Genomic DNA, 143,379 nt, shown 5'->3' with positions numbered 1-143,379 from the left:
TGACCGTGGCAGTTCCCAAAAGGGGTGACCAGGGCCTGGACCACGTTGTGGGAACAGAATGTCATGCAATGCGTGGTCACATCAGAGACTACTGCAATAGTCCAAGTGGGGAGAATGGAAACAGGGCGAGAGGCCTCCTGAGGGGCTTTGGGGAGGCCTGCTGCAAGGGAGAAGAGAGAATCTTGACTAAGAGGATTAGGAACTGGGTGTTGGGACCTAAGGCACCACGCACAAACAAACAGCTAGGGGAGTGGAGGGGCAAAGAGGGTGGGTTTCATCCCATTCTGTTTGCGTTGACACCCATAGAAACTGCTACCAAGCAGCTGGCCACAGACAAAAGAAACTCAGAAGGGAAACTGGTATGGGCTACAGCATGGGGACCCCTACCTACCAGTGATCATGGCAGCTCTGGCTTAGAGGCATGCAGACTGAGCCTCGGATTAATCGGGAAGAACCCTGGTTCAGGCCTGCTGGCTGCCGCACTGTTACGCTAACTATAAAGTACCTTTACCTAATCACTGAAGGGGCCTCTCTGGACATTACAGCCGTGTTTCAGAATACATACCCTGCCCCTCTGGGCATAACTGCTTAGCATATACCCTCCCAGATTTCTCTGTGAATGTTATACACATTCTTTCCTTTTTCTTTTCAACAAAGTTGAGATCCAGCTCTATTGTATCTTGTTCTTTTGACTTAATGAATAATAAGCACCTCCCCTTAGTAATAGACACATACGTTGCTTTAACACTATTTCAAAGGGCTGAGTAGGTGCACCACATTTTATATAATACATATCTACTGTCAGGAAATCGAGTTGTTTCCAATTTTTCAGTATTACAAACAGTTCAGCCATGACCAATCTTGTGGCTAAATCTTTGAACACATCCTTCTTCCCTAAAGATAAATTCCCAGGAATGGAACTCCAGGGTGCAAGGCTTTTTGAAAGGAATGGCCACACAGCCTTCGAGAAAGCTTATTTGTCCCTTCAGTAGGGCATAAGAGGTTCTTTTTTCTCTCAATCTTGCTAACACCGTTTCAAAGGCAAACACATGGTATTTTATTGTTGTTTTAATATATATTTCTTAATTAGTGAAATTACACATTTTTTCATATCGACCATTATTTATTTTTTCTTCTATGAGATGCCTTCACCTATTTTCAGCACTAGTGGAGTTTCTGTCTTTTTTTTCCTTTTAATTTGGAAGTGCTTTCGCTATGTTAAAATACAGCATTCACACTCTCATATTTTGCCTTATTTGCTGTTCAATCGGGATTCGCATTGCTGATGGGGTTTGCTGTGCCGAAGTCTGTCACTGTTGCTTTAACCAAGTCAATCTATGCTGTCTTTTCGCTTCATAGTTTCTGCCTTTGACCACAAAGTCTTCAGGGCACTGTAATGAGCACTCACCACTATGGTTACCATGATGCAGATGTTTTTCATATCCTTCCAGAAAACCATCTGAGGAGTGACTTTCGCAAAATGTACAAGTCTCCCAAAGAATGCAGTCAGACAGAGTACTTCTGCTATCGAGGTAGCCTGCACGCAGAAAACAAAGACTAAACACAGCCCCCTGGCCATTTGGAGACTCAGCTTTAGCCCTCTTGTAACCGCCGCACCCCCCAAGCTCCCTTGATGCCACCCTCTGAGAATTAGTGATGTCCCTTCATTTCACTGCCGGTTGCAGCCAAATTCTTTGCTGGTGGGGATGGTTTCTTCCTCTTAAAAGGAAACCTGTCCTTGAGCCATGAATCCCGTGACCTAACAGGCAGGGCTTCCTGGGACGGGCTGAATCAGCAGGCAGGGGACCCAGAAGCATTTCCCCAGAAAAGGGGAGGGCAAGGATGATAGACATAGGCATCTTCTGTGCTCTCCAATTCTCACGTTCATATTTAAAATAGGCATCTAGACGTTCAGTTTCCCTGATAGTAGGGTAACTCCCCAGAGATCTGTTTTGAATGCAGGTCATTCCTTAGCCATCCCTGCCACTCCAGCCCTCTGCCTATTGTGGCTGGTCAGAGGAAAGAATGGAGGCCACTGAGCCCCAGTGCCACGTCCTGACCGTGTCCTCCATAGGTGACAGGACCCAGTTCCGAACTCCCTCCAGGCAGCTAGCTCAGCAGCCTGTGACGTAGCCCAAGCTTTCCTGTGACTGCCCTGAGGCAGTAAGTCCTCCCTAACAAGGGCACCTATCTCCATCATGGGGAGAGGAGGATGGCAGAGCAGGAAGAGTTGGGGACAGGGCAACCTGGTGTAGGCTAGGAAGACAGAAAGGTCTGGGGTGAGGGCTGGAGGAATGGATTCCCTAAAGGATGGGAAGGCAGGGGCTGGCTCTGGGCCCTGAAAGCAGCAGGTGATACAGTCTTCCTTCCCCCACCCCAGCCTTCATGGGTCCTGGGCACGGACACGGGCTGCAGCCCCTTGCAAACCTTCTAGCCCTCAGCCTGTTCACCCTTGAAGGGTTCTAGAGACTCACTTTCAAGACCAGGCATACCAAATGGCCTGGGGCGATTCCAGGACACCCCTGTTCAAAGTAAGATGTGCTCGGTAATGCTGCCTCTGGGCCAAAGCCCCAGCATGACACGCTGGATTCTAGAGACTGGAGGTACACATGCTGGCTGAAGGAGCACTCTGACCCCAGGCAGCCAACCCGAAGCTGTACGTGACCACTAACACCCGGAAGGGGGAGGACTCGGGAAGAGAGGCAAGGGGTTGAGGAGACAACCCCAGGGAAGGCTCATGGCGTCCAGAGCGGGCCTTGCTAGGGAGGGACTGACTGTCTGGGTCTGTGAATGCACAGCTCTGCTTCGTCCAACTTTGTGTTTGTTTTGATAGTCCCTGGGCTACAAGTTTTCTATCCAGAGACTCCATTAATTGTGGCATCTCCATCATATGAAAGTGTGTTATACCATCACTTTGATGGCCCCCGATGAACCATGATTCCAGTTTTTAGCCCTTGTGCGGTGTCCTCCCCTGTTGACTCAGGGCTCCAGTACCTGATGGGCTTTGGCCAACAGGACATCAGCAAGTGTCATCAAGCGGAAGCTTGATGGTGCCCGTACACGAGGATGCTCCTTCCTGGATCTCCCCCTCCCCCACTGGGAGGAGCCTAAACCCCATGCAGCAGCCGTGTAAAAGAGAAGGGCCCTCTGGTCCACAGCTCCAGCCAGGCAAGCTCCCAGCTGATGGCCAGCAGCACCTGCCAGCCTCCAGAGATCGACAGAGCTTCCAGATATCTACTACCACAGCTCATGACACAGGAACAGAAAATCTGCCCAGCTGGGCCCCATTACCCACAGAATCATGGGAGGTAATAAAAGCCTGTTCTTTAAAGCTAGGGGTCAACGAACTTTTATCTGTTAAAGGGCCAGACAGTAAATACTCTGGGCCTTGCAAGTCATCCAGTCTCTGTTATACCTACTCTCAGAGGAGTACTCCTACTCTCTGCAGGAGCAGCATCAAGTTGGGAATTAACATGAATAGATCATCAATTTATTACTTAGACTGATCTGGAATAGCTGGTTAATTTGATGTATTACTCAAAATCAAATGTGATCAGCTACTAAGCACCAATAAATACTCTAGTGACTTAGGAAAGAAAAAAGCTGGAAAAGTGGCAAGTAAAAGTTGCATATTCCACCATATTATGACATTGTCTACTTGCCATTTTATAGATATGCTTTGAAAATATCATTTGTCTATCCAGTTTATCCCTGTGTACACAGAAGACAATAAACCTTCTACTCCACTGAAAATGCCTGAGTGAAGCTTCAGCTCAGGGAATAGGCAGAATTCTTCCAGTCCCCAGCAATAAAAATAAAACCATGTTCATATTTATTGAAATTGGGGGGGGAAGGAAGAGGAATGGGGCCCAACTCATCAATGACAAAGTCTAGGTAGCCATTTTCTTTTTAATCCTTACCAAGAAAGGCAGTGGAAACAGCGCAGGTTCTTCAAACAGGGCGAGGGAAAGGTCAACACAAATAAAGAAGTAGATGGCTACTTGCATTGTCCAGTGGTTATAAAAATAGTAAAGTCTGAAGACGAAAAGAATAAAGGTGTTTATAAACAAGGAGCAGGAGTTAAACAGCACTCGAACTTCCCACTAGAAGACATGGTAGATAAAATACAAAGTATGGCTCTGGCCACATTTCCTTTCAATTCTAGGGAGCAAGGGACAGTACTGAATTGAGCATGCATTACAAAACACTAACAGAAAAAAATCAACATATTATCATATCTCAAAGCACAGTCTCTTAACAGTTTCCGGCTATGACTATACCTTCCTCCTGGTGATTGTGACAATAATAAGAGAATACTTTTAGAGGACTTTAAACAGTGACCAGTACAGAGTAAACCCTCAGTTAAAGTGACCTATTATTATGTGGCAGGGCAGCCTAAACAATTTAAAATGTGCATCGTCCCATGTCGACATGATAGACTCAGAGAGATCTTGCAGTCCCACAGTGCTCTTCCTATGGGTGGGGGACAGTCCCCCCAACCTGCTTGAAGCTTCCAGGAATGAGGCATTCATTGCTTTTGGAGGCACTAGCACTGAGCCCTGATGATAAGAAATGTTTTTCCCTTATTTTGGGCCAAATTCTTGGTCTTAGTTCAACGTTTACGGGGTGAGAGAGAAAAGGCAGGATTCTTACAAAAAGAACAAATGTATGGACTACATCACAAGGCAACAGAAAGAAAAAGAACAAGGCTTTTCATTTAGACTCTAAGAAGACAAATCATGTCTAAGAGGAAAAGATGATATATATTTTACTTTGGATGCCCTGTCTCCTGTTCTGGGTGTTCTCATTTACTCATTTACCCGTCCTTAATGTATTTATTGAATGCTTTCCTATGTGTGAGGCACCAGGCTCTTATAACTTAAAAAAAAAAAAAAAAAAGCATTGGATTTTAGGATTTACTCCAAATCTATGTGTATACCCTAGAGACTTCACAAAAATGTTTGTGGAGATAATGTCTTCGGTTTGGGTTTAACTTCAAGCCTATTAAGTACTAGAGGACAGTTTGCTCTATGTGACAGTTTAACACTTTCATTACCTGATGGCCCGAGGAGATGTTTCAAAGGGAACATTTCTGTTGTACTGGGCATCAGAAACATAGGCAGCTGCCAGGAGGAGGTCCTGGTCCTCCTTGGGAGAAAGTAAGGAGAGAACATCATTCAGAAGAGGAAAGGACATTTCTCTTTTTCATATGTAAGTACAAAAAGAAACCCACCTCCATCCCACTCTTGCCAGAGGTAATTAACATTATAGTACTGTATGTACATGTCCAGATCAATAGCTGGGCACCGGGAATCCTGCAGTGGGGCTGAGACACAGGCATGCTTCACTTCCTTGAATTCAAATATAGGCTCTCAGAGGAGGAAATGAAAACAAGAAAGCACTGAATAGTATATATACATGTCCTTAAATGGCATATTTATACTAACATATATAGGCTATATACACACAAATATATAAACACAAAATTATAATTAGGGTACTTGATGGGTGGTCAGAGTGTTTTTCAAGGGTAATTTTGACACATAAATTACTGCCTTTCTGGATGACTTTTGAAGCTAACTCCTTTTTAAGGTATGACCCCACTCTATACATACACAGAATTTTAAAATAATAAAATTGTTTTCATATGATACAAAGTTACTTTTCTCACTCAATATATTCTGGACATTTTTTTCATGACAATATATATACACCTACCCCATTCTTTTTAATAAATGCCTGTTCCTTTAGGTAGTGTCTCCCTTTTTTTTTTCTATTTTGAACACAATTAAATTGAGTTTTTAAAAATATATATTACACACAGACACACATGCATAGCTTTGTGCCATATGAATGTTTTTGTAGGATAGAGTTGAACTTGTGAATGAAAGGTATTTGTGTTTTTTATTTTGATAGATACTACCAAATTGTTTCCCCCAAAGTTACGCCTTTGATATGCCTCTAAATAGTACATGAGCATCATGTTTTCCTGCTTCTCACCAACATTCATATAACTTAAAATGATTAATAATATCCAATCAGCCAAAGGGGCATCTTGAGATTTGACTTTACATCTCCTCATGACCAGTACAGCTGAGCCCCATTCATGACGACTCACACTTCTGATTCTGTATAAATGAGATAAGCACACATACAGACTAGCTATTTAGACCTTCCTATGTACTTGAGGAGGAAAACAACATGATTATCCATTCAATTACCAGAGTTACCTCCTCAAAACATAGGACATCTTCATGTTGGAATTGGGTTGGAAACTTATCATTGGTCAAGCAAGTCAATTTCGCAAACGCATCTAGTATTCAGAGAGGTCAAAAGATTCCAAACTTTATACAAATATACAAAAGTATGTATCTGGAGACACAGCAGAACTGTGTTTCCTCAATTTATTTCATTTTGCAACACTTTAAAAAAGTAAGTTATATTCCATTAAAAAACACAAACATTAGTTACTAAGATAAGTCTTTTAATAGACATTTCACTAAAGAAGATATACGTATGCATGGCAAATAAGCACATAAGAAGATGCTCAACATCATTAGTCATTAGGGAAATACATATTTAAACCAGAGTGAGATACCACTTCATATCGACTATAATGGCTAAAACTAAAGACTGACCACACCAAGTGTTGGCAAGGATGTAAAGCAATTGGAACTCTCACACATTGTTGGTAGGAATGGAAAAAGGTGCGTTTACTTCAGAAAACAGTTTGGTAGTTTCTTGGCAATTCTGTTCCTAAGTATTTACCAAAGAGAAAGAAAACATATGTCTACACAAAGACTTTACATCCAACCCAAGAACGCGGCTTACATTAGAACACCATTCCAAAGTTGTACTTGTATATAAATATTCATAGCAGCTCAATAGTTGAAAACCAGAAACAACCAAAATGTCCACAAATAGGTGAACGGATAAACAAAAGGTGATATATCTATACCATGAAAGACTACCCCGCAATAAAAAGGAATGAATTACTGATAAACACAACAAAATGGATGAATCTCAAAGTAATTTTGCTGAGTGAAAGAAGCTAACTCCTATCTGCCCAAAAGAGTACCTACTACACGAGTATATAGAATATGCAAGCTAATCTATAGCGGCACAAATGAGATCAGTTGCCTGGGCACGGGGAGGAGGGGATGGAGAGAGGGGTGGACGGCAAGCAGGCATGAGGAAACTTGTAGGGGTGACAGATATGTTCATTACCTTGACTGTGGTATTAATATCACAAGTGTATTCATGTACCAAGACTCATCAAACTGCACACTTTAAATAAGTATGGTTTAGTTTATATCAATTATAGTTCAATAAAGCTGTTAAAAATTGCCCAGAAAGAAAGATAAATGTTTTGATTAAAAATAGATATGGAACAACAATCTCAAAGATGAATGAACTGCTCTAAGAACCCGTCCCCTCTTGAGTCATGTGCCTTCTCCGGGCTGTACAGCAATTCTTAAAGGCAGGTTATTAAAAACTAAGAAGCACCAGGAGCGCCTGGGTGGCTCAGTCAGTTCAGCATCCGACTCTTGATTTCGGCTCAGGTCATGATCTCAGGGTCATGGGGTGGAGCCCCGCGTTGGGCTCCGCGCTCAGCGCACAGTCTGCCTAAGGTTCTCTCTCTCTCCCTCTGCGCCTCCCCCTGCTCATGCTCTAAATAATAAATAAATAAATAAGTAAAATCTTTTAAAAACTGGGCGCCTGGGTGGCTCAGTCGTTAAGCGTCTGCCTTCGGCTCAGGTCATGATCCCAGGGTCCTGGGATCGAGCCCCACATCGGGCTCCTTGCTCCGCGGGAAGCCTGCTTCTCCCTCTCCCACTCCCCCTGCTTGTGTTCCCTCTCTGGTTGTGTCTCTCTCTGTCAAATAAATAAATAAAATCTTTTTTAAAAAAATCTTTTAAAAACTAAGCAGCACCATATAAATGTGTTAAACACTTACCATACACTTTTCTTTGACATATTTAAAAAATATTTTAGTAGGCAATCTATTAATACCAATGATTTTTCCATTGAACATCTCCAACACTGAGGAACACTAGAGTTCCCCAGGATATGCTTAGAAATCTGTTTTAGGTAGAAAATGGCTAGCATCAACAGGAGGTGTTTTTTTTTTTTAAGTGAATGCACACTAATCTTAAGAAAGTTCCATTAAGCCCCAAAAAGATTATACTGGAACAGTAACGAATTATCATATGAAGGCCTTTAAAAAATATATTTAAGGCAAAATCTCTTAAAGCCACTAGCATTCCCAATTTAAAGAGATGATGCTACTAACATCCTTCCAGTCCCAGTGAAATGGTTTGTCCACAAACGAGCAGTTTGACACCCACACGCCCTCCAGGTAGAGAAGAGGAAAAGAATGCTCAGCAGCAATTCCTCAGCCAGCCAGGCCCTGGGGGGTTACCTCCATCGGACATTACGCAGGCTCCCCACACTGAATGATATAAGCACCAGGGCACCTCTTCCAATCCCCCCGGCCTTGCCATCTGAATTCATCTGTTAGGTTTAAATACGCTGACACTTTCACAACAGCAAATTTACCTTTATGTTGTTTCCAAGCTTTCCCATTCTTACCTAGTCCATTTCGGACATCTGCCTCTTTTTAAAATCTCACCCACTCCGTCTTCTGCTCCTACTTGTCTTCCTTCTCTCCATCCTGTTTGTGAGCAACTTCTAAGGCTCCTGTCCATCTTTGCTCGGGAAGAAGTACTCTCCCCAGGCAAACTTAGTGCAATGACCATTCTCACTAGTACTAAGGCCATCTGGATCTTTCCATAAAACAAATCATTTTCATCCAACCCAAGAATGTGGCTTGTGTTAGACATGCTGTTTCAAAACTGCATACTTTCAAGTTTACATTCGATCCACTGCCCATATCTACCATGAAAACAAGCGAAGACCAAATAGCAATGTTCCCCCCAGACGCAGCTTATAGATGGCTTTGCACCTCCCAACAGCAGACCCGGCCTCGGGGAGGCGCCAGAGCCTGCCAGGACAGCAGTTCTGAACTACCACAGCACCTACCACCACCTTCCGAGCTTTGCTCGTAAAGATCCCGTTGCCCAGACCAAGAGCATCAGAGTCTCAAGGAGGTGAGACCCAGGACGAATTTGTAAAGTTCCCAGGGGATTCCAACATGCAGGCAAGATGGAAAATCACTGGTCTAAATATGGCCATTTTACTACTGCTTCTTTGTATGCTTTGTATTCTCATGGCACTAGGACAATAACTGACTTCTCTGGATTTTCTTTTTGTCCTTTTCTTCTAGCTATGACATTTTCTCCCTCTCCGCAAGATTTGAAAATGTATTTAAGATTTTTGTGTTTTCTCCTCCAGCCCTCTCAACACTGTAAGCCTTCATTCTGAGGAAAGGTGGATAACTTAGAATCCCTTAGGGAGAGAGGGCAGAGAAAGCGCAGGGGGGTAGGGAATGATCATTTCCAGAAGCTCTCACGAGAAAGCAAGGAAGTTCTTTCCCTATGTCCCCGGTGTAGGAATAAACAACTGGAAGCTCCAGATACCTTTAAGTCAGACAAGAACCTTGACGAAGTTGTTGATAGAAGTGCTTTAAAAAAAGCTGGTAAGTCTCGTTTAGATATATAAGAAAATTAACCTAACTAACCACAACCTAAGGTAAAAAGAAGTTACTATAAATCTTAAGGAAAATTTTCTCCCATCTGTTTTTCCCTCTATCATTACAAGCACTATACTTCCTGTCTCTCTCTGCCTCCCTTCCTTGCCCCCATCGGTTATTGGCACACTGACACCCAGAATAGAGGTGATCACTGCTTTCCCCATGCAACCCCTATGCAAAAGCTTCTAGTGACTTCTCTTTGCCTAGAGTGCCCGCAGAATCAAATGTAAAACTTGGCATTTAGGGGCTCCACAATCTCCCCTCTCTCCAACTCCGTCTCCCTCATTTCCCTACAGTAGCCCTCTTCTCTGGCTGAAACTAGTGGGTGCATTGTCCACTGTCCCATCACCAGCCCCACTTCCACACCTAAAAACCAGGAGTACCCTTTCTAGAACTTTCCTTCATGGGGGGCCCATCTCAAATCTCACTTCCTCCATGAAGACTGGCAATACCAGCAGCTTCCATTTCCAAATGGAAAGACTGCCAAGAGAAGCTGGGGTTATAAAGTATAATGTGGGCATTTCACATAAAGAAACAGCTAGCTGCTAAGGGTAAGCCAGGGCATGGCAGCCATGGCGAGACCGTGAGAGAAGGGGTAGCAGTTAGCTATTAGTCCCTCTGTGCAGAAAGACCAACAACCTGCAGGCCAAGGGCAGCCTAAAGATGTGTTTTGTTTGGCCCAGAGAGTGCTTCATGGATGCTGGTTACTAATTCAAATTTTTTAAAAAACTGGAGCTTACACAAAAATTTGAACTTCTGGTTTCTCTTTGAAAGGTCATAACATCTGGCAACTCTGGGCTCTATTTCAATATGCTTTTGCTACCCACCCTGATACTTAGGTCACCTGAATAAACACTCATTATTTTTTCAAATTCTGTGGGTCGGCCAGGCAAGTCCTTCTGGTCTAGGCCAATTTAGGGGATCTGTATGGTCATCTGGAGGAGATGGCCCGGGACAGCCGCACTCACATGTCTTGGACATGTGCATCATGCAGCAGGCTAGCCAGGGCTCTTCCACACGCCAGTGGTCAAAGGGTTCCCAGGAGCATCAGGAGAGCAAGCACCAATGCTCGAGTATTTTTCATTTCTCTGGTTGTGTCGCATCTGCTGCTCTCCCATTGGCTAAAGCAAGTCTCAGGGTCAATGGTCTCAAGGGCTGGAGAAATTGACTCCATCTCCTGATGTAAGGAGTTGCAGAGCCTCATTGCAAATGGGGTTGTATCCATGGGAAGAGTCTGTGGCCATTTTTGCAATCTATGATAGCCCCTGGAGCCTCAACCAACTGGAAGTGGATAACCATGATCTTCTTCGGGCAAAAGACATACCCTCCATGTCACCACCAGCCCCACTCTCCAGCTGAGTCATTCCCACCTAGGCCACTGGCTTTATGTTCTTCCCTGGCCCCTGTGGGCATTTCAGCTTGTGACCACCTGATGTAACTCATCCTCTCCCAGGCCTTTCTGGTTCCTCCCATTTTCCTCCTGCAAAAAACTTCTCTGCAGATCACTATAAGGGAACACCAGGAGACCCCAAGAGCCTGAAGCCAGGGTAATCTAAGACTTGAATGAAAAGTTTTAAGAATAAGAACATTCAAAGAGAAGCACATAAAATATCAAGAGGTGATCACACAGATCACAAAGTAACAGCGTACAGGACATGGGCTCTCAGCCTTGGCTGTGCTTTCAATACTTGGTAGCTTTAAAGTGACTGTTTACCCAGGCCACACTCAGACCAATTAAATCAGAATCTCTGCGGTAGGGCTTGAACCCAGATACGTTTCTAAAAAACTCCCCAGGTAATTCTAACCAACCATAAGGCTGAGAATCACTAGCATTGGATTATTTCAATTTCAAAGCTGAAAGTGTTGGTAAGAGTACCAAAGGAGTGGATTGCCACCTCAGCATCTGCCAAAAGAAACACCCGGCAGAAAAAGGATCTAAAAAACGACTTGAAAGGAGAGGGCAGAAATGCATTTCCGATGACTAGGCTGTTTTTTATTAAGTGACCCCAAAACTAACCACATCATCATAGCCACCAAGCATCTTAGGTCAGAGCCTTGCTTGGCTTAATGACTCAATCATCGCTGTTATCTCAGAAAATGAGGGGTTCTGCTGGAATTACCAGTTGGTACCAGGCTCCCCACCTTTTATGCCTGCTCCCCTGGGAGAGGTCTTTGAAAGCTACTGAGACATAAGTATGTGATTCCTGCAGGTGTGCATTAAGCCAAAAGCCTCACCCGGGACTCAACCAGGACTCTGGGCTGTTTTCAGCCCTCCCTGCATTTCTTGAGGTCTCAAATGATTAGTTTTTTTTACATTCTTCTCTTATTTAGACAAAGAAATATTAAGCACACAGAGGGAGGACATGGACAATCTCAATCTGAAAAGATGCTCTTGCCATAGAAAACTCTGGTGATCACAGGTCCATCATTGTGCAGAATGAGGGGAGCACGACCTGGGTTGGGTCAGAGCTAGGGACCAAGAGTCCTTCCCCTCCTCTTTCTCCTTGACCTGCTTTCCTCTACCTTAGGGAGACATGGTAGAATTCACCTGTTGGAAGTGGCCAGGCCTCTTTGAGGGACCAGCAGGCCAAAGAAGGAGGCCAATGCACCAGGCAGGGATTTTAAACCCTACACAAAAGAGCCTGCCTGGTGGACTCCCTTAAGCAGGCTACAGGAGCCCACCGAGAAGGGACAGGGGCAATGGCAGAACAGTGCAGAGCAGAAGAGGCCAGCTCAACGAGGAGAGGAAGAGGGGACTGAAAGACCCTTCACCTCCCACACACTTGCCCGACCCCATGAACGTTCCCAGAGACGCCTGAAGCCTGGCTGTCATTACCGCGTGCCAGGCACTGTGCCCTGGGCCTGACTCACAAGGTCTTCAGCCTCTCTGAGGTGGGCGTGACTTTTCATCCCCACCTTACAGAGGGGGAAACCGGAGGCTCCACCAGGTAATGGGCCCCCCTCATCTTGTAATTCACAGTCAGGATTTTCTGAGTCAGAGCAGGGGCTCCAACGCCTGGAGTTCTGCTTCCCTCCGCACTCTGAGTTCTTATCCAGAGACAGGAAACAGTCCAGGAATGAATGCTTGGAAGCTCCCCGTCTTCCAAAGAAGTGCAGAGCTGAGCCCATCTGCTTCGTCCCGCGGGGATGAGAAGAGCCCGGGCTGCATCAGCACTCCCAGACCCACATCCTGCAGCCTTCTTCCCGGGCGTTTCCCTGCAGTGGGACCCTCGCATATTTTCCTGCCGCCATGGAGCACAGTGCGGCGAGCACGGGCCACCCCAGACCCCGGGACGCGCAGGGGCGCGCTAAATTGGCACCGGACCCCCAACACGGAGCCCGGGCGCGGCTTCCAGCGCGGCCCCCGCCCGGGGGAGGCGGGTGGGCTCAGGCAGCGCGGGCGCGGACTTGACAGCCCCCCTACCGACTCCAGCGTGCAGGGCTGCGGCCCGGGGCGCGGATCGCGGGAGCTCCAGCCGCCTGTGCGCTTCCCCGCGGAGCAGCCCCGGCGCCAGGGCTCCCGCGGCCCAGAGGACGGAGTCAGCCCCGGGGCGGGAGGGGGGCTCCTCGCCCGCGTCCCTACACGGGGCCCTTATTCCCAGCAGCAGGCGCTGGCTTTGCGCGGGGTCGGAGCTCCGGGGGTGGCCGCGCCGGGAGGGAAACCTCGGGGCCGGAGACTCTGCCGTCGACGCGCGCCGCCAGCCCTCGGGGCGTCCTTACCTCCTGCGCGGGCGGCTCCTCGGAGGGCTGCGGGCGGAGGCGGCGCACGCCCGCGGCTCGGCCGGCCCCGGGCATCTCGGCGGCGGCTCAGCGGGCCGGGATGCGGGAGCGTCGGGGCCGCCGCGGCGGACTCTGTCCTCGGGCCCCGGGAGGCCCGGGCTGGGCGCGCTCCGCTCGGCCCTTCACGTGACCTCGGCGGGACGGCCCGCAGCGGCCCCGAGGGCGGAGGACCGGCGGCGGCGGGCGCGGCGGGCTTCCAGGCTCTGGCCCCTTCCCCCGGCCGCGCTCTGGAGCCAGGGGCGGGGACGCGGAGCCGGCGGGGGCGGAGGCGGGCCGCCGAGGGGCCGCGGGGGACGAGCTCCGGCTGGTGGCGGCGTGGGTTAGAGGCCACCCTGGCATAAGGCCCGCACCGTGTGCCGTGGAAGCACCAGTAAAATAGTTGTTTTGAGAATTAAATGAGTTAATACATATTCAGTGGCTGCCACTGGCGAGGGCCCAGTAAATGTTGATTCTCTCCTCGTCCTAGCGGAGACCCTGGGGGAAGACTGGGTATGGACTCAGTGGGGCCTCCTAGGGCAGATACTTTTGGGGAGGGGGCGCAGACCCTCCTCCCTTCCCCCAGGGTGCCCCCAGTTCCAGCTCGGCCAGGAACTCAGCATTGCCAGAACTGATGAATTTTCCAGAGAAAGCAAAAATGCAGATTTTCATGAGACTGTTCCTGATTTTTAAAAATGTTGGTCATGAATTTATTATAACAGTACATATAAAATACTTGAGGCCAATTCTTAGATGAGCCTTGGCCAGCAGGGCAGGTGGCCCTGGGTCCAGTACCAACCAACTTCACTGACCCTTCCCAGAGAAGGAGGAGGCCTGGCAGGGCTGGGACTGGCCCTGGTCACCCAGCAGGAAGCACGATATCCTCTTAGGTGGTTCATCAGGACCCTGTATTAGGTATTGATGGCTACCAAGGTCCAACTCAGAAACTGTAGCAAGCAGAATCCGGCCCCACTCCTACTCACCCCCCCAACACCCCACCCCACCAAAAGATTGCAGGTCCTACTCCCTGGGAGTATAGTATAATCTGTTACTTTACTCATTCAAAAGAGATTTTGAACATGTAATTCAGGTCACTCATCAGTTGATCTTAAAATACAGAGATTACCCTGGATTATCTAGGTTGGTCCAGTGGAATCACATGAGCCCTTAAAAGCATTGGAGAAAAGCAGAAGGGGAGGTGAGAGATTGGAAGCCCAGGAAGGGCTCCATGTGCCTGGCCAGAATGCTGCTGCCTTGAAGACAGAGGGGAACTGCAAGGAACTGAATTCGGCCAACAATCTGAATGAACCTAGAAGCAAATTCTGCCCCCCCCCCCCCCCCCCCCCAGCCTCCAGAAAGGAACACAGCCCTGCCCACACCTTTACTTCAGCCACGTGAGACTCAGGGCATAGAGTCCAGCCATGCCTTGCTGGACTTCAGCCTATAGACTAAGAGATAATAAAAGGATGTTGCTTTAAACTCCTAAATTTGTGGCAATTTGTTACACAGCAATAGAAAATGAATACAGGACACCAGCCTGCCTTTCAATGCCAGAGTTGAGTTCTAGCCAGGAGGCTGGCCTGCTGTGAGAGCACCACGTGGCCCCAGTCCCTTCATGGGCAAGCCAGGCACCGCGTTTGCCACTGCCCACCTCCTCTGATTATTCCCACACAATTCTAATATCACATCCCCTGCAAGCTTTTCCTCCACTTCTCCCGGCCAATGGATCACTTCCTCTCTGTGGTCCCATATTCTTCATGAAAACAACCACATAGTGCCTCAGTTCTTCTATTTGTACATGCTGTCCCACCCCATGAGGACAAGCACCTGGCAGAGGAGAGGGCAGGAAACTTTCCTCTTTGAATACCCACTTCCTGAACAGGCAGGCATATGGGAAGCAGGTGAAATGGCAGAGCAGAATTCATATCAGCTTGTACCCAATGACCCATGTCTACAGGATGTCTGAAATAATTCTCATAATGTTTATTGTGATGGACGCCTGGGTGGTTCAGTTGGTGAAGCATCTGCCTTTGGCTCAGGTCGTGATCCCAGGGTCCTGGGATGGAGACCCGTGTCAGGCTCCCTGCTCAGCAAGAGCCTGCTTCTCCCTCTGCCTGCCGCTCCCCCTGCTTGTGCTCTCTCTCTCACACAAATAAATAAAAATCTTTAAAAAAAAAAATGTTTATTGTGAGGATCGCCATAAAACTCTGCACGCCCTTGAAAAAAGACAATTATTCTATTTCTATCCCAAGTGGTGACTTATGGAATGGTTGTTTAATGGCAGGTCTTTTAAAATGGCTTTTTTTTTTTTTTTTTTGTAAAATGTAACTGTAGTCATTGTAAAGAGTTGAAACAACTAATCAAAGATAACCACTATTAGCTAGTTTGGGTGAACATCCTTCTCTACATCTTTCTTTACTTGCACACACGTGAACATGCTTGAATGCAGTTCTTTGCAAATGAGATCACTCCTACCCTGCAGACACTGCTGACCCCCAACCTACTATCCATGCCGGCCCACCCAGGAACCCAGACTCGGTCAGGCCTCCATCCCAACTCCCACTAGAGGATGATTTTGCTTGGCTTAGTCCAATCTATACAGGGTGTTTTCCTGGCAACAGTTACCAGTCTCAGTAGGAGCTCAGCCTGCCTAAAAGAAGCTATGGCCCACAAGGAGAGGCTTCTTTCTCTCTCTCCCCTCCCCTTGTCCTATGAATGTAAATATAAAAAACATGTATTTCCAAAAGCCACTGGCAAGCATCTTGCAGCCGGCCTCGGGTGGAGATGACGCTGCAGATGGCCCAGCAGAGAGGTGCAAGCAGCCAGGTCTCTGATGGCCTCACGGAAAGACTACTTTCTGGAACCTTCCTCCCCAGAACCATCTGACCTTTGAAATTAGAATTATGTGAGCTATATTATATAGCCCAGGAGACAGAATGAAGTTGATCTGTATGGCTGATAGGAAAAAATCTGTAAGATATTAAACGGGGGAGGATGGTAGTACCCTCCATAGAGTTTGGTATCTTTTGTAGAAATTTTTTAAAGGATGCATTTACCTATACTTTCTGATAAATGAATAAAATATGTTCCTGGAAGGATACATAAGTGAACTGTCATCAGCCCTGACCTTTGAGCACACAGCAGGGAGTAGAAGCTTGAAGGGAGAGAGAGTTTTTCCTCGTATACTTTCCTACAAGGTTTCATTTTTAACTATATTTCTATTTTACTTTCATGTGTTTGCATATGGTAAAATCAACAGGGATATAGAGATGGAGTTTAAATAGCAACTTTGCCTATTTAATGAAAAAAAATATTTTCTGTAATGGAAAAAAATTAAAACTCTAGTAATTGTTCCTGAGAATGTCTATTCCTGGCAGAATCGCTGCTGGTGGGGAGAATGCACCTCTGCAGGGAAAGAATGAAACAGACTTAGAAAGCACAGCCTTTAGACTCTGGTTACCAAAAAGTGCACCCTATAACAGTACCTCTGGAGTACTGTATAAGTTTGCTGGGGCTGCCATACCAAAATACCACAGACTGGAGGGCTTAAACAATAGAAATTTGCTTTCTCACAGTTCTGGAGCTAGAAGTCCAAGATCAAGGTGTTGGAGGGTTGGTTTCATCTGAGGTCTCTCTCCTTGGTTTGCAGCCAGCCAACTTCTCCCTGTGTCCCCGCATGGTCTTTCCTCTGTGCATGTCTGCATCCCAATTTCTACTTCATGTCAAGACAGCAGTCTTATTGGATTAGGGCCTACACTCATGACCTCACCTTAACGTCATTATCTTTGTAAAGACCCTAACTCCAAATAGGGTCACATTCTGAGGTACTGGGGGCTAGGACTTCAACAAAAGAATTTGGTTGGGGGGCCCAATTAAGCCCATGACAGGTACTAATTACCCCACTTTGGGACCAAGGAAACAGGCTCAGAAAGGAGAATCAACCTGCCCCAGGTCACACAGCTTGGAAGTAGTGGTACTAGGATCACAAACCCAGACCTACTGGAACAAAGGCTGGGAATTATCACTCTGCTCTGCTCTGTATAGAAGTAGCTGTTAGGTAGCTTCAGTTGAGAAAAAGTCAGTCCGTATTTAACCCAAAGATTCTCCCTAATTCTATTTGCCAATTATCTCCTAGAATCCCACGAGACTTGGTGCAGTGTTTTACACCCTGCAATGCAGGAATCAGGCTATGTGGCTAAAGACAACATCGTTGACAGTAGAGAGCAAATCTTCTCAACTCATCTACGAGACAGTGCACGCGCAAAGCCTGCTCAGTCTTTGACCCCATCTCCTTCTCCTTCCTCTTATTCACTCTGCTCCAGCCTCACTGGCCTCCTTTCTGATTCTCAAACATTCCGCAGGACCTTAGCTCCAACCATTCCCTCAGCCTGGGTTACTCATTCCCCGGCACCCACCTGCTCAACTCCCCATCCCTTCTAGGGTTTGTTGCGATCCCACTTTCTCAGGGAGACAGGCCCTGACTGTCTTACGTAACTCTTCAATCCATCCCTGCCCTCCTGCTGCCCTCCTTTCCTGATCTTTTACTTTCCTGCATTGCCCTTATCACCCCTACCGTACCATATAATTTTTAATCTCTTAAGTTTATTGTTTAGTGTTTGTTTATGCCTGACAGAATTTAATGTCCATCAGGGTGGAAATCTTTATTTTGTCCACAAATATTCCCAAACATCTACACCAGTGCCTGAAAAATAGGTTTTCAACAAGTATTTGTTGAGTGAGAATTTTTAGAAGTGGTATGAAATGGTTTCAATCAATACCTTGCAATTAACCACAGAAAAGAGGATGTGGAAGGCTGTTCCCAAAGGACACTATTTTCTCAAGGCTCCCTCCTCCCCTCCCTTAGGGGCACAGAGCCCCATTTTGCATCTTGCCTGTGCCCTGATGGGGAGATGGTCACTTGTTTACTCTCCCTCAAGCAGAAGGGCTGTTGCCAGAGCTCCAGTTTGACCTAGCTGTGTATCCTTTGAAACATGAGAGAGTCCAGAAATAAAGTCTGCTGTCTAAAACACTGGTATGTTAAAAATCGAGAATTTTATAAACAAAATTGAGGCCCAGTACGAGAAAAGACAAAACTATAGGGACAGAAATCCAATTGGTATTTTCCAGGAGCTGGGATTGGGAGGAAGGGATTTGGCTGTAAATGGGGTCATAAACTTTTTGGGGTGTTTGAAATATTCCACATCTTGGTTATGCTGGCCTACGTGACTGAATACATTGGTCATATCTCATCGAATTATAAAAAGGGTACATTTTACTGCATGTCAAGTACACTTCACTAAACTTGTCTTATAAAAATAAGATGGAGGTAGAGAAATGTGTAAGAATAAGATGTAATAAGATTGGCTGTGAGTTGTGGGGGATGAGTGATGAGTACACCGGTTTTTGTATATATTTGAAATTTTCCATATTAAAATTTTTAAAATAAAATACATCTAACAAATATATGTAAGACCCCTTCACAGAAAGCAATAAAACTTTATTGAAAAAAAATTAAGGAAGACTGATTTTTGATAAAGGTATCAAGATCATTAAGTGGGGGAAAGACCATTCACTTTAACAAATGATGCTGGGACACCTGAATATCTATATGTAAAAGAATGAAAGTGGACACTTAACTCACTCCATATACAAACATTAATCAAAATGAATAGAAGACTTATATTTCAAAGCTAAAACTATAAAACTCTTAGAAGAAAAACATAGGGCCAAATCTTTATGACCTTGGATTTGGCAATGGCTCCTCCAATATGACACCAGAAGCACAAACAACCAAAGAAAAAATAGATGAATAAAAAAATAGAGGGGAGGGGGTTGGGAGGATGGGTTAGCCTGGTGATGGGTATTGAGGAGGGCACGTTCTGCATGGAGCACTGGGTGTTATGCACAAACAATGAATCATGGAACACTACATCAAAAACTAATGATGTAATGTATGGGGATTAACGTAACATAATAAAAAAAAATAGATAAATTAGACTTCATCAAAATTAAAAACTTCTGTGCATGAAAGAACATTATTCGGTGAGTGAAATGGCAGCCCACAGAATGGAGGAAAATACCATATTTGAAATCATATATACATGGTATCCTCCGTTTTTTGAAAGTTCTCATCAGGCCACTTAGCTTTTTTGAAAGACCTACATTAGTTTTGAAAGACCTACATTAGTACCTGTTTTCACTAACTGCAAGAAATCTGAAGAGGATTTTCATTTTTATGAAAAAGATGAAAAGCAAAAATAGCATTCAGCATTGGTTTTGCCCTGAGCTGTTGTACAGGCAGCGTGTACCCTGAGCAGCGAGAGTGGCGCCGCCAAGCGCCTTCCTCAGGAACTACACTCAGCATCTCAGCATCCAGCCGCCGCACTTAGGAACTATGTCTTTGAGCACATGTGCTTTATCTCAACTTATTTTGTGCATCCATTAGCAAAATGTGTCCTAAGGCATCCAAAAAGCCTAAGAGGTTATTTTTGGGGTCTAGGAACACTCAAAAATGTTTCCATATAGGTTGACCCTTGAAGAACGTGGGTTTGAACCGCGTGGGACCAACTTATATGCAGATTTTTAAAAAAGATTTTATTAATTTATTTGTCAGAGAGAGAGAGCACAAGCAGGGGGAGTGGCAGGCAGAGGGAGAAGCAGGCTCCCCGCTGAGCAACGAGCCAGTTGCGGGACTCGATCCCAGGACCCCGGGATCACGACCTGAGCCAAAGGCAGACGCTTAACCGACTGAGCCATCCAGGGATCCCTATATGCAGATTTTTTTGAGACAAATACAGTATAGTACTGGAAATGTATTTTCTCTTATGATCTTCTTAATATTTTCTTCTTTCTAGCTCACTTTATTGTTAAGAATACAGTACATAATACATACAACATACAAAATATGTGTTAACTGTTTATGTTATTGGTAAGGCTTCCGGTTAACAGCAGTCTATTAGTACTTATCTCTTTAGGAGTCAAAAGTTATACATGGATTTTTGACTGCATGGGGGGTTGGCACCCCTCACCCCCATGTTGCTCAAGGGTCAACTGTAAACTAAGAGTAACTGCTTCTTCACTTCACACCATTTCAGATTCCATAGGAACATTCTGCTTTTGGATAGTGGGAAAAACCTGTATCTGATAAGGCTCTAGTATTCAAAATATAGACAGAACTCTTGCAACTCATCAACAACAACAAAAAAACCAGGAACCCAAGTTTTTAAAGTGGGGAAAGGACTTTTCTCCAAAGAAGATAAAGAAACGGCTACTAAGCATATGAAAATATTCAACATCATTCATCAATAGGAAAATACAAATCAAAATCACAATGATATACCACTTCACATTCAGGAGGATATCCAAACAAAATAAAAAATAGAACAAAGCTGGAGGAGTCACATTTCCTGATTTTTTTTTTAAGTAGGCTCCACACCCAGCATGGTCACATTTCCTCATTTTGAAACTTACAACAAACCTACAGTAATCAAACAGTGTAGTACTAGGGACGCCTGGGTGGCTCAGTCGTTAAGCGTCTGCCTTCAGCTCAGGTCATGATCCCGGGGTCCTGGGATCAAGCCCCACATCGGGCTCCCTGCTCCGCAGGAAGCCTGTTTCTCCCTCTCCCACTCCCCCTGCTTGTGTTCCCTCTCTCGCTGTGTCTCTGTCAAATAAATAAATAAAATCTTTAAAAAAAAAAACAAAGAAACAAAAAAAACAAAACAACAACAACAACAACAACAAAACAGTGTAGTACTAGCCTAAGGACAGACAGATAGATCAAAGGAATAGAATACAAAGTCTACAAATAGACTCTCACATATATAATCAATTGATTTTCAGCAAGAACCAAGACCATTCAATGAGAGAGGACAGTTGTTTCAACAAATGATGCTGGGATAACAAGATATCCATATGCAAAAGAATGAAGTTGGACCCTTACCTCATACCATACATAAAAATTAACTCAAAATGGATCAAAAACATAGGGGAACATCTCTATGACATTGGACTTCCAATGATTTTTTGAATATGACACTAAAAGCACAGGCAACAACAAAATTAGGTAAATTGGACTTGATCAAAATGTAAAACTTTTGTTCATCAAAGGATACTATTAGGATGGCAAAAAGACAACCCACAGAATGGGAGAAGACATTTGCAAAGTGTATATCTGATAAGGGATCAATAGCCAAAATATACAAAGAGCTACTAAATTCAACAACAAAAAAATGCAAACAATGCCATACAAAAATGGGCAAAAAACTTGAATAGACTTTTCTCCAAAGAAGACATACAAATGGCCAATAAGCACATGAAAATATGTTCAACATCATTAATCAGGGAAATGCAAATTAAAACCACAATGAGATACCACCTCACACCCATTAGGATGGCTATTACAAAAAAAAAAAAAAGAAAGGAAAATAACAAGTGTTGACAAGGATGGAGAAATTGGAAACTTGGCGCATTGTTAGTGGGAATGTAAAATGGGGCAACCTCTGTGGAAAACACAGTGGGGTTTCCTCAAAAAGCTAAACATAGAATTACCATATGATCCAGCAATTCCACTTGTAGGTATATGCCCAAAATATCTGAGAGCAGGACTCAGACATATACTTGGATATCAATGTTCACAACAGTCGTATTCATAATAGCCAAAAGGTAGAAACAACCCAACCCATCTGTGGGTAAATGAACAAAGGAAATGTGGTATTTACACAAACTGTAGAATATTACTTAGTTGTGAAAAGGAATTAAATTCTGACTCATGCTACAATATGGAAAACCTTAAAAACATATAAATGAAATAAGCCAGACACAAAAGGACAGATACTGTATGATTCCACTTATATGAGGTACCTAGAATAGGTAAATTCATAGAGATAAAAACTATAATAGAGTCTACTAGGAGCTGGAAAAAAGGGAGAAGTGAGAGTTATTTAATGGGGACAGAGTTTCTGTTTGGGATGATGAAAAAGATCTGGAAATGGATATTGGAATGGAGTTAGAATGGCTACATAACATTGTGAATGTAATCATTGCCACTTAAAAATGGTAAAAATGGGGGTGCCTGGGTGGCTCAGTTGGTTAAGCAACCGACTCTTGGTTTCGGCTCGGGTCATGATCTTGGGTCCTGGGATCAAGTCCCACATCAGCCTCCCTGCTCAGCATGCAATCTACTTGTCTCCCTCGCCCTCTCCCTCTGCCCCTACCCCCACTGGTGTTCCCTCTCTCTTTCTCCCTCCCTCCCCCTCCCTCCCTCTCTCCCTCAAATAAATAAATCAATCTTTAAAAAATGGTAAAGGGCGCCTGGGTGGCTCAGATGGTTAAGTGTCTGCCTTCGGCTCAGGTCATGATCCCAGGGTCCTGGGATCGAGTCCCGCATCAGGCTCCCTGCTAGGCGGGGAGCCTGCTTCTCCCTCTGCCTCTGCCTCTCTTTCTCTCTCTCTCTCTCTGACTCTCATGAATAAATAAATAAAACATTTTTTTAAAAAATGGTAAAAATGGGGCGCCTGGGTGGCTCAGTCATGGCTCAGTCAGTTAATCGTCTGCCTTCGGCTCAGGTCATGACCCCAGGGTCCTGGGATCCAGCCCCGCGTCGGACTCCCTGCTCAGCGGGGAGCCTGCTTCTCCCTCTCCCTGCCACTCCCCCTGCTTGTACACACTCTCTCTCAAATAAATAAATAAAATCTTTAAAAAAAATAAAAGGTAAAAATGACAAATTAAATGTTACATACATTTTACCACAATTAAAAATTTCAAAAATATTGCATACATTATAATTCAGTCTTTGTGCTGTAAAATTCTATGGGGGTTGACAAATGCATAATGTCACATATCCACCATTACCTTATCATACGTAATATTTTATCACCCTAAAAAATCCACTATGCTTTACCAGCTCGAGCTTTCTCCCTCCCCTCAAACCCATGGTAACCACTGATCTCTTACCGTCTCTTTAGTTTTGCCTTTCCCAGAAGCTATGTAACTGGAATCATGCAGTATGCAGCCTTTCAGTGCAGCGTCTTGCACTTAGCAATATGCATTTAAGGTTAATCCATGTCTTCCCATGGCCTGATAGCTCATTTCTCTTTATTGCTAAATAATATTCCATTGTATGGAAGGAGCGGAGCTTGCTTATCCTTTCACTCATTAAAGGACATCTTGGTTGCTTTCAAGTTTTGGCAGTAATGAATAAAGCTGCTATAAACATTCGTGTGCAGGTGTCATGTGGACATGGTTTCAAATTAGTGCGTTTGTCTTTTATTTTTTATTTTTAAGTTAACATATAAAATTAACTTTAAAAAGTTGGTAATTTTTTAAGTTTTAACACACATATAGATTTGAGTACCCAACACCACAGCTGGAATACAGAAAGTTCCATGACCCTAAAAAATTCCTTTGTGCTCCCCCTTGTGGTCAAGTCCTTCTCCTTCCAGAACCCTCAGCAACCACTGATCTGTTCTCCAATCTATTTTACCTTTTCCAGAGTGTCATATACATAGAATCATATAGCTTTGAGTCTGGTTTCTTTCACATAGCAAAATGCTTTAGAGACTCATCCCTGTTGCTGTGTGCCTCGAGAGTAATTCCTTTTCACTGCTGGGTGTTGTTGCATCGTATGGACGTTTCTTCATCCATTCATCTATGACAGTACATGCGGGTCTTTCCAATTTTTAGCTACTACAAATAAAGGTGCTAAAAACATTAATGTACAGATTTGGGGTAAATATAAGTTTTCATTTCTCTAGGGCAAATTCCTAAGAATGGAATTACTGGTCAACAAGTCAGTGCATGTTTAACGTACAAAAGACTGATAAACTATTCTCGGGAGTCACTATACCATCTTGCATTCCCACTGGCAATGTATAAGAGTTTCAGTTTCTCAGAACCCCTGCCAACATGCTTGGTATTTTCATCTGAAAAATGTTTCAGCTATTCTAATAGGTGTGTAGTGTTATGTCATCATGGTTTTAATTTGCATGTCCCTAATGACTAATGACATTGCACATTATTTCATGTGCCTATCTTCTATCTTCTCTAGCAAAATGTCTGTTGAAAGCTTTACCAATTTTATATGGCTGTTTGTTTTTTAGTATTGAGTTTTGAGAGTTCTTTACTTATTCTGCATATAGTTTTTGTTGGATATGTGATTTTTAAGTATTTTCCCCAGTCTTTGGTTTGTTCCCCTGATGTGGATGATTCTAAGACTCCCTGTAAGTATCTCCTCACTGACCTGGCCAAGACATGTCAGCTGAAGGAAAGACAGTATCTAAGGAGAGATTACAAATTAATCAAAATTACCCAAAACCAACCACTAGAAGACAGTAAGAAGTACTTCTGAGATCAACTGGGTATTTTGCACAATGGGTACCAAACTTTTCTGAAATAGCAAAAACTTGATACCATTTGACTAAGTCACACTTTTTAGAACCTCCTTCCTGGAATGGAAAAAGCAGCAATGGAAAAGGCTTTCTATGGTCTCACAACATCCGTCTACAATCACCTAAACAGCATCTCCCAGATTATCATAAAACTTCCTTTTTGTATGTACACAAAAGGAAAGGTTAGGTCACGATCTAAAGCTATTAGCGCACAGCACATATCAAAGATCCATGGCCTATGAATAACCTGTCTTTTGATCCAGTATTTAAGGCATATCCTATTTGTCTTAGAGCAAACGAAGCCTTAGCTAAATTAGTAGACACATCTTCAGATCTTATGCTGGAACTCTTAAATCTGATGGTACCACACGCAGAACAGTTTTTACTTCTGAGATCATCTAGCATTCTTCTGCTACTTAACTAATTATGAAATACTGTTACTTTTGCCTTCTCATATATTATTCTTTGTTGTAACACTCTGAAAGTAGCAATTTATTATTTTTTCTGGAGATATAAGTAATAATTTGTAAATAGCCTCCTGAGGATTATGATCCTGCCTATAAAATTTGCCCAACTTGAGGTGATCATCAACAACTGGAACTTCACTTTGACTGACATAATAAATGAGTCCAGCCCTTAGAGCTCAACAGTAGTTAGTTAAGGAAAGTAGCATAACCTTGGAGTTTGCACTATTGCTCATACTCCATATTTACCTACATTTTGTTCCACAGGTGAGATGGAATGATCCATAACCAAACTTAAGGGAAAAGGGAAAACTTAAGGGAAAAACTTGGCTACTCAAGGTAGACTCAGGAAGTTGGTGGGATTTGTCTTCAAGCCTAGGAAATACTGGGTCATGATTTCTATGTGCCTTCTAGTCCCATCTTATAATATTCTTAATTATTCCTGTTTGTCTTACAGTTGTTTAACATCTGTTGCCCAGAGTCACAAATGCACATCAATCAAAGACAAAACAAGATGAAAACATGTTGATTGATACTCAGTTGATAACCAGACTTCTGGAAATGAAACCTCATCTTCAAGAAGGATCAATAACAGTGGTAGAACTCTGCCTAATTCCTAGAGTATTTCCTGCAATTCTAATGGATGGAAGATTAAAAAGATGGACTGAGGAAATAAATTTTCTATCCCCCTACAAAAAATTATTATATGACCAAAACAATGAATAACTACTATAACCAGTTTTAAATGCATCCTGATCAATCCATAACAACATCATATCAGTAATTACACTTCTGAAAAGCAACCAATTAGCAAGAGACTCTTTTCAATGGGCAAACTTCTGCAAGTTAGCCAGTCATCAATGAATCACTTGCTTTCACATTTAAGAGTTTTCTAAAAAAAGATTCTTAAATATTATCATTTTTGAAAATCCACCAATCCCTGAACTGTGTGTCCCAAGACCCTGTATAAGGCCAACACTGCACTGCTGATAGAGACTGTACTTTACAAGTATAGTTCTGACTTGCTTACAAAGCAACACATCCAAAATATCTTTGTTTTAGATAGTAATGAGTGCCCTCTTTCTTAATTATAATTGTAACATTTCATTATTTGCCTGGATTTTGTGTTGTTGATGCTATTTGTCAATTTTTTAAAGTTATGACCTGCAATTTTTAATTACAAATAAATGTTTTTTATCTAAAAATAATTATTTCATTCAACAAGTATTGACTGAGCACACATTATGATGAAACAATGATAAACAGAAACAAAAATGGTCTCCACCAACAGTCCACTGCGGAAAGCCAGACGTTAACCAAATAAACATACCAAAATACACGAAACATATAACTGTGTCCACTCCACCCATGAAAGATTAACAGCTATAGGAACTGCCCTCCCCTTGTAAACAATTATTAAAAAGTGGATAAAAGACATCAGTCAATTTCAGATGTGGCACAACAGAGAGAACAGGACTGAGACTCCTGAAAGAAAGGAAATACATGAGATCAGCCCTATTCTTGCCCTATTACCACCTGGAGAGAATTTTGAGGGTTTCTAAGGGCAAGGTACAAGCAGGGCAAAACCAAACAGAGCTTGGCACAGAGTCTTGCTGAGTTGAGGCGCTGGAGACTGGAGTTCTGGAAAGAAGAGGTGGCTGGAATTTGAAGGGCAAAGTGCAAGAAATGAGGTTGCTGCACAAGGAGGGAAAAACACCTCCAGGACCTATGAAATAATATCAAACAGTCATATACATGTAACTGGACTCCCAGAAAAAAAAAAAAAAGGAAGCATAAAAAGATTTGAAGGAAAAAATGGTCAAAAGTCTTCTAAATTTGGTGAAAACTATTAAGCCCACAGATTCAAGAAACTCAACACATTCCAAAGAGAATGAACTTGGAAAAACTATGTAAAACATATCATAACCAAATTATTAAAACCTTCTGATAAAGTCTTAAAAGCAGCCAGAGGAAGAAAAGATTCATTACAACAGATAAAGACTTCTTTTCTAAAATTAAGCAAGTGAAATCAGAGAGGGAGACAAACCATCAGAGACTCTTAATCATAGGAAACAAACTGAGGGTTGTTGGAGGGGAGCGGGGTGGGGGATGGGGTAACTGGGTGATGGACATTAAGGAGGGCTCATGATGTAATACGCACTGGGTGTTATATAAGACTGATGAATCACTGACCTCTACTGTGAAACTAATAATACATTATATGCAAATTAATTGAATTTAAATAAAAAAATTTAAAAATTAAAAAAAATAAAATTAAGCGAGCCAGAAGACAACTTTTTTTTTTATTGACGTTGACACACAATGATACATTAGTTTCAGGTGTACAACATAGTGATTCCACTAGTGTATCTGTTATGCTGTGCTCCCCACAATCATGGCCACCAGTGGTCCCCATTCAATGCTATGTGGTACCGATAATGGAACATCTTTATACTGCTGCAAGAAAAAACGGTCAACCTCAAACCTGCCAAACATCCACTATCATAGACTATATACCGCCACGGTCTCTTGTCTGAACTAGTGGAATGGAGTAGTTTCCTAACCAGTTTTCCTACTTACATCCACGGTACCTTCCTATCCATTCTCCAACAGAACTCAGATTAATTTTATTAATATGTAAAGAGAACCATGCAACAAATGACTGGCCTACTTCACTCTAAATAAAATCCAAAGCCCCTGACATGGCCTGCAAGGCCTATCTACTTTTCCTGCCTCTCTTCCACGCCTGCCACTCGGGTTCTCACTGAGTCAGCTTCTTGCAGCCTCACAACAATCACAAATGCATCCCCTCGGCCAAGAGAAGGCCTTTCCCTTCCTTTCGTGCTTCTGTGTCTCAGGTCAGGTCCTAACAGCAAAGTCCATCGGAGGCCTTTCTTGACAACTCCCATCCTCCCAACCACAGTGAGGCTCTGCTGTGTTCCCTCAAGCATGGTACACAGTACTTTTTCATCTAAGCACTCACCCGTGTTTGTAATGCTGTATTTAATTGTGCAAGGATTTGATTGTTGTCATTCTCTCTTCTTGATAGGAGATCCTTGAGATTGGCTCCGCATGGAATATGTAGCACTAAATATCCGGCACATGGTACGCACTCAGGAAGTACATATTGGAATAATGAGTGAACTATAGATGACCACTTAGAATTATGAGGAGACAGGCTGGTCTTATTCGGAAGGATTTTTCTGTTCTTTCTGAAAGGATTATGGGAGGCCATTCTACTGTGCATGTCTCCAGAATTATAGACTAGGGAGGCTGACTTGCAGAAGTGCATTACAGCTCCTGCCAAAGAGAAGGATCAAGGCTCACCTTTCCCCACGGTATGGCTTTCATTCTTGCCTATGGACCAGGGAAGAAATGATTCTCACTTGGAAATCACACAACCAGGCACATTTACTCTGCTTGCCCACCTCGCCTAAGTCCCAGCCTCTTAGAGTGTATACTGGTGAAGGCAGGTGAGTGAGTTCAGCACAACACCCAACCACACAAGAATTTTTCTTCCCACTTCCAAAAACTCAGGAGAAGAGAATGGGAAACAAAGGGTCTGACAGTTAAAACTCTGGAGACAACAGGGCTGTGTGCTTGTGGCTTAGGGAAACAGACCCAGCCAGAGTTCTGCCGGATCCAGAGCTCAAGGACCTAAGGGGATGAATGTTCCATGTTAACCATGGCAAAGCTTCACCCCTTCTGGAGGCTTTAGGGTATAAAATGACTGCTTTGTTGCTTAGGGTCCTGGAGTTGCAGAGGAAATCAATTCCATTTATACACTTTAAATGATAATACTGTAAATGACAAAACCTTTTCCCTGGGCAAGTACTTCAAACAGCAAACTGAACAATAGCAGTTAATGTATCATTCAGAGGACACTCATGTAATCAATTAACTCATTACACTTAACTATTCAGCCTCTTAATCCAAATTTAATCATCACCTCAAAGCTAGTTGACCATTATCAAGTCTACTAAAATGTCCCATTGAAATAATGAACCCTGGGGAAAAATACAGTCACAAGGCAGGGACACATTGACTCTAAAAAGGATTTAAAATCTTATATCCCTGCCTCCTTCCCAGCGCTCTATTCTCCCCTCTGGCCAGAGTTTGCTCCTGCTAAAAAAAAAAGGGCATCTCTGGGACACCTGGGTGGCTCGTTGGTTAAGCATCTGCCTTTGGCTCAGGTCATGATCCCAGGGTCCTGGGATCGGGTCCATCAGGCTCCTTGCTCAGCAAGGAGTCTGCTTCTCCCTCTGCCTCTGCTGCTCCCCCTGCTTGTGCTCTCTTTCTCTCTCTCTCTCTCTCTGACAAATAAATATAAAATCTTTAAAAACAAACAAAAGGGCATTTCTATGGTCTCTGCCAGCTCTAATCACCTATGGTTTTCCCATATTCAAGGCCTGATGTGCCTTGATGAGGGTAGCTTGGTGTTGGGTTTATTTTTAGCCCAAAGGCCACTTAGGGATGAGGTAAGAATTCCAAGTGAGATTCAAATTTGCAATAATACCAGTGGCTTGAGCACACAACTTCAGGCTGCCAAAACTGGATTTAAAAATGTCTTGGGGGGGCGCCTGGGTGGCTCAGTTGGTTAAGCGACTGCCTTCGGCTCAGGTCATGATCCTGGAGTCCCTGGATCGAGTCCCGCATCGGGCTCCCTGCTCGGCAGGGAGCCTGCTTCTCCCTCTGACCCTCCCCCCTCTCATGTGCTCTCTCTCTCTCTCATTCTCTCTCTCAAATAAATAAATAAAATCTTTAAAAAAAATAAAAATAAAATAAAAATAAAAATGTCTTGGGGGGGGCGCCTGGGTGGCTCAGTCATTAAGCGTCTGCCTTCGGCTCAGGTCATGATCCCAGAGTCCTGGAATCGAGCCCCGCATCGGGCTCCCTGTTCGGCGGGAAGCCTGCTTCTCCCTCTCCCACTCCCCCTGCTTGTGTTCCCTCTCTCGCTGTGTCTCTCTCTGTCAAATAAATAAATAAAAACTTAAAAAAAAAAAAACACAGTATAGACAGCCCTTGTTTTCACAAGATGTTGTACTGGAAAATGTAGCTATAATTGGGGGTTACATTCCTGTCCAAGGCTCCAGAATCATATGAACTATAGCTACAGATTTACAAAACCACAGAATTTTAGAAATAAAAGGGACTTTAGAAGTCATTTAACTCAGCCCCACTATTTAGCAAATGAGAAAAAGGAAACACCCATGATCCTATAGCTAACTAGCAATGCTATGAATACTGAACCTGGGCCTCCTGGTGTATGGGCCATAGCTCTTTCCACTAAACCCTTGACTGTCAAATCTGGAGTCTGAGGAGTGTCCTAGTAGCCCCATGAGCATAAGGAAAATGACCACAAACTGTATCTAATCACATAGTGGGCTTCCATAGAACACTTGGCTTGAAGTATGCTGCCACACTTTAATAAACACTGGCATGTAATAAATGCAAATGCAGCACTATAAATCTCTATAATCTGAAAAGGTAAAATCATTTTCATTCAAAATTATAAAGGAAAATTTATAAAATTATAAATTTACTAAAAGTCCGACATATAGCTAAAATGCTAGAGATAATATTAAAATGAAAATATTTAATCAGGGGTGCCTGGGTGGCTCAGTCGTTAAGCATCTGCCTTCAGCTCAGATCATGATCCCAGGGTCCCAGGATCGAGCCGCGCATCGGGCTCCCTGCTCTGGGGGAAGCCTGCTTCTCCCTCTCCCACTCCCCCTGCTTGTGTTCCCTCTCTCACTGTGTCTCTGTCAAATAAATAAATAAATAAAATCTTTAAAAAAAAAAATGTCTTAGGGGCACCTAGGTGGCTCAGTCAGTTAGGTATCCAACTCCTGATCTCAGTTCAGGTCTTGATCTCAAGGTCATGAATTTGAGCCCCACATTGGGCTCTGTGCTTGGCATGGAGCCTACTTAAAAAATATAAATAAAATAAATATGTCTTAGAGCTACTGAATCATACCCAGCTCTTCACTTTACAAATGAAAAAACTGAGATCCAGGGAAATTTCATTTCTTCTGATGATCCTACTTACCTTTCAAGATTCAGTTCAGACACACACATGTAAGACTTCCCTGACCACTCCTTGCTGTCATCAACCCCAAATATTTACTGACTGTGTGTTAGGTACCAGCCCCTACTGCAGGCACTTGGGATCCACCAGTATACAATTGAGACAAAAATCCCTGCCCTTGAGTAGCTTACATTGTGGCAGGGGACAGGCAATAAACAATAAGCGTAATAAATACAAATAAATACTGTAAATCCTAAAGTAGGTGGAAGGCTATAAATACTATGGAGGAGGAGAATAGAGCAGGGAAAAGGAGATCAGGAATGCCAGAGAGTGGGGGTTGGTTCATTTGTGATTTTTAAATAGTCTTGTAGGTCTTGTTGAGAAGGTGGCAGGTGACAAGAACCTAAAAGGGGTGAGGAAGTTAGTTATAGAGGCACCTGGGAAAAGAGTGTGCCAGTCAGGGGTACGGCACACACAAAGGCTCTCTTTTATTTTTAAGATATTTATTTATTTGAGAGAGGGAGACAGAGTGTGTGTGTGTATAATTGGGGGGAGGGGCAGAGGGGGAGAGACAGAGAATCCTCAAGCAGACTCTGCGCTGAGCGGGGAGCCCAACACAGGGCTCAATCCCAGGACCCTGAGATCATGACCTGAGATGAAATCAAGAGCCAGACGCCCAACCTACTGAGCCATCCAGGCGCCCCAGCACATGTAAATGTTCTTAGGTAGCAGCAGGCCTGGTGAGCACAAGAAACAATGAGTGCATTGGTGAGAGAAGTAAGGATTGGAGAGAAACTGATCATGCAGAGCTCTGTGGACCACTGCTGGGGCCTTGGTTTGAACAGAAGAGTGAGATGATCCAACGCCTGACCTCAAAGATTCACTCTGGCTGCTGCATTGAGAACAGAATGTGGTGGACAGATACAGAAGCACAGAAACCTGAAGGCGGCTATTGCAGGGACTTAGGTAGGACATGAGGGTAGCTTGGAACCAGTGGTAGCAGCAAGTGAGAAGTGCTTTAATTCTGGCCATATTTTGAAAATACAACCAACAGATTTGGTTGATAGATTAGATGGATTATAAGACAGAGTGTTTCTGAGGGTTTCATTCTTTTCTTAAGTCTAAGCTACATACTTAACTAAATTCCAATTCATCAGAATGTGTCGTAATTGTTTTTCCATCTTTGACTCTGCACCAATCTCTCTGAGGGCAGATGTGCTGTATTCACTTCTACATTCCCAATGCCTCCTGCAGCTTTCAATAAATATTTGCCAAATAAATGATCATGAAGCATGGTAGATGTGAATTCATACTGGACCCAATACTGTTTATCATCTCTCTGCCAAGATGTGTTCTACCTCAAGTATGAAAATCCATTTCCTAATATGAGGTCAGTTAGGCCCCAATCTAAGAGTTCAGGCTCCACATGCTGGTCTCTCTTTCCTGACTGTATTAGTTTTAAAACAACGCACATTTAGAATATCAGCTTTCCGTGGGTTAGGAGTCCAGGCACACGGTCTTGTTAGGTTCTCACAAGGCTACAATCAAGGCATTAGCCAGGCCGTGTGTGTTCTTACTTGGAGGGTGAACTGGGGGAGATTCTGTTTCCAAGCTTATTCAGGTTGTCGGCAGTTAATTTCCTTGGACCATAGAACTGAAGGCTCCAGTTTTTTGCTGTTGGCTGGAGGCATCTTGCTGTTTCTAGAGGCCACCTGCAGTCCTTTGCTACATGACCTTCTTCAATATGTTCACTCACTTCATCAAGCCCACAAGGAGAGTCATCAGCCTGTTGAAAAGAAATGTTATATAGCATAAAGGAATCCCAGGAGTGACATCCCAGCACCTTTGCTTTATTCTATTAGTTCGAAGCAAGTCACAGATCAAGCCCACATTCAAGGAGAAGAAATTACACAAAGGCGTGAACACTGGAAAGTGGAAATCATCGGGGGCCACCTTAGGGTCTGTCCACCAGAATGACTTTTATCAGTAGAATTTTTTTACCATCCCAACAATTCTGACCCAGTGTTCATTCTGGCATAGCATGGCCCTCTAGACTTCACTGTCCAATATTGTAGACACTAGCCCCATATGTGACTGGTGTGATGGAAGAAGTGAACTCTGAACTTCTTTTAAAATTTTAATGAATTTAAATTAAATTTAAAAACTGATATTCAATTCAGTTATTGGAGAAATTTTTATGTGTCTTTGGAACAACCTGGCTATATGAATCTAATTTTTCAACGAACTTTTATGAAATCTAGATACTGATCAAGTATTTCCACTGAAAATTTAGTGTTCACATTGAGATATGCTGTTAATTATAAAATCACCAGATTTCAAACTTAGTATAAAAAAGAAATATCTCAATAATCATTTTATATTGATTACGTGTTGAAATGATAACATCCTGTATATATTGGGACAAAATATATTATTAAAATAATTTTCATCTGTTTTGTTTTTTTTTTAATGGGTTACCAGTAAATTGAGTTACATATGCGGCTCGCTGAGAGAAAATACAAAGAGGTGTTGAGCTTACAACGAGGTTGGAAAGGCACACCATCAAAGTTTGCTAATAAGGCAAGACAATAGCTAACGCCAAACAATAATCACTGTGGCGGCTCAGAGGAGAGAAAGCCGGGGCCACCCACAGACTGGCCCGACTTCAGCAGAAGACGAGCCAGGCGCCCCTGAGCGTTTAGAGCGGCCGCGCCGCAGGACGCGCTGCGCACGCACCGCCGCGCGCTCCGCCCGGGAACGCGGGGCGCCATTTGACCCCGCCGCCGCGCCGTAGGTCGGGCTGCACGCCACCGGCTGCCATGGCGGACGTGTCCGAGCGGACGCTGCAGCTGTCTGTGCTGGTGGCCTTCGCGTCCGGAGTGCTGGTGGGCTGGCAGGCGAACCGGCTGCGGAGGCGCTACCTGGACTGGAGGAAGCGGAGGCTGCAGGACAAGCTGGCGATGACTCAGAAGAAGCTGGACCTGGCTTGAGACCCCGCGCTGTCGGCCCCCGCCGACCCCCGCGGACCCCGCGCGCCCACCTCGCCTCGCCCACGCGGGGGCCCCGGCCCGGCCCCGGCGTGAGCCGCGCTAGCCTCATCCGCCTGCCGCGCCTTGCTCTTTTTGGAGTCGGTGAGCAGTACTTACGGGGCGGAGAGTAAGGGGAGACGTTGGGGGCGGGCGAATATTTTGGGGCAGGAGCGCCTGTGGATGTTTCATAGGAGGTGACTTTCTCCCAAAGACACCAGGATTCTGAGGAGGTTTTGTTTTCTCCAGTAACTTGCAGTAGGTGTCCTCGTTCAGTTCACTGCGTGCCTTTAGTGGGAATGTCTTACCACGTGCAACATTGTTGCACCGTGACATTAAACTTCAAAAAGGAAAATACTGGAAAGAAGGAAAGGAAGAAAGCAAACGGACCGTGGAGATATTCTTGCCACCTCCTACCCCCTTATTCTTTTCGATAATATCCCTGGTAGACCATAGTACATCTTTGCGTGCATGGTTTGTAATCTCCAATCTGAATTCTTTGGTTGTTGGCAGCCTGGTAAAGTGGAAAGAGCAGTGGCCTGGAAGTTAGGAGCCTTACATCTAGTGGTAGCTTTATCATCAGAGCTGTGCAAATTGAATTATCTGTAACATCAAATCTAGTTCATAGTTTAACTCCACAATAGAATAATTTGGAAGTTAACGATTATATTATTTCTGATTGTTTTTCTCTTTTCTGTTTCCAACAGTTTGTCGAAGATGGATATAGAGCACTGGACAGATCTAATTTCTCCTTGCACTTTATGAGTCAATTTTATTTTTAAAATAAAAAAAATTTTAAATATCTTTGAATCTTCTATCAAAAGGAAAGGAGTATCTTGCCTGCCAAGCAGTTTACTTCATCAAAAGATCTGGATTCTCAAAACTGATCTATTAGTGTTTTTGAGCAGTTACCTTCCTTCTTAAGGAATCTATGCCAGTTCCTTGGTACAACTGCGAAGCAGAGTTGGCCTCCTGACCATATGAATCCTTTTGGCCAACTGTTACTGGATCTGTTAGGAAAGCAAGGGGCTGTGTAAAAATAACTGAGTTAAGGGTGATGTATATGCCCCAAGTATAGAGTGATAACATACTCCAATTATTACTGGCAAAAATTTCACTTATATGTCATTATAGAATATATATTAAAGGAAAACCCTAACCCTCTTGACTAAAGCTTAGTGATAAATTCCAACTATTATCTAAAAATCAAGAGTAAGTGACTAAGTCCTTGGTTATTTTTTATTTGCAAGAGGTGTTTTCTATAACACTGTCCTTGCTCATAAAGATTAATTTTGTGTCTCAGCGCATTTAACAGCAGCTCCATATTAACATAAAAGTTAGAATAGTTGGGGTGCCTGGGTGGCTCAGTCGGTTAAGTGTCTGCCTTGGCTTGGGTTGTGGTCTGGGGTCCTGGGATTGAGCCCCGCATCGGGCTCCGCAGGGAGCCTGCTTCTCCCTCTCCCTGCCCCTCCCCCTGCTTGTGCGTGTGTGCGCATGCTCTCTCTCTGTCAAATAAATAGATAAATCTTTAAAGAGAAAAGTTAGAAAAGTTGTTTCCACACAAAGCCTTTTTTTCCCATTTTACTGGGAATGGGAGTCGCAACTCCTCATGATCCCAGTGCAGCTCTTTCTGCCCACAGGTCCTGTCCCTGTGCTTTAATAAAACCACCTTTTTGCACCGAAGACGTCTCAAGAATTCTTTATTATGCTTTATTACTTCCAATACTTGTTTTCATTCTGTGAATGCAAGGACTAAAATGTTGGTTCTTAGAGCTCATCCCATCTGGGCTGCAGTGTGCTTCTCAACCATATGAGAAGATAAAAGCCATTAAGTGGGAATTCCCTCATTATTCTTCCTCTCAGTAGCTCTATTGAGGGCAGAGGTTTTCAACAAGGCTGCACAATGTAATCATCTAGAGAGCTTTAAAAATACTGATCCCTGCGTGCTACTCCCCACAGATTTGGATTTATGTAGTTTGGGGTGTGCTTGGGCATTAGGATTTTTAAAGTTCTGCTGGTGATTGTGATGCTCAGCAGAGGTTGAAAACCACTGGTTTTGAGGCTTTATCTCATTAGCTTTTCTTTCTCAGAAGAGAATTCTGCATCCCACCTCCCCTCCCCATGCCAAGGACCTTCCTTGTTCTCTACTACACCATTTTTGTCTAGCATCTGCAGTTTCTCCCTGCTTTCCCTCTATTAACAAACATGCACGGGTTTTGACTTCAAAAAAAATTTTTAGGGCGCCTGGGTGGCTCAGTCGTTAAGCATCTGCCTTCGGCTCAGGTCATGATCCCAGGGTCCTGGGATCGAGTCCCACATCGGGCTCCCTCCTCGGCGGGAAGCCTGCTCTCCCTCTCCCACTCCCGCTGCTTGTGTTCCTGCTCTCGCTATCTGTCTCTGTCAGAAAAAAAAAAAAAATCTTTAGTTGACCCCATCATTTGCTAATTAGAAAAAGTCCACTATCACTTTCTTCCTAAATATTTTGCCCATTAACCTGTTGCACTCTGCCCTCTGCAACCCCCCCAGAGCCTTTGTCATCTAATGGCCATTTCTGAATCCTTAGTTTTCACCTCCAGAGTATTTGATAATGCCAGTATCTCCCTTGAAATTCTTCCCACACTTCCCTAATAATTTAAAACTTTCCCACATTTCCAAACTTTCACTACTGCTCCCTTTTCTAAGTTCTTTCAACTTCAATCCTTGGTCCTCTGCTCTGTCCTTTCCTTTGGATTACCCAACCAGTCCCCAGGCTTAACTATCATATCCAAGCAGAACCCCTCTAAGATATTTCTACTTCACCTGATCCTTTTATTTCCAGCTTCACACTTAAACTGCCTGGTGTTTTCATTGGATAATCTTACTCAAGAACTCAAATGCAATGTGTACTTGGCAGGAAATTCTGCAGGTGACACTTCTATGAAAATCTTTGGTAGGTGGTACAGCTTCATGATTCTAGTCCATCACCCTAGCTCATAAGCTCTTTGAGCCCAGTGCCTTAAACATCTTGTACCACAGGTCCAACCACTGCTTTCCACCAAGGTGCTCATAAATATTTGACACTTTTGAGGTGAATTGTTTTAAGATCCTGAAATAGCCAACTTTCTCTGTTTTCTTTGTGTAATTTCTTGTTAGTAGGTTCCTAACTACTTGGTTCCACCAGTTCTACATAATGAGTCTCTCAAAAACCATTAAATTCTCTTTCAGTGTCTCCTGTAAGGTAGCAATACAAAGTTGATAATTCATTTTAACACACTGATGGAATAAAATCATAATGAGTTTTACTCAGTTTCAGCTACCTCACTGCAAAACTTTGTTTTAGGTTACTTTTGATGTAGGAAAGATGTTAGGGTTCAGAGCTGATGGCCAAGAAAGAATTCTTGAGACATTTTCGGTGCAAAAAGGTGGTTTTATTAAAGCACGGGGACAGGACCTGTGGGCAGAAAGAGCTGCACTGGGGTCATGAGGAGTTGCGATTATGTACTTTCAAGCTGGGAAGGTGTTAGGGAGAGCATAAGTCTCTAGGAATTTTGGAAACGGTTTCCAGGACCTTGAGGCAGCTAGCTATTGTTAGGAAAAGGTCATTTATTACTGTTTAGTAAAAACTCAGTTATAAGACCCTTCAGATGTATATCAGTGGGTCATATGCTTAGGGGATGATTGCCAACATGTATCTTGCAGGGTAGAGATAAAGGAAGTTTCCAAAGGATTTTTTATATGTTAAAGTAGACTTACAGGATCCTGGGGGTTGGGCTATGATTGTCTTTTGCCTTTAACAAAGTATTAACATTGAGGCAGCTGAATTCCTAGGTCACTTTGCCTGTTTCAAGGACTTGTCAGTGAGCTGTAAGTAGTAAGGAAATTTAATTTTTCTTTTGCCTTTGCTTCCCACATCACTTTGATTTTCATAATGGCATCAAGGGATAACAAGAAAGAAGCAATGACTACTGTTAAGGTGACTGCTGAGCATTACAAATCAAAAGAAATATAAATTAATGAAAAAGGCTGTTAGCGGAGTAATCTCATCCCTTATAGCACACTGAATACTTAAATAGTATGTCTCAGCCTTAAATATGCACATGAAACACTGGGGTATTATTAAAATATAGATTCTGATGCTGTAGGTCTGTGGTAGGGCCTGAGAATATGCATTTCTAACAAGCTCCTCAACGGAATAAATGGTTATAACCCTGAATATGGTACAAAATGTATAAAATTAAAGTCATCTTTCCACTTGAGGTGAACAAGAGTAGGAAGCTTTTTGCATCCTTCCCCATTGCTCATACACACATGTAGGGGTTTTATTTATTTTTACCAACACAGAATTATACTATATTCATGACCCTGTACCTTTTTCATTTAAAATACGGAAGTCCTTATAAATCAGATACAGAATATTTTTTCCAATTTACTTACAGATATATATGTAAAATAAATATAAATGATGGATTTTGCTTACTTCTTACAATATCACTTAGAAGTACTGATTTATTAATCCATTTAAAAATATCTTATAGCAATCCTTTTTCATTTGTTGTTACAAACTTTTTTTTTTAAATATAGAATGCTTCACGAATTGCATGTCACCCTTGCACAGGGGCCATGCTAATCTTCTCTGTATCGGTCCAATTTTAGTATATGTGCTGCCCAAGTGAGCCCTGTTACAAACCCCTTTTTAAAAATTGTATTTATTGGGGCACCTGGGTGGCTCAGTCGTTAAGCATCTACCTTCGGCTCAGGTCATGATCCCAGGGTCCTGGGATCGAGCCCCGCATTGGGCTCCCTGCTCAGCGGGAAGCCTGCTTCTCCCTCTCCCACTCTCCTTGCTGTGTTCCCTCTCTGGCTGTGTCTCTCTCTGTCAAATAAATAAAAAAAAATTCTCTAAAAAAAAATAAAAAATAAAAATTGTATTTATCTATTAGAGAGAGTGAGTGTACGAGCAGGGGGAGAGGCGAAGGGAGAGGGAGAAGACGACTCCCTGCTAAGCGTGGAGCCCAACTGTGGGGCATATCCCAGGACCGAGATCATGACCTGAGACAACTGAGCCACCCAGGTGTCCCTGTTACAAACCTTTTTAATGAAAACACTATGTCTGGGGGCGCCTGGGTGGCTCAGTCGGTTAAGCGGCTGCCTTTGGCTCAGGTCATGATCCTGGGGTGCTGGAATCGAGCCCCATGTCCAGCTCCCTGCTCAGTGGAGAGCCTGCTTCTCCCTCTCCCTCTGCCTGCCACTCTGCCTACTTGTGCTCTCTCTCTATCTCTCTGTCAAATAAATAAATAAAATCTTTAAAAAAAGAAAAGAAAAAAAAAAATACTATGTCTGGCTATTTGAGTCAATTTTTTAAAAAGATTTTATTGAGGGGCACCTGGGTGGCTCAGTCATTGGGCGTCTGCCTTCGGCTCAGGTCACGATCCCAGGGTCCTGGAATCAAGCCCCCCCCCCCTTCATTGGGCTCCCTGCTCAGCGGGGAGCCTGCTTTTCCCTCTCCCTCTCCCTCTGCTTGTTCCCTCTCTCGTTGTCTCTCTCTCTGTCAAATAAATAAAATCTTTTAAAAAAATAAAGATTTTATTTATTTATTTGAGAGAGAGCACGAGTGGGGTGAGGGGCAGAGGGAGAAGCAGACTGCCCACTGAGCAGGGAGTCCAATGATGCAGGGCTCGAATAAGTATATTAAGAGGGTATCACACAACGAAATACCAGAGAGCAATGAGAACTGAACAAATTACAACTACATACCATGATACAGATGCATCTCACAAACACGTTGACTGAAAAAAGCCCAACAAGATGCCGGGACACACTGCATGATTCTGTTGTACAGTTTTAAGAGGCAAATCAAGTTTTTGTTGTTAGAAGTTGGACAGTGTTTACTTTTGGCATAGGAGGGTGGGTAGGGATTAGGAGAGGAAGACCACTTAGGGTGCTGGTAATGTTCTGTATCCCAATTTGGGTGATGTGACATGAGGGTGTATTCAGTGTGAAAATTCAATGAGGTGGACACCTGTTTGTCGTTCTTCTCTATGTATATTTGAAGAAAAAAGTACACAAATAAGTAACATAGTAGTTGGGCCTGTGGAATCAACCTGTTTGTTGTACTGAAGCGCATTCATTTATATTATGTAGTTCATCATTTGAAAAGTGAGCTCGTACCATCATCATTCCTATTGGGTGTAGTGCAGTTTGGGAATTGGACTTAGAGGATTCCGTACCACCTGGGAAAATGTTACTACAATTTCCCTGAGAAAAGATACAAAATGGAGATCGTAATTATTTGCTCAGACACTTGTTGAGCAGACAAAATCACCGTCCTCACAGAACTCAGGATGGACAACGTGACAACATGCAAAACTAAAATGAAATGGAACCAGCAAAACCCCAAATGGCAAAGAATTAAAAACTGTCCTTTGATGTGAGAATATGCGACAAAATCATGTATCCCATGAAGGCCACATAGGAAAGCTATCCTTGCAGTTAATTTAAGAGTTTAAGATGCTTAAACTGTACCTTACGATTACTTTAGCAAAACTGGCATCAGAAAACAAACGCCGTTAACACCGAGAACCCCGACAGTAATGGCGTGGTAATACTGAGGTACCGTGGGACATGTAGTTTCCAACGCCGCTGGGCATTCTCTCCCACCTCCACCCCAACCCTGGCCAATAAAACAGGACTACCTGGGCAGCGGGCCTAATCTGAAAGGCCAAAACCTGCGGGGTGGCGCGGTGGCTACCACTACAGACGACGACCTCCACGTTTTTCTTCCATTCGCCTGCGAGGCGGACGCGCAGTGATTACGTCACCTTCCCACGCCGCCGCCGTGGTTTCCCTGGCGACCGGTGGGCGCTCAGCGCGGAGGCGAGGGAGATGCTGGCTAGGCGGCAGCGAAATCCTCTGCAGGCCCTGCAGCGCCGCAATCAGGAATTGAAGCTACAGGTATCGTCTGGCTGTCCAGCCGGGGGCCTGGGCACCACGAGGTGGCTTGGGCTGTGGCGGCGGGCGAGATCTGGGGTGCACCCTAATCCTGGCAGCCTACCCCGACCCACTTCCTTCCCGAGTTATAGCGCTCCCTCCCCCACCCCAGCATCCCGGCACTAACCCCGATTCTAACCCCTCCTGCTCCCAAACGCAACCCCCGGGAAGCTGAGCCTCCCGAAAATCGTGACCCATCGACCCGACCTCCCCCTCCTCTTAACATCTCAGTCTCCAACCTGACAACACCCATGACCCACCTCACCTCCAAATTTAATCTTAACAATGACCTTTTCCAACCATCTCCGCGCCCATCGCTGTCCTCCACTCTCCATTGCCCCCTTACCTTTGAGCCATCTTTCAGTGAAGGCTGTTTTTGCTTCACATGAACTCAAACCAAATATGTGTCAAAGAATAGTCCTAATAGGTAAGAAAAATATTAGGATACGACAGATTAGCAAAGGACATGAACTAAAGAAGTGCAAGGAACTCATAAACATGAGAAAAGTCAACTTAAAAAATAATCAAGTAACTGCAAAGGAAATAAAATATCACAAACATTTAAAAAATCTCAATGGTCAGTACTGGGGAGGGTGTGATGAAACATGAACTTATATACGCTGCTCCAGAGTATAACGTACAGCATTTCTGGAAAGCAGTTTGACAAGATGTAGTAAATATTTACGCTCCTAGGCTGGGTAATTACATTTCCAAGGATTTGCCATACATAATAATAAAAAATTTATTGGGACAGAGATTAATGTAAAAGTGTTCATCGCAGTATTACTTATAATAGAAAAGACTGGATATCACTTAAATGATCAATAATAGGGGAATGGATAAATAACTTAGGATGGGATATAATAGTATGATTAAAATTTGTTAAAATATTTTAGTGTGTTAGGGAAAATATTTGTGATAAAATATCAAGTTAGAAAAAATAAGATATAAAATTGAACATACAGTATTTCAATAAAATTATTTTATATCTAATATACATAGAAAAAAGATTGAAGGAAACATCCCAGGATAGTAACTGTGTGTGCTAGAATGCTGATGTTTATTATGTTTCTCTTCATACTTTTTGGTATTTTCATAATTTTGAACACCAAATATATATGACTTTGAAAAATACGAAGAAAAAATAAGTAGTAATTAATGGTTTGTTAATTTTTTTTCCAAAATTCTTATTTCGCTTTGCTAATTTTACTTTTTTTATTTGATCTATTACTAAATAAAATTATTGTCTAATCTTTGATAGACAAGAGATTTACTGAGTGCTCATATTTGGTCCTGTTTTGGACTCTCATTTAAAAAGTACAAAGATTTGGGGCTCCTGAATGGCTCAGTGGTCCTGGGATCGAGCCCCGCATCCTGCTCCCTGCACAGCGGGGAGCCTGCTTCTCCTTCTCCCTCTCCCTCTGTCTCCCGGCTTGTGCTCTCACTATCTCAAATAAATAAATAAAATCTTTAAAAAAGGGCGCCTGGGTGGCTCAGATGGTTAAGCGTCTGCCTTCGGCTCAGGTCATGATCTCAGGGTCCTGGGATCGAGTCCCGCATCGGGTTCCCTGCTCAGTGCAGAGTCTGCTTCTCCCTCTCCCTCTGCCACTCCCTCTGTTTGTGCTCTTCTATCTCTCTGTCAAATAAATAAATAAAATCTTTAAAAAAAAAAAAAGAAAAAAGAAATCTTTAAAAAAAATAAAAAATTTAAAAAATAAAAAGTACAAAGATTTGATAGATAAATATTTCTTAAGTGACTTTTAGATTTTACAGTGGTGCAATAAAAACAAAATACTCTTCTGGTAGAAATAAAACTTGATGAGGCTTTGACTTAAGTGAGCTTCAGCTAGATGCTTAATATGGTTCTGTATCTGATTTTAAATTTAGTGGGACAGTGGGAGAACCGGGAAAGTTTCAGAAGTAAACTACAAAGAAAATTATTACTAAGACAAAGATGAAACAGAGCAATTACGAAGATTAGTCAACCTGCAGAAGACTTGTCCCAGGAGTCTTCTGATAGCCTGAGTGTCTGGGAAGGGCTCCTTCATAGTGGGAGCTAGGTTTTCCCTGTCTCCACAACGGACACCTGAAGCAAAAACCAAACAGATTTCCAACTTGGTGTCCGTGGACAAGTAATCAAGAGCCCATTTGGGTCATGCCTATTATGACTGACTCTGTCACCAGCTGTGAATTTGTAACTAACACTCAGATGCAAAATAGCAAGAGTAGAGAAGAAACTAGTGAATTTCAATTTCTCTTCTTTCCTCTTCTTTCATCCACTTTATCTTCTCCACATCATCTTTAGAAAAGAACCCAAAAGAAATATGTACCCACGTGGGTACATATTTCTTTTGGGGGGACATTGGGAAGGTTACATGTAGTGTTTAGAAAATGCTAAGTCAAGGTGTAAGATAGAAGAATGAGAATAAACAAACTTGTGATGTATTCATACAATACTACCGAGCAGTATAAAGGAATAAACTAATGATTCTATATGGCAGTGTCTCAAAAACATGCTGTGTGAAAGGATGACACAAAAGAGTACATCCTTTCTGGGAACTTTCTGGGGTAATGGTAATTTTCTATATGTTGATAGGAGTTAGAGTTACATGGGTGTATGCATTTGCCAAAACTCAGCAAATATATATTTAAGATATGTGCATTTCATTGTATGTAAATTTTTTACTGAACATTGAACTCTCATTAGCGATACTCGTGGTACATCATTTATGAGGATTGCAGTTTATTTTGAAATACATAAAAAATAAGATGGATTGATGAATAGATAGATCAAAAAGGTATAGTAAAATGTTAATGGTAGAATCTAGGTAGTGGGTATATGGGGGTTCACTGTGAAATTCTTTAAACTTCATTGTATGTTTAGAAGTGTTCATTGTGAAATGTTGGGAAAAGAGAATTAAAATTTTATTTCCTAAGGTTATATGGTATTTAACAATATATTCTAACAGTCTCTATTTATTGTAGGTTGATAGCTTGCTTTCTGAGAGTCGATTGAAAGGAGCTCTAGACGCCAGTAAAAGGAGAGATATTTACCAAAGGTAAAACCTACTGAATTATATAAACTTTCCAGAAACCATACTTATATTTCAATGGGCAGTATTTATAGCATAGAAATTGTTTGAGGTGTTATTTCTTTCCTTTTTTTATGGTACAATTTCTAAAAAGACAAAATAATAATGGGAAATAATATTGAGGTAACAGTGAATGAAATTTTCCAAAATGTATTTAAAAATACTTCTTGCGGGTGCCTGGGTGGCTCAGATGGTTAAGCGTCTGCCTTCGGCTCAGGTCATGATCCCAGGGTCCTGGGATCGAGTCCCGCATCGGGCTCCCTGCTCAGCGGGGAGCCTGCCTCTCTCTCTCTCTCTCTCTCTCTCTGTCTCTTATGAATAAATAAATAAAAATCTTTAAAAAAAAAAAAACAACTTCTTGGCAATTATCTTTATCTCCCAGGTCTAAATAGTGATGGAATGGTAAGATTAAGTAGAGAATGACAAATGTTATAAAGCAGCAACTTACATTTATTCTCTACTCTGTACATTTATTCTGTACTCTATTATGTCCCAAGCAGTGTGGTCCACACTCTAAAACCTCTTGATTAATTTTCACAATAACACCATGAATTACTTATTAATATCCTTGAGAAAAATGTTCCCACAGTGGTTTGTAATATGTCTACCATGACTTTGCTATAAGACATTACAGTGGGCAGGCAATAAAAATGTTTGAAGACTGCTGAGAAATGCAGAATTCAGTCAAGCAAAAGAGAAAATTTCACTGCAGTCTCATTGGAGTTGGAGGCTTTGGTCCATTTGAATCAAATGGAAGGATTACCTCATGGTATAACTAAGGATCTAGGAAAAACTAAGCTAAACCTGAAGATTACGGACTTGTTGTGACAGCAACTATAAAAACTGCTCAGTGTCAGCATAGTGGCTGAGGCAGAGTTATGGTAGATCCTTGGCCTACTGTAGCCTCAGATCCTGGGACCTGGTCAGAAGACTCTCAGCCCCTACGTTTGAATCATAATTGGCCGATTATACAGTAAAAATAATTTCTACTTAAACCTTTGAAGATATTGTCAGGTTTCTTTGCATTCAGTGATGATCATTCTTTTGTAATTGACTTGTTCGGGGCTTTTCTCTTCAGTCTTGGTGTTTTGAAATTTCATCACGATGTATTAAGGTGTCATTTTTATCCTGCTAAACACTCAGTTGGTCTTTTCAACTTGAAAACTCTTGTCTCTCATAAGCTCTGGAAGATTTTCTTTTCCTAGAAGATCTTTTTTTTTTTTACTTCTGTTTGTCCCTTTCTTCCTGAAACACCTTGGAGTCAGGTATTGAACCTCCTGGACTATTCTTGGTCTTTTGTCTCCCCATTAAAAGTTTTTGTTTCTTTGTCTTTTTATTTACACTTGGGAAAGAGAATTCTTTCTTTGGTTCCTCTGGACTTCGATTATTTATTTATTTAATTTTGGTTAATCGTAAATTTTATCTTCCATGTTGCTGGTTTTTTAAATTATATCTGGTGGTCCTTGGGTTATCCATTTTTATTTAAGAATGAGGGACTAGGGGCGCCTGGGTGGCTCAGTCATTAGGCATCTGCCTTCGGCTCAGGTCATGATCCCAGGGTCCTGGGATCAAGCCCCACATTGGGCTCCCTGCTCGGCAGGAAGCCTGCTTCTCCCTCTCCCACTTCCCCTGCTTGTGTTCCCTCTCTCGCTGTGTCTCTCTCTGTCCTATAAATAAATAAATAAAATCTTTAAAAAAAAAAAAAAAAGAATGAGGAACTAGTTTGATTATTCCAGATAGCAGTCCAGGATTCTTCTACTGTTGTATATATAGGTCTCTTTCCTACAGTATTATCCCCTGAATGAGAGTGAAGTTCTTTGTAGGTGGGCAGGGATTTTCAAGGGGCAGGGAACTAGCTGTTAGGCTAAGGAATGCCCAATGCCAGAATAGGATGGGCTTTAACCCTGGTGTATAGAAAACTTATTTGGCAACTGTAATTCTCCCCAGGTCATTCATTAACTTTATTTTTTAGAGACGAATCCTCTGGTAAGGAGGGAGAGCAGAGGGGGGTGAGATAAGAGAAAGGGGAAGCTAGCTGGCTCAGATTTTCTGTGAACAGACTTTTTAAAAAGCCAGACTTCTTATCAAAGGGCCTTAAATAAATCTGAATTTAATCAGTATCTTTACTCTCTTCCTAAATAATATAAAGCCCATAGATTGCCTTAAGATTGATTGCCTTTATAGTTTAGATGTTATGGATATCATTTAATTAATTTAATATAATATAACATAACATAAATAATATAATATAATATAATATAATATAACATAATATATAAAGCAAATCCCAGCCATTGTGGTTGTCTTCATCTGTAGAACTTCATAATATATTCCCTTAGACACACATTAATTACCCCTCCCTCCCCAGTCCTTCCTGCCTGCTGACCCAAATCGTGGTGTTCTCTGCCTGGCAGATCTTGTTCCTCTTAGGGACTTCTTCCTCTCTTTATAGAAGAACATGCTTCCATCTTTTTTCCATGCAGCAGAAATTTGTTGAAATATCTTTTTTTTTTTTAAAGATTTTTTATTTATTTATTTGACAGAGAGAGACAAAGTGAAAGAGGGAACACAAGCAGAGGGAGTGGGAGAGGGAGAAGCAGGCTTCCCGCCGAGCAGGGAGCCCGATGCGGGGCTCGATCCCAGGACCCTGAGATCATGACCTGAGCCGAAGGCAGATGCTTAATGACTGAGCCACTCAGGCGCCCCAGAAATTTGTTGAAATATCTTGTTGACAGGTGGTCTCTCTTTCATTGTCCTACATTCAGGGTTTAATACCTTTTAAAATGTTTTAATCATTTTTTGTGGGGTTTCAGGAGGTGGTGAAGATGAACGTGTGCTTGCGTTTTTATCCTGATGCAGAAATCTTAAAATATCTGAAAATATGAGGAGTTTAATAATTTTATAGATATGAAGGGGATCATTATAATAAATAATTTGTTTTATAGTTTTCTACTCTGGCTCTTAAGTGAAATTTTTGAGTCTAGTTTCAGTTAGGATTCTTCAGGGCACCTGTTAAAGCTAGTGTCTCTACAGTCAGTCTCATTCCACAAAAGGTCTGGAAGTAGGTTCTCCCAGGGTGGATAAGTGGCTCGTGATGTCCTCAAGACCAGCCCTTGCTGTCACTGTGCTCTGTCATCCTCATCTAGCTGGGATGGCTCCTCTCACCTTTACAGAGTCCTCAGGTGTCCGTATCTAAAAGCAGAAAGGGTGAAGGATTCTTTACATGCTGCACCAGGTAGGATAAAATGGGAGGCAGTACCCAACATATTTCTTTCATGTTTTGTCGGCCAGCACTGGGCCACACACCGACCCCACCCACAGTGGATTCTGAGCCCTGTCAGTGTCGGTGTCAATGGGGGGCTGACCCTGTCAGCATAGACGCAGGTGGTGGAAGGGCTTTTGGATAAGTAACTAGCAGGGTCAGCCACAGTTTGCTATTTTCCCTTCTTTTCTGCCTCTTTCACAAAAGATTTTTGTCCCCCTTTTTGCTACTTCATTTCATTAGTTTCTGTAAGAAAAAAAATTACTCAAACAGCATAAAAAATATTGACTCTTGCAGGTCAATATTACAGTATTACAATAAAAAAATTACACCAACAGCATAAAAATATTGACTCTCACAGGTTCTTTTTTTTTAGAGAGCATTTGAATTTTGATAACTGTCATTATTAGATGTAGCCCATTTTCAGTCATTTTTATACTTCTTACTGGGGTCTAAGACTTAAGCTACATTATATGAACTGTTGTTGGAATAATTAAAACACTGTATCCATCTAGATAGGCCAAGCTCAAAAGGGGAATGTGCTGCGGTGGGAAGAGGCCAGCTGTAGAACCCTAAACTCTGTCTTCACGTGTTTCTCCACCACTGACCAACTGTGACCCCTTCTTAGAACCTCACCTTCCTTCTGCCGGAGTGAGAGTTGGTGTGAGGCTCAAATGAGGTGGCACTTGCAAAGTGCCTAGCATTATGCGTGATGCATGGTACACTTTGTCATTATCATCCTTAAGGGTGTCTTCTGGGCTAGGTCCTGGGTTTCTGGAATTTTAGAGCTGAAGAAGCATTTTGAAGTCCAGTGCTTTCCCTATTTTAGAGATAGGAAACTGAAACTCAGAGTCACTTAAGCTTTCTGAAGGTTGGCTGTCATACCTGTGTACCTTAGAGCATGTGAGGATCACCCAAGCTGGTGGGTGGAAAAGCAGTTACAGGTGAACTTTTTAACATCATTCATGCAATAGCTAATTGCCTTGCCAGCTTAAAGACTTATGTATGATTTTTTAAAACAACTTTCTAGCCTGACAACAGAAAAATTAATATTTTTTTCTTTCTTTTGAAAATTTAGATGTATCCAATTAAAACAGGCAATAGATGAAAATAAAAATGCTCTTCAAAAATTAAACAAAGTAAGTATTATGGTTAATGATATTACAGAAAACCTGTTTTTACACAGATGTTTTCATTAAGTAGGAATTCATTAGAGTGGGTGAGTTCCTGGGTTTGCTTAGTGGTGGTGAAGTCTAACTGTGATCAGTGCCGACTTGCCCGACTGGCTTACTGAGTGTGTGCTTTGGAGCAGAAAAGCCAGGCCTCTAAATGCTGAGAAAAGTTCAGCTTTGGTGAACTTACCCAGCATTGAGGACCCAGAAAGTCCAGGAAGTTATTTTTAATTTTACATTGTGTAAGTTTTCTGTTTTACAGTTTAGAGTTGTTTTGATTTTCATTACACTGTGGGGAGAGGACATAATCGGGCCCTGAGTAAGTGGTGAAGAAGCTTCTTGTATCACATGGCAGCTCTAATGTCAGTGACTCTGCAGAAATAGGAGGAACTAGAATTTACTCTTGGAAGTTCCTTCAGGATTTTCCCTGTTAGCATGAGCCTGAGCTTCAGCTAAGTGTCCAGGGCCAGAGATTGACAGAGCATTTAAAGTGGAAGGCATCTAAAAGTCATCTCCCTACCCACATTCTGAGCATCTCTTCCCAATTTCAGTGACACAAAACTCTTGAATTTAGGAGGCAGGCTGACCCTAAATTTGAAATCTAATTATCCTGTTTCACAGGTGAGGAAGCTGAGTCTCCCAAAGGTGAAGCAGCTTTCTTAATGTCCCACTCCCAAAAAGTGGCAGAACTTGGGATTGGCACCTGTCTTTTTGACTCCAAAACCTATCTTCTGTCTGGAACCTATCTCTTACAGACTATAGAGGGTCTGGAATAGCTAACAAGAAAACAAACAAAAAACCAAGTAGTATAATTTTATTTATTTCTTCATTTGGGTTACATTTCAATATAATAATCTACATTTCTTTTAATCTTATTTCTCTAAGGTAGCCTAGTCTCATGTTGACATTTACTTTATCTTCTAGAACTTACTGGAGTATTTTTTTCCTTCTAAAATAAATATAATAAGAAACTGAAATAAATTTTTCAGTGAAATATACTTATATTCTCTCATAGGCTGATGAACCTGCTCCTGTCGGGAACTATAATCAGAAAAAAGAGGAGGAGCACAGTCTTTTGGATAAGCTTACCCACCAACTGCAGGAACTTGCCGTGTCCATAAGTAGAGAAAATATAACTGAGTATGCTTCTTTCCTTACTTTCTTTCTCTCAGATACAATGTCACCAACAATTTTAATGTTTGACTCAGAATAAAGACATATTAAGAGTATAGATATAAACAAATGGTGATAACAAGTATAATCAGTTGACATTTATTTATTGTGTATAGTAGAAAGTCTTAGATCCTATAAAAGATGTGAAGAAGTGAAAATCATAATCTCTGCCCTTAGGTAATTTAAAATCTAGTTGGGGAAACAAAAAAACGATCTGAATAGCTAAATAAACAAGTGTTAGAAAATAAGGATGATGCTTCTAATGTCAGTGTTGTTACATAAAAAGAAATTATTTGGATTGTCTATTTGCTTCCTTCTTCCATAAATATTCTTTAAAAATTAGAGGCAGAAGTATGCATTGTCTGCTGTAGTGGATGTTAATAACAGCCTTTGCAAAGTGGAAAGAAAACTTGATGGTATAAACAAACCCAATTTGTGGAAAGCAAAAAGGAAAAAAATGAACTATTTAGACTCTTCAAGTGCTGTTCACATACTTTTACACTATCGTGGGAAAAATGCTAAAGGATGTAGATGCAAGGATTCTAGAATTTCCACTGATTTCCACTACTGAGAATGACAATGTAGCTGGTTTGGGACTTAACCTTCCTACCATAAACAGCTATAAAATCTGGACAAAATATACAAAACAGCTGGTTGAAGTCACTGAGCATCAGCCAAGCAGGGCTGATGGCCTTAATACAGGATAACAAAGGAACTTGAGTTCTACATTCACCCAGATCCTCTCCCTGGGGAAAATTTATGGGCTGTGGTACAGGAAGGTGGATCCTAAACAGGGAGCAGCAGTATCACTGAGCTCAGGAGGCAGAGGTCAAATTTTGGAGTTCCCAAAGCGATTGGGACTTCTGGGAGAGAGAAAGGAGTTGCAAGAGACAACTACAGAAATCTGAATAGACTCCTGGGCTACACAGCATGATTCCAGAAGCACTGGCAGAAAGTACCTTCTAGGAGACTGAGAGCTTAAAAGATTCTGGAAGTCATACAATCCTGGAGAAATACTGGCGTTTGTACCCAGTTAGAATAAAGAGACTTTGGTGAATGCTTCAGGCATTTAGTGGAGATCACAGAAGGCCTTAGTCATGCTGTCATTGTCATTGCTGTTATTAGGAGTAATGAAAATATCCTAATACTAAGAACTGTGATCTTGAAATAAAGACAAGACTAAAGTAGATCTTGTCCGAGCCTAAAACCAGAGCTTAACAGGAACATGATAATTTAACTGTATAACAGAGTAAAATTCAATACTATAAAGGAAGATGACACAATCCAAAGTCTCTAAATGTCTCATCCATAATATCAAGTAATAAGAGAATTACTGGAAGTACAAAAGAGCAGGGGTAAGTAAATAATCAGCAACTAAATAATAAGATAGTCAATAAAAGCAGACTTAGATCTGAACTAGATAATACAATTAGCTGACAAGGACTTCTAAATAATGATTAATATATTAAAAGAAGAAAAGATGGATGAAATGGAAAAAAGTGGAGTATTTTAAGAACATTCAAATGTAGAAAATGAACATTCTCCAGCTGTAAAATATCTGATGAAACAATGACTGAGAAGTTTCTCAGTTTGATTCAATATATAGATTCAAAGAGGTGGAAAATGTCATATAATAAAGAGAAAAAATAACCAGTAGGAGCTCAGATGATCCAAATGTGAAAATTAGCAAACAAGAACTATAAAACAGCTGTTTTCAACTTGTTAAAGAATTTGTTGGAAAAGATGTATAGCTTGGATGGATAAGGAGGAATCAAGCAGAGAAATGGCAGCTAACAAAATTTATAGCTTTAAGTGTATACCTTAGAAAAGAAGAAAAGTTGAGTATCAGTTATTGAAGTTTCCAACTTAAGAAAACAAAAAGAACAAGAGATTAAATCCAAGGCAAGTAGATAGGAGGAAATAATAGAAACAAGAGCAGAAAACAATAAATAATAAAAAGACATAGTAGATAATATCAATAAAGCCAAAAGTTGGTTCTTTGGAAGAATTAATTAAATGGATAAATTCCTAGCAAGACTGATCAAGAAAAGAGAAAGAGAAAGGAAAACAACAACAAGAAAACAGGGATGAAAACTAATCACTACAGATCCTATAGAAATTAAAAGGATGCTGTGAAGATATTATGAACAACTTTATGCCAAGACATTTGAAAATCTAGATAAAATAATTTCCTTGAAGTGAAGAGAAGAGAACATCTTAATAGTCCTGCTAAAATATCTACTAAAGAAGTTGAATGTGTGATTAAAAACCTTCCCACAGAATAAACTCTCAGGTGGCTTCACTGATGAATTGCTGCAAACATTTAAAAAAGAAATAATACCAGTATTACAAAATCTTTATAGAGAATAGAAGAACATATCCCAAATCATTTTATGAGCTTTAGATATCAAAACCTGACAAGAATATTATAAGAAAAATAGCAAGGCCCTCATGAACACATGAACAAACCCAATATAAAATATTAGCAAACAGAATCCAATATCATTTCAAAATGACAATACAGCATGACTAAGTGGAATTTATTCCAGGACACAAGGTTAGTTTAACATCCAAAAATCAATAATTAAAATTCACTCTCTTAACACAGGGAAGAAGAACCATGAATAATCATGTCAAATTCCCATTATCCTTGGCAACATTTTAGAATAATTGACTCATAAAATATGTGCAAAAGATCTCCTAAAAAAGGAAAGGGGCACTTGGAAAATCAATATGACATATTCTATGGGTTTTTATTTTTATGGTGTAAAAATTTTGTTAAGTTACTGTTTATGTTTAGGTCACCGTGGTATGAGGGTATCCTACAAATATTTTAAACCAAGTGAACCCAGTACTCTTTATTCTGGAGAATATCTCATAATTGGCTGGTTTTATATTTAGCAATGTTCATTTGCATCAGTCTAAATATATTGTTATCCCCATTTTTAAGATAAGCTTCTCTAATGTAAGCTTTAGGAGAGCAAAGATCTCTGTTTTGTTCATTCGTATCCCAAGCACATACTGTCTGTCACACAGTAGGTGCCCAGGAAACGTTTGATGACTTTGCCGAATGTTGAATGACAAATAAAGCTCAGAGAGATTTAGTGACTCATCCAAACTAGTATTATTTTAATTCTTCTCTCTTCCCTCACCTCCCATTGTACCTCCTTAATACCTTTACAAACGTCTTTCTCTTCATCCTAATGCTAGTTTTTTTATTATTATTTAGTTCATACTCTTGTCTTGTTTCACTTTAACAGCCTCTAGCCCTTTTTCCAATCTGTTCCCCACATTGTAGCCCAGTCATCTTTTCAAAGTACAGATGAGATCATGACCTTCTCTTACTTCATTCTTAGAGACTGTGTTAGAAAGCAAGCTCACATGGGTTGCATTCTGCTCACCTCTTTTCAGCCTCATCTCTTTCTTACTCATTTCTTCAAGCCTTGTCCTACCATTCGTGAGCTACTTGAGGTTCCCTCAACTTGAGCCTCCTTTCTCCACTCCCTCTGCCTCCTTTCTATTTCCTTTTTAACTCATTAATTCCAAGTCATCCCTCCAGACCTAATTCTAAGCCTTTTCTGACCCCCACCCATACAGTGTAGGTTAAGTGTCCTTCTGTGTGTTTCCTTAGTATCCTGTGTATACGTCTAATGTACCTATCGAACTATATTGTAATTACCCATTTTCTAGATTGTCTCACTGTAAGCTCCTTGAGGACAGGGAATTGTTTACCTGATTTACCAGGTTTTATATCCACTGTGTTTGACATGGATCTGACATACATCATTATCATCATCATAGCTGACTTCTATTAAAAACCTTTGGCGGGCAGGCACTGTTCTAAACCCTCTGCAGATTTGTAACTCATGTAATCTTCATGACAGTCCTGTGAGGCAGGTTCTATTATTACCTTCACTTTACCAATGAGAAATGGAAAGCTTAAAAGAAACCTATGCAAGGTCACTCAGCAAAGAGAGGACAGAGGCAGAATGTAAACTCAGAGCCCGTGCTCTAACCACTGTATTACAGTGCTCAAGCAGCATTTGCTGAATGGATGGATGAATCCAAGACTTGAATACATGTCCCATGGCCTCAAGTCCCGTGCGTGCTCTGCCGTGTCCCATACATGACTCAGATGTATTAACTCCTTCACCACTCAGTCCCTCAAGTCACATATTGTTCCCTAGATGGTAGAAACCATGAGTTGTGCTTTCTCCTTATTTCCTTTATTTGCCCAGTTCCAAATATGGGTAGGATCTTCTGTATGTAGAAGCTGTCCTCATTACTTGATCTGTTCTTACACGTTATTTCAAGTGATCCTTATAGAACTATTTTTCACAGAATCGGGGCACCTACTGAAAGAGAAGAAGATGATGATTCTGCTGGTGAAGATGAAGAAGATGATGATGATGATGATGATGAAGAAGAGAGTGAAGAAAGTGGTGGGGAGGAAGAAGAAACAGAAGAGGAAGAGGAAGAGGAAGAGAAACAGGAAAATGAATCCCACCACCAGGCAACAAGTAAAGAATACATTGCCATTGGAGATTTTACTGCTCAGCAAGCTGGGGATCTTACATTTAAGGTAGAAACAAGACTAGAACTTAACCTAAGGATAAGTTTGCACACCTGACAGAATAAGAAAACTCTAGCTATATGCCTATATTACATGTTCCTGGTATTGTTTTTAAAGACTCAATCTCTTTTAATAAAATAAGTAAAAATTATGATTTATAGACAGTAATCGTGTGAAATTATGTTATCAAAGTTATCTGGTAGGAGAATGGTGAAATTAAATGCTATTTTATTTTTGAAAATAGTTTCAGTGTTGATAATTTCTAATTTAGGGGTCAACTTTAATTTAAAATGTTTTACTTTGTTTTGATTTAAGCAAGGGGAAATTCTCCTTATAATAGAAAAAAAACCTGATGGCTGGTGGATAGCTAAGAATGCCAAAGGAAACAAAGGTCTCATTCCCAGAACCTACGTGGAGGTTAGTCTTTATTGTTTATTCTTTCCCTTTTTCTCCTTTGAAGACTTTTTCCATTAAAAAAATTTTTTTTTCAAAACTTGTCTTCATTTTTAATAAAACAAGCTGTATTCTTTGATCAGTTGACTAGTGAATGACTTGAGATATAGAATTTACTTTAATTTTAGAGGGACAGGGCATGGGGAAAGTCTTGTGTGTTAACCGTCCTGGGGATCTGTGAAGTGCTGTTATTCAGGTGAGGCTTATAATGTTACGACACAAAGTGCTCTGTGGATTAATGCTGATCATAAAAATTAATAGTTTATTGTTGGTTGTCAAACGAAACCACAGTTAACTTCCACTAATACATGATCCCTTACTAGGATGTACACGTACTATACATGCGTGTTTGCAGCCCTTTTTTTTTATATTTCATTATATAGCATGGTCTTTTTCTTTGCCAATATATATGGCTATCTGTCTAGATCAGCACTGTCCAATAGAAAAATAATGCAAACTGTAAATGCATTTTTAAATTATCTCATAACCACACTGAGATGTCTTTTTTTCTGACACCACTTCTAACACTTAATTGTGTGATTTTTTTCTAACACCAGATACATGTTGTTTTCCACACCAGTTTTCTGAAAGCAATCAGGTGTCCAACAATTCAATTCAATTCTGACACTAACTCCTGGAGTTAGCGCAGACCTGTCAAGTTAAGGGCTTACCCCAGGAGCCGCCCTAATTCAGATGCCAGTCCCAAGTTCCATGGACCACCTGTACTTCTGAGTGACCAGCTATAAATTCAGTTCCCACATGCCTCCTCAGGTTTGATCATTTGATCGAGGGACTCCCAGAACTCAGGTGACCTTACCTGTGTTTACCAGTTTATTATAAAGGCTACAGCTCAGGAACAGCCAAATGGAAGGCATGGATAGGGCAAGGTATTGGGAAATGGAAAGAGTGGGACCTGGATCTTCCATGCCCTCTCTGGGGCCACCCTCCCACCCAGCACAGCATTCTATGTGGTTACCAACCTACAAGGCTCCCAAAACCCTGTCTTTTAGAGGTTTGTATGGATGTATTGTTACATAGGCATGATTGAATAAGTGATTGGCCATTGGTGACTGAATTCAGTTTCCTGCTCCTTTATCCTCGCTGAAGGTGAGGAGGGTGGTAGTGGTAGTGCCCTGAAAGTTCTAACCCTCTAATCACATGGCTGGTTCCTCTGGCAGCCTGCACCCCACCCCCACCCTATCACCTCATTAGCATAAACTCAAGTCTGGTTGAAAGGGGCTTGTTATGAATAACGTAAGACACTCCTATCACTCAGGAAGTTCCAAGAGTTTTAGGAACTCTTGCCAAGAACTGGGAATAAAGACTAAATATATATATATTTTTTATTATACAACATGCATTTGAAAAAAGGAAAAAAAAACAGGTGACATTTTTAATAATATATATTATCTAATATATCAAAATATTATCATTTCAGCCTATAATCAATATTAAAAACAAATTTTCTTTTTTTTCATACCAAGTCTTCAAATTCCAGTGTATATTTACACCAAAATAGCACATCTCGGTTTGAAGTAGTCTCACTTCAAGTGTCCGTAGCCACACGTGGCGAGTGGCTGCTATATTGCACAGTGCAGGTTTGAATCATCCTTTTCATTGGTAGCACAGTATTCCAATTTCACGTAGATGGACATGTTGTTTCCGACCTATAAGAACTACAGATTATGTTGCACGGAGCTACAGTTAGCTTCCACTGTGAGATACAAAAGATCCCCCCAAATAGTGGCTTAAATAAGGTAGAAGCATATTTGTCTCGTGCATGGAAGAAGTGTGGAGGTAGGCAATGAAAGGAATGTGAAGGCCCCATCTAATATTTTACTCTGTACTTAAGTGAGAGGCAAGTCTTCCAAGGGTTATCTAAGAGATAGGTAAATTGGCTGCTAGATATTTTAATGATTCCAAGAAGCAAAAGAAGAAAGGGGAATAAGAAGCCAAAAGGCATGACCTGCTATCTTTTTAAGATGGTTTCCTGGAATTTACAAAAAACCTTCCAATGATTATCTCCTTGATCAGAATTGAGTCTGTTGTTAACACCTAGCTGCAAAGAGGATTTGGAAAATGTAGACTTTTAGCTGGCTCATTGCTAAAATCAGGGATTCTGTTAGAAAAGAAGAGGTGGAGGGGCGCCTGGGTGGCTCAGTTGTTAAGTGTCTGCCTTCGGCTCAGGTCATGATCCCAGGGTCCTGGGATCGAGTCCCGCATCAGGCTCCCTGCTCAGTGGGAAGCCTGATTCTCCCTCCCCCACTCCCCCTGCTTGTGTTCCCTCTCTTGCTGTGTCTCTCTCTGTCAAATAAATAAATAAAATTCAAAAAAAAAAGAAGAGGTGGAGTTTAGGTGGTAGACAACCAACAACATGTGTTGTAATCAGTCTGCACAGACATCTTTGTAGATTTGTCTGATTTATTCCCCTCAGATAAATTCCTAGGTGTTCATTGCTGGTTCAAAAGGTTTACGCCTTTATATTTTGATTTAGTTTGCCATTTTGCCTTTCAGAAAAGTCATGCTTATTTGTTCCCTCATCCCCAGCATCTGAGAGTACTTTTTCCCCATACATGTGCCACAGATGGCTGCCATCCATCCTTTTGCCAGTGTGGTAGGCAAAAAGAGGCCCATTATTGTTTTTATTTGCCTTCATTGTACGGCTAAAAAGGTTGAGCATCATTTCATATACTTTATAATCATTTCTATGTCTTCTTTGTAAATTGCCTTTTCAGTTCTTTTGACTATTTTTCTAAGAGACTTTTTTTTTAATTGTATTGATTTATAAGAGTATTGTAATATTTTCAGGATAAGGGTATTAACCCTTGGAAATCTGTGACAGGTATTTTCTTTTTTGACTTTGAACCGTGTTTATTTTTTATGTTGCTAAGTCTGTCAATGTTTCCATGATTTTTGGTTTTGGTATTAAAATTGGAAAGGACTTCCCCATCTCAACATTATTTTCTTCTAACACTTTTCTTCTAACACTTTTCTAAACACTTTAACACTTCTAACTTCTTTTATTTCTACTTTCTTTTTTTATTTATTGAAATAAATTCTGCTTGGAATTTATCTTGATTAAACTTGCTCTCTACCTCTATCCTTGTAAATTTCTCAAATAGTGAAGTTATCGACAATATGTTGAAATCTTTTTCCCACTGATTTCTGATATACCCATCGTGTACATTCCCACCTATAGTTGAGCCTTTCTGAAAGTATTTTTATTGGTTGATTTTTGCATTAGGTAAAAAGCACTTCATATTTCAATAATTTTTCAGCCCTATGATAAAGAAGGCCAAGACTCAAGTGAAGGCAGCGAAGAAGATGTGGAGGTGGGGGACCAAACAGCAGAAGGGGAAGAAGTTAAACAAAGGTAAAAGGTGTGAGAGGATATCAGAGTGAGTTTAAGAAACTTTTTGTTTATTTTTACTGTTGTAAATAATTCAAGAATTTTGAAATGGAAACAACTTGCAGTTTGAGTTACTATTTGCTTAAAGATCAGTACTACTTTAATTTCGTGATTATTTTTAGTACATGATACTATCCTTTCTTGCTTTCATTTAGAGACTTTTAAGTTTTTAGAACTTATTGACAATTAAATACTTTGTTCTTTGATTGATGACGCTCCCTAATTGAGTCAATAAGCATGAGCTGTCTGAACTGTCTGTGCACTCACCTTGCTATTTTGTGCCCCCCAGAACTGATTCTCACTGGAGTGCTGTCCGAAAAGCTATCTCAGAGGTTGGTATCACCTGTTCTGTTAATGATGTCATGTTTTGTTACCTAACAGTTCTGATAGAGTGCAGATTCAAAACAGGATGGAGACTTCGGAAGATAGCATCGGATCTTAAATAGGGTACAGGGCATGGAATGTACAGAGTATAAAACATACGGTTCTGGCTTAATAAGCCTATGCTCCAAGTAATATTTCTCCTTAGGCCTTTTCTGTAAGAAGAGTAGATTTGAGGACTTGCAACTATCTCTTACTGATTCTGCCTGAATTTTCTACCATTTGGGTAAAGGCTGATGTTAAATTCAGTTAATATGAAAAATTCCAAAAAGCTCAAAAAAGTAAGAAATTATCCATATTCCTATCATTTAAAAGAGTTACATAACAAAATGAAAATCCACTCCTTCCCTCCCATAACTAATCACCATTAATAGTTTAGTCAATACCCTTTCTGACGTCTTACCCTACTTATCGCTTACATGGATGTGCTCATATGTATGTATGTGTGTGTATGTACACATATACAAAAAAGCCATGAATTCTTCAGTGCATATCAGGTTCTGATGTTAACTCATCTGTTACGTGGCAGTACATCGTAGAGTGGGACCGGGGTCGGGACGTTTTGATGAAAGATGTGCAGGAAGCACCTGGTCTGGAGCACAGAGCTCTGCTCACCGGGCATTGCATGGGGCTTAGGTTCTTGGGAGATAACGAGGATTCAGTGATGGATGGCATCCTCTGGAATTTGAGGTTAAACTGCTGTATTTGTCCACTAAAGTCTGTGTTTGTGATTTCCTTTTCTGGGTTGTAGTTGCTATAGTGATAAGAGAAAGTATCATGGAGGTGAGGAAACATGAATGAAAACAAGCAACTCAGTTTTGTCTTTACTGTCTTCAGCAGATAAACACTGTTGATGTGTTGACCACAATGGGAGCTATTCCTGCAGGGTTTCGGCCTTCCACACTCTTCCAGCTTCTGGAGGAAGGTAACAGGTGTCTTTGAGCCACCACAAGCTTAGAGTTAAGCAATCAGGCTTTATGTCTAATGTTATTGTTTTAGCCAAAATAAGATGTTTAAAAAGATGTTGAATATCACATCTTTTTGGTACTCCTCATTTCCTTCATTTTTCCTATGACAGTGGAGGAAGGATCCCTGATCCTGTTAGATTCCGGTCTGTTTACCTGTGCTCTGGCTTCTAGCCCCTTTGCTTTATTTCAAAAAATATGACTCTTCTAATTATGAGCCCTTTTGTGTATCTTCAGCCTACCCCCCCCCCCTTCCCTGCACTGGCTCCTGCCCTCATCAGTCTACCAGCATGCCTGATACCTTTAAGACCTAGCTCCTCTCACCCTATCCCACGTTAGCCAAAGCCTCCCTTTCTCTCCCTTTCTTCACAGAAAGATTTTTCTGAAGAATTATTATCCATTTGCATTTCCGTTTTCTTATTTGTTCTTGGATTTCTCTGTACTTAACAACATTTGTCCATAAGCTCATTAAAGAGAAATAATGTTGGGGGAGGATCTCCTATATACCCTGAGTTGTTGAGTTATCTGTGGAAGGGCTGCTTTGAGGTTCCTCGGCCAGGAAGGCTCTTCTCAGCCCTCCCTGAATGTCCATCTCCTTCTCATCCTTTGCATCCCAGGGGAATTCCATCTTCCCAGAGATGTCCTCTTTGAAAAACACCCTTCCACTTGAGCACCCTTTATGGATCTAAGTTAGTTTATAATTATTTTATTCTCTCGTCTACTTATTTTTTTAAAATTATTTCCCCCACTTAACTGTAAACTAATAAGGGCAGGGGCTGTATTTCTCTGATTCACATATGTATTTGCAGGTCCTAACAGAGTGCCTGGCACACAGTGGGAACTCAAATGATTTCTCAAATGAATAAATGATTTTGTAATCAGTATTCTTCATAATAAAGTATGGGAAAACAGTATAATAATGGTTTTGTTTTAAGAAATAAAATTAATAATTATATATTTTTCTAAAGAGTATTTACACATTTTCTGCATTTTACAAAAATATTTGAATGGATCATCTTCATCACAGGGCACGTTATTGGCCTAAAAGTTTTTAAGATCTTTCTTAAAGCTGCTTTAAGATCAGCTCTTATGTGCTTCTGTTTTTACTTTTTCTACTGTTATTCTTACAGGTAAACAAATCTCTATTGGCATATATGTTTTAGAAAGCAAGTTCCTAGTAAGCAGCTTGACATTTTGGATGTCTGTTCCCTAAATTTGTCACATAACATCATACATTTTTGGCTTTGGATTTCATTCCTTTCTTTGTAAGAAGATAAAGGAAAAATTGTTTTTTCAGGGAATCAGTTTCGAGCAAGTTACTTCTTACAGCCAGAGCTCACTCCTTCACAACTGGCCTTCAGAGATCTAATGTGGGATGCTAAAACAGGCACTGTGAGTATGGTTGCTATCAGCAGAATTATACCTTTCCATATTTGGTTATGGTTGCAAGTATACAAATAGCATGTAAATTGATTAATGCATTCTAGAAAATTAAAACATTGTTGCTGTATTTTAATTTTTAAACACTCAGTGATCATTTCATTGCTAAGACAATGAAACTGTCGCTCTCTTCTTCCATTGTTACAAAGGAAGTAATACTAGTTATCTCTCTTACTCATTCTTTGCCTCGGTGAAAAAGGGAATGATAATAATACTTCTAACATAGGGTTATTATGAGAATTACATTGTATGTGTGGAGGGCTTAGAACAGTGTCTGGCACGTGATAACTCAGTAAATATTAGCCAATATCAGTAGTAGTAGTAGTAACATTTTTTTTCATTAAGTGGGAATGAGGAAGTTGAAAGTCCTTTATGATTATACTTTTTTGGGGAGAGCTTAGAGTAAAAGATTCCTGGTATCCCGAGTACTTGAAGTAGGAAATACTCTTGATATTTAATTCTACTCTCTTCCTTTTTAGCAGATATGAACCACATTAGAGCACATCACTCCCCTTCCTGTTTACCTTCTGCCTTTTCTCCCTTCCTCTCTCAGAGCCTCAAGGGAAAAATAAGAGGACCCAGTGTGGTCAGGTTTTGTGGGGAGAGGTGGTGTAGAATTTTCCCCTCTCAATCCGAGCATTGCCTGGGACCCTTCTTAGTGTGAAATATCTTTTATTGCAAGTCAGCAAAGATGTTGTATTTTGTCTGTTTAGTGTACTAGTACTTGAGTAAATGGCATTCAGTTTTATGAACTTGTACCCAGAGAGCTAAATATTCATCTCTCATTTCTTAAATTGAAAATGTTGACAAGCTGTTAGATATTGTCTCATTTTTTCAATGATATAAGGTCTTTAAATGAAAAGGCCGATGACCATAAAGCAGAATGTTGAGTTGAAGATGTTTTTAAATAAGAAACCAGAGTGCCAATTTATTTATAGACTTTCTGAACTATGCTTGTGAAGTAAAACTGAATAATGCTATCCAGTGGTCAGTGCATTCTCGCCATCAAAACATCTGTGTAAGAAGCCAAGGAGCAATGTAGGTAAATGCTTGGAATTAAAACAAGGAGGAGCCAGATGGATAATATTAATGCCGGCTGTCATTGGTTATTATGCTATGGTGACCTACACTTACCCACATTATATATGAACTGTAAGAATGAACCCAGAATGCCATGATTCCATATTAATGCCAGATGTCATTGGTTATTATGCTATGGTGACCTTCTACACTTACCCACATTATATAAGAATGAACTGGAATGCAGTGATTCCATAATCAGGTCATTCATTTTACCTGATTGTACTGACTGTTTTTTCATTATGATTTTTATGTATTTATCCCCAAAATGCAAATATTTCAAATACAAAGATTTATGGAAAATTTACCTAAGTTTTTTATTTTAATTTGAGCAGACTACTGAAACTTTTTTTGTGTATATTTATGTGTAAATTTTTTTCATCCTTTTTTATTCTATATACGTTTTAAGTATTTATAAAAGATGCTTTGAAAATGAATTTGTTTATGAGCCATAAAATAAACCTATTTTATAACTAATTTTTCTCTCAGATTAGGTCAAGACCAAGTCGTGTTTCATTCATTCTGACCCTCTGGAGCTGTAAAATGATTCCTCTTCCAGGAATGAGCATCCAGGTTCTCAGTAGACATGTACGCCTCTGTCTATTTGATGGTAATAAGGTGAGCTTACTGAGGAGTAAATCAGTTCACATCAGTCTGGAAAAATATTTTGTTAAGGCCACATATTAAACATGTACTGCCTGGGGTATGTCTATGTCTTTGTCTCTCTCTCTCTCTGTATGTGTGTGTATACGTATAAAATAATATGTGATAGAATGCAAACCATAAGGGTTCTGATGACATAGGCTTAATTCCTGGCTCTTTCAGTTGCTAAGTGCATGATGTTCGTATATATATCACAGTTAACTCCTCTTAAGCCTTAGATTTCTCACTTACAAAAAGGTACTGATGCCTATCTTCTAGTATTGTATATAGTTCACGTCTTGAGTGTACAGAATGTAAAGAATCTAAATGAAAGAATCTAAATGACTCTTAAAGAATTGATTTGTTTGTGAGATACAGCTTAAATACAGTGCTTAGCTGGAAATTTGTAGCTTTAACTGAAGAGCCAAAAAGAAAGATTTAAAATCAGTGATCTAAGCTACCAACTCAAGAGGCTAGAAAAGGAAGAGTGAGTTAAACCAGAAGAAAGTAAGATGGAGGAACTATTAGAGATAAGAGTGGAATTTAATGAAAAAAAAAAACCATTAAACTTAAATAAAACAAACCTAAATTTAAAATGCCAAAAAGGAGTAGAACTTAATGAAATAGAAAACAGATGAACAAAAGAGAAAATCAAAAAAAGTAAAAGTTTATCCTTTGAAAAGTTTACTAAATTGAAAAATGCCTAGTAACACTGATAAAAGAGAAAAAGAGAAAAAGAAAACAAATGATCAGTATCTGACATGAAAATGGAGATCTCACCACAAATCCACAGACATTAAAAGGATGATAAAGGGATATCATAAACATCCTTATGCCAATAAATTTGACAATGTAGATAAATAGATAAATGCCTTGAAAATCATAATTTATCAAAACTGACATAAGAAGAAATAGGAAAGTTGTAAACTCTGTTTAAAAAAAATTGAAAATGTAATTAAAAATCTTCCAACAAAGAAAACTCTAGGCCCATATGGCTTCACTGGTGAATTTCTCTAAACATTTAAGCAAGAAATAATAGCAATAGTACATAAACTCTTCCAAAGAACAGATAAAGAGGAAATGCTTCCCAACTCATTTTATAAGGCCAGGAAAAACATGATACCAAAACATGACCAGACATTACAAAAAAGAGAAATTACAAGACCAGTATCCATCATGAATAGTGACACTAAAATCCTAAACAAAGTATTAACAAATTGAATCTAGCAATATATAAAAAGGATAATATATCATGACTAATTGGAGTTTATTTTAGGAATTCAGTTGTACACACCTGTGTAACCAACATTTAACACTTGAAAATAGATCATTGTAATTTGCCATATTAACAGAACTAAAGTAGAAAAGTCATGTGATCATCTCAAAAGATATAGAAAAAGCATTTGACAAATTTTAACACCCATTCATGATCTTTAAAAAATTCTCAGCAGAGGGGCGCCTGGGTGGCTCAGTCGTTAAGCGTCTGCCTTCAGCTCAGGTCATGGTCCCGGGCTCCTGGGATTGAGCCCCACATCGGGCTCCCTGCTCGGCGGGAAGCCTGCTTCTCCCTCTCCCACTCCCCCTGCTTATGTTCCCTCTCTCGCTGTGTCTCTCTCTGTCAAATAAATAAATAAAATCTTTTTTAAAAAAAAAAAAGAAATTTACAGCACTAGATACATTAGAAAAGAACTCTCAAATTGATAGTTGAAGCTCCCTCCTGAGAAGGTGATGCTTGGGTGGAGATCTAGGGATGAATAGACCTTAAGAGGGTAAAGGGAAAATGGAAGTGTGAACCTGGCCAAAGGAGCAGCACAGGCAAAGGCCTTAGTGGGAAAGGACTTGGGGAAGGCCAGTGTGGCCAAGTGGATTGACCAAGAGGAAATGTTGGATGGAATGAAATGGGAGATGTTAGGAAGGAACACAGTGTAAGACACTGTAAGCCTTGATGTAAGGGAGTTTTGTCTTTATCCTAAAAACAGGGAAAGTCATTGGAGGAAGTGATATAGTTTAGATTTATGCTTTAGGAATATCTCTGGCTCTTCTTTGGAGATGAATAAGAGGGGGGCCAGGAGAGACATGAGTAGACCATTTAGAGGCTATGGCCCAGTGTGGTGGTCAAAGGGTAGCAACGTCATCTCCAAAAAAACAAAATCTGGAGCCATTTGCCCCAGATTAACCCTGGCTCCACCAGCTTGATATAAGACACTGACCAAATTACTTGGCCTTGCTCTCTCCCCTTTGTCATCTGGCACACATCGCTTAGGGTCCATGTGAGGATGAAATGAGTTAATATAACCAGTAAAGCACTTAGAACATACATAGAACATGTTAAGTGTGGCTAGATGAGATATAAGGCTAACAACATAGACTAAGGAAGTAGAGATGGAGATGAGAACTATGGCCAGAAGGATATTTAGACCATAAAAACCACAATTTGGTAATGGCTTGGAAATGGTGGGTGAGGAAGAGTGGGGTGTCAAACATGACCCGAATCTGGGTGGATGGCGGTGACATTCACTGAGACAGGGAGCATCGAGAGCCGATCGGGTTTGGAGGACTTTGTGGGTTTAGCTTTGCTCATGCTGAGTATACTTCCGGCTCCCAGTGCCTTTCTTTCTTTCTGTACTTGTGCCATTATAGTGATCCTCCCTCATTTCTACACACCCTGTACAGAGCCACTGCCACTAAGAAGCCAGTAGATGTCATCAGTGACCAAGAAAAGATGCATTGCCTTCTTTGCTCAGATCTGGTTTGATACTTCACTTTACCTCTTCCTATTCTCATATATGAGAACCTAAAGATTGAAATTTTATTTAAATGACATATCAGAATAATAGAAGTGATTCATTTAAAAATAATAGAAGTGAATTTATGTAACTAATTTATGTCAGATTCCAACTGACAAGTTTTAGAAGATATGTAATAGTTACACAAATATTCATTGCTATTTACTTAAGAGTGCTGCCCTAGTTCCAAATAAAAAGCATTATTATTAAAACTCTACATACACTGAGAACCACATCACACAGTATTATATTTACTTCAACAATCAAGCATAATTTAGAAAACTCAAGAGAAAATCTGTTGTATTTACTCTCACTTTTACTCTTCTCATTGTTCTTCCTTCCTTCCTGATGTTCAAAGATCATATCCTTTCTGTTTAGAGAATTCCCTTTAACCATTCTTTCTGTTGGCTACAGATTCTCTTCATTTTTCTTTATCCAAGAATGTCTGTTTCCCCTTCATTCCTGAAGAATATTTTCACTAGATAGGGAATTCTGTTTTTTTTTTTTTTAGCACTTGAGAAATCTTGTTCGACTTTTCTGTGGTTTCTGATGGGAAATCCACTGTCACTAGAATTGGTGTTCCCCTATTGGTAAATCTAGGTGTTACTTCTCACTGCTTTCAAGATATATGTGTTTAGTTTTTGTACTTGTCCTTGGGCATGGGTTTCTTGGATTTATCCTGTTTAAGGTTTGCTCAGCTTCTTGAACTGTAGGTTTGTGTCCTTTGCCAAATTAGGGGATATTTTAGCCATTATTTTCTTGAATACTTTTCTAGCTCCAGACTCTTTTCTGGCACTCTGATGACATGAATGTGAGATCTTTTGTTATAATCCCACTGGTTCCTGAGGCTCTGTTTATTTTTTTCCATCGATTTTATCTTAGTTGTTCAGAGTGCTGATAGGAAAAGATATTTTCCTATCTTCAAGTTCACTGTTTCTTTTCTCTCTTTTTTATTCAGCATTTGAGTCCCCATTGAGCTGTGTGTGTTTGTGTACATGTGTGTTTTTTACTGTGGTTATTATATTTTTCAGTTCTAGAATTTCCACTAGGTTCTTCATTTTATCTTCTATTTTTTTGTTGAGATTTCCTTTTTTCTTTCTTGACACTTTGTATTTCTGTATTTTAAATTTGTTTCAGACACGTCTGTAGTTGCTTACTGAAGTATTTTTTGGTGTCTACTTTAAAATGCTTGTCAGTTAATTCCAGCATTTGTATCATCTCAGTGTTGGTGTCTGTTGATTGTCTTTTCTCATTCAAGTTGAGATTTTCCTGATTCATGGTATGATTAATCATGGTATGATTTTTTATTCTATCTTGGACATTTTGGGTGTTAGGAGTTTCTGGATCTTATTTTAACTTCCGCTGTAGCAGGCCTCTGACACCATGCTGTCAAGGGAAGGTGGTGCCACCTCACTACTCCAGGTGAGAATGGAAGTCCAGGTTCCCCACTTGGCTTCTGTTCACACCCCTGGGTGTGATTAAGTTGCAGGAAGAATATAACTTATGCGGCTGGAGATCTTGAAGAAAACTGAGGCTGTATATCTGGGCTGTTATCAGCACTGTCTGTCCTTAGTGGCAGGGTGATGGGCTACCATAAAATGCTCTTAGGGGTCACATTTCTTAAAAGGTCATTCGTATCTGAAATTTCACTTCCTTTTCTGATAAACCTGTTCCATATAGTAAGTATTTCACTTACTGTAATTTTTTTACTAGTGCAAAGATCTGAGTCTGAATTTATTTCATCAGTTCTTTCGTTGTTTTATAAATTAGTACCATAACAGTTTTTTGTTACTCGTTTTTAAAGTTCTATATGTACCTGATATAAAAAGAAAACAAATTACAGAGTTGCACAAACTAAAGAGTGAAAGAACCCCCTTGAGGCCCTCTGTTCCACGCAGTATAGCCTGTTCGCTGCTGTTGGGGATGTAGAAGGGGTGACCTGTTAGTTTTTTTTCTTTTTAAATTTTTTTAAATTTTATTTATTTTAGAGAAGGGGGAGGGGCAGAGGGAGACCACGAAAAATCCTCAAGCAGACCACCCCCACCCAAGCATGGAGCCTAGGGCTCGATTCCAGGAGCCTGAGATCATGACCGGAGCCCAGATCAAAAGTAGGGTGCTCAACCTACTGAGCCAGCCAGGCACCCCTAGAAGTGGGGATGTTTTAGAGAGCTCTCTACAGCATGATCTCAAATAAGAAAATCTCATTTCAGGTTCTGAGCAACATTCATACAGTCAGAGCCACATGGCAACCTAAAAAGCCCAAAACATGGACCTTTTCTCCCCAGGTAAGGAATCTGCTAAGGGAATGGAATGAAACGTGAACCTCTTTTACCTGTTAAGTGATAGGCAATTGATTTCTGAAGCAAAGCTGTCCGTGTGTATCTCTGAAATAACGTATTTAGGGTAAGCACAGAATATATGGGGCCAGATTTGAATCTTTAGATTAATGTTCTTTGAAGACTTTGATAAAAATTACTTTTGTTTCTGACTCATCAGAGTTATAATTCCTATGAATCATCTCATTCAGTGGATTTCGAGGTTCAATTCTAGGAAATGCCCCCTGATGAAAATGAAAACAAAAAGATAAATTTAGGAAGTGTTTTTCACAAATGAAATCAACCATGCTAATGAGAGCTGTGCTTTCTTCAGATAAAATCAAGGGTGGCGCCCGGGGCTGGTACATTATACCCAGGCACCGGCAAGCCTGGAACAAAAAAAAGACTGGAATGAGGTTAGGTGGCTTCAAACCACGGAGTCCCTATGACAGAGATGTGAGTGAACATGGAGATTTGATATCTTGATGTTCTTATTATAATATTGTCTGTAGTTTATTTTACTTTACCTTTTTTCTGCCTCTAAAGTTTCATTACTTTAATGTTTACTTCCCATAACTAATTCCCTTGGGGCACTGCACCCTAAAAGTCCTCCATTAACCTTTCTCTTACTGCATCCGAAGATCTTCAAGCAGTAGGGGTTCAAGGAGAGGGCCCAGGGCGTGAGGAGGCTTGCGTGCTGCATGTGCCCCCGCTTGCTTTTCGCGCATCTCCTAGAAGTCCAGTTTGATCTAAGCGCCCTACTGCTTGTATTTCGGCACAACCCTTCACAGTTCTGATGTTGCATCTCTGTGTATATGAAGCATTTAGGGTCGAATTTTCTGATTTTTTCCGAATATAAAGACGAACTGTTTGGAAGAAGAAATAATAAGAAATTGTTCCTTTGTCGAGGGAAATTAAGCATCTGTTAGGTGTGAGACATTCTTCCTAGCCACTGTGGGAACTTACATGTTGGTAGAGAAGAAACATATACAGGTATAATAACAATAGCCTGTGTTTATGGAGCTCTGTCCATGTGCCAGGCACAGTGGTAGGTCCTCCTGGGCATGTTCTATGATCTCATTTAATCCTTGGAGTAGCCCTGTGGGGGCGGGGTCTGTTGATAACCACCACAAGGACAGAATGTCACGGTTGCCGGACTCTAAGTGCTGTGGAAGCACAGAAGAGGGTGACATTAATTCCAGCCCTCAGGCTCAGGGAAGCTTTTGTAGAAGAGAAACTAAACTTTGAGGGTTGGGGAAGATTTTATAGGCAAGACAGGAGGGTGTGGTTGTCCAGAGAGAGGAAAAGGAATGAGCAAAAGAGAAAGGAAAGGAAAATTTGCAAGGCACACCTCGGGAAAGTTGAGCAAATGTGTGTATAAAGTCTTCAATTTTAGTTCTGTTTACAAAAAACAATGGTTAATTTAAATATCTTATTATATATGCAAACTATTTTTATAACACCTCTGAGGACTTAGGTACAGTACTTGTTTCACATTAGCCTCTACTCTCACCAAAGAGTGAGTGAAAGTAAAGGTATTTCCCTCAACACAAAAAATTTTTTAACTTGAAATTACTGGTGTAGATGGGTCCAATCCACCTGCTTTCTGTTTCCTTTGAAAGACTGTTATTACAGTGCAAAGGTATAAACTACACACAGACAAGTAGAGCTGAAACCTCCCTCCCATTTTAAATTTTTATTAGTAACTTAGTTTTCTTTCTTGTTTCAGGTTACTGGCATCTTGCCCTGCTTGCTTGATGGTGATTGTTTTATCAGATCCAATTCTTCATCTCCAGATCTTGGAATATTATTTGAACTTGGAATTTCTTATATTCGCAATGTATGTCAGTTGAAAGATAAAGCTTTGTAATGTATCAATTAAAGGGAAGTTTAAAAAAAAAAGTCTATTTACAAGTAAAATAATTGAGGTTTTTCTATGTAATAAAATTTTAATCTCTCGAGGAATGGGAATGGTGGTTCTAATTTATATATAGCGCTGCTTTTTCAGTAGCATTTACAATAAAAGTATATTTGTTTATAGCTTGAATGAACTCCAGTGCTTTTAAAGAATGAAGATTTGAAAAGGATGAGACTTTGTGAAAGTGAGAAAAGATATTCAGTGGCATTCCAGGGCTGTTTGACCTCTGTCCTAGAGGGTCAAGTTATACTTAACCTTGTGGCTGATGCTTCTAATTAAGGGACCTGACAGAGTGGTAATTTTTATAAAGGCACCAGAAACTTGGATTAACTCATGTCATGTAAACAGTTGAACCAGTAGGTATGGGTCTGTGATAGTTACTTATTTATTTTTATTTTATTGAGTCTTTTATTTTAATTACAGTATATTAACATACAGTGTTATGTTAGTTTCAAGTGTACAATATAGTGATTCAGCAGTTGTGTACATTGTTCAGTGCTCATCATGATAAGTGTGTTCTTAATCATCCTCACCTACTTGACATGATAGTAATTTAAATGTCTCCACATTCTAATAATACCTTGGTAGGTGTAGTATATATACTTGGCCTCAAGGTGACCCAGAGAACCAACTGCTATTATATTAATAGTATTACACCATCCTTTCATTTCTTTAAGGCAGATGCATCCAAATGTGTTATGGGTGGGTAGGACAGGAGAGGGAAGCAGGGCCCCAAGCAAGTCCCTAGTGGCCTTCAGCAGTTGACGGTGGAGGTAAAGTTCTGACGGATGATTAAAAAAAATGATTTAATTTGTGCATTCCATCTCTCATTGGGACAAAGCTGCATAATCCCATGTAGTACTGATGTGGTTTAGATCATTCCACAAATATATCATTCAAGAAACAATAGCAACAGTTGCCACATCATCAGGTTTAAGGAATTTTCAAAAGTAATTTGACAAGATAGGATTTTCACTTTTCATACTGCCTTTGCCATCTGGCCTGCAGGGAAAATGGGACCCACTGTATTTCACTTTATTTTCTTGTACAGAATTTTTTAGTCCTAAAAGTGAATGCTAATTTTGTTCCCTTTAAAGGACTTGGTATGTGCTTTTAAATTTGGTTCAGATAATTAAATTTTGTATGCCTGTTTATTTCATAGTCAACCGGTGAAAGAGGAGAACTAAGTTGTGGCTGGGTGTTTCTTAAACTTTTTGATGCCAGTGGAATTCCTATTCCAGCAAAGTAAGTTGCCTATATATTCCTTCCAAATGAATAATTTTGTAGAAATTCATTATTTAGAATCTGGATATCTCAGGTTTGCAGAGTGTATATTCTGTTAGCATTTCAAAAACTTGTGGGGAGAGGGCTTTTAATGTTGATCTTTTAATGTTCTTTGAGGTGGTATATGAAAACAGCATGCACAGGGTCATCTTAGAGAGGAAGAAATGCCACTTATAGAATAGGTATTTTAAAAGATGTTTACTCAGGGGTGCCTGGCTGGCTCAGTCGGTTGAGCATCCAACTCGGTTTTGGCTCAGGTTATGAACTCAGGGTGGTGAGATTGAGCCCTGCATTGGGCTTTGCGCTGAGCATGGAGCCTGCTTGGGATTCTCTCTCTCCCTCTCCCTCTGCTCTTCTCCCACCCCTGCTCGCTCACTCACTCACTCCTTCTCTCTCTCAAAAAATAAATAAATAAATAATAAAAGATGTTTACTCTCTGCTGAGAATATTTTTCAGTAAATTTCTGTGGGATTAGCACATTTCACAGTGCTGAAACAGAACCTGATTCTCTCCAGAGTGGAAAAGCTAAGTCCAGGGTCCCCAGGTCCTCTGTGACTCTACCTTTCTCCTATAGGTGATACACTGAAATTGTAATGGCAGGCACTGTAAACGAATTTAAAACTTAAAACCAAAAGGCAGACTGGTACCAAATATCTGCATTATATACAGAATGGTCAGATTATTATCCCTAATATAAAATGGGTTCTCAAAAATGAATAAGAAAAAGACAATCCAAGTTTTTAAATGGGCATACACAAAAAAATCTAAGTCTAGGATATAAACAAGAAATTCACAGAAGAGAGACACATGGGCAGTCATCAGGATGGTAATTAAGATCCAGGGTTTGGAATTATAACATTCAGGGCTCTCGGCCTGGCTCTGTCTGTGTAACTATAAGCCAAGTTCCAGGTTCCTTGCCTGCAAGCCCCAATTTCCTCTCTTTAAAATGGGAGATTGTAATAGTTCCTACCCCAAAGGGTTATTATGAGGAATGATTCAGATAATGCTCCCTGCCTTCTGTGACTTCTCCTTACACCCCAGGGGCGGGCATGGCCTCTTTACCACAGGGCAGAGGTAAAAGTCCGGGCTCCACTTGTCCTTCTCTGACATCATCCCGGTGATAGGGAGAAGGGCACGGCCTCCCAGAACGTAAAAGTCCAGGCTGCTTGTGATTTAAATTTGTTTTGTTTTGTTTTTAAGAATGTCTAGGGTTTTTAGCTGTACCTAGTGGGAGGGAAAAGGGTGTTTACTCCATCTTTCCAAAAGGGAAGTCACAGCTATTTTTCTAAATGAGGTAGAAGCCCATGTATTGACACTGAAATATTTCCAATGTATATTATGATATGGAAAAAGCAAGTTGCAGAATAGTATGTGTACTATGGCTCCATTTTTTTTCATGAAAAACTGTATTTGTGTGTATATGTGGGCGGGCCTATGTAAAGTGTTCCCAGAGGTTGCCTCTGAGGCACAGAACTAGGGAGGTGATGCAGTGGGATTAAAGAGGACTTTTATCTTCTACTTTCTATACTTAGGTAATATGCAACTTTGAAAGAAAATGTGTCAGTTTTGAGATTTACTGTGTATATATATATATTTGTTTGCATTTGCATAGAAAAAGGTAGGGCAAGGGCCTTACCAGACTAGAGGGGATGGGATGGGGAGGGATGTTTTGGGGTTTTTTTGGTTTTGGCTTTTTTTTTTAAGATTTTATTTATTTGAGAAAGAGAGAGCAAGAGCAGAGGGAGTGGCAGAGGGAAAGGGAAAAGCAGACTCCACTAGGCGGATCCCAGGACCCTGAGATCATGACCTGAGCCAAAGGAAGACACTTAACTGACTGACCCACCCAGGCGCCCCTGTTTTGTTTTTTACTTATCATTTCCATGCCATTTAAGCATTTGAAAAATACATTTAAAATACATCATTAATACATTCATTAATGTAAGTCATTAAAGTCAAAACACTTTAATGGCATCAATTAATTTTTCTCATTTTAATGGGGAAAAATGTATTTTCTATAGTTCAAAGTTAAGAAAGAAACTTTATTTACTGAGGTAATACCTCACAGAGGAATCAACAACTTTCATTCTCATTTAGCAATGAAACAAATAAAATGTCTGGGAATGTTATCTGTGCTAAAAAATATTTCACTACTGATTTCAGTGTTTCAAAATAGAAACACGTGGTTTTTTGCTATTCTTTTGTAGAACGTATGAACTCTTCTTGAATGGTGGCACCCCTTATGAAAAAGGTGTTGAAGTAGACCCTTCAATATCCAGAAGAGGTACAGCTCTTAGGCATTGCTTTCTCTCCTTCTCTGAGAAAGTACACAGAATATGCATCAGCAAAGAGAGCTATATTCTAATAAGCATAACATTCTTCACTTGAATTCACATTTTTAAAAATGAGTCATTTGATAGTAAAATCCTAGTCACTTTTATCTAAGTGCTTCTTTTCTTGGTAGCACATATAAGACTCTAACGTAGGCAATCAGAAAGCATGAGGACCGTTCATTAATGCCTTCTCCTTGAACACTGGGCTGATAAACTTGTGACCGCCACAGAGTTAATGACATAGACTAACTCCCAGGCTGCCTGTTGCTGGGCTAAAGGACGTAGACATTTCAAATTGTGGTACACATGCCGAGTTGCCTTCCACAAATATTGAGCATCTTTTAATATATTCATTGACCAGGCACTGTGCTAAATAATGGGAAAATGGAGAGTAAGACAGATCTTCCACAAATATTGAGCATCTTTTAATATATTCATTGACCAGGCACTGTGCTAAATAATGGGAAAATGGAGAGTAAGACAGATCTGATCCTTGCCTTGCAGAGCTCAGCTCCTGAGAGATTTGGAACTCTCCTTGTTTCATAACTTAGAACACATAGCATTGCTGCTGCCCTGGTGATGCCCGTCCCAGCTTCTTGGAACAGGGAAGGGCTTAGGACCTGGGAAGCAGTTGGATCTGCCTGGAGTCAGGCATGCTTTTTTAAACTCCCTTTATCCCTTTATAATATCTGGCAGCGATGCTGTCGAAGCTTCTGGTGTAGTGGCAGCTCCAGGGGTACTTAGGGAGGCCGGGAGGCTTTACCGCCATGCTTTATCTCTTTATCAGCTCATTTAGGGTATGTGAGGGACTCCTGCTTTTCATAGAATTACTATTTTTACCCCAAATCTTTGTTTTATTGTAAAAAGTACTTTGTTTTATTATACTCACTGTCTCAAGCACTTCAAGTTTTGACATTTATTTATTTATTTATTTTAAAGCACATGGGAGTGTTTTCCATCAGATGATGACAATGAGAAGGCAGCCTCAACTCCTAGTAAAACTGAGATCTTTGAACAGAAGATCAAGAGACTTGCTGAGGTTGGTACCCACTTACCTGGCCAGTGAACTTGAGGCCCTTCGGCATCTAGAGACCATCTCTGCTTTTGGCTTCTCCTCCTGCTTGATCATCTTTTGTCGGTTAGTTTGTTCCTCATTAATTCATCTGCTGAGGATCAGCAGGGAAATGGAGTGGTAGGAAAATTCAAATCAGCTTACGCTTTTGTTTACTAGTTAGTTCAAGTGATACATTTGGTCAGAAATAGTAGAGAAACTTGGCTAAATCGGGCTTGCCATCCACAATCCTGTCGTCAGGGAACCTTTTTTAAATATCGGGTTAGTTAAGGTATAATTTCCATGCAATAAAACTTACCTTTTTTGGTTTACAGTTCTCTGAGTCTTGACCAGTGTATACAGTCGTGTAACTACCACCACAACCAAGATGGAGAACATTCCCATCACTCTAAACAGCTGTCTGCTTTGTGGTCAGCTCCCCAGCCTCAGCCTCAGGCAGCCACTCATCTGTCTTCTTTTCCAGCAGTTTGTTTTTTGTTTTTCAGTTTTCATTTTTTAGTTTCAGAGGTAGAGTTTAGCGATTCATCAGTTGCATATAATACCCAGGGCTCATTACATCAAATGCCCTCCTTAATGCCCGTCACCCAGTTACCCCATCCCCTCACCCACCTCCCTTCCAGCACCCCTCAGTTTGTTTCCTATAGTTAAGAGCCTCTCATGGTTTGTCTCCCTCTCTGATTTTGTCTTATTTTATTTTTCCCTCCCTTCTCCTATGATCCTCTCTTTTGTTTCCTAAATTCCACATATGAGTGAAATCATATGATAATTGCCTTTCTCTGATTGACTTATTTTGCTTAGCATACTACCCTCTAGTTCCATTCACGTTGTTGCAAATGGTAAGATTTCATTTTTTGATGGCTGAGTAAATTCCATTGTATATATACACCACATCTTCTTTATCAATTCATCAGTCGATGAACATCTTTCCATAGCTTGGCTATTGTGGACATCGGGTGCAGGTGCCCCTTCGAATCATCATTTTTTTATCCTTTGGATAAATACCCAGTAGTTCTATTTTTAACTTTTGAGGAACTTCCATACTGTTTTCCAGAGTGGCTGCACAGTTTTCATTCCCACCAACTATGCAAAAGGGTTCCCCTTTCTCCACATCCTCGCTAACATTTGTTGTTTCCTGAGTTGTTAACGTTAGCCATGCTGACTGGTGTGAAGTGGTGTCTCATTGTGGTTTTGATTTGTATTTCCCTGATGCCGAGTGATGTTGAACATTTTTTCATGTGTCTGTTGGCCATTTGTATTCCCAGCAGTTTTGTCATTTCCAGAATGTCATACATATGGAGTCATTCAGTATGTAGCCTACTGGGTCTGGTTTCTTTCACCCAGCATACTGCTGCATTTGAGAGTCATCCATGCCATTGCATGTAGTAGAAGTTGTTCTTTTTTGTTCTAAATATTATTTCATTTGATGGATATACCATAATGCATTTATCCATTCACTAACTGATAGACATCTGGGTTGTTTCTAAGTTTGGGCAATTATGAATAAAGCCACTCTAAATATTTGCATACAGGTTTTTTGTGTGTGGCCATATGACTTTATTTTTCAGAGGTATAAATACCTAGGAGCGGGATTGCTGCGTCACCTGGTGTCCTTCTAATTTTATAAGAAACTGCCAAATTGTTTTCCAAAATAGCTATAGCATTTTATACCCCCAGCAGCAATGTATGAAAGTTCCAATTAGGCATATTCTTGGTATTATCCATTTTTTTCTATTTTGGCCATTTTAATAAGTGAGTAATGGTATCTCATGGTGGTTTTAATTTGCATTTTCTTCAGGGAGCTTTTTTTTCTTTTTCTTTTTCTTTTTTTCTTTCTTTTTAAAGATTTTATTTATTTATTTGACAGAGAGAGAGAGAGAGACAGCGAGAAAGGGAACACAAGCAGGGGGAGTGGAAGAGGGAGAAGCAGGCTTCCCACAGAGCAGGGAGCCCGATGCAGGGCTCCATCCCAGGACCCTGGGATCATGACCTGAGCTGAAGGCAGATGCTTAATGACTGAGCTACCCAGGTGCCCCTCTTCAGGGAGCTTTTTTAAATTTATTTTACTTTTTAGTTAATTTTCTTTTATTGATTTATAGAGCTCTTTTTAGATTTTTTATTCCAGTATAATTAACATACAGTGTTATAGTCATCTCAGGTGTACAATATAGTGATTTAACAATTCCATACATTCCATACATCACAATAAATGTACTCTTAATCCCCTTCACCTGTTTCAAGGAACTTTTACACTAGTAGGTTCCCAGATCTATCACCTTCCAACTCAGTAGCCTCTTGGACAAGTCATTTAACTATCTTTCTCGGGATCCCAATGTCTACATCTTTTAAATGGGCATAATAATATCAACCCCATGAAGCTATAATGAGGTTTAATGAAAAGAAAGTATATAAAACACTTAGATTGTTCTTATAGTATATGGCACAGAGTAAAATAAAGTAAGTGTTAGCTATAATTATTTACTATTATTATTATCATATTATAGATAAATGCAAATATAATTCCAGGTCCATGGTGCTGTATGTCATAAATTTGTTTAAATGAAGATGTGCTGTGTAGCTGGTAAGATCAGGAGGGATTTGAAATAGGCTTTGAAGGATGGGAGAGCTGTGCACCTGTGAAGATAGGAAGCCATGGAGAAAAGGAACCTAACACAGAGGGCATATAGTGGACAAGAGGTGGAAGGGAAGAGCAGGGCCTGGGAGCAGAAACTGATGAAGTTGGCCTGTCCCACCGCAACCTGCTTCTTGCTGATCACCAAGAAACAGAGTAAGAGATGAAAACTTGGCATATCCTCCTGAATTGTTGCTTTTCTCATTCTGGATCATGCCCTTAGTTTAAATATTCCTTGTTCTTATATCTGATACTGAAATGTGTTTTCTAATTCTAGTATTAACAATTAAATCTTTCAATAACCATTAATAATGTGTTCATGGATATTATTCATTCTCTTGACTGCCCCCCCCCCCCCCCCGATGTTTATAGCACTTATAAATTCCCTTTTTTGGCCAGACTTTCCTTGGAAAATTGTTATTTTTCAAGATTTAGAAAAAAGAAGCACAGTAGCAGTCTTTGTAAAAGAAAAGCCAAAATCCTGTTTGGCTTCATTCTTCCTGCTTCTTCAGCCTCCCACTCCTCATCTCATTGGTAAGCCTCCAAGAGTCCCCAAGTACTCCCAAGTATGTCTTTCAAGTACAGCTCTTAATAGTGTTGCTTTGGCCCCAAATACTGGTTCCAAGATACTTTTTACCATCTAGGGATCAGATTTGTCTGGGCGGTGCACAGGTCAGGTAGGCAGGCCCATGCTTCCAAAGCAGTGAGTGTTCTTCTGTATGCTGGTTCTTAGAGAAGGGTCCTGAGTCCTTGCCCTCCGGACTCCAGGAACTAAGGTGCTTGTTTGATCACAGCACACACTAGGCACCCAAAAAAAATGTTTACTAAAGAATTTCAAAGTAGAAATCTTCCTTAGGACCTCTGCTCTGCCTCCTGCTGTCCCTAAAGTCCCCCACCTTGTCTTGGTGTGTGCTCTTCTCTCCTCCTAGAGCCCAGAGGGGGACCCGAGCATTGCCACTCTACTTTGTATGATCCTGAAATGTGTATGCCTGGTAGTGGCAAGTGTGGGTTGGGGCAACTCCCTGGTGTGGCCTAGGCTCAGGCTGACTCTCACAGAGACCAGGCCGTGGGCACAGAGAATCCAGAGGCCCTTGCCTCACTGCAGAGCCCATGGGCTGTGGTGTGAAGGCTGTGCTGTGGGTCCAGGGTGAGAGGCTGGGCACCAGCATGGGTGCTTTGGGGCATCTCTGCCCTGAGCCTGCACACCCTGGAGGTGGAGACTGAAGCAAGACTGATCCATCTCAGTCCCCTCTCCTTCCCTGACTGCCACCTTCAAGTGGATGGAAGAGGAAGACAAATAATGATACCAAGAACCCTCGTCCTCTCCTTCAAAAGTGCATCACACCTCTCTCCCCACCCTCCCTTGCTTAAGAACTCCACTTTTGTTTGGCCAGACTCTTCTGCTTAAAGGAGAAAGGACAGAGGCTTTTAACATTATGCCAAGCAAGATACAACAATGCGCACAGACCCAGTGGTGGGAAGCCCAGGGAGAGTTTGCCTTCCCGCCCACTTTCCCCCAGTTCCTTTGCTAGCTGTCTTCATACTGCCCTCTCACAGCCGGCAGTCTTATGTGTGTGTACCCTTGGATGTCCAGAGACCCGCAAAAATGCAAATTAACCAATGTAGACTTGTCTCCTTTTCAAAGAAACCGCACCAGAATCCTGCCTGTGAGATTCCTTTGGCGGAGACAGTTGTAATCATGGTCACCCTCTCAGTAGGAGATGAAAGAGGAAGCAAAGAAATCCTTCAGTTTCACTGAGAGTATGCCATTCTAATTTTGGAGCTGTTTTTCAGTGGGGTTTTACCCTGATGTGATTTGGCCAAAAGCATGCTTTTAAGCCACTGATGAGGGCAAGCTCTGAATTTCGACCCAGACTCCCAGTGCATGAGTTCAGAATCCCAAGAAATACCGGTCTGTAAAAGTAGGCTGTGTGCATGTGTATAAATTTGCTATAAACTTATTTGTCTTTGCCTTTTTGATGTCTCCCATCTTTTTTTCCCTCTTTCACTTCCATTGTATTGTTTCTAAAAATAAATGAGGTAATCGTGTTACTAGCCTGGGGCCCATGATTAGGTTCATTGCACTTCCGCCATCAGAGTTTGCTGGTGTATCTGTGAGATCAGAAAGAAATATATTTTTACTTCTTCAACTTAGCCAACCTCCATAGCCCGGAGCTTTCTGCTCATCTTGGGTTTGGGAAAATCAGAGGATTTCCCCAAAGAAAATGAATAAAGTGCAGCAGTCCTGCCTCATGTTGTGGGGAAGTGCCAGAAGGAAGGGAGCGCCCACCCTGTGGGAGGAACGAAGGCCTCCACCGCAGCTGGCAGCAATGCCAACCACACAGAGCAGACGGGTCTGTGAGAGGAGAGGGAAAAATGGAAGGAAGGTTACACCCCTTCCTCCAGCAAAATCACTGGCTGTTCTTCAGCATGAGCCATGGTTTGGGCATGCAGCTGAAACACTGCCCAAATGGACCATAGACCAGAGGGCAGGATGTGGAACAAGCCTGAGGGATCGCTGAACACTGAGCAGACATGTGGTGGCATCAAGGCAGCTTAACTGCTCCTCCGCAGCCAGTCTCTGAAATCCAGGTCAGACCCAAGACCAGCATCGTAGCAGCGGTGGAAAACAACGATTTCTAACTTTGTGTGCCCCATGCCATATATGGCATGTATGAATGTCAGAGACATGGCATGACATATATGAATGTCAGAGAACCTGTCTTGCATTTTGGGGATGTTTCTAGAAATGCAGGGGTTAGGAAGTGGTGAAGGATACTTACAAAATTCCATGAAACTACCTCTAGGGAATCCATTACTCCTGTACCACCCTAGGGATTACACTTACTCTGTTCTCTTCCACCAGGCTGGAAGCCTGAACGTTACCTCTGCAACTAATGTCCCCTTCTAAAATACTTATTCTAGAAATTAAAGGATTAATTTACAGAAGTTAAAGTCTCTTTTTTAACTTTTGATGGTTTTTCTTAGCCCGAAGATATTTTCCTCCTTGATAAAGGACATGGTTTGCAAGGTTTTCAAGATTTCCTATGTGGTCATTCTTTATTGCTTAATGACAGAGTTCATGTATTTCTAAAAATAATATTTAGAAAATGTATATTTAGAATGATTCAAGACATTTTTTTGAGTATCTTCTAATGTTAGCTCTTGTGCTCAGTATACATGCCCAGTAGGCACTTAGTGCATGTCATGTGTCAGGATTTTAAAGCACTCACTTGTCATGTTTCCAGATTATTATTTTTGAAATAATATTGAAATTTTGTTTCTATTTTTATAAGTATTTTCTTCTTTTTGATGCTATTGTATATGGAATTGGTTTTAATTTTCTTTTCAAATTGTTCATTATTGGTGTATGGAAACAAGACTAATTTTTGTGTGCTGATTTTATATCCTACAGCTTGGTTGAATTTGTTTATTTGAACAGTTTTTTGTGGAATCTTTAGGGTTTTCTACATATAAGACCATGTTGTCTGTGAACAGAGATAATTTTACTTCTTCTTTTCCAATTTGGATGTCTTTTGTTCCTTTTTCTTGCCTGGGGCTCTGGCTAGGACTTCTAGTACTGTATTGAATAAAAGTGGTGAAAGCAGGCATCCTTGTGTTGTTTCTGATCTTAGAGAAAAAGTTTATGGTCTTTCACCATTGAATATGATGCTAGCTGTGGGATTTTCATATATGGCCTTTATTATGTGGAGGTAGTTTTCTTCTATTCCTAGGATTGTTGAGTGTTTTTATTATGAAAAGGTATTGAATTTTGTCAAATTCTTTTTCAGCATCAGTTGAGAAGATCATGTGGGTTTTTTCCTTCATTCTGTTAATGTAGTGTTACACATTGATTGATTTTTTTAATGTTGAACCGTCCTTGCATTCCAGGAATAGATTCCACTTGTTCATAGTGTATATAAACCAGTGAAGCCGTCTGTCGTGGGGTTTTATTCATTGGGAGGTCTTTGATTATTGATTCAATCTCCTTACTAGTTATAAATCTATTCATATTTTCTATTTATTCCTGATTCAGCCTTGGTAGGTTTTGTGTTTCTAGGAATTTGTCCATTTCATCTAGATTACCTAACTTGTGGATATACAATTATTCATAGTACTGTCTTACAATCCTTTTCCATTTTTGTAAAATCAGTAGTAACATCTCTTCATTTCTGATTTTATAACTTGAATCTTCTTTTTTTCTTAGTCCTCTAGTTAAAGGTGTCGATTTTGTTGATCTTTGCTAAGAACCAATTCTTGTTTTCATTGATTCTCTCTGTTGTTTTCTGTTCTGTTTTGTCCATCTCTACTCTAATCTGTATTATTTCTTTCCTTTTGCTACACTTAGGTTTCATTTGTTTTTTTCTTTCCTAGTTCCTTAAGGTTTAAAGTTAGGTGGTTGATTTGAGATCTTTCTTTATTAATGTAAGCATTTATAGCTATAAACTTTCCCTCTTAGCACGGCCTTCACTGCATCCCATAAGTTTTAGTATGTTATGTTTTCATTTTATTCGTCTCAAGATACTTTCTAATTTTCTTTGTGAGTTCCTCTTTGAGCCATTGATTGCTTAAGAGTGTGATGTTTAATCTCCATATATTTGTGAATTTTCTAATTTTCCTTCTGCTGTTGATTTCTAATTTCATTCCCTTGTGATCAGGAAAGATACTTTGTATGATTTCAGTCTTTTAAATTATTAAGACTGGTGTTGTAGCCTAACATATGTAGCCTAACAGCCTAACACTAAGACTGGTATTGTAGCCTGTCCTGGAGAATGTCCCATGTACACTTGAGAAAAATGTGTATTCTGCTATTACTGAGCAAAGTGTTCTGTAAAAGTCTTAGTTATAGCTGGTCTACAGTGTTGTCTTCTATTTCCTTACTGATCTTTTGTCTGGTTGTTCTTTATTGAAAGTGGTGTAATAGAGTCTCCTACTATGATTGTAGATCTGTGTATTTCTCTTTTCAGTTTTGTTGATGTCTGCTTCATATATTTAGGATCTCTAATATTTATTGCATATGTTATAATTTTTATATCTTCTTTGTGCATTGACCCTTTTATCATCATATAATATCCTTCTTTGTCTCTTTTAACAGTTTTTTTGACTTAAAGTCTATTTTGTCTGATATTATTATAGCCACCCCTGCTCTCTTTGGTTTACTATTTGCATGGAGTGTCTTTGTCTATCCTTTCATTTTCAACCTATGAGTGTCCATAGATCTAAAGTGAGCTTCTTATAGATAGAATATAATTAGATCCTGTTTTTCTGTTCATTCTGCCAATCTGTGTCTTTTTTTTTTTTAAGATTTTATTTATTTTGAGAGAGAATGAGAGAGAGAGAGAGAGAGCATGAGAGGGGGGAGGGGGAGGGTCAGAGGGGGAAGCAGACTCCCTGCTGAGCAGGGAGCCCGATGTGGGACTCGATCCCGGGAGTCCAGGACCATGACCTGAGCCGAAGGCAGTCGCTTAACCAAATGAGCCACCCAGGCTTCCCTGCCAATCTGTGTCTTTTGATTGGAGAGTTTAATCCATTTATGTTTAAAGTAATAACTGATAGGGACCAACTTAGTATTGCTGTTTTGTTATTTGTTTTTTTTTGTACATCTTCTGGGGGACTTCTGGGGCACTGTGCCTCATTTCGTCCCTTAATGTCTTCCTTTGTATTTGATTAATTTTTTTGTAGTGACACATTTTGGTTCCTTTTTCATTTCCTTTGTGTATATTCTATAGACTTTTTCTTTGTGGTTATCATGGGGATTACATATAACATCTTAAAGTTATAATAATCTATTTTAAACTGATACCAACTTACCATCAATATTGAAATTTTCTTTGGTTTTTGAGCCATTATTCTGGAGCAGGCATTATATTAAGCACTTCACACTTAGCTCAATTTAATCCTTTTAGTAAGCCTCTGAAATGGAGGTATTACTGTCTGTATTCTACAAATGAGGAAACCAAAACACAAGGACAATAATTAATTAACCCAAAGCCACAATAGCTAGGAAGAAGCAAAGTCAGAATTCAGTCCAGATTGCCACACCCTACCAAGTTCCACCCGGCACCATGAACAGTCTGAACTCCTGTTTCCTCTTCATTCATCACATCGGGATGGGTGGCCACATGGCTTTGTCAAAACATGTAGCTGACTAGTCCCTTTCTTCCCCAAACACATAATTGATGACTTTTCTTTTTTATTTAACATTTAACATGGGTGTATATGCTAAAATGGAAGCATAAGAATGGCAAAACAGAGTTCAGACTTGAAGGTGTACAATAGAAATATTAGTTAAAAAAAAAAGAAATATTAGTTTTCTGAGGTTTACTGTAGGCAACTTATAGTGGAAATTTTCTTTAAAATTGTTGAACAGTTTTTTCAATAATGAAGCAAAACTTGGAACTGTTCATTAAAGTAGTAAGTATATATTTTAAAAACACTGTAGGTTGGATTGTAGGGGGTTGTTTAATGAATACATGTTCTTCTTCTTTAACAGTTTACTGCCAGAAACATTAATTGGAAGTATGTGTTCCATTCATTTGTTGATATTTTATCGCCAAATTCTTGGAGATGTACTCCTGAAAGACAGGATGAGCATGCAAAGTGCTGGTAAGGGTCTTTGCAATTTCCTTATGTACAGTAATGCATCATGCTTTGAGTAAATGTAAGCTATGCCATCCTTTATCTTCTGCTTCTGAAGGTGACATTTGGAATAAAATATATCGAATTGCGTCAATGTGAATAAATTACCTCAAATGCACAGCATTGTACTCCATTGTGCACTTGTGTATATCCTGTGTGAGCTCAGTATATATTCAGTTCTTTACAATATGCATATTTTCACATTACAAATTCTGGAAATTTAAGATCGTAAAACTCAGATATAATCATATTTCCCCTCAATGTCTTGAATAACCTGTTTTTACCACGTTTGGCATATACATCATCTTTTTGGGAAGAGACCAAAATCATCCAAAGTAACTGGTTCTTAATGCATGCAGTTTAAATATCAACAGATTAGGAAAAATTGAATACAGGTAAGAGATATTCAGGTGTTCTATTTTTATTCTTACAACTTCTTTGTGAGCTTGAAACTTTTTCCCAGTAAACTGTTAAAAAATAATTTTAAAAAAATAATGACTTGTCACACATGATTGAACTTGCAAAGAGATATACATGTGTTATAAGAATTGCCTCTGGGGCGCCTGGGTGGCTCGGTTGGTTAAGCATCCAACTCTTGGTTTTGGCTCAGGTCATGATCTCAGGGTCCTGGGATTGAGCCCCGCATTGGGCTCCATGCTCAGTACAGAGTCTGCTTGTCCCTCTTCCTCTGCTCCTCCTTCCCCCTCCCCTGGAATAAATAACTAAAATCTTAAAAAAAAAAAAAACCAGTTTAATTTTAATGAAGAGTCTTTGAACTCAGTGACTCAGTAAGCAGATATGTACTGAGTGCCTCCTATATGCCAGCCGTTGTACGAGGCCCCGTGATGGACGTGACAGGCGCGGGCATCCCTACCCTGGTTGAGTGACAGACTTCAAACACAAAATTATATGAATAATCCTTTTCAACCTTCTAAAATAAGTGTTCTAAAGGAAGAAAGCCAACATGAGCATACACTAGGAAGACCTCAGGGAAGTCTGTAGGCAAATTCTTATTCATTAAGATAAGACCTGAGAGAGGAGTTAAAGGTGTGTGGGAAGAGCATGTCTGGGCAGAGGGGCCATTATCCAAACTCCCGGGGCAAGACCACCCAAGTATGTTGGAGGGATCGCAGTTGAAAGCGGGCCAGTGTGGCTGGAGCAGGGTAAGACCAAGAACCCTATGATGGCTTAGCATTCGTGGATAAGTAGAGTTCATGGTTAGACAGGAGTCCTTTCCCAGGGACTTAGCACCTGATAGGGAGATAGAAATGGAACTCTACATCAGGGAAGTACCACCATTTCTCAAGGAATAATTATAACTCCAAGGGAAGGACACTTTAAGCTTTTTCATCATCACTTGCCTTTGAATTTATTTCAGTGACTCTAGAAAAACTTCATGAATGATATGGCTTCTTAGAGAGGATAAGGCTTATTAGGTTTTTTGTTGGGAAGGAGATTACTCAGAACCATTGTCATCATTTGAATCTGACCATCAGAATAAACCTGGTAAGGCCTAGAGGAAGGATTTTTCTCTACTGAGGACACAAGACAGTAGACTATATTGCCCATGCCATTTCAAGAGTGTCCTTCCTGCTGTGCTTCTTTGCACAGGTCTTTCACGTCCCATTATTTATTGTGGAATATCAGTATTCTCCTACACAATATTTAGGCCTATGGCTAGAATCCTCAACTCCTGATTCCTTTCATTTTCATCCACCACCATCCATTGACCCCAAACACCAGTTCTGGGGTCCTTCCCTGAGCTCTGGTGGACTGGAGTCAGGCCTGAGCAGCCTGCCCCGGGTCTCCTATCCCCCAGCACTTACTGGTTCCTGCTCAGCCTTCTAAGAGCAGGGGTGCTTCCTAGCTGGTTCTTTTTTTTTTTTTAATTCCAGTATAGTTAACATACAGTGTTATATTAGTTTCGGGTGTACCGTATAGTGATTCAACAATTCTATATATTACTCAGTGCTCATTGCGATAAGTGTACACTTCATACCCTTCATCTATTTCACCCATTCCCCCATCCACCTCCCCTCTGATAACCATCTGTTCTCTATAGTTAAGAGTCTATTTCTCGTTCATCTCTTTTTTCTTTGTTCATTTGTTTTGTTTCTTAAATTCCACATATGAGTGAAATCATATGGGATTTGTCTTTCTCTGACTGACTTATTTTGCTTAGCATTATACCTTCTAGATCCATCCAAGTTGTTGCAGATGGCAAGATTTCATTCTTTTTTATTCCTGAATAATATTCCTGTGTGTGTGTGTGTGTGTGTGTGTGTGTGTGTGTGTGTATCTCTTCTTTATCCATTCATCAGTCTATGCATACGGGGCTGCTTCCGTAATTTGGCTATTGTGAATAATGTTGCAGTAAACATGGGGGCACATGTATCTTTTCAAATTAGTGTTTTCAGATTCTTTGGGTAAATACCCACTAGTGGAATTGCTGGATCATATGATAATTCCATTTTTAATTTTTTGAAGAACTTTTTCCTACAGTGTCTGCACCAATTTGCATTCCCACCAATAGTGCATGGGTGTTCCATTTTTTCCACATCCTTGCCAGTACTTGTCATTTCTTGTGTTTTTTATTTTAGCCATTGTGACAGGTACGAGGTGATATCTCGTTGTGGTTTTTTGTTTTTTTTAGAGAGAGAGAGAAAGAGTGCAAGTGGGTGGGGGAGGTACAAATGGAGAGGGACAGAGACAATCTTAAGCAGACTCCACACCCAGCACGGAGCCCGATACAGGGCTTGATCTTACAACCCTGAGATCATGATCTGAGCTGAAATCAAGAGTTGCACGCTTAACTGACTGAGCCACCCAGGCGCCCTTCTCACTGTGGTTTTGATTTTCATGTCCTTGATGATTAGTTATATTGAGCATCTTTTCATGTGTCTGTTGGCCATCTGTATGTCTTCTTCAGAGAAATGTCTGTTTATGTCTTCTGCCCATTTTTTAATTGGATTATTTGGCTTTTTGGTGTTGAGTTATATAAGTTCTCTAACTAGTTCCTTTTACCATACCACAGTTATATCATAAGGAGGAAAGAGATTGGGAAACGACAAAGAAAGAACAAAATTTTCTAGTTTTATTCTGTTCAGAGCCACTTTAGTTTCTCCCTAAAAGCTCTATCTACTTGGCACAAGACTCATTTCAGAACTCCCTGGGGTATGAATATAGGGGTGGGTGGAGGTTGAGCAGACAGCTTTGAGCCCTCCTAGAGGTTAAAGTGTGTAGAATGTGTTATCAATAAATTGTGTGGCACAATAATTTTTGTCTGAATGAATGTTTTTATGACTGTTGCAGTCAAATACATTGGACGAAGTTTATATAAAATCCTTTTTGTTCTTTTGTATTTCAGACTTAATTAGTAACCCAGTGTTGGCCACCTTCCCCAAGCTCTTGGAGCAGCCTGACATGATGGACGCACTCAGGGTAGGTAGCACACACCGTGATGGAAACCTGATGGGTTCTGAAATTAGTTAAACACACCATGTTAGTGAATTCTGATACCTGCTCTAGGGTTTGTTTGGGGTTTTTTTCCTATTTGGACAGTGTCTCCCGACCCCTGTCCATTGTCTAGTTAACTTGGTCTCATCCTTCCTTCCTTAGCATGAAGGTTACTTCCCGAGACTGCCTTCCCTGCCCTGATAAGCAGATGGAGTACCTGCTATGCACGCTGCTGCAGTCTCTTGCCTGTTGTTTATTCCTTGACTGAAGAGGGCCACTGAGTGTGTCCTAAGAGCAAAAATCCAAAATGGTTTGTTAGGTAAATCAACTGACCTCTCAGAAGAGAATCAGGGCATGCATATAATTTTTTATTTTAATTCAACATATACTGTCTGCTATATGAAATAGCAACTGGATATTAGTTTCAACCATATGAAATCTCTAATTTTCAGCCATTTTTTGAACTTAATATGTCAGAGTCAGCAAATATTAGGAGTCCATTGTGCCTGCAAGGCAGTACTCAGATACCATGATAAGTGCCATCAGGGATGTATAATCCAGGTCCTTGAAGATTTAAAGAGGGCAGCAAATGAGGATCAGGAACCTGTTTCATAAGAGGTCCTCGGTGAGATAGACCTAATAAAAAGCTGGGGCCAAGTCGGATTTTGACATGCTGAGATGGGAGGGAAGAAATTACAGGTAGAAGGATCAGCATGAGCCAACATTTTAAAGCAGGAAGGAATAGAGAGTATTCTGTTTGCTCTTAAGAAGAGCAAAGGATCCAGTTTGGCATGTAGAATGCCATCTGCAGGGGGGCAAAGTGGATCTGAGTCTCACATTGCCAGGAAAGAGTGTGCATGGGAGACGGTGGATAATCTGTACAGGGTTCTGCTTTCGGAAAGCCTCTGACACACAGGCAGAAAAGTACCCATACAGGAGGGAGGTGAGCTACGCTAGCAGGTGATTCCTGTCAGTAAGGGTGGAGGTCCTGTGGGCCTGACAGAGAAATGGAAGGAGGAAGCAATCACCGGCAAAGATTTTTACAAAGATTTTGAAGCTGATTTCATGTGATGGTTTGGCTAGGTTTGGCGTGTCAACAGTAATAATGAAGTTTTCTGCAAAAAGACTTAATGACATATGACCGTCCATGATTTCAGACAAGTTCATTTGGCACTAGCATTAGATAATGCAGAATTTCTCTTTTTTTCCCCTATAAAGTCATTAGTATCATAATATCTATTCATTATACAGAACAGAAGTCCACTGATTCATTTGACAAGTATTTTGCAAGAGCTCACTGTGGCTACGGCCCCGTGTAGGTGCTGGCATTTTCTCCAGGTGTGTAACACTCATAGAATCTGGAGCTTTAGCACTAAGCTAGTCTAAATTCTGCATTTCTTGATGAGCAGATAGCCCAGGCAAGTGCACTGCAGGTCAGTCTGGGTGCGTCTAGATGCGCCACAGGCTCAAGAAAAGGCACATAGGTGAAGTTGTTCATACACATTATTAAAGTGAAAAAAAAAATCATTTGAGTTGTAGTAAGTGTATTTAAATATATATATTTACATTTATATATCTGCCTATAAAACTATCTGGAAGAATATACTCTAGAAAGGTAATACTGATTACGTCTGGATCATGAGTTGTTTATCTGTATTAACTTTTCCACAGTTAATTATTTGTACAATAAATAATAAAAATAAAAAAGAGTGCTTTATTTCTATACTCTTGAGCCCTGTCTTCATGCATACCATGTTACTTAGGATAAGCTGGCCTGTGAGGTGGTAGCTAATACAGGTTAATTTCTCACTCATGGTACCTTTCCAGCATGGATCAGTGGAAGACCCTGCTCCATAGTCACCCATGGATGCAGGCTAGTGGAGGCGCCACTTCCTTATAGCGTCATCTAGAACAAGTGGCTTCTCTGTTGCCAGTTGCACATGCAGGAAAAGAGAGAATAGAGGATTGTACTTGGACTTTCCACTGCCTTTGCCCTGAGGTGGCATAGGCCATTTCTACTCACATTTCATTGGCCAGAACCAGTCACATGGCCCCACTTAACTTCAAGAGAGCTGGGAGATGGCATCTTCTGTTTGCTCCAGAAGGAAGGAAGAAGTGGATCTTGGTGTATAGTAGTGACCCCCCAACACACACACACACACACACACACACACACACACGTACGTTTGCTGTTCGACACTGAGTTACTATAAGTGAAACACCTTACTGCTTGCTGGTAGCTCAGTGAAAAATAAAGTGAGACCTTGACACAACAAACAGTAGGCACATTTTACCAGATGTTAAGTCTAAAGTTGCTAAGTGATAGTCATGTGAAGCCAGATACCTTTTAAAGTTTCTATCATGAAGTGTGTGAGCCTCCTAGCATCAACTTAGCTAAGTGTAGTTTGTTGGTGGTGTTTTAATAATAATAATAATAATAGTACCTGCCTGTTTGGTAAAGCACCCTGGCTCTCTAAGGGTCCTCTTCAAACTCTCCAGGACCCACAGGTGCAGCGGTCAATAAGGTGGTGGACCACAGTCTCATAAGGTGGTTATTTCATGGTAATAACTGACCATTCATGGTAACAGATCATGGTAAATGGGACCATCCCAAGACGTGGCTCATTAGGGGCACAACCTGTGATCTCTTGGTAGGAAATTTCTCCTTCATTTCATGGAGAATCTTGTTCTTGGTGCCATGTGTCATCTTCACCCCAGGGCCTCCCTACTGAGACAAGGGCTGATGCTTTCATGGAATCCATGAAATCAGGCACCAACAGGAGAATCCCTGCAGGCAGGCACAAAACGGAGCCTAAAGGAATGGGCACATTCCCGCCGCCCCCCCCCCCCCCCGCCCCCCGCTCACAGTTTGCCCAGAACTGGTGCTGAGAATGTCTTCAATTCTTATTTCGGTGGGATTAATTGCACTCTGGTTTGTTTTTTAATTTCTTTAAAGAAGCTTGTGTGAAGTTTTATGAACAGATTGGGATATTTACTTGCAAAGTTGTACTTCATTTCATCTCCTCCTGGCCCCCGTCATCATCACAGCAGACAGAATTGCAGAGAAGTATGGTATTTGGCAGAATTCTCTATTTTCATTACCATCTGACCTTAAAACCTTAACAGTATTTTACTGTTCAGGTGCTATGTTTCTGCATTTTGCATGGATATGTTAGTGTTTCACTGATTCTGTTCTTAAATTAGTTTCGACTTAGAAGAATCATGATGCTTCCAAGGTAGCTTTCACCGCCCTGTGGGTCTGGTTCTGGTCGTTAGCAGAATCTGTAGGTGCCTACAGATTCACTATATATATGCGTAGGGTCCGTACAGCGTTTTTAACCCTGTCCATATGTGAAATTGCAGAAGTGTGGCAAAGGCTTATGAATACTGGTATTAATATAACATATTTATTTGCTTTTTAGAGTTCATGGGCTGAGAAAGAAAGCACATTAAAAAGATCAGAGAAGGTAATGTAATTTTCCACGCTAAACTAAATATTTGCAGGGCTCACTGCTTGCTTACACATGCTAATAATGCTTCTGTCTTAGCCAAAGTAGCCATAGTCATAATCCCTCTTAATCAGTTAAACTGTGCCATCGTCATTGCAGAGACATGTTCCAAGAAGGTATGGGTGAGCGAGTCCCAGTGTGACAAGAAACACTTGATCAAAACAATCATTTCAGATCACTGAGTGTTATTTGAGGAGAAGTTTCTAAACAAAGTCTCCAGTTGGCTATCATATTTTTCTTACTTTAAAAAATTCCTCTAGCTCTCAAAGTCCATATCATGTAAGGAGAAGGAAAAGGAAAATTGGCCTACCCAGTGTAATACATTGGAAAAATGTATGGCTCATGCTTACATTACCGTAGAAGCTTGGTGATTACCAAACAGAGCTTGTATTAACCAGTGAGTAATGGCTTCACTGCTCTGATCCAGGGTTGACAAACTTTTTCTGTAAAGAGCCACATAGTAACTATTTTTGAGTCTGCTGGCTGTAAGGTCTCTGGTACAATACTCAACTCTGCCGTGGCAGCACAAAGCCAGCTACAGACTACATGTGAACTCTGAGCGTGGCTGTGTTTCTCTAAAACTTTGTTTACAAAAAGAGGTAGTGGGCTGCATTTGACTTATGGTCCATGGTTTTTGGACTTCAAGTCTAGAATGTTAATTATCTACAAGGAACATGGGAGAGCAAACTAAAACTCCTAAAAATTTTAAGAAACATAAACTGTTTATTATATATAATATATGTGTATATACACACACAGACACACACACTATGTATTGTAAAAGTGTGTTGTATCCTTATTTGAGCTTCCATTTGACCAGTACTGTCTACACTTGACCTTTGCTAAAACAGGCAGGTTTAATGCTTTTCTAAGGCAGCAGTGGACAAGGTGCTGGGCCTCAGGCCTGTAGAAATTGCCCCCCCACACACACATGGTTGCTTGGAGGGGCAGTATCCATATGTAGATCTGCTGCGTATAGATATCTCCACCTTCAGACTTCCATGCTCCCTGAGAGTCCTACCCCAGCCTGTCAGTGTCAGGGGTTGACTGGGTGTGTCCATACTGCGGTACTTTTGCTATCTGGAGAAGGTCTGCACATTCTTACTCCTCGGGTCTCCTTTCTCTGGATTTCATGCCACCCTTCACTTATATCAACTTGACATTGTCTCTGATATGCTGGAATCTAATTAAGTGCATACAGCTGACTTCACATTGTGTTTTAGTTATGTTTACCTGGAACCACACCCTTGTCACCAGAACTAGATTTCAGCACCCCAATGTCCTCAATGGAATGTGTGAGACACCCTCAGGGGAGCTTAGGAGACTCGCTGGCCTGGTGTCGAGTCTCTCCCAGACTCTCAGGGAGAATAGCTCATCTCTCCTCCATAGTGACTCTTGCTTGCTTCCACTTCAGAGAGTGCGGTTTCCCGACTGAGTAGCTGGTTCAGAGCCAGTTACTTGCCAGACGCTAATGGCGCCCTCCACCTCACCCCTTAGATGGATTTTAGTTTACAGAGTTCATAGTATTTAACACTTAAAAAGTATTGATAAAGATCATTTCACATTTATTTGTGGTGGTGGTGTTTTCCCAGAGAGACAGAGAGTTCCTGAAGGCCATGTTTCTCCTGGTTTACCACGACTGTGTGGTCCCTCTTCTGCATTCCACACTCCTGCCCCCGTTCAGGTGGGCAGAAGAGGAGACAGAGGCTGCCCGGTGGAAGGTTATTGCTGACTTCCTTAAGCAAAACCAAGAAAACGAGGGCGCCCTCCAAGCTCTGCTGTCGCCAGATGGAGTCCATGAACCTTTTGACATTTCAGAGCAGACCTATGACTTCTTGGGTGAAATAAGAAAGAATGCAGCCTGACAGTGGTGGCCCTTGACCCTCAGCTTCCCACTGAATCTGATGGACCTCCTTGATGACCTGAATAAAATGACAGAACCAAAAGTAACTGTCACATTATCACTACGGCTTTATTCTTTTTGTACAGATCACATTCTGTAAGAAATACTTACCTGATAATTTGAATATATATTAACACAATAAAATACATTTTATAAGGAATAGTATTATTGAAATTTAGAGAAAATTTTTTTCAAAACCAACTAACTTAAAGTTGACTGTATCCATAGATTTGTATAAAAGCAAGATTTTATCAAAAGCTAAATTTATGATTATTCAAGAAAGAAAGTATGAATAAACTATTGGGACTACATCAAAATAAAAACTTCTGCACGGCGAAGGAAATGACAAAACTAAAAGGCAACCTACTGAATGGGAGAAGATATTTGCAAATGATGTATGTGATAAAGGATTAATATCCGAAACATATAAAGTATTGATATAACTCGATACCCAAAAAACAATCCAATTCAAAAATGGGCAGAAGGCATGAACAGACATTTCTCCAGAGAAGACATACAGATGGCCAACAGACACATGAAAAGATGTTCATCATCACTTACTATCAGGGGAATGCAAATCAAAACTACAATGAGATATCACCTCACACCTGTCAGAATAGCTAAAATCAAAAACACAAGAAACAACAAGTGTTGGTGAGGATGTGGAGAAAGGGGAACCCTTGTGCACTGTTGGTGGGAGTGCAAACTGGTATAGCCACTGTGGAAAACAGTATGGAGGTTCCTCAAAAAATTAAAAATAGAACTACCCTACAATCCAGTAATTGCACTACTGGGTATTTACCCCCAAAATACAAAAACTAATTCAAAGGGATATTTACACCTGTATGTTTATAGCAACATTATTCACAATAGCTAAACTATGGAAAGAGTCCAAGTGTCCATCAATAGATGAATGGATAAAGCAGATGTGGTATAGATACAATGGAATATTTTTCAGCCATAAAAAAGAGTGAAATCTTGCCATTTGCAACAACATCGATGGAGCTAGAGAGTATAATGATGAGGGAAATAAGTCAGGGAACGACAAATCTATATGATCCCACTCGTATGTGGAATTTAAGAAAACAAACGAGCAAAGGGAAAAAGAGAGACAAACCAAGAAACAAGACTCTTCAATTATAGAGAACAAAGTAATGGTTACCAAAAGTAAGGTAGTGGGGATAGGGGAAATAGGGGATGGAAATTAAAGAGTACACTTACCGTGATGAAAAAAATAAAATGATTAAGAAAAAGAAAGTGACTAACGTAACATAATAAAAAAAAAGAAAGTGAAAATACAGTCCACAGAATGGGAGAAAATAATTGCCAATCATGTCTGATAAGAGGCTAGTAGCTAGCATATATAAATGTATGATTATTGCTAATGAAATTTATGTTGTGAAATGAAGGGGAAATCAGAGAAAATTGTGCTGTTAATCACTTGATTCAATCTAGTATTGAATGTGCTTTATCCTAATTAGATATAAAAGCAGGATCTAGTTTTGCCTTTTCAAGTCCATATAAGTGCTCAGTCAGGGGTGCCTGGGTGGCTCAGTTGGTTGAGTGTCCGACTCTTGGTTTCGGCTCAGGTCCTGATCTCATGGGTTGTGGGATCCAGGGGGCCTGCTTAAAGATTCCCTATGCCACTCTCCCCACTCTCTCTCTCTCTCATTCTCTCTCACATGCGCTCTTTCTCTCTCTCAAATAAAATAAATCTCAAGTCCATATAAGTGCTCTTTCAAAAAAAACAAAAAATTTCAGGCTTTGGCGTAAGAGTTAACCCACCCGTGTCAAAGAACAAAGGTTTCATTGCATTTCAGGTAAACTTGCGACTGCTGGTGAATTGTCCCAAGCCTTCACTGTTAGTAGGAATAGTGCAGCAGGCATTTATGAAACGCCTACTGGGCATGTTCACAGTTAACTAGGTTAATCCCCACAACTACTATCGGAAGTAGGTACTGGTTCGTTCCAGTGCTACTGGGTCAGGTTAATCACTTTGTCCAAAGTCAGAGCTAGTAAGTAGCACAGCTAATACGCCAAGTAAAGGTACCATGTATAATTTTCTGCAACCTAAGATACTCCTTTCATCAGGACAAAGGTTGAGGAATTGCATGTGCAAATAAAACATGAGAGGACTGTTTGAAAAAAAAAACAACATGACCAATTAGAGTTTAACCTAAATAGCCAGAGTACCAATAGAGGTACTTTTTCTGACCACATGCTGCCTTAGAAGGGGCATTTACTTTTAGAGATTCATCATATCATGAAAGTCCTCAGCTTCATCTTAGCTTGCCCTAAACCCTTAATCTAAACTGTACTTGGGCCTTCATCTCAGAAATTAACATGGTGTGACAGGGTTCCCAGCCACAAATCTAACAAGGGAACTTGGCCTTGAAAAAGAGATGTCACTATCTCCAAGAGCTGTTTTCTGGAGAATCTCTCCATCTCCCCTCTGTACCATGTGGGCAGCTGGATGGCCAGACACCATTCATATATGGCCATCATGATGCAGCTGCCCCATCCCCTTCCCAGGCGCTGCTTCCCCAGGTCCTGCTCAAAGGGAAAGGGGTTCCCGCCTTTCCAAATGGAGGAGGCAAGAACGTGTACAGGGACTTTTCCCCATTCTGTCACTAGGCAGCCTCATCTTGGGTCCCTGTAGTCTTGTTTAAAGGTACCATGAAACCATGTCACTTGCCATTGTGAAGGTCATGGTTTTGTAGAATCTTTATTTTTTTTAAGATTTTATTTATTTGAGAGAGAGAAGGGGAGCGTAAGCAAGAGAGAGAGAGAGAGCATAAGTGGTGGGGGTAGGGAGGGGTAGAGGAAGAAGGAGAAGCAGGCTCCCCGCAGAGCAGGGAGCCCGATGCGGGGCTCGATCCCAGGACCCTGGGATCATAACCTGAGCCGAAGGCAGACGCTTAACCCACTAAGCCACCCAGGCGCCCCTTTGTAGAATCTTTAATTCCCTATTCTGCCTTTTTATTCTTTTAATCACTTAGCTTAGTATTAAACCAGAGGTTGAGCATTTTGAATGAAAGAAAATATTGCTGGTGAATTCCTTTCAGCGAATGTACACATGAAGAGAGCAAGCTTTCTTTAGAATGTATTTTCACACTGTCTTCTGGGTTCATTTGAAATGTGTCATGATTAACAAAAAGGAGCAACTTCATAGTCTCTGACACACAAGGAAACTATGGGACCATGAGAGAAAACAGTTTCAGAAATGGTCAGGCGAAAAAGTGAGGCACGAAGGTAGTTAGTCTAAATGGAGGCGACAGTTCCTCAGGGGTGAGCGCGTCTCTGCCGCTGAGAGACGCCACATTCTCTCTTCAGTCAATGGAATCTTTTTTTAAAAAAATAATGAAAGCTCCCTGGCTTTTTAAATGTCACTTTCTAGCTTCCAAAACAGGAAGAGGTTGTCAGGCAGCCAAAAACATCCTGGAAATGAGTCCTGGGGTCTGTTTCAAGGAGCGTGACTTGGCAACACTGAATTAATTGTGAGAGGCTTGGTGGGGGAGCAGCAGTAGGGGGTTAGCAGGCCTTTGCCGAGTGACCCGTATGTGCGGCCTTCCTGTGAGGCCAGGGGGACTCCCCGCCTCAGAACCATTGTGGGGCAGGGAGGGGATTTGACACTGGAAACTGCATGGCCCTCTCTTCCCCAACCTCCTGGCCTCTTATGAGTGATTGAGTGTCATAGTCATCAGATTTGCTGGAGGTGAAGATTTTGTGATTCCCTTGCGTGCATGCATGGGCTGGATGGTGAGGGGACGGGGCATGGAGTAAAGAGCAGGTACAGTCTCAGTCTGGAGTGGTGTTTATGGGTGAGATATGAGGCCAGAACAACTCACAAGGAACCATTTGAAAGATACCACACGCAAACAGAGCAGGTTTAACTTGCCAACCCAGTAGCATCTGGGAAACCCATCAGTAAAGGGAGGGAACTGGAAGTGTCATCTACCAGCCGAGGGCTTTGTCATTTTGCAGCATTATAGGATATCCTTTGCCGTGAACGAGCCCCACTTCCTCTTGGGTGAAGCAGTCCAAGTTGGGAGGTTCTCTCGGGGCATGGAGGTGATCAGAGCTAGCTGTCACCTAGCTGCTTTCTGTTCTGTTTCCTCAAAGCAGAGAATCAGAGCCTGCACCCTACTTCCTTAGGGCACTGTGCATCGGAGGTTTATATTGTCCATTCCTTTATTCCTTCAGCAGGTACTCACTGAGCACCTACTAGGCTCTAGGCACAGCATTCAGCTTTGAGGACGCGGGGTGCGGGGAGGGGGGGAGCAGCCCTGACCTGATCCCTGTACTAGCTTACAAAGCATGAGGTAGACAGTAATCACACATGAGGACCACAAAGGAAGAGCCTCTCATTGTGTCTTTTTGTTGTTGCTGTTCTGCCTACATTCCAGCACTCCCGGGGCCCGGAACGCTCATGGCACCACAGCGGGCCCAAGTAAGTGGCCAGGATAACTATTTTTCCTGATCTGCACCCTTTCTCCCCCAGCTCTGCTATCTGACCCTTGGGGACCAACTAGATTCCAATCAGTGTTCAGATGTATGCCTTACTCTTTGAACTCCCACCATTCGCTCTGAAACTCAGGAACACATGGTTTTGACAACCTAGTATCTCTCAACATCCAGACTCGCTGTCTGAACTCCTGATATTTGGACATAGTCGTCAAATAGATTTGGATAGGGAAGGTGGGTGGAGCCCTACGTGAGTGGCAGGTGAGGGGCTGTGCCGGCTCGCTTAGGAAACTGGAGACCTCAGGCTTTATGACTCCCCCGTGACACAGAGGGTCTGTAGGCAGGTCTGTAGGCAGCAATATAAAGCGAAAATCATTAATGGAACACAGCTCAACTTCAGGACTTTGGTAGTGTGTCTACTGCTTAGTCTATTTCTCCTGCTCAGGAGACAGACTGGACCTTAACCTGCTCACTTGTGTCTGACTTTGCCAGCAGAGATTAACTTTGCAGAACTTTGTCCTTTCAAAGAGGCCATTTTGGGGGCTAGCTGAAAAAGGCTCCAAGCTCTCTGAGGGCTCCTCCAGGTAGGTATCTCTATCCCATTGAGTCCTTCCTCTTTCCTCGAAGCTACCCTTTGACCCTGACATGTTCCCTGCCTGCCCAAACCCCACAGATCCGGGAGCCAGACTCTGGCTCTGAGTCTGATGGCCTCAGAGACAGCATGAACCACAACCTCCTCCCAAGTGTGGGCCTGTCCGTTTGTGCATTCTGTCTCTCTGATTGAAAGTCAAGGTGACCTTTATTTGCAGAGATAGTGGTAGCTGCAGTCCAGCTGTGTCCGAATCAAGAGACTAGAGCCAGTGCGGTATGTGTGTCCCTGCAGCACAAAGGGCAAGAGCTATGCTCCTTTTTCTTTTTTTTTTTTAAGATTTTATTTATTTATTTGACAGAGACACAGCGAGAGAGGGAACACAAGCAGGGGGAGCAGCAGGCTGAGGGAGAAGCAGGCTTCCCGCAGAGCAGAGAGCCCGATGCGGGGCTTGATCCCAGGACCCTGGGATCATGACCTGAGCCGAAGGCAGACGCTTAACGACTGAGCCCCCAGGCACCTCTGTGCTCCTTTCTCTGCCCTGGAAAGCTGTTGTACTAGCCAGCCGGTGCTTTTGCTGCCTAGCATCCATAAACTTCTCTCCTGGTAGCTTTATTCGTCTTCCCCTCTAGAGGAGCCCCCTTCACACACGTGCACGCGCACACACACACACACACACACACCCTGTTGTCCCAGCTCCAGGGGTGGGCTCTGATGGCCCAAGCAGATCAGCATGTCCCATTCCCCTGTCACAGTGAGGGGCCTGGGAATGGACCAACAGAGAGCAAATCAGTCCCGGGAGATTTACTCAGCAGAGCACTTCCATCCCCTGCCTGGTGTAGTGGGACAGATGAGACTTGAAGCCACATGTGCTGCAGGCACATTACCACCAGGAAAGAGAGCCTAGAGCTGTGTGTATGTGGGGGTAGCACTGAATGAGGTTAAGAACAAGGCCAACCTCAGGGACAGTGACAGGTGGAGCTGACAAGCAGAACGGATCTAGACCCACAGTAGCATTGTTCGAGTCACTGGATCCAGCCTCACCTGAAGGCAGCATTCCCTCTGAACTTCTCACTTGCCTCAAGTAATATATTCCCTCCATTGTTCACATTAGAATGGGTTCTCCTAACCCTTGCAATGGGAAGAGTCCTAGTGGCTACATCTAGGACCCCAAGCTTCTCTGACTTTCTCCTGGCCTGCACCTTACTTGTCAGGCAACCAATAAATCTTTTCTGAAAAGTGTATGAGGCAGTTTTGGTGGGCAGAGAGGTTGAAAAAGAGGAGTCAAAAAGATAAGCAGTTGTCTCCAAAGTCATTATGACTGAAAATGTAGATTCAGTCATTCAAAAACATTTATTGAGCGCCGACTGTGTTCTGGGCAGTATTCAATATGAACAAAACTGCTGTCCTAAAGCCAACATCGTAGGGAGGGGCAGGGCGTGTGGGGAGGCAAACAATAGGCAAATGAATCCATAAACAAGAAAAATATTAGGTGGGGTAAGAGCTGTTCAGAGAATCCGAACAGGCTGGTGTAGTTCTGGTTCTGGGCAAATAGAGACTAGTGGTGACTTACCATTTTCTTTCCTCTGCTATCCCCAGGCCTGGTGAAACCAGAACTGTGCACAGCATACAAACAAAACACATCTGCAAAAGGAGCCCTCAGTTTCTGGTCTGAGGAATGAGAAAGAGAGCCCCTCCAGGTCAGAGAGAGAGTGGAAAAGCCCTGCTTCTCTTTATCTTTCCCATTCTTTCCTGCCCCAGCCAGTAGCAGACAGACAGGTGATGAGGACTCTGAGAGAGGGGGGCCCTTCTCTCCCACCACAGAAACGGGGGTCCTAAGAGCATTGGTGGGAAATCCCTGATGCTCCCTCCACCCCCGTCTCTATCTGTCTCGGTCTCCATCCCTCTGTCTCTTGGAGTGGGTGTGGGTGGGTGTGGGTGGGTGTGCGTGTGTGTGTTGGCACAACACAGCAGAAAAACTAAAACCCTGGCTTTTCAGCCAGAAGACCAAGGTGAAGGGGGAGGGGAGCAGGGTCTCCTGGAAATTGGAAAGTTAGGAATTCACTGAGAGGAGAGAGCTCAAGAAAGTGATTCCTTAAAATAGCCTATGAATGCCTGAGCTCACCCCAAAACTGACCCTACACAGCATACCAAAGGGTTTAGAACTGAGCTCCAGGGTCCCAGACTGGTCCCAAGTCCCAGAAAAGCACACACACACTGAGCAGATTGGAATTGCACTGCAAAACCTTAAAAACGGAACTGACTTTTGTCAGTGGTTACAGCCCAGAGACGACAGAGAGCAACTCACAGCAGGAACTTAACCAGGCATTTGCCTAATAAACCAAAAAATCAACATTTGTGTAGAATTTAAACAAGACCCAGAATCTCCTAACAGTATTCCCAATGTCCAGATACAACCCAAAATTACATGATATTTGAAGACGCAGGAAAATCTCCACATCTCTCAAGGAAAAAGACAAAAGGACAATCAAGAGACAATTCTGAGATGACACAAGAGTTAAAATTGAGACCCTAAAGCTATTATAATCATGTTCCAAGAAATACAGGCAAATCTTGAAATGGATAGAAAGATAGTCTCATCAGAGAAACAGACAATACAGAAAGAACTGAATTGAAGTTTTGAGAATAAATATAATAACCAAACTGAAAACATTCATTGCATGGACTCAATTTTTTTCCTCCAAGTTCTTTAAAATATGTATGATAGGGGCACCTGGGTGGCTCAGTTAGTTAAGCGACTGCCTTCCGCTCAGGTCATGATCCTGGAGTCCCAGGATTGAGTCCCGCTTCGGGCTCCCTCCTCAGCAGGGAGTCTGCTTCTCCCTCTAACCCTCCCCCCTCTCATGTGCTCTCTCTCTCTCTCTATCTCATTCTCTCTCTCAAATAAAAAATCTTTAAAAAAAAATAAAAAATAATAAATAAATAAAAATATGTATGATAGTTGAAAGCAAAAGTAATAACATTGTCTGGCGGGGTTTGAATGTATGCATATATAATACATACAACAACTGCGATTGGAAAACAAGAGGATAAAGGGACCTACACAGTCGTAAGCTTTCTGCATTCCATTTGAAGTGGCAAAATATTAATTCTGAGTAGACTGGAAAATTAACTATGAATATTTTAACTCCTAGAGCAAACTTCTAAACAAACACTGCAAAGAGACGTAGTCAAAACTCAGTAGATGAGTTAAAGTGGAACACTAAAAATATTCCAGAAATCCAAAGGAATGCAAGAAAGAGGAGGCAAAGAAATGAAACACAGAGCAAACAAAAACCAAAAATAAAATGGTAGACCTAAATCCAAACATATCAACAATTACATTCAATGTGAAGAGTCTAAATACACCAAAAGCAGCAAACTTCAGAATAGATTTTAAAAGAAAAAAGACCCATTTAAATCATAACCGCAGCAAAACCCATATAAATAAATAAGTAAAAGTAAAAGGGTGAGGAAAAAAAATAAAAGAATGCAAAAAATATATACTATACCATGTAAACAGCAAGTGTGTTATAATATACATGCAAACATCAATTACAAGCAACAGTACTTGCATACATTGTTGGTGGGAATATAAATAGTTTAAACAACTTTGTAAAATAGCTTGACATTATCTGTGAAAAACACATACCACATAATCCACAATCTATTCCTAAGATATTCCCAATAGAGGTGCATACATAGGGGCACCTGGGTGGCTCAGTTGGTTAAGCATCTTGACTTTGGCTCAGGTCAGGATCTCAGGGTCCTGGGATGGAGCCCCACATCAGGCTCCACACTCAGCTGGGAGTCTGCTTGTCCCTCTGCCCCTCCCCCTACTCCATGCTCACACGTGCTCTCTCTCTCTCTCAAATAAATAAAATCTTTTAAAAAAAAAGTGTATGCATAGATGCTCCAAAGACATGTTCTAGAATGTTCATAGTATTTTTCTTAATTATAACTGCAATTGAAAGAACTCAAATGTCCAGAAACAATAGATTGATGAAGCGTAGCATATTCATAGAATGGAACACCATGCAGCAGTGAGTGAGCTACAGCAACACCCAGTGACATGGATGAGTTTCACAGACCTCATGTTGAGTGAAAGAAGCCAGACACAAAGGAATCCATTCAAAAACAGGCAAAACCAGGCTATGGGGTTAGGGCGGCATGAGAGCACATATTAGGGAGGAGGGTGGGAGAAATGACTGGGAGTCTGGTAACATTCTATGCCTGGGTGGCAGTTTCTTGGTCTGTATGTTTTGTGCACTTTTTCTGTAAGTGTATTATGCACCAATAAAAACAATTTTGAGACTATTTTTAAAAGTCAGAACGGAAATATGAACAGGGGAGATTCTGTTGTGGAAAGGAAAGAAGGCCAGAAGAGAAGTGATTTCAGGATAAGAATTAGATAAATAAGCAAGTACTTCTTAAGCATCTGCCATATGCCAAAACTGTCCTAAACGCTTTCATTATGGATTATCCCATTTAACCCACTCCCATGAACAAAGGAGAGTGTGGACACAATGATAACAGGAATCAGCAGCGTTGAGTACTGTTGCACGATTTTCAAGATTAACTCCAATACTCTATCTAGGGGATGAAAACCAGCAGGCCCTTTGTAGAAGAGTCTGGAAGACCCCTCTCCTGGGCCTGGCATTCCCCAAGGCCTCACCCCAGGCTTCTGACCTCGTCTTCAAGTGCTTTTATACCCATAGCCCCAGAGGTGCCTCTCCTTGCAATGCTTTGCAATTTTATTTTTACTTAAAAAATATTTTCTTGCACAAAACTTAAATCTGTTGTATGGGATGGAAAGCATGGCAAAGGCGTCCCTTTGTTCGTTTTTCTTTGAGATTTTCTGTGAAAAGTAAAGACTTATTTCCTAATACATTCTCAGATAAGACAACTTTTTATATAGAATGTTTAACAGTTGTGTTGGTAAGAAGTGTCCTAGGATGTAAGGTAAAAGAATAAAAACTGATCCAAAAAGAAAGAAGAAGAAAAAAAATAAACCCAGCAGGGGGGAAGAAGACACTGCGCAAGAGTAATCTCCCTTCCTTGCATCCTCCGCTGCAAGGCAGATGCTGTGGGGGCGTCGTGCTGATCGCGTGGTCTGATTATCTGAAGCCATCCGTTAAGATATTCAACCAGACCTGATGCCTCCGGGATATTGGCTCCTTCTGACATTTCAGCAGGACGGCCATCGGGAGTGCCTTGTGGGGTGTTTTGCGACACCTCCTCCAGGAATATGATACAAAAGTCAGAATCATTTCAGGAACGGGTGAGCTTTTTTCTATTTCTTCCGAGTTGAAGCTGTTCTTACAGCTCTAAACTTCTGTCCCTGCTGGGATCTCACTCCCTGTGGTGCATTATGAATCCTGTAGCTTTCTTCTCAATTGCCTAAGTGGAGTGCGCTGTACCTTGTCACATATGATATAACATCACTTGGTTAAATGTAAAATGTTTAAAATATGCCAAAGTTTTTGTAACCATGTTTTGTCACATCTTCATTTCTTTTTTCTTTTTCTTTTTTTAGAGAGAGCGCATGTGAGCAGAGGGGAGGAGGGGCAGAGATAGGGAGAGAGAGAATCCCAAGCAGGATCCACGCTCAGCCCAGAGCCTGATTCGAGGCTCCATCTCAGACCCTGAGATCATGACCTGAGCTGAAATCAAGAGTCGGTCGCTCAACCGACTGGGCCACCCAGGAGCCCCCATCTTCATTTCTTAGTACACTAATTGCCTCAGGAGGTAGAAGTGGCTCAGGCTCTGTCAACCTCTAAGGGCTCCAGTTTCTATTATTACCACTGCTTCATAGATGAGAAATGAGCCTAAGGACAGTGTTTTCCTTCTTGCTTTCCCTAAGCTGCTCCCGTGATGCCCTGTTGTCAGTGGTCAAGTCCAAGTATCCTACAGGCCATAAGAGTGTCACAGGGCTTATTCACAACCTGCAGGAGAGGTGGCAAGAGGTGGGATTCCTGAGGCAATGCCTGCTTAGCTTGAATTCATCCTGCAAACGAGGTGGGGCCGGATGGCAGGTAGAATGAGGGCCTCACTCTCTCCCTAGGTCTCGGCAGTCCTGGGGGAAGGGAATGACCAGGCTGGCTTGAGGTTCCACTGACCTGTGCCCAGGAGGGCAGGCTCTAGGACACACTGCTCTTGCTGATGAACAGATACTGGCCTCTTGTGGAAGATGTTAATTACCCCAGCACACAAGGCGATCCTTCCCACATCCCCTCCTCACCAGGGAGCAGCTCCCCAAGGTTGACCATGGGGCTGAGGTTGACCATTGAGGGCAGGGAGAAAGGACCCCAACCCCAAGCACCCTGAGCAGACCCTGGAGTTCCAGGCCTTTCTGCACATGGTTGACTCTAAGGTAGAGAAGGAAAAGGACTCAAGTCTCCAGGACCTATCTTTAGAGTGAGAGGAGTTGCTTGACCACTGGGTCACAGCCCCCCTGATCAGCCAGTGGGTGGGCGGGAGGCAGGAAGGAACTGCCTGGCCCCAAGCCCAGCGCCTGGCGACACTCGCTGAGGGCTGTGGCAGGGAAGGAGGAAGGCTCAAACTTGGGGCTGCACCCAGCCAACTGAGCCCTTCTCAGGTGCCTGATGGGGCCGACTTCTAGAGAGGGAGAACTCCTCCACTGGCTATGTGAGCAGAGGAGGGAGGAGGGTGGTGAAGGGGATGCAAGGAGAGAAGGAAATGCCAATTGCCTGAGGACAGGAGCTGGAAGTGAGGATGGCTTCTCCCCCTCTGAGACGGAGGGTGGCCCCCAGGAGTGGAGAAGGAGGGACCCAGGCAGCAGGGGTGGACGGATAGAAGACCCAACATCTTTCGTGACCAGCTCTGTGACCTTAGCTTAACCTAACAGATTCTCAGTCTCCTCACTTGGGAAAGAGATGATATAGCCGTGAGCATGGCTGTGGGGAGCCTGCAGATTGTTTAGCTCATAGTAGGCCCTTAATAAACAGTCCTGGTCAGAGCAAGTGGCCTTCGCCTAGACTCTGGCCACACGGTCGAGGGGTGGTGGCTGTAGCTGGCATCCCCTGGAGTTAATATGCTCCCGGATTCAAAATTCCTGAGGAGGGAAAGTGTAGGAAGAGAGTCTCCGCCCTCCGTGCCTCAGTGTGCCCAGTGGCTCTGCCCCAGGGAGCTGAGGCCCATCTGATGCAAAGCTGAATCTGCATTCGCATTTCACTGGGGAGTCTTTTGGCCGGGGCAGTGGAAGGACCTGCTTGGCTGGAACGTTTTTTTTCCCTCCCAGGCGACGTCCGATGGGTGTGTCAGGCAGGAGGTGATATTTGACTGGGCTGGCAGGCGAGCCGCTGCAGAGGCAAGGGCACCAGGCGTTGGGCTAGAGATGGCCTCCCCGGACCGGCCGCCTGCCACCAGCTACGCCCCGCCCGAAGTGCCCCTGGGGGTCGTGCTGTTCTTCACCATCCCCTACGCCTTCTTCTTGCCCGAGCTGGTGAGTGCTGCCGCGTGGGTCACCTGCAGAAGGGGAGGGCCCAGGAGAAGCCGGCACTCCTGGGGGGGGGGGGAGGGGAGGGACAGGGGCCGGAGCTGCTGTGGGTCTCCCATCTCCCCCACCGCTCCGACTCAGCGGGGATGGTCCCTAATCCCTCCCTGTGCTACTCCTCCCAACTTCTGCAGTATGGGTGGGTTTCCTCCTTCCAAAACAAACCCACCCACCGTGGGTGACAGGCAGGCCACCTGGTGATCGGACGGGCGGTGAAGGGTGGTGGGGGGATGCTGCTAAAATATCCTGGGTCCTCAGGAAGATGTTAGAAACGGACTTTTATATGGTTTCTTTTCTCCAACTACTTGCTTGTTTCTGCTTTTCTAAAGTTCAAAACAGTTGGCGGGGGGCACTCTGTCTTTCCTTCTGAGAGGAGGTCTTCCAGTATTAACTGTCATGTCAGCTGACTTTGAACTTTGACTTGTAGACTCTGTGCAAGAGGTAGCTTGTGACAACATCTGCCATAAAACAGTTGTGTGAGCCGCCCCGGTTGCACATGGGGACCTATCACTGCGTTACACTCTCTGAGATGCCCTGCAGCTGGATTGCGGCTTGAACCCCTGCCAGGGCCCGGGGGTGGCTCACAGGTTGAAGTCTGCAGAGCCCTGTAGACACAGTGCCCATCTGAGCCAGCTGCCACCATCCCCTTTCTACTCATGGGGACACTGAAATCTGGTGAACCATTCAGGGCAAAGGAGTTTATTTCGTGTTTTGAACATGTCCTGAAATATCCAGCTTGTGGGTAACACTTTCTTAACAGCTCTGAATTTGGCAGTCCTGACCCCGGGCCAGGGAGGGGAAGGTGGTTCCAGCTTTCAGTCGGACCTGACCGGCCCTCTCTCATCATTTGCCTGAAGGCTGGGCCTGAGCAAGTGACCCTGTGGCAAACTGGTTAAAGCGCACCCATTGATGGCACCAAGAAAGGGAAGCCAGGCAGGGTGGGCCCAGCACTTGGGCGGCTCCAGCTGAAACCCCACCCAAGAGGCAGGTTTCTGCCAGGCCTGCCCCCTGGGGGCGGGGGGGGGGGGAGGAACATAAGCATGGGCATCCTGCCAGGCTGATGACATCTTAGTGCTCTTGCAAGTTCTCTGTGCCCGGACCCGGGCGTGTCCCTCACCTCAGAGCAACCACATGAATTGCCAGGATTGCGATTCTTGCCACCACTCTGTACTGAGCACATGCTTTATGTCAGCGTTGCAAGCCCCTGGTAGAGGGTGCCCCGTCTGCTGGAGACACATGCCCGAGGACTCCCCCACAGTCAGACTATGCTTGAGGCGGTGACTGTCCTGGGCCGTGGCATCAGCAAGGAGAGACGGTCTGACCTTGTCAAGTCAGGGAGGGGTCCAGACCTACCACGGAGGCGCTGATTTTGGTGCTGGACCTCAAAGAACAGGATGGGTTTTCAGGCTGGGGGCCAAGAACAGGGAAGGCCTGGAGTCCAGGAGAGCCCAGCAGGCAGGAGGCTGGAGGGAAGGGGCTTACAGAGCCAGGAAACCCCCTGGGGGTACTTTGTCATGATCGGGGCCATCGCATGCGTCCAGCCGCACGAGGCTGGGCTCCTGTGGGCTTCGGCTGGGGCCTTAAGTATCTCTAGGGGGTGGGATGTTGTCATTGGCTCAATCGTACTCATTTATTTTTCTTTTGATGTAATTTTAGATTTATAGCAAAGCTGTGTGAACAGGACAGAGCGTTCCCATACACTCTTTACTCGGCTTCCCTTAAAGTCCACATCTTACGTAATGCAACTATAAAAATCAGGAAATTAGCACGGATACTTTCATTGATCAACTGTTCTAATAAACTTCATTCAAATTGTGATTTCCCCACTCATGTCATTTTTCTAGTCCAGGTTCCTGTCCAGGATTTGGCATTGCATTTGGGTATCTTACCTCCTCTGTCTCCTTCAGTCTGTCTTCATACTTCTGAAGAATAGCGATCAGTTATTTTGTAAATGTCCTTTCATTCAGCCTTGTCTGATGTTTCCTTATTTACAATTTTAGGGTTTTTTTAAAAAAGATTAGGGTGCCTGGGTGGCTCAGTTGGTTAAGCAACTGCCTTCAGCTCAGGTCATGATCCTGGAGTCCCAGGATCGAGTCCCACATCGGGCTCCCTGCTCAGCGGGGGGTCTGCTTCTCCCTCTGACCCTCTCCCCGCTCGTGCTCTCTCTCATTCTCTCTCTCTCAAATAAATAAATAAAATCTTTAAAAAAAAAAAAAAAAAGATTATTTTATTTGAGAAAGAGAGAGAGAGCATGAGTGGGAGGGACAGAGAGAGAGGGAGAGAGAATCTCAAGCAGACCCCACGCTGAGCAGGGAGCCTGATGGGCTCGATTCCAGGACCCCAAGATCACGACCTGAGCCGAAATCTAGAGTGGGACGCTTAACCGACTGCACCACCCAGGCGCCCCTACAACTTCAGTTTTAATTCACAAGTGATCCTTATTCATTGTGGAATACTTAGAAAATATAGAAATAAATATGATCCATATGTATGGGTAATAATAAATATAATCCATATGCGTATGCATATATACACACACATATGTATGTATTTAATGGGGTTATTCTGTGTATGCTATTTTGCACCATCTTTTCCTTAAGTGAGTGTTCCTAGCACAGACTATAGAATCAAGCGTTCCCTACCAACTCTGCCCCCGGAGCCTGCTCATACAGATTTTTGCCTAGGTTGCTTTATTTTAGACTCTTTAACATTAAAACGCACATTTTAAAACATTTATTTTGCGGTAAAGATTCGTAGGCAGTTGCAAATATAGCTCAGAGAGGTCTCCCATAGCCTTCCCCCAGCTTCCCCCAGTGATTTCATAATGCTAGTCCCATCAAAACCGAGTAAGCGACGTTGGTCAAGTATGTCATCTTCTATGTCATCTTCTCACACCTGTAGATTCATGTCACCACCACAATCAAGAAAACCGTTCTGGCACCACAGAGATCTTCCACCTGCTTCCTTTTTACAGTCACCCAACCCCCACCCAGTCTTCCCTCATCCCCTCCAGAACCCCTGGAAGCCACTAATTTCATCTCTATAATTTTGTTATTTCAAGTTATATAAACAGGGGCGCCTGGGTGGCTCAGTCGGTCAAGCGTCTGACTCTTGGTTTCGGATCAAGTCATGATCTCAGGGTGGTGAGATCGAGCCCCACGTTGGGCTCCGTGCTCAATTCAGAGTCTGCTTGAGATTCTCTCTCTTGCTCCTTCTGCCCCTCCCCCTGCTCCTGCTCGCTCTTTCTCTCTCTCTAAAATAAATAAGTACATCTTTTTTTAAAAAGTTATATAAATAAATAGAGTCATAGAGTATGTGGCCTTTTGAGATTGGCCTCTTGCACACAGCATAACGCCCTTGATGTCCACCCAAGCTTTGTGTGTGTCCGTAGTTCCTGTGATTGCTGTGTAGTATTCCACGGCATGGGTGTACCGTAGCTTGTTTCACCATTGACCCATTGAGACACACTGTAATTGCTTACAGTTTTTAGCTCTTCTAAATAAAGCCGTATGAACGTTCACATACAGGCTTCAGTGTGGGTATTGTTTTCACCCCTCTGGGAGAATGCCCGAGTGTGATTGTTGGGTTGTTTAATAAGTGTATGCTCACGTTTTATTAAGAAACTGACAAACTGTTTTCCAGAGTGCCTGTACCATTTTACATTCCTACCAGCAATGGAGGAGACTTTCTGAGATTTTAACACTAAAATTCGTATTTCGTTCGGTTTACTGTTGAGTTTAGATTTCTCACTTGAAGATGATATTCATTTCGAAATGTAATCTCCAGGTGTGGAACAGTGCATTTTAAGGTGAGAACAGACATGGTGTCTTCCGTCTGTCTTTCATTCAGAGAGTGTGAGAGCCTGCTGGTGCTAGTGCTGGGCGGGGCTGGGGACCAGGTGACTCACAGCACCACACACCCCGCCCCCCACCCCCAGGCCAGCTCTCCAGAGCACACAGTGTGCAGGTGGCTAGGGGATGGTGATGGCCTATGTGGTGTCAGTTGACTCATCAACGATGCCGAGAGCTGACCGAGGCGACTGTGACCTGGGAAGTGCGCTATGAAACAGAGTCCAAGATGTCTTTTGACTTTAATCTCTTCATTAGTTAACTTGATTCAATGTTTAATTAAAAAGAAACAGCTAAGAAGATTTCTAGAGTCAGCCAGTTAAAAGGTTCAGACACCCTGGTGTTTGATGTTCTCAGCTTCTTAACTCTCTTGCACGGTGGCCAGAAGGAAATACTCTGATTCCCCTAGAAGCTCATTCCAGAATCTTTCAGCTGGGGAAGCTCACCTTTATATTTTACTTAAATCCCCAGCTTCACCTTATTTTCAGCCTGCTTCTTCTATTACTCTGTTTATATGTAAAAGCCTGTCTGAGGGGCACCTGGGCGGCTCAGTCGGTTAAGTGTCTGACTCTTGATTTTGGCTCAGGTCATGATCTCGGGATCGTGGGGGAATGTTTACTCAAAAGTTAATTCAGTTTACCCGTTTTACTTCATCTTTGTTGCTTCTGTCCCTCCCTTCACCCCCCACCTCACCACCATGTGGCTTCCCCCCACCCTGCTCCTGCAGGACAGGGGAGCTCGTGATCTCCATGCCCAGGGTACCACTGATTCCCACCCTCATGCCCCAGGATGTCCCCTGGAAGGGAGAACAGGGGACAGGGAAGGAAGATTGTAGAGCGAGGGGCCGGGGAGGAGCAAGGCCCTGGGAGGGAAGGATGGGAGGGGCAATGTGCGAAGCAGTCGATGTCAACCTCCCTACCTTGCCTGGACCCACTTTGGCCTCCCTCCACCAGTCCCACCCTTACTCCCAAGGCCCCCAGTGTGCTCAGGTTCAGTAACATAGAATCAGTCGGTACGGGGTCAAGAGCCTGACTGTGCTGTGTCATCCCTGTGAGAACTTGGGCAGATTCCTTAACCACTCCGAGCCTCAGCAGTGGAGAGATAACAGTAAAGATCTCATAAGACAGCTCTGGGGGTTCAACAAGGACATTCCCAGGAGACGACAGCACATCGCAACCGCTCTAGAAATGTGAGCCCGTGTATTTTATTGTTGTTGGTCGTCTGGACCTCTTCTTAGAAAGTGTGGGTCTCCTGTGAGCAACTTCCAACTGTGAACCAATAGGTATTCACCGGGATGCTACCACGGCTCTAGCCCCGTGCTCTGCTCTCAGGGGCCACAAGAGTGAGAAGGTCTTAAGAAGGGGGATAAGGTAAATCAGGAACCCTGTCTTAAAAGGAGCGGCGCCTGAGCATGTGGAGAACACCCCAAGATAGGAAAGAGTGAAAAGCCAGGGCGCACGCCGCAACTGCCGAAGGCTCCGGGAGCTCGGGAGTTGTCAGGATAAGCTTACTCAAGGCGGGGTCTTGGCCTTCTTGAAGGGTTTGGATTGAGGGATTAGATGTGTGCTTGTTCAGACGAGCACTTCCTCTGACCAGGAGGAAAGCAGATGGAAGAAATCCGGCTGCGAGACAGCCGTGCTTTAATCCTATGTATTCCCTCAGCAAGTACTTCCTGAGCACCTACTCTGTGCCAAGCACGGGGCTGTAAAGACGGTGAAGGCAGACACCAGCCCTGCCTTCTGGAGAGTGACGCCTCAGGGGGCAGGGGGACACTAGCCCAGGAGAGCGGCGGATGGAGCTGCGCCTTCAGAGTGCTGTCAGGTCTCGGGAGGGGATGCAATAAGGGGACTTGTTTCTGCCGCTGTTGGGAAGCCCACCGAGCTGAAAAGGAGATGCTGAAGCGGCCAGAGGAGAAGCACACGAAGTGGCTGGGGTCTGGGGAGGGCGGCCAGTGCTCGGGCCTCCACAGGAAGACCGGCCTGCTGCGTCCCTGGCCCCTGAGGAGGGGTGCTCTGAGGCAGTGGGCACAGCAGCGGGGGGAGACAGGCCCTTGGGGCTGGAGCCAAGTTCTGCTGCTGGAGTGGCCCAGGCAACAGGAAGCCCCCGCCGCTCTCTTCCCATTCCAGCTCCCCCCCCCACCCCATTGCCAGATCCTAGCAGAAATCCAGCTTCTAAGGGAGCTGGGCATTGCGGCTTACAGAGCTCCGGCCCCTGTCACAGAGCAGACCATAGAAGGGTGGGCTGGAGCTGCAAGACCCTGGCAACTACCTGGCACAGTCCCCATCCGCACACTCCCCTCTGCCTGAGTCCGGACTTCTGGTCCTTCCCTTCGCCTGACCATCTGGCCAAACCACGCGCAGCTTTCTCTGAACCGGTGGCCTCGCTCAGTTCCCAGAAGGCAGGCACCCAGCTGCTGCTGGGAGGTCAGCCCACCAGGAGGATTTCACTTAACCAACAGGTGCTCCGAAGGAAATAACCCAGGTCCTCCCTGGGTAGCAGGGAGGGGCCTGGCACATTCTGACCTGCTGGAATGCAGGGAGCCCCAGATAAGCAGTCTCACCGGTAAGAAATGCCCCATGTGCTGCCAGCGCCCTTCCAGGTGCTTTTGCCTAGAGAACTTTCCCCTGGGGCAAGGCAGATCTGTGGGAGGCAGGAGAAGTTTCTGGAGTGTTGTCCAGCTTGGCAAGCTGCTGCCAAGGAAGCAGGCCAGAGTAGGGAGGGGTGGAGGAGCCCCACCCAGGTTCCCTGGCCTTTACCCCTCTCGTCTCTCCCAGCCCCTCCCTTGCATCCTCCCATCCTTGTGAGCCAGCCCTGCCCCTCAGATGTCACCATTTGGTCAGATCTTCCCTGTCTCAGCCAGAGTAGATGTCCGCTCAGGGCTCACACAGGGCCTGGCCCTATACCCAGGTTCCACAGCTTCTTGAGGCACAGTCCCCACCCTCCTGCCTCAAACTAATACCTAGAAGGTCCCAGGTGTGTCGGAGAGTGGGGCCAGATGTCATAGGTTCAGGACCCCAGAGTCTTCTGACCTATGTTGAGGGAGCCCGCCTCAGCTCCTCCCCGTGGAGGGATTCTCCGAGCTTTGCTTTTCTGCCTCCAAGCTGCTCCTAGCCCACCCCTGCCACCATGCCCAGCTGCACCCTCTCTCTGCCCGGGGGATGCTGGATGGATGTGGGAGGGGGTGGTGTGTCTAGTTGAACATCATCCTCTCTGATAGCACGTTTGTCTAGTCCTTCCTACCTGCTGGGGGAGAAGGCAGAGCGGTAGAAAAACCTCCCAGGAAATCCTCTGGGAGGTAATGGAGCAGGAAATGGGTGGGGATGAAACAAATGGGGGTTTGTCCCCATTCTGTCCTGGATCCTGGCAGCAGTGCCAGTCTGTGGTTGGGTCACAGTGGCAAGCCCTGAAGGTGTCAGCTGGTGCCACCCGCCAGGGAATCAGGCCCAGGCAGAAGAGACTGAGCGGCCAGGGAGGGGAGGGTCCAGCAGCCCGCCTCCTGCCTCCTCCTCAAGTCAGCAGCATGTACAGAGCACCTGCTTTGTGCCAGACTCCGTGCCCTACACTGGGGACACAAAAACCACAGGGCAGTGTCCATCCAGGAGCTTGGGGCCTGGGGAAGAGGCAGTGGAGAGAGACAATAACCGTGAGGGAGGTCACCCAGCGGTGCACTGGGGGCTTGGCAGTCAAAAATGGCTTCCTGGAGGAGGTGATCCTGATCTGGGTCCTGCCCTCAAAGGTCTGGTCATAGACAGGTGTGGGAGGGGGAGCTGAGCAGGTGTCAGTGAGGACTAGAGTGAATGAATGGCGATGTCCTTGGGTCCTCAGTGCCTGACGAAGAACAGGATCATGGCCATTGGTCATGCCATTGGTCCCTAAGGGAAGGAGGAGGTGGGGGAACCTCCCCTGAGCCCAACTCTTGGGCTCATCTAGCGACTTTCTGGGAACATGTGAAAGGACATGAGATTAATAACCGTAGTGGAAGCCAAAGAGAAAGAGACCAGGGTGGAAGGGAGCCTGTCCACCAGGCCACCATGGGGACTGGGGAATGGGATGCATTTATCTGCTTTTTCATCTTTTATCTCTACTTTCTAACTTGTCTATGGTGCACAAGTTAAAAAAAAAAAAAGGGTAGAAGAATTTTTGCCCTAAAAATTCTTAGTTTTGTTTTGTTTTGTTTTGTTTTAAGAGACAAGAAGGAAAAGCTCTTTAGACTTTGGATGGATAAGAATGTTTTTATTATCGTACTTTCTGTAAATCGGTACTGCTCAGTCAATAAAAAGCTGGGTCAGTGGGGGTGCCAAGGTCTGAATGGGTGGGCGCGGTCCTGGGGGAGGAAGCCCGGAGGGAGGGGAGGAAGGCAAAGGAGGCCCAGCTGACTCACCAGCCCCTCCTGGGCTGTGGCATCCTGCCCCTCCCAAGCATACACCCCAAGGTAGGCCCAGACTTTCCCTGGCCCGTGGCCAGTCCCGTCCCGAGAGCACTTGTGGGTACCAAGGGCTCCTTATACGACTCATTCTGCCAGGAGCAGTGGTGGATGGAGCTCTGGCCTGCACTATTGTTCCTGGAGTGGACCGGATAAGGACAGGGGCCCTCACCGGAGGCCAGGGGGCCTGGGCCACAATTTCCTGCTAACCTTAAAGCCACAGAGAAAATTCTCACTCTGAATCAGGATGTAGTGACTCAGTGTTTGGAAGTGTCCTAGCTGAAATTATGGAGCATTGAACTCCCATACAATGCTAGATGTATGCGGGTACGGGAGTCCGATCCAGGCCTGGCCCGCTCCCATGGGTAACTTTGGGTAGGTCACTTGGCCTCTCAGAACAGCTTTCCTCCCCTGTACGAAGGAGGGAGGGATTCTTGTTCAGAAGCTTCACAGGCTGCCAGGCCGCAGACTCGGGCACGGGAGCCGCCTCGTGGGCCGTAGACAGCAGCCGTGTGGGTGCTGGGGTCTCCGAGCTGCCCACACGGAGGCCCGCAGCCGGTCGAGGTGCCCAGGAGCGCCTGGCTCCCCGAGGTGCCCTGGAGGAGGCCAGCACCACCCAGCTGGGAGGGCCCTGGCTCCTCCACACTGAGTTCCGTCCTGCAGATATGGGACACCCCAGGGCCCCTCCCCTGTCCTGTCGGCAGCGTTTCTGCTCCTTTCCTCTCCCAGGCTCCCGCTGCCCGCGCAGGCCCCGGTGTGGCCCCCAGGTCCCCGACGGGCTCCTGCAGCCGCAGCCATGCTGTGGGCTCCCCCTGGGGACAGTGCCGTGGAGGAAAGGACGTGTGGACAGGGGCGCACACCGGCTCAGGCAGAGGCCCTTGGCTAGAGGAAGGAAGGCGTCCTGAAGCAAAGGTCTCTACACACCGACTGTGGCCCACAGAAGAGAGAGATTTTCATGGCAACCCGGTACACACGGGTGTGTGTGTGTGTGTGTAATGAAACAACAGATTCAGGACACTGTTTCCCTTTCCCATGGGCAATGTACTCCTGTTTGCTAATCTAGTCCACTTAATCTTTTAATGCTGTGGGTAATGAACTAAGTGGATTTCACCACCCACGAATGAGTCTCAGCCCACGTTGGGAAGCCCCAGGCCTGGGGCGCTGACGGAGGCTCAGGGAGACTGGCCCAGAGTAGGGAGGGAGAGGCAGGCTGGGCTTGCTGGGCTGCGGCCTGAGTTTGGTCTGAGGGCCGTCGGGAGCCAGCGAGGTGTTTGAAGCGGGGGTGAGGTCCCGGGTCCCAGCTGGTCCTCAGCAGTGCTGTGACAAGGGCATTCGCCGGTTCCAACTGGCTTGAACGGAAGGGAGGCGGACTATGTCGCGTGCTAGGAAGTTGGGACCCACCAGCTCTACCGTCAGCAGCATAGCTGTGTCCCCAGGGCCCAGGCTTTTGCTCTCTGCCTCCCTCCTCTTCCATTTCATAGCTCCAGGCCTAACACCAGACACAGCAATGGCCAGAGCGAGAACGGGGACTATCTCATCTGGGTCTCCTTAGGCAGAAGGAACCCCTTCTCAGGGGTCCCCCAAAGGCCTCCCCCTGGAAGGGCTGGATGCAGTCACAAAGTGTCCCAGCCAGGGCATGCGACGAACCTAGCTAATGTTGGAAAGTCACCAGCTACATCCCCTTCCTGGCCACACCTCCTACCAGTAAGCCCAGTTGGGGAATTTAAGGAAACAATTTAGATGGCGACAACCATCTCTGCACCATTATTTACTGGGGCATTATCTATGTTGGGGAAGCTGGGGACAGCCAACATACTTGCACAGGGGCCTAATGGGGTGAATGACGTATACTGACTTGGTGGAATATAATTATATGGCTTTGAAAGTACAGTCAATCCTTGGGGCGCCTGGGTGGCTCAGTCGGTTAAGCGTTTGACTCTTGATTTCAGCTCAGGTCGTGAACTTGGGGTCCTGGGATCGAGCCCTGAGTTGGGTTCTGTGCTCAGTGGGGAGTCTGCTTGAGATTCTCTCTCCCTTTGCCCCTCTGCCCCGACTCGTGCTCTCTCTCTCTAAAAAAAAAAGTACAGTCAATCCTCATTACTCACGATGCTGTATTTGCAAATTTACCTATTCACTAAAATTTATTTGCAACCCGCAAATCAATACTCACAGCACTTCTGTGTGCAGAGCAGCAAAAAGGTCAGATTGTCTGATGTGCATGTTCCCACCTGAGGCTGAACAAGCTGATACTCTCCTTTCTTGTTTCAGCTCTCGCACTGCAAACAAGCGTCCTTTTCAAAGTTTGTTTGGTGCCACGTCTTTTGTATTTTTGTGCTTTTTGTTGGTGATGTTGCTGCTCAAAATAGCCCCTGAGTTAGTGCTGAAGTTCGGTCCAGTGTTTCAGCTCGGGAAGGCTGTGATTGGCCTTTCAGAGACAACACATGTTCGATACGCATATAGCGCTGCTGGCCAAGAGTTCAAGGGTTAGTGGATCAACGCTATCTATTACATGAGGTGTCTTTAGACAGAAACACACCTAAAATAAAGGTATGTGTTGATCAGTTGATGAAAATATTGTGGCCAGAGATTTGCAGGAACCTAACTCCTATTTACCCTGGGAGTAATGGTTCGGTGTTCACGGATTCAGTGTTCAGGCCAACTCTATAGAACTACCTTGAGTAACAAGATTCAATTTTATTATGAAGCCATGGAGCAAAATACAAAATATTAAAAGTAGAATACAAAATGTATGTTCATCATGCTTTATACCTTTATAGAAAATATGTATGCATTAGCACTAGGCTTGGGAGGGAAGGGAACATAACAAAAAATTCCTTTACTGTGGCAATTATTTTTACAACCAATTTAAAATCTTCCAGTTGAAAAATAGTAGCAGCTCTACCTCCCACCGTGCAGTTTTGGTTTGAGTCATTAAAATCACTGTGGAGCTGAGGCATTTTGAGTTGAGAACGTCACACTCCCAAGGGACATCCGCTCCAGCCACAGTGGCACAGACACGGGGGTGTATCTGTTTGAAGGAGTATTTTGCACCAGAATTATGGGGTCCAAAGCACAGTCCCAGCATGGGTTTCATCTTATTTCTCCCTTTTAAAGGATGTGCATCAAACAGAGAGCTGTACCTCCATGTTCATAGCAGAGCTATTCACAGTAGCCAAAAAGTGGAAGCAGCCCAAGCTTCCGTCAATGGATGAATGCATAAGCAAAATATATATGTGGTATATTCACGTAATGGAACATTATTCAGTCTTTAAAAAGGAAGGGAAGTCTGACACAGACCGCAACATGGATGACCCTTGAGGACATTATGTTCAGTGAAATGAGCCAGTCTCAAAAAGACAAATCCTATACGGTTCCACTCACATGATGTACTTAGAGTGATCAAATTCATAGAGAAAAAAGATTGGGACGGGGGGCGCCTGGGTGGCTCAGTCGGTGAAGCATCCGACTCTTGATATCAGCTCAGGTCTTGATCTCAGGGTTGTGAGATCGAGCTCTACTTTGGGCTCCACGCTGGGTGTGGAGCCTACTTAAAAAAAACCTAAATAATAAAAAATCAGTAAATAAATAAATAAATAGGACAGGGACTGCGGGGAGGGTAGACATGGTGAGTTAGTGTGTGATGGGCACAGTTTTCAGTTTTGCAAGATGGAAAGCAATCTGGACATGAATGGCAGCGATGGCAGCACAACGCTGGGAATGCACTTAAGGCCACCGACCTGTACGCTTAAAAATGGTTAAGATGGTAAATTTTGTTCTGCGTATTTTATACAATTTTCTACAAGAGGGGTATACGATGGCCAAGAGACCCTGCACTTACACCTCATGGGCCCAGGGTTCCTGAATGTGAGGCACTACAGATTACTTCATCCTGAGGGAGTCTTCAGGGAGTCCTGGGTCCCGCTGTGGGCAAGGCCAGAACATCGCTTGGCACCACTGACCTCCTGGGCCTCACTGTGCTGATTTGGGCCTTTCCCTCCCAGCCTGACATTTCTGAGGCTTTGTGGTAGCGCCTGCGTCCCCCCAAGTTCCAGGGAAGGGAAGGAGAGGCAACACTTTCTGAAAATGAAGACAGGTGGCAGAAAGAGGAAGGCAGCACTGGTGGGGAGACCCGCCATTGCTGAGATACTGCCCAGCTATGCAGAAAAACCTGCCGCCGGGGTATCGCCCTGGAGCTCCTCCCTGGCTCGCAGTCCCTGACCTGCCCCTCCCGAGCCCACACCGCCCCGCCTTGGCCAGGAGCCTGGGCTGTGCACTTCTGAGACCTCGCATCCTTTTGACGCTCTTTCGCCTTTCACATGGGGTCATCTCCAGGGCAGCGCCTTTCTCTAGGACCTCTCAGGGCATGACATTCACCAGCCCTGCGCATTGGAGGCCTCAGCTCCCAGCTGCTCTTATCTAGGTGGACAGATTCATCCTCCCCAAAGAACCGGTGGTTCTCCTTTCTCTCCCATTCAAAAGTCCTGACCTTTGAAGCCAACCTCCATCATCCAGCACAGCATCTTCTTTTTTCTTTGTAAATATAAATATTGGGGTTTTTTTCGGATTAGTTTAAACATTCAAAACCCTGTCAGGCAGTTCTCCTGGGAGCCTGGGGCATGATTGGTTTATTGGGTCTCATTCCAGAAATATTCTCTGCATCTGTAAACAAATGTGCACACACATACACACACACAAACACACATTTTCTCCTTTTTCTACATAAATCATAGCACACTGGGCACGCTGGTGTGTGCCTTATACCGTTCTTGAGCTTGTTCTATTTGGTATACAGAGGTTTTTTTCATTCTTTTTGAAGGCTGCTGAGTGTTCCATTGTGCAGATATAATTGCTTTGACTGGTCCTCTCTGGATGAACCTTTAGGAGGTATCTTATCTTTTCTGTAACCAGCAAGGCTCCAGTAAACAATCTTGTACATTCATCATTTTGTTCCTGAGGGTTATTTATAGGACAGATTCCAAAAAGTGAAATTACTGGATCAAACAATATGTGTATTTAATGTTTTGATTGATATTGTCAAAATAATACAGCAGTTGATGGCACTGTTACTTAACCTGGAGATGGCAGTAGATTTCAACCTGGGATCTGTAGGGGGGCTTTGAGGGTCTGTGAGTCCCCAGATTTGTGGACAAAAATCATGCATGTACATAGGTACATCTTTCTAGGTGACCAAAACTTTCATCAACTCCTCCAAAGGATCTGTGCCCCCTGAATGTTCTCTCACTCACCCAGCTGATTGGTCTCCCAGCTCTCCCGGAAGTGAACTTCCCTTCCCTCAGGAAGCCTGGCCTTGGACATTCCCTCCTCTGGGTCTTTCTCAGGGAACATTCTCTCCCATCTTCTGTGCCGTTCCGAATGGTAATGGCTAACATGGCCAACAGTGGTTTCCCTGGACTCACTATGTGCTGGGAGGACTTAGCTAGTTCTTACAAGAACCAGATGAAAGAGGCATCCCCAGCTCCTCTGTTTGATGGACCAAGACATGGAGGTACCGATGAGTCAAGTAACCTTCCCAGCAGGCCAAGCTAGAATTGGAACCGGGAGGGAGGAATGGTGCTGCATGCCCAGCCACACCAACGGGTGGAGGGGATGGGAAACAGAGAGACAGACTCCAGGGGTTCTCAGTCCAAACTGCACCCTCTGGGGAACTTTGAACAATGCAGCCTCTCTCACCGGCTCAGGCTTCTCTGGGGCAGGATCCAGACCTTGGGGATTTCTCAAAGAGCCCAGGAGTAACAGGACTCAGAGCACAGCTCTGAGCTGAAGCCTCGGGTATCCATGTATTTTAGAGTCTCCTTACCCTTACGCCATATTTTTTGTTGATTCTTTTCCTTGGTAAGCAGTTTGCAAATTAATAAGCACAGATGGTATAATGATGAGCACAGCTGCCTTCCAAAATAATAAGCAACCCCCCCACCAAAGTGACCCCAACAGGGCTTTTCTTAAAGTATCATTTTCAATTCATGGATTCCAACTTAGTTGATAGATTTCAATCCACAGCTGTTACCGGTATTTGAAGCTCAAATTGTCCCATCTTTGGTCAGCAAGAGCCTTCTGAATCCTCCTGACCTAACCCCGGGTGCCTTTGAAAGTTTTCTCACTGTCTGGTGTGATAAGATGCTCGGGCCCAACTTCTCTGCCCCGGCCCTGGAATCAGCATTTCTCCCAGAGTACGAGCTGGGTGCTGTGGCTCCCTCCTATATTCTTGTGCTTTAACCAGCTCTCTACACCCGAGGGAGCTATTCGCCATGCTCCCAGGAAGAATCAGTGGCCAAACTTAACGTTACGCTCCATTCTACTTTAAGAGAACTCTTCAAATTTCGGGTCGGCCTTTGGAAGATGTATAGATGACTAATCTGTGTTTGTTCGTAAGAAACAGATTCTGAGCAAACCTGTACTTGGAATCTGCTCCATCCCAATATCTTACTATAATCAAATACTCTTCCAGGTTGAGGGCCAGCCCCAAACATCTAAATATATCTCCTGCTCTTGGGAAATACAAACTGAAGGTTAAAATAAGAGAGCAGTTTAGCCTGCCAAGAAAATTTGGAAAGCTAAATATAAGTTAAAAAAATAAATAAATAAAGACAACTACTTGAAACTGCCTTACCCATAAAGAATCCAACCTAGACTTCTTGGGGCAGAAATGAGATAACAAATACTGGGTTTAAATTTACCTGGAGTTTGTCCTTGGCCCTGGTCCCTCCTTCTGTCCAGAAGGTAGAGGGTGTGGAAATAAAAAAATAACATTCCTCTGTGTCACGTTGATTATGCAACACTAAAGCCATTTCAGAAGATTCTCATGCAATTTGAGTAGATACCCAAATGCTCAGAGGCCCCTGCCCTCGGGGGCGAACTCTGTTGTGAGAAGAGATCCAGAGCTGTCCTGCCCCACGCCCTGTGTGACCTCAGGCTCAGGCCCCTCTAGTACGGCATCACCTCACGCACTGGGGTGAGAATTTAGCGCTGACATGTAAACAGTGTGCATTCGGCAATGTCTGCCCAGGGCAGCCTCTGAAGGTAGGAGGGGGGCAGGGGCGGACCCCTTTGCAGGCACTGACGGGCACAGTGGCCCTGAGGCACCCTGGCACACACCCCCAGGTCTAGCAGAGGTGAACTGGCAATAATCAGGAGCAGGAATCAAGTGGCAGCTCTCTGGTCTCAGAAAGCACAAGGGAGGGGCACCTGGGTGGCTCAGTCGTTGGGCGTCTGCCTTCAGCTCAGGTCATGATCCCAGCGTCCTGGGATCAAGCCCCACATCGGGCTCCCTGCTCGGCGGGAAGCCTGCTTCTCCCTCTCCCACTCCCCCTGCTTGTGTTCCCTCTCTCACTGTGTCTCTCTCTGTCAAATAAATAAATAAAATCTTAAAAAAAAAAAAAAAAGGAAGTGCAAGGAGTTAGACTTGCCTTAGAGACTAAATGAGGCCATCTGAGCGAATGCATTTTAGCACCTGGTGAATGTGAGGTGGTGGTAGTGTCCTCACTGATTCACTCTAAAGAATGTTCTTTGACTCCATCCCCACCCACTTTGTTTTAGGCCCTGTGCTAGGCACAGGGAATATAGCAGTGAACGGCACAGAGCATTCTCTGCCCTCAGAGGTCTAATGTGAGTCTAAAATTTTACAAGTTCTGGTGCAGCCCCTAAATCCCAAATACCATTCCCACTAAGACCTAGCATTGTTTGGGTGTTGACAGGGCGCCAGCATTTTTATGCGTGTCCCAGGTGTTGGTAGGGAGGATGCTTGGCAGGTGCCCGAAAGCACCAGCAGCCCCTGTCACTGAGCTCGACATGCAAGAGCCCAGTTCTGAGGGGACGGTGGCTTCTGTCCCTCAACAACCTCTCTTCAGGACAAGCTGGCCAACTCACTCACCGGCAGTCCCAGGCCCAACCTAAGATTTCTGAAATTCATGTGCACACTGATTATTCAGGTCTGGGGAAATGTGGGGGTGCCTGGGTGGTTAAGCATCCGCTCTTAATTTCAGCTCAAGTCATGATCTCAGGATCGTGAGATTGAGTCCCGTATCAGGTTCCGCACTGGTGTGGAGCCTGCTTAAGATTCTCTCTCTCCCTCTCCCTCTGTCCCTGCCCCCTGGCCCCAGCTCATGCTCTCTCTCTCTTGCTCTAAAAAAATAAAAAATAAAAAAGATCTGGGGAAATGTGCCCCCAGAGCTGGTGCTTTAAGTGAAGGCCAAGCTTCTGGAGATGTTGTCCAGCCCAGTAGGAGCTTTGTGGTCACCCTCTTAGTCTATTTTGGCTCCTCACCTCCTGTTCCTTTTTTCTTCTTAAGAGCCTATGAAGTCTCTATAAATTCAAACGTGCTTTTCCTCTCCAGAACAACAGCAGTGGAAGCCTCACAGGCAATACCTATGTCTACGTGTTGTTTATTTGTAAGATGAGAACTGCTAGTCCCATAAAGCCAGGGATATGTTATGAAAATCAGAACTGAACGTTGCATATCTTTCAGCTGAGCTAGACAGAAGTTATGTGGACTTGCTTAGGCCAGAAGTTCTCTAACAGCATCATTCAGAAATGAGCTACCTCCACAGTCATTCAAAACTGCAGAAGCAAGCACCAAGACTGAGAAAATGGAATGATCAGATATTGAATATGAAATTAATACCAAGCAAAATTAATACAAAGACACCCACACTTCAACACATTGTATAACTATTGCACAAACTGCAGAACACCAAAGGCAGAGAGAAGACTCCCAAAGCAGCCGGATACCAAAGGCAGATTCCTCCAGAAGAGCTGCTGTGCAACGAAGAGCTGCCCTCTCAGCAGCAAAAATGGCAGCTGGAATATAATGGGATAATATAGAAAGTTGTAGAACACAGTGGGAAAAGATCTTAGAAGTGCTGAGAGGAAACAATTGTCAGGGGAAAAATAACGTTTTCTGACAAATCAAACTGAATACTACCAACCGACCTTTCCTAAAGAAATTACTAATGATTGTACCGCAGGAAGAAAGAAAGTGATCCCAGAAGGAGTATCAGAGATGCAAGAATATCTTCATGACTCAAGGTAGGGAAAGATTTCTTAAACTCCATCAAAAAAGTGCAGTCTGTAAAGGAAAAGATGAACGTATTCAATTACATTAAAATTAAGAACTCATTTCATCAAAAGGCATCATAAAACGTGTGAGACACATCCTGGAGGAATATATTTGCAATAATTATAACAGTCAATGAGATCCACACTATTAGAAAGAATTACTCTGGGGGGACGCCTGGGTGGCTCAGTTGGTTAGGCGACTGCCTTCAGCTCAGGTCATGATCCTGGAGTCCCGGGATCGAGCCCCGTGTCGGGCTCCCTGCTCAGCAGGGAGTCTGCTTCTCCTTCTGACCCTCCCCCCTCTCATGCTCTCTGTCTCTATCTCATTCTCTCTCTCAAATAAATAAATAAAATCTTTAAAAAAAATTTTTTTTAAATAAAAATAAAAGAAAGAATTACTCTGAATCAATAAGAAAAAGGCAAACCCACAAGAAATTTGTAACGAATAAAACAATTTAAAATTTTACAGAAGATGAAAGACATAAAAGTAAGCTCAATCTTATCTGTAATCATAAAAAATTAAAATCTGATGAGATACAGAGAAAATCCCAAGGAGCATACCAAACGACAACCAAAACAAAAACAAAAACAAAAAACCCTTAAGTGAGTTTAGCAAGTTGCCGGATACAACGTTAACACACAAAACAATGGATCATGTTTCTGTCTATTGGCATTGAAAAACTGGGAAATGAAATTTGTAAAAAGCAATACTATTTACAATAGCTCCCCAAAATAAAATACTTAGGGATAAATACAGGAAGTGTGTATAGTATCTGTATGCTAAAAAGAACAAAATATTGATAAAAGAAACCAAAAAACATCTCAATTATTGGAGAAGCATACCATGTTCATACCATAGTAAAGATGTCAGTTCTCCCCCAAACTGATCTATAGATTTAACACAAAATCCTAACAGATGGATATTGTAGATACTGGCAGTCTGCTTCTAAAATTTGTGTGGAAGTGACAGAACTAGGGAAGGGGAGGAGCTATCTCCTGAGATGGGCAGAAGTGTGAGCCACCTGCATTGACAACTCTTTTGATTACAGTAACTTTACAGAAAGTTTTAAAATCTGGTAGTGTGATTCCTCCACACCAAGGACGGCTCCCTCTCCCCATGACTCCAAATCTCCAGTTGTCTCATAGTCTAACACATTCTTTTTTTTTTTTTTCAAAATTATTTTATTGCTTTATAAAAGAAAAAATTACCCACTAGGCAGTGTAAGAAATAGAACATTACCACTATCTTTGAAGGTCTCAGTACACTCATTCCCAATCCCATCACTCTCTCCCTCAGAAGGGTCATTCTCAGAAGGTGCTGAGGAGAATAGGTTCTGAGGGAATTGGGGAGTGGCAGTGAGTTCAGATTTTGTATCTGTTGGATTTAAGGAGCTTGAGGGACAAAGCCAGGACTGGGGTGGCGCAAATGAGGTGCTCAGGGTGCAAAATTTAATAAGGCATTCACTCCCGAGGTCCTGCAAGTGCAGGGTTGGCCCCTGCAGGGGAACATCCGAATAGAGACATCCATGTGGGCAAGTGGATGTGTGGGACTGAAGGCCTGGGATCGCCAGCCTATAGGATGCTTAGAAGCACAGATTTAACAGGAATGAGGAGAGAGAGAACCAAGGAGGCTCACAAGGACATCCTAAGGAGAACCCAGGAAGGAGAGGAGCCTAGCTAGTCTGAGACAAACCAACAACAACAAAACCACTTGGTGCTCATGTTGACCCTCTCCCTCAGGCCTCTAACTAAACATGCTTTCTGGTGGACATTTAGTTCTTTCCCTGGGCTGACCAGCACGGGTAAGCAAACAAATGCAGAGCCCAGAGAGGACGAGGAGAAGGTTTGGTTTCTCCACCAAGGGGATAATAAAAGGCAGGACAGGGCTGAGAGGTGATTAAACTGGAATGGTATCGCCCAACTGGTACCTGACCACAGGGTATCAAATACTATAACCCAGGGGCCCAAACCAAATGCCCACAGGGCCAGGCAGGCACTGTGAGTGGGTAACGGGAGCCAGGGAAAGGAAATAATATTCCACAGTGAAAGTGAACAACAGAGAACATGCCACACAGTGGTGTGGGGTTGGGGGTAAAAGGGAGGTGGTCCACTGAGGACGCCAGGTCCTTTTTAAAGAAACAGTCACAGCTCATTTCAGCCTACTCTGGCCTGGCAATGTGTTCACTGTGGCTAGAACTATGGATTTCTCAAGAAATGTCTTAAATCTGAATTTTTCATGTGAAATATCCTGTTTTAAATGTTGGCAACTTATTCAGAAATGTTTTTTAAAACTGTGTATGCTAACATCGTTTGGGCCAAGAAGACACAATCCACAGGCCAAATTACCCAAGTCCTTCCATCAGTGAGTTCTGTGTTAAGCACTTGAATTTTCTAAAAAAAAAAAATCTACTCTTCCCCCAGGGTCAGCCTTCCTTCCCCTCTTGATTCCCACCTAAGTTCACCTGAAGAGCTTTTATCCAGACAGAAGAGAAGACAGATGCCCTGTGAAGCGAAGTATGCCCTACACAAGGCTCTTCTTTTATGGTTTCTTCTTACAGATATTTGGATGCTGGGTGTGGATCCTGGTAGCTGCCACCCAGGTAGCAAACCCGTTGCTGCAAGGATGGGTGATGTATGTCTCGCTCACCTCGTTTCTCATCTCCCTGATGTTCCTGTTGTCTTACCTGTTTGGATTTTACAAAAGATACGAGTCCTGGAGAGTCCTGGTAAGAACCAGAGGGAGTGACCCAGGCCCTTGGGCTCCTCCTGATGTCTGTCCTGGGTGTTGTGAGGACAAGGGGCCTTCTGGGCGGGGAGGGAGAACCAGAGACCAGGGACCAGAGACCTTGTCAGGGCTGGGCCACTACAGAACCAAGACTTTTTATCTTAATGTGTTTACTAGTAAGCCAGAAGGAAAGCACTCCTGTGCCACAGTAAATGTTTCATTGTATTCCTCCACTGTCTTCCTTGTTTAGGAATATACATATTCGATATCAAGCACATCCTGACTCATTTCCCTTTAAATTTTATTTGTGGTTAAATCATTGGAGCAGCATCGAGGGGCGCCTGGGTGGCTCAGTTGGTTGGGCGACTGCCTTCAGCTCAGGTCATGATCCTGGAGTCCCGGGATCGAGTCCCGCATCGGGCTCCCTGCTCAGCAGGGAGCCTGCCTCTCCCTCTGACCCTCCCCCCTCTCATGTACTCTCGCTCTCTCAAATAAATAAATAAATAAATCTTTAAAAAAAAAAAAAAAATCATTGGAGCAGCATCGAAGAAAATGATAGTAGGGGGGGAAATCACCCCAGTCCCACAGTGATTCCTCTATTCCTCGCAATTTTTATGTAAAGTGTATATATAATCACGCTGAACCAATAATTTTGGATATCAATTCTTTCATTAACATTATGTCATTAAATTGTTTTCATGTCACATCATCTTGATAACCATTTAAAATGTTTCTGTACTGAACAATTAAGAACATATACAAAAGTAGGGAACATCATATTATGGACCCTCAAGTAACCAAAACTGAGATTCCTGTACTATTAACATTGTACCACACTTGCTGCACCTAGCCTTTTTTTCCTAAAGAATTTTAAAGCAAACCCAAAACATCATATCATTCCATTCTACACACTTCAGTATGCCTCCAAAAAAATATGCACACTTTCTTACATCATCACGCTTATATAAAGTTATTAACAATCATTCCTCGGTATCATCTAAGACCCAGGCCATATTCAGATTTACCCCGTTACACCTGAAATGTCTTTTTACCATTGGCCTGTTTGATGGGGATCTTCACAGGGGCCACGCGTTGCCCTTGGTAGTTATGGTTCTTGGGTATCTTTAACCTAGAATGGCTCTTCTTGCCAGTGACTGGTTGAAGAAGGCAGGTCAGCTGTCCTACAGAAGGTCCGACATTTGGGGTTTGTCTGTTTGCTTCTTCTTGGTGTGATGTGACTGGCTCCTCCAAGTCCCTGAATTGAAGATGGGTGAACCTTTCTGGCAACAACGTTTCATTAAGTGGTTTCTGGTCACATCACACATGGTGACTGGTGGTCCCTCTTCCAGCATGACAGGCTTACCCCCATCAACTTTTTCCCTAATACTTTTTTTCATCCCCTAATGAGTTTTCCCCGAACTGAATATCTCATTAGGGGTTGCAAAATGCCAATGATGACATTCCTTCCAGAACTGATAACCCTTTTTAATGACTGTCTGACATTCTCGAGTTGAAGAAAGCACACTGCTGAGCATTTAGCACAGAGGCTCAACCACTGGAATCTAGAGTCCGATAAGCCCGGGTCTGCCAACTCCACCACATGTTAGCTTAGGCCCAGTCCCCTCACCTGCACATCGGGGGTGCTAGCAACGGCCGCAGCCTCATGCCATTAGCTGTGGGAATGAAATGAGGCAGCGTGCATATACTGTAGGACAGGGGCCGGCGCATAGCAGGTCTTCATAATGCTAATGGTTGAGAGCACAGGCTCGGAGTTGATCTGGCCTGGGTCCAAATCCTGACTTGGCTATTTATTCATTGACCTTAACCTTGAGCTTCTATTTCCTCAAAATGGCACTAACGTTAAGTAGTGCCGACCCTATAGTTGACAAGGTTACATGAGGTGCGTGAGAAAGGCTTGGCACGAGTAAGCACTCAGCCAAATGCTGGCTCGTATTGATATCACTGTTGGCATTTATTAATCCACTACTGTTCACGGCATCGATGGTTCACCAGAAACACTGCAGAAGGAAAAAGCAGGAGGCCGGGAGCAGGCTGGCCTCTTCGGCCCACTCCTCCCGGCTGTACGGGCCGCGGGGAAAGTGTTCACCTGCTTGCGTGCCCGCATGACGCCGGCCGTGGCCTCCCTGTGCCTTTCCAGGACAGCCTGTACCACGGCACCACGGGCATCCTGTACATGAGTGCCGCCGTCCTGCAGGCACACGCCACCATCGTTTCTGAGACGCAGGACCTGAAGAACTACTACATCAACACCGCAGCCTCGGTGAGCGCCGGACAGCGCACGGAGCCGCGGGGTGGGGGGCACATCGCGGGGGCTCCCTTCTGTCTCCTGCGGACAGAGGACCGCGAGCCTCAGGCTGGTGGGGCCTCGGAGGACAGGAGGAGGTGTGTGTGCGTGTGTCTGTGTCTGTCTGTCTGTGTCTGTGTGTCTGTGCTGTATGTGTGTGTATCTGGGTCTGTGTGTCTGTGTGTCTGTCTGTGTCTATGTGTGTCTGTGTGTGTGTGTGTCTGTGTGTGTGCACATGCACGTGTAAACAGCCGTGTGCAAGCTCAAAGGGTACCAAGCCCAGGTTCAGGTGTTGTCTCTCATTTTCTGCTTTTCCCACCTCAGCCTTGCTCACTCGTACGCCCACTGTACCACCCTCAGAGCTTTTCTAAAACACAAATTGGAGCGCATCTTTCTCCCCTATTGAAAATTCTTCCATGGCCCCCACTGCTTGTGGAATGGAACCCGAATTCCTCAGCATGGCCGAACTGTGCCAGGGTCCTTTCATGTCAGTGACGGCAGTGCACAGGGCTAACTGTGGGCTGATGGAATCCAGGGCCAGGTGGTCCAGCCAGTTGTAAGGAGAGCAGGACCCCCAAGACCTTAGGTCCACTAGGACCAGAGACTCAGCCAGGGCCTGCCTTCCTGGCAGCCTCTCTTCTCCCGTGGGGGAATGGCGCCCTCATGTGGCAGCTCGCTCACAGCCAGCAGCTTCCTCCTCTATAGTGGCCTAACCTTCCTTCTTCGGCCTTTGAACACTTCTCAGAAAGGATCTAACATGCACACTGGGTGTAAGCCCAACAGCGACCAGTCGCTGGGACCAGAAAGGTCACGTCCTGTGTCAATGTGGGGGCTCCTGCAAGGATCAGGTGGCAGGAGGAGGGGGTGCAGCGTGGGGAGCCATTCTCCACTGTAAGAATGGGGCGCCAGGCAGCCACTAGGGTGGCCTTTCCAGCCTGTCTGCCTCCTTTCCCTCCTCCTCAAACTATCCTAACTCCCCTAAACTCCTGACTCCAGCAAGACCCACACGCGGCTGCCCTTCCAAGGTCTGGCCCAGTGCCCTCTGGCCTCTCTCCTCCTACCCCCCTCCCGCCCCCACCCCCAGCTTCTCCAGCCTCGCCGGCCTCCTCCAGGCCTCCTCCAGCCGCGCCTGAGCACTCGACACCTGCTCGCACCTCTCCCTGGCAGGGACAGCCCTGCCCCAGGAGGCAAAGCCCCGGCCTCCTTCTCGGGGAGGCTTGCCCTTCCCCCTCCCCAGCAGGCCCGTATTCTCTCTGGCGCCTTTTCTCCTGGGCGCTTGTCCCCAGCGAACCTGAGCCTCCACTGGTTTATCTTGCTTACTTTCTGCTTCTGCCGCTAAGATGTAAGCACCGTGAAGATAGGGATTTTTGAATGTTTTGTTCGCTGTTATGGCTACTGTCACTTTTGAAGTATAGCAGGCGCTTGGAAGATATTTGTTGAATGAGCGAATGAACGAACGAATGAATGAGAACAGGGTGTGAGTGGACAGTGGGGCAAAGTGAGGCTGGAATGGCCTCTATCCTGAGAAACAGGGACTCCTCACACAGTTTCAAACATATGTCAGGAGCAGCGCAATCACATCCTCCTCTTGGGACAGATAGAGGGGGAGAGTGAGCAGAAGTGGGCAAGTCGAGGCCACGAGAGGTCTTGGCGAAGGATGACGGCGGCCGAGACAAGGGAGAAGTGAGCACACCAAGGATGGTCAGGAAGTACACGCAGACGAGTTTGGGGATGGCTGTGGACGTGGCGGTGGGGGGAGTGAGGCATCAGGCTGGTTTCTGTCAGGCAGCGGGATGAGATGGGAGTCCTGGAGCCCCCTGAGCTGGTGAGGCTAAAGAGGAAAGCTCAGGAGTCCAGTCTGGACCACTGAGAGCTGGAGGGGCCTCCGAAGCATTCACGAGGAGCTGACAAGCAGGCGCTCAAGGCGGGGTCCTGGGCTACCAGGTGGACATGTGGGGGAAGTCATCAGAGTCCAGACTGGCCGGGACAAGGGGACAGCGAGGAAGACAGGACCCGCGGCAGGGACTGAGCAAGCCTGCTCTCTGCCCAGGTTCAGGAGGACATGTGTGCCCAGGAGAGTTGGAGCGGGAACCCAGGAGGGTGCCTGGGGATGGCGGGTATCAAGGAGGGTGGAGAGGGGGGCCAGCGGTGGCTGCCTGGCAGGGCACGGGGCAGGCAGGGGGAGCAGGGTCAGGACACGCGGCCTCCCAAACTGCAGAGAAGGGGTGGGGGCGGGCATCGGCCCTGGCCATAGCTAATGCAGGAGTCTCTGGTCTCCTTGCAGTTCTTCGCCTTCATCACTGCCCTGCTCTACATCCTCCACGCCTTCAGCATCTACTACCACTGAAGAGGCAGGGAGCCGGGCCGCGGGGAGAAGCACCCCAGCAACACCTGGATGATGGGCTCCGGAAAGTCGCTCTCAACATTCACCATGTGGATGACAAACAGAAGACCAGCAAGAACATCAGCAGGCTGGACAGACCAGCTTCTCAGACTGAGTGATGAAATCACACTCTGGCATCTCTGTTTGGACATTTTTAATTCATTATGGCGAATATGAAAAAGCTTGGGGGGGGGGTTGTTTTGCTTGTTTGTTTGTTTGGTTTGGTTTTTGCCTGGGAAAGTAACTGTCCCTTCTGACAGGGAACCTCACTCTTCTGGAAAACCGATATCCAAAGTCCTCACAGGTGAGAATCCCAGATCTGCCACTCACACCTGTTTGGGGATTCTGCCTCAGGAGTCAGGTTCCCCCAGAGCAGGTTTAAGGGAACACTCATTCTTGTTCTGTTAAAATCGAAATGGTGCTGTCGATGCCTTCAGATCTGAAGAAGACCCACAGACCTTGTTCCTGAGGCATGGTTCTGCCTTTGCTTTGAGCGGTGGTCCAAATCCTCTCTCCCCTCCCCCGGGGGAGCTGACAGGGACGAGCCACACTGTCCCGCCCATCCCACTGCCCCCTTCCCTTTCCTCCCCAGTTTTGGGATCCAGGGAAAATCTTCATAAAAGCAACTTTGAGGGTAGATTTGTGGGGAAAATAAGTGACTGACTCTACAAAATTGTTATGCAGTAAGAACTGGGGGCGGGGGGCGGGGGGCAGCCTGCTTCTCCACAAGTGGGGCCTGACAGAAAACCGCAAGGCTGCAGGACGCCTGTGCTAGGCCTCCAGAAATCTGCTTCCTAAGGCCTAGAGGCCACCTTTTCCCTCAGAAAAGACCATCAAGGAAATGAGGCAGGACGTTCCAGGCAAGGATTCTTCTGTGGGCTTCTGTCCCATGACGTGGGACATCTCAGGAAGCCAGAAAGGACCCCCGTCCCAGGGTCCGTGCTCTTCCACATGCACCCACACCCCCTGCGTCCCCCTGAGTGGCGGCAGCTGTGTGGGGCCTCACGGGGGGAAGGGCTCGCACACCCCGACACGCAAAGGCAGCCGTGATTTGGGGCCATTCTCAAAGGAAAGGGCGGCGTTATGCACACAGAAACATATAATCGAGGTGCTTGATTTCAAAGTAAATATTTTTCAAAAGGAAGCTGCGCTCTCCGGCCTGTCTTCATCTGTGCAGGGGTTCCAGCCCGGTCTTCCGTCTGAGCACCGGGCCTCCCGCCCTGGGTGAGCAGGGCACGGCCCCATGGGCTGCACATGTCTGCTCTGGTTTTGAAATGGGATGAATTATTGCGGAAAGGGACTAGTCTTAGCTGATTCTGGGCTTACAGTTTGTTACCAATTTTTTTTTTTGCTGCTCCTGGGGGATGGGGGGCGGGTACAGGGAGCCACCAAAGAGAAAATTCTGGCTTATTCTTGTTGACCACTCACTTCCTGACCACCGTGTTATCTTGAAAAGCCACCATTTATCCCTCATTTTATTGCCTGGGATGATTACTGTTCAATATTTACCGAGTAGCCACATCCAAATAAAAGTTGTTTGTACAGTAAGAAGTATTAAGTTGGTCACTTTCGTGACGTTAGTGGCTGGAACTGGACACCATCCCACGAATCCTGAGAGCAGTTTCACCAAAACACCCAGGGGAGGGTTTGAGGGCCCAGCTTCTCGGGCAGCAGCAAGGGAGGTTGGGTTTGTCTCCAGGGCTTGGGGCCTGTGTCATTTCCACTTCAGTAAGGACGGTTTGAGTGCAAGTTCCAGAAACCAAACTCCCAGCTTAGGCAAAGCTGGGGGTGCGCTAGCTGGGCCTGGGAGGTGAAGAGGCCCCCATAGACACAGAGGACCCCGGCCCTCTGTGTCATTCCCACTCTTCTTGACAGAGTGCTGTCCTCCTCTCTTGCCATAATGCAAGGCGCCCCATCCATGACCCATAGTGGACCAGGCCCTGAGCCCCGGCTCCCCCAAGTTCACAGCAGTGGCCATACTGCCCAGCCTGCCCCTCATCACTGGGTATCACAGGACCTGGGTCCCCAGAGCCAGGCACCCCCCTCAGGAACACTCGGCCATTCCTCCAGCCATGGATCAAATTCTGTCCCTCCCTGCCCCCATGGTGGCCCCGTGTCAGGACGATGGCTGTGGCCAGCTCGGTCCTGCTGTTGCCTCCATGCTCGTGCTGGACATTATGTTCCATCCTCCTGGGAACACGAAGGCCCTGTCCCTCTTGTCCACATGAAAAGCCGTTGTTAATCTTGCAGGAGACCTTTCTTGTCCCCTGCCTTCTTGGGTTGCCTCTGCACCAGGGCTGTGTGCCCCATGTGCTGTGGGGTGTCCCTTGACTAGACTATGAGATCTTCAAGGGCAGGGGTTTCGCCCTTGGATATTTTACCATCATTGCTCTTCCCTACCCTCCCTGGCTGGCCCCCACCAGTCTCAGCTCTGCCCCAGCACGGTTGACCAGGAAGAGGACTTGCAAAGGCCATAGCCAGTCTGCAGGGACTGAAGGCAGAGCTGGCTCCTGAGCCCTCCCTGTCTTCACCTCCAACCCACAGTCTGACATCCTGAGCAGAAAAAGCTCTTCTCTGCTCAGTCCTTTACTCCCAGCCTCCCATGGGGCAGTTTAGCTCCTTCCATCCTAGAACCCTAGAACCGCATCCACAGTGAGGAAGAGCCCAGTCACCACCACCAGGGCCAGGCCAGCTCTGGCAGCCTGTGGGGGCCCGCGCCAGGTGGCGCCATGTCTGATGGGAGTTACCTGGTTTGGCTGCCTTGCTGGTTCTGAGTCCAGCACATAGTAGGGCTAATGAAAAGGTATTAAGGACCCTCTATCGGGGAAGCCCTTCTGAGGCAGCTACAGCTACTCAAACCTGGCCTCCAAAACTGTCTGAGCCAAACTTGGGAGGCACGAGGATTGGGGGCCAGGAGGGGCAGCTGTGGCCTTGAGTGTGACGGGGCAGGGTCCTCTGTATTCTCCGTGTGGAGGACACCAGCAGTGGGGGGCAGCAACTCTGTGTGGGCTGCCTCCTTCCTCATGCCCTTGTTTCCTTACATGGGCACCCACTCTTACCTCCGGGAAGAAGGAGATGCAGTGGACGGTTGTCTCAAGGTCAGCTCCACCAAGCTACCTGCCGGGGACCCTAAACTGGGAGATGGTGGAGGGCGGGGAGGAGAGTCCAGAGGACGGGGCTTCTGCATCTTTCTGTGAACTCAGGCAAGGCATGCCGCTGCTCCCGAACATGTCCTCTGCAGAAGCTGGGATGCTGGGTATCCCCACACCATAATGTCTAGGTGCAGCGCGGCAAGATGGAGAGAGATCAGCGCGAGGTCACGCCAACGGGAAGTTAGTTCCAGGTCCAGCTCGGTTAAGCTGTAATCATACCAGCGCGTCGGAATGTCAAGGCGCAGGGAGGGGAAGGTGCGGCTGTGCACACGGACGAGCTGCGTCAGCAGGTTTGGGAGGCCGAGAAGCGTAATCATTACGGACTTGTTTAATCGAAACTGGCAGGAACCCATGAGACGCCCCTGAGGTCACGTCCCTTCCTTCCGCAATGATAGCAAACCACCTCACCGTCATTAAGATGATGGAACTATTTCTCCTTCCAGAGTTAAGACTCCTATCATTCGTAACCGGGTGGAGCCCGATGGAGGTGGGAAACAGGTTGAAAGAGCCCAATGCAGTTACCCAGCTGCGCCACTGGGTGGCGTGTGGACTCCACTCGAATACCAGGAGAGGGCCCGGTGACAGCAGGTGGTCGGGCAGAAGTGGCCCGGCCCAGCCGGGATCTTTGGGGATCTCACCAGGGAAGGCTTCTCCTGCACAGGGAGTGACACAGAGGGGCCTCCTGCCTTCAGAGCTCTGCCCACTGCCTCACACATGGGGAAACTGAGGCCCAGAGACAGACTGTGCCTTTGTAGTTTATTGAATCAGAGCTGAAGGAAAGGGGATGGGTGTGGCAGAGACCCCCTCTGTCCCTCACTGTCACTGTGGCTGGGTGATGGCTGGGCCCAAGCCGTGAGAAAAGGTCTCCTCTGCCCGGATGGAGGAAAGAGGGGCTTCTGTCTGATGCCCTTCCTAGCCATCACCAACCCCTCCACCCCTTTTGCTCTGTTATGTTCACCAAATGCCCTGAGCCTTCTGGGTCCCTTGGTGGCAAGCCTGCACCAGAGAAGGACACATGCTGGGCAGGAGCTGAGCTACCATGGCAGCTCCCGGGGGGCAGCTAAGGGGATGGGGGATGTCATGTCACAGGGTTACAGGAGAAGAATTGCAATGTCATCACATGGTTAAAAACCATCTTGTTCCTTTAATTAGCTTCTGTCTATCTGGTACATGCCTAGGTTTCCAGAAGCTGCCGGTAGTATCCCCGGCCTGACCCAGCTTCCCAACCTCCCCCCTGCAGTGTTCCTGACACGCTTATGGAGGTGTTTCAGGGCCTGGACCCTGCAATTTGGCCCTACCCATAGCTGAAATTCTGCAGCTGAATCCAAGGAGGGGCCACCCCAGCATGCATCAGCACCCACAGTCTTGGGCACGTGCCTTCTCTCTGCCTCAGTCTACTTCTCTGTGTACTGAGGGGCATGCAAGGATGCTCTCAAAGGTCCTAGGGAGCCACTACCTCATCCTAGGAAGGGGGACAGGGAGAGTGGAAGGGAGAATTGAGGAGGGAGACCCAAGCCACTTTCATGTAGTGAGAGGGCAGGTCATGCAGCTCAAGTTGAATCCCGGGGGTCCCCGCCAAACCAGGCTCCTTTGGTATGGATTCAAGAGACACATTGGTGGGAGAAGCTGGGATCTTCGGGCAAGGGCAGAGCCCTGCCAGGGCACATGCCTTCTGGGAGCAGCCAGGATGTCTGCTTTCAGCAAAAATTCAGGTTTAGTTCTGTTGCATGCATCTTTGCCGTACATCTCCTGCATGCCTGGCCCTGGGCCAAGCCCTCCTGCTCTTAAGAACCTGGGGTGGGGTGTGGCAGGGGCCGGAGGGCTCACGTCCTACAGCGACAAGGCAGTGCTTCCAACTGGAAGTAGAGGGGAGGAATTTACGAGGGGTCTCCTAGAAAATGGGACCTCAAGGAAGTTACCAGAATGATCAGTGGTCTGCCACATACCCTTCCCTGGCCTAGAGCCACCAGGCTGGAGTTTTAAAGGATAAGATGCGGCCAAGTGGGGAGGGCGATTAGGATAGGGAACAGTGTAAGGAAGGGTCCTGAAGCTCAGAGCAGCCCTGCTTCAGGAGCCAACAGCAGCCAGGGTTGTGTGAGAAATGGTCTAGTCATACCTCCCATGGGGTCCAGAAGAGGGCCAGATAAAGCAGGGTGTGAATGGCCCTAGCTCTGGGGGGAGCTTTGTCTGTAAAGCAGTGGGCTTCCTCCAGGAAGCAGCTGGCTCCCCTCAGGCTTCCAGTGCAGTCACAGTTCCTAACAGATCTGTGTTCTCGGTGTGGAATTAGGCCAGAGTATTCTACAGCCCCGGGTCAAAATACTTGTGTGGCTGAAACCAGCCAGACTCCTGGGATCTTTGGTGCAGTTTGAATGAAACACTTGCCTTTTATTTCACAAGTAGAGGTGAAATGATGTTCTAGAAATAAATTCACGCTAAAGTGTAAATGGCTACTACAGGCCATTCCTTATTTTGCAAATGTTTATTGAGAAGCAGTTGGCCCAGCAGTCAGAGGCTTCAACCTGGGCCATTCACTCTCCTGGTCCCTCTGCTGTGGGAATGAAGTAAGGTGGCCTGGGTCAGTGGCCTGACACATAGTACACCTTCCTTACATCGTACTTCCCAATCTTTTGCCATCATGGAACACACAGAAAATAATACAATTTATTGCACATTGGGACAAACTGGGAAAACCACATGGGAGTTAGTGAAAACATTCATTACATTATCTTTATATGTACATTTAATTATAGTAAAAATAATTCAAAAGTATTAGGGGAGATATTAAGTGTGGAATTGGTATGAAACATCAAAATAGAGTCTTTTCGAAAGAACTCATGCTGGCATTTAGGTACATACTTTTTGGTGTAAGTTTGTTTGCTTGAACGGGCTACAATCAATTCCTGATCCAGACTTTTAGATGATTCCTCAGCTGAGTGAATGGAATTGTCCCCGAGGTCTGCAGGTGACTGCCCTTCCCAGCGGGCACCCAAATGCCCATCTCGGAAGGACTGCACATGAGTTCAGAAATATTTAGTTATTAGGGTCTGGGTGTCAAGAAGGACTCTCATCTCTGGAATTTTATGCAAGTAACGTATTAGAGATTTGGGACCCTCAGACTTGTGTGTAACTGCATACTTGCTTTAAACCTGTGGCTTTACGCAGAAATCTAAGTTGGAACATTTAAGAGAATGTAAAACGCATCATCATATTTCAGATTCAATATTTGAAATTAAAAGTCTCAAAATGACTTTATGAGACCACTGAAGTACTTAAGAAGAAAAACACGTATATTAAACTTATCAAAACAGTTTAAAATACTGGAAGGTATTAACTATGTTTCCTTAACTAAGTTTTCAACTGAAGCTGAACGTGGATCGAAGGCCCATGAAAAGTGATTGCTGGCTGGGGCGCCTGGGTGGCTCAGTCGTTAAGCGCCTTCCTTCGGCCCAGGTCGTGATCCCGGGGTCCTGGGATGGAGCCCCGCATCGGGCTCCCCGCTCCGCGGGAAGCCTGCGTCTCCCTCTCCCACTCCCCCTGCTTGCGTTCCCTCTCTCGCTGTGTCTCTCTCTGTCAAATAAATAAATAAAATCTTTAAAAAAAAAAAAAAAGATGAACGTGTGTCATCAGTTGAGGTCTGTGATTTTAAGTCAAAGCATCCGAAATTTACCAACAATGTTAAAATATTTGAGAGAAGTTGGGGCGCCTGGCTGGCTCAGTCGGTGGAGCGTCTGACTCTTGTACATTCGAGCCCCATGTTGGGTGTAGAGATCACGTAAAAATAAAATCTTTAAAAAATATATTTGAGAGAACTTAAAACACACAGTATTTCTAAATTTAATTTTTTAGGTTTATGAGTTATTTAAATATTCAGGAAGATTTTATATAAATCAAATAACTGAAATATATAAAAGGAAAGTAAAAACTATCATATTTATAGATACAATTTTAAGGGCTTAAGGGTATTTAATTATCAAGAAATAAAGGCACCCTTAAATTGTTAAATATATGATAAAATATGTAAAATCTAAACATTTGTTGGCTAACATTAAATGCTTAAGTTAAAACTAGGTTTTTGTGAGTTTCATGAATTGGATATTAAACCTGTAAGCAGAGTAACTTTGCACCATAAACCTTTGTTGTGGGTGGTAAAAGATGCCAGAGAGGAGGCCTCCTGCAGGGGGCTGGCCAGAGGGAGCCAGAGTGACCCCAAAGCCATGATTAGAACAGGGCAAGTCTAGTTAAGAGAAGACCTGATTTCTCCCCCAGAGTCACTAATTTTATCTATTGCTCTTAATTTGTCATTATGAAGGCTGTCATTTCAAAATCTATCATGGATCTTGTTATTTAATAAATCTACTCTTCAGTTATTTGTAAGTTTGGATGGCCTTGAGCAGGAGTGGGGGAGGATTTGCTGCGAGGTCTCAGCTTCCAGGCCCTTCCGTGGCCCTGGGAGGGAGCCCTGGCAAGAAGCATAGCTATGTGTTGTGTCTATCTGGCAAACTGTGAGCGTACAAATAATCATTTCAAATTTGCATTACTGAGACCCAGAGACCACTTTGCCGGTTTGCAGCAGAATCTAGCTCTGTGGTTCAGACAGGGGTCTGGGAGCCCCACAGAACCAGGTGCCCATCGTGGGGCTGCACCCTCATCACCTCTGCTAAACCTCATTACTCCTGAAGTCCCCACTCCAAATGCCATCGCAGGTAAGGACTTCAACATATGAATTTTGGGAAAACACAATCTGTCAATCACACCTCTGCCCCTGAAGGCCTCATGGAGGGTGAGCATGGGGTGAGAGGATGTGGCAAGGGGCGAGATCTCTGCTGAGCACAGGCAAGAAGAAGAGAAAGTGGAAGCAGGCCCGGAAGATGCCCAGGCCATGAGACAGACGCATCACGAGGCCTCCTTCAATCAGAAAATAGTCCTCTGTGACTCCACACTGCTGCATTTGGCTCCCACTATGGGCAAAATAACGTTGCAAATGAGTGTGTCCAGTCTGTGCCCTGAGGCTCCTGCGAGCTGGAAGCTTCTTGGAGGAGCCCGCAAGAGGAGCAGGGTTTGGGGAGTGGAGACGAAGCTGTCCTGGGCCAGGGGGAGGCAGGCTGTGTGGGAGAGATGGGAAGGCTCTCCAGATCATAGCCAGGGCCCGAGGCTCTCCCTTAGTAGCCGTTCATTTGAGATGGGCACGAGACAGGAAAGACTTGTCCAACCCCTCAGCAACCCCGAGGGGAGGTACTGCGAGCCTACTTCACAGGTGAGGGGGCTGGGCTTAGCAGAGTGCAATGACTTGCCACAGCTTCCAGGCCAAGCAGTGGACTTGAACTCATGCTATGTGACCTCACAGGGCCCGCCGAGGGCCAATTCCTCAGCGCCCCTGAGTCCCTGCACCATAACCACCACACACACTCTCCACTCCGGCAGCTAGATCAGGCCTCTCACGAGCACTGCCTCTGGCGCTGCAGGGGGGAACCCCCCCCCCTCCTCCAAGTCCCTCAGTCCTGCCGTGGGCTCCCTGGGCTCCAGGCCCACCAGTCCGGCGCAGATGGAGTGTTAAAGGCACCGGGTGCCCGGCGGCCCGGCCCAGCGTGGGCCGGTGATGGCCAGTTCTACTCCAGCTGAGGAGTGATGGAAACCCAGGTCACATTCCAGTGTCTGTGGCCAGGCTATAAATGCTGGAGGCTGCAGGCAGCCCCACCCCTACATGGACACAGTTGTCCCAGCTGTCAGTGTATCGGCGGGGAGGCCCCAGGCCTTCTGCTTGGGCCTTGCAGTGGGGGAAACAAGATGATGGAGTCATCTGTGATTTGCCTGAAGGCCTTGGGCCTGACTCCATGATGCCATCATCAGCTTGGCCTCCTCCTCTTTTTCTTCTGATAAATGGAATTTTAAAAGAGGCAGTCCACCAGGAGACAGGTCATGCAGTGGTCAAGGGCTGCTCTGTGTCGGACACCAGACACATCCATCTCAATTCTTAGGAGTTGCACCACCCCCACTTTACAGATGGGGAGACTGAGGCTCAGGAGCCAGGTAATGGTCCAGCCTGCCTTTGTCCCATCCAGGGCCACTGCAACCAGGGCAACCACTGCCCAAGGCTTTGGATACCCAGGATGGTGGCCAGGGTGGTGGTGGGGGGAAGGGGACTCTGCATTCTGGGTCAGACATGGGTTTCAACCAGGCTCTACCTCTTCCCTGGTGTGTGGGCTTAGGGAGTCACTGGCCTCTCTGAACATCACTTTCTTTGTTTATAGGATGGATGTGAAGATCTGTGATCATGGGTAGAAAGCCCATGTGTCCTTAATATGTGCTCAATAAAGATCTACTTCCACCCTCTAATTCTCAGAAGGGGAGGTGGGACATGGCTCTCGACACAAACGTCTTGTACCAACAATCTTGCCTAGAAATCATGGGCCTCGAGGGAGTGCCCCAATCACCAACCCGTGCACAGATGAGTTTTCTCCGGCCCTAGGACAGGTCGCCAGGGCCTCACCCCTTACAAAACTCCCCTACTTCCTGGGTGCAGTGCCCCCTTGTGGCCCAGGGGTCAGGTCATTGGTGCTCAGGGCTTAGACCTTCTTGGGTCTTCAGGTCTTTACTGACAACAGAGAGGACATTCCCCTCTTCTATAGTTTCCTCTTGTCTGGTTAAGTGTGGGTGCCGAGGCTGAGCTCTCCCACTGCTAGGATGGCCTGTGACCCACCTTAGCGTCGCTGACCGCCAAGTCCTGTCAGACAGGGGACATTCTTCCTAGCGGACCACTCCCGGGCTCTCCAGGGCTGGGTAGGCCCCCAGTGGGTTTCTTCCCCCCAGTACCCTCCAGTGAGACATTGGGGTTTGTTGGACTTTTTTTGTATAAATGGCACAACAGACATACACAGAGACAGAGGGAACCCATAACTGCTCTAAGTTCCTTGGTGTTGTAGAGTCTGGGCCCCTGAGATGCGTAGAATCATGCAGTATGAACACTGAATCAGGCTGCTTCTGAGTGCAAGGAACAGAATCCCCAACCCAAAATGGCTTAAAGTATGAGAAATGTAGTGCCATAGCTCATAATAAAAAGACTGGAGCCATAGCACCTCAGGGTTGATTAATTCTGTAGCTCAACCACAGCTGGCTCCGAGGTCAGCCTCTCTGTTGTTTCTATGGCTTTTCCCTCATTATCTCAGGGAGGCTGCCATAGCCCCAAGCATCATATCTTCAATAATAAGGTCCAAAGACATAAAAAAGTCACATCACAGGAGCATCCTGTGGCGGTGTAAGGCATGAAACGAAGGCCTCATATCATGTACTACCTTGGCGTCTGGTGAAACTAGGAGGGACGTCAATGGCCTAACTGCTCACTCCCCCCTTTCGGGCCCTCCTAGCCAAACAACCCTCCCAAGGAAGATCTAGCTCCAGCTCACCCCCAAAGATCAGGTGTCAGTTCCAACAGAATGAATGGAGGGTCTCAAACACCCTCCCCCACCGCAGGAGACCTCTCCCACTAGAGAGTAAGCTCCATGAAGAAAGGCCTTTGTTCTGTCCAGTGCAAATTTCCCAGTGCCCACAACCATGCCTGGGAGAGAGTAGGGGCTCAATAGATATGAGTGACATAAATGTACGAATGAACTGAACAAATGAATTTTATAATGGACTAGGGTTGTGGCACCTGCCCAGGCCTGAACTAATAACTGGGAATTGCTTTACCACGATTGACACAGACCAGAGCTTTCCATCTAGTGCATTTCAGTGAGCAGGTCCCAGGGGTGCTGAGCTAGTCCTCCCCCAGCCCTTAGAAGAGGCCCCGGCCACCCGCACCAGTTGTAACACAGTGTTTTGGGTTTTTTATTTTTTAATGCTGTCTGGAGCCAGTTTTGAGGCCCTGGCTCGAGGCTGGCCATTTGCCCTCCTTGAGCAGCTAAGCCCCTCCTCCTACTTCCCTTCTGGGGCTTTCCTACTCTGGACATTATGTACCAGCCCTGATCCCCAAGGCTGCATACTGGACAACTGGACACGGCCCCTCAGCAGTCCTTTAGGCTGTCTTTCTCAGACCCCTGCAAGATAATTCAAATTAGCCAATCCATAGGGAGCCCCATTTAGCTAGCTATCCCCACCCCACTGGCCACCCCCAAGCAGCCCCTTCCAGCTCCAGCCACCGGTCACCTTGGCCCCGGCTGCAAGCCCCCGTGCGGCCCTGCCCGGCAGCCTGCTCCTGTTTGAAGCTGTAAGTAACAGAGTCCGCCTTTCATCTGAGTGTCTTTGTGCTGTGTCCACCATCAAAGGGACCTTTACATCTTAGGGAACAGTTGGTGCTGTGAGCAGGATGGTGTGGCCGGAACAGCTGGCCCGTGGAGAGTCTGGTTGGGACACTGCTCTCCGTGGATTCTCTGGTTCCAGACCACGGCGAGAGGAGGGGCTTGGGATGGAACTCAGGCTCAGGTGTGAGCCTGGCTGCGGGCCGCTGCGTCTGCCTGTGGCTTCCCCTCTCCCCCTCCCCAGACTTCCTCAGCACGGGAAGGCTGCAGACGACCAGACTCGGGCCCTGCCGCCCAGCTCAGGCCATAGGTCACCTGAGCAACCTGCTCTTCCGGGCTGGGTGTTCCAGTGTGTTTCCAGAACAGCCCGTGTGGAGTGGAGGCCCCTTCCAGGAGCTCATCACTTCTTCCGTGTCATTTTTCTTTATTCATATTTAGCATAGAACCCTGGTTTGTCTGTGTGTTTCGGGGACCCCTGTGGAAAAAGGTAGTGGTTGGACTCCCAACAAAATGAAAGGAAAATGAGAATTGGGTGCTGGGTCTCACTGTCAATTTGTTTCCAGGGGCTGGGGGGTGCAGGCTGCCTGTCACCTTACTGTTACCTCCACACTTCCTGCCCCCCAGACATTCAAGGGATTTGTAGGTCACACCCTCTCCCCACCCCCAACTCCTGCTGAAGTTACCCAATTGTTTAAATAATGCAGGCTCACTGGCCAGTGTGCTGGGACCCCAGTAAGTGTCCCTGCCTACTAACATGCAGAGGGACTGAACCTCCGACAGGGGGGCTAATGGTGCTGTCCCAAGGACAGGTTGCTATGGGCTCTCCTAAGTGTGAACCCTGATCTCTGGTCTCCCCTCCTCTTTCTGTAACTTCCTAGAAGGTCCGAACTAGCAGTTATCAGAGACTAAAGCTAAAAACCATACTTTAGCCTTCTAGAAGCCTCCCTCCAACCCCCCGCCAAAAAAAAAAAAAAAGAAAGAAACCTGTAATCAGGGAGAAGAGGTATATATATATTTTATATATATATTATTATATATATATGATTTTAATATTTATATAATTAAATTATACATTTATATATACACATATGTATAATTAAGTTGAAACAAAGATCTATAATCTGACTCCATTGAAAATCCAAAGTTTACTTTAAAAATTATGTAACTTCTCTTGGGAACTGTGAGTAGCAAACTGTCCTTTTTTTTTTAGATTTTATTTATTTGACAGAGAGAAAGACAGCGAGAGAGGGAACTCAAGCAGGGGGAGTGGGAGAGGGAGAAGCAGGCTTCCCGCTGAGCAGGGAGCCCGATGCGGGGCTCGATCCCAGGACCCTGGGATCATGACCTGAGCTGAAGGCAGACGCTTAACGACTGAGCCACCCAGGTGCCCCGCAAACTGTCTTTTCAATGGCAGTCTGAAAACCTACCTGTGGGCCTCGCTGTACCTAAATAATAATAAAATCTACATTTTAAAACACTGTGAAGGGACACAGCATCCCTTTCCTGGACAACCCATGGGACGCCGCATCCACCTTGGTCCAGCTGTGACATCACATGGACAACGTCCTCCTCCAAGGAATTCTGTTTTCTTGGAGGACATACAAGTCCAACTTCTTTTAGTCTTTTTTGGGTTCTGCAGGTAACATATTCCTCATTTACAGGTTCTGCTGAATCTCACCGATGCTGCTACTTACAATCAGCCCTCCTTAAATGGGGCTTTCACCAACAAAAGACTCTAAAAGCTGTCCAAATGAAAATCAGCAGGCACTCCTGTTAGTGGCCTCAGAAATTCCTTCGTTATAGACGTTTAGCAACCTCCCTATAAGTCTCCTGGGCTCTCTGGACAGCTCATGTTGTCCAGAAGTTGTCCATGGGCTTTTGATGCAAAAAAAAAAACCCTGCCCTTTTT

General features: G+C 43.9%; 4 protein-coding genes and 1 non-coding gene across 8 annotated transcripts in view; 3 read left to right on the top strand and 2 right to left on the bottom strand.

Annotated features, from left to right (window-relative positions):
* LOC116636413 (two pore calcium channel protein 1-like) overlaps positions 1–13,447 on the bottom strand; it is a 36,006-nt gene extending 22,559 nt beyond the window's left edge. The window contains exons 1-4 of the mRNA XM_032411182.1: positions 13,373–13,447; positions 5,057–5,148; positions 3,921–4,035; positions 1,409–1,537 (exon numbers count right to left, since the gene is read on the bottom strand). Coding sequence (XP_032267073.1) covers positions 1,409–1,537; positions 3,921–4,035; positions 5,057–5,148; positions 13,373–13,447 — 411 coding nt within the window. The remainder of the gene's footprint in view (positions 1–1,408; positions 1,538–3,920; positions 4,036–5,056; positions 5,149–13,372) is intronic.
* Positions 13,448–24,872: 11,425 nt separating this feature from the next.
* MTLN (mitoregulin) lies at positions 24,873–35,720 on the top strand. The gene is made up of 4 exons (XM_032411181.1): positions 24,873–24,957; positions 25,059–25,156; positions 33,990–34,418; positions 35,021–35,720. Exons 1-3 carry the CDS (start codon positions 24,873–24,875, stop codon positions 34,275–34,277), a joined length of 471 nt encoding a protein of 156 aa, XP_032267072.1. The 3' UTR covers positions 34,278–34,418; positions 35,021–35,720.
* Positions 35,721–38,863: 3,143 nt separating this feature from the next.
* On the bottom strand, positions 38,864–38,969 carry LOC116636507. Its single transcript, XR_004300351.1, has one exon. It is a non-coding gene; the product is annotated as a U6 spliceosomal RNA (small nuclear RNA).
* Positions 38,970–41,117: 2,148 nt separating this feature from the next.
* NPHP1 (nephrocystin 1) lies at positions 41,118–92,922 on the top strand. Of its 3 annotated transcripts, none has more exons than XM_032410452.1 (20): positions 41,118–41,243; positions 44,265–44,338; positions 48,712–48,772; positions 49,821–49,945; positions 54,320–54,560; positions 54,867–54,968; positions 58,283–58,377; positions 58,703–58,745; positions 59,635–59,719; positions 61,057–61,151; positions 62,769–62,897; positions 67,918–67,992; positions 69,752–69,862; positions 71,103–71,185; positions 73,429–73,505; positions 74,494–74,593; positions 83,749–83,861; positions 87,262–87,335; positions 90,773–90,817; positions 92,452–92,922. In XM_032410452.1, the coding sequence occupies exons 1-20, from the start codon at positions 41,175–41,177 to the stop codon at positions 92,722–92,724; spliced, it is 2,070 nt and encodes a 689-aa protein (XP_032266343.1). In that variant the 5' UTR covers positions 41,118–41,174; the 3' UTR covers positions 92,725–92,922. The 3 variants fall into 3 exon arrangements, with proteins under 3 accessions (XP_032266343.1, XP_032266342.1, XP_032266344.1); XM_032410451.1 differs by having other exon boundaries at positions 41,119–41,243; positions 59,632–59,719; XM_032410453.1 differs by lacking the exons at positions 90,773–90,817; positions 92,452–92,922 and adding an exon at positions 87,513–89,719 and having other exon boundaries at positions 41,119–41,243; positions 59,632–59,719.
* Positions 92,923–101,765: 8,843 nt separating this feature from the next.
* On the top strand, positions 101,766–131,735 carry MALL (mal, T cell differentiation protein like). 2 transcript variants are annotated; one of them, XM_032410449.1, is made up of 5 exons: positions 101,766–103,096; positions 105,077–105,280; positions 125,233–125,400; positions 127,558–127,680; positions 129,989–131,735. In XM_032410449.1, the coding sequence occupies exons 1-5, from the start codon at positions 103,064–103,066 to the stop codon at positions 130,049–130,051; spliced, it is 591 nt and encodes a 196-aa protein (XP_032266340.1). In that variant the 5' UTR covers positions 101,766–103,063; the 3' UTR covers positions 130,052–131,735. The 2 variants fall into 2 exon arrangements, with proteins under 2 accessions (XP_032266340.1, XP_032266341.1); XM_032410450.1 differs by lacking the exon at positions 101,766–103,096 and adding an exon at positions 104,144–104,413.
* Positions 131,736–143,379: the final 11,644 nt, after the last annotated feature.

The sequence above is a fragment of the Phoca vitulina genome, unplaced genomic scaffold, assembly GCF_004348235.1.
Source record: "Phoca vitulina isolate PV1807 unplaced genomic scaffold, GSC_HSeal_1.0 scaffold12, whole genome shotgun sequence".
NCBI classification, from domain to species: domain Eukaryota; kingdom Metazoa; phylum Chordata; class Mammalia; order Carnivora; family Phocidae; genus Phoca; species Phoca vitulina.
The sequence above is the reverse complement of the archived record's forward strand: the minus strand, read 5'-3'. Positions and strand labels throughout refer to the sequence as shown.

Excerpts from the sequence above, each read along its gene's own strand:
- NPHP1 (XM_032410451.1), top strand. The coding sequence starts at position 41,175 with ATGCTGGCTAGGCGGCAGCGAAATCCTCTGCAGGCCCTGCAGCGCCGC. Across the intron at positions 59,720-61,056 it reads CTTCCAGCTTCTGGAGGAAG|GGAATCAGTTTCGAGCAAGT; the intron begins GTAACAGGTGTC and ends TTGTTTTTTCAG. Across the intron at positions 61,152-62,768 it reads GGGATGCTAAAACAGGCACT|ATTAGGTCAAGACCAAGTCG; the intron begins GTGAGTATGGTT and ends TTTTTCTCTCAG.
- MALL (XM_032410449.1), top strand. The coding sequence starts at position 103,064 with ATGATACAAAAGTCAGAATCATTTCAGGAACGG. Across the intron at positions 103,097-105,076 it reads CAGAATCATTTCAGGAACGG|GCGACGTCCGATGGGTGTGT; the intron begins GTGAGCTTTTTT and ends TTTCCCTCCCAG. Across the intron at positions 105,281-125,232 it reads CCTTCTTCTTGCCCGAGCTG|ATATTTGGATGCTGGGTGTG; the intron begins GTGAGTGCTGCC and ends TTCTTCTTACAG.
- MTLN (XM_032411181.1), top strand. The coding sequence starts at position 24,873 with ATGGAAAAGGCTTTCTATGGTCTCACAACATCCGTCTACAATCACCTA. Across the intron at positions 24,958-25,058 it reads TATCATAAAACTTCCTTTTT|TATTTAAGGCATATCCTATT; the intron begins GTATGTACACAA and ends CTTTTGATCCAG. Across the intron at positions 25,157-33,989 it reads TGGAACTCTTAAATCTGATG|AGCGGCCGCGCCGCAGGACG; the intron begins GTACCACACGCA and ends CTGAGCGTTTAG.